This window comes from Dryobates pubescens, chromosome 21, assembly GCF_014839835.1.
Source record: "Dryobates pubescens isolate bDryPub1 chromosome 21, bDryPub1.pri, whole genome shotgun sequence".
NCBI lineage: Eukaryota > Metazoa > Chordata > Aves > Piciformes > Picidae > Dryobates > Dryobates pubescens.
Genome location: NC_071632.1, coordinates 20,455,870 through 20,573,967, shown reverse-complemented (window position 1 = coordinate 20,573,967; position 118,098 = coordinate 20,455,870). Strand labels below are relative to the sequence as shown.

At 60.0% G+C, this 118,098-nt stretch overlaps 5 protein-coding genes across 5 annotated transcripts in view; 1 reads left to right on the top strand and 4 right to left on the bottom strand.

Moving 5' to 3' along the window:
* Positions 1-301: 301 nt before the first annotated feature.
* On the bottom strand, positions 302-2,484 carry LOC128898300 (tumor necrosis factor receptor superfamily member 16-like). Its single transcript, XM_054171393.1, has 3 exons — positions 2,133-2,484; positions 1,911-2,056; positions 302-617 (listed from the first exon to the last, which is right to left on the bottom strand). Exons 1-3 carry the CDS (start codon positions 2,351-2,353, stop codon positions 313-315), a joined length of 672 nt encoding a protein of 223 aa, XP_054027368.1. The 5' UTR covers positions 2,354-2,484; the 3' UTR covers positions 302-312.
* Positions 2,485-4,162: 1,678 nt separating this feature from the next.
* LOC104306777 (D-threo-3-hydroxyaspartate dehydratase-like) lies at positions 4,163-8,864 on the bottom strand. The gene is made up of 8 exons (XM_054171321.1): positions 8,765-8,864; positions 7,931-8,089; positions 7,180-7,460; positions 6,367-6,553; positions 4,885-5,006; positions 4,605-4,794; positions 4,417-4,522; positions 4,163-4,343 (listed from the first exon to the last, which is right to left on the bottom strand). Exons 1-8 carry the CDS (start codon positions 8,782-8,784, stop codon positions 4,254-4,256), a joined length of 1,155 nt encoding a protein of 384 aa, XP_054027296.1. The 5' UTR covers positions 8,785-8,864; the 3' UTR covers positions 4,163-4,253.
* Positions 8,865-10,389: 1,525 nt separating this feature from the next.
* On the bottom strand, positions 10,390-43,399 carry NBEAL2 (neurobeachin like 2). Its single transcript, XM_054171234.1, is given in 57 exon segments — positions 10,390-10,516; positions 11,517-11,652; positions 11,738-11,886; positions 11,964-12,125; positions 12,790-12,906; positions 13,003-13,097; positions 13,336-13,508; positions 13,602-13,711; positions 13,830-13,919; positions 14,524-14,640; positions 14,723-14,820; positions 14,894-15,011; positions 15,124-15,233; positions 15,445-15,575; positions 15,658-15,798; positions 16,253-16,377; positions 16,459-16,554; positions 17,144-17,251; positions 17,355-17,488; positions 17,692-17,849; positions 17,936-18,053; positions 18,626-18,756; positions 18,839-18,996; positions 19,600-19,749; positions 19,857-20,162; positions 20,256-20,393; positions 20,778-20,937; positions 21,016-21,194; positions 21,273-21,562; positions 21,565-21,668; positions 21,847-21,941; positions 22,199-22,284; positions 22,966-23,125; positions 23,221-23,379; positions 23,514-23,667; positions 24,201-24,303; positions 24,409-24,568; positions 24,665-24,798; positions 25,725-25,896; positions 26,347-26,439; positions 26,549-26,631; positions 26,712-27,045; positions 28,112-28,231; positions 28,318-28,450; positions 28,540-29,111; positions 29,631-29,729; positions 29,857-29,940; positions 30,036-30,119; positions 30,799-30,905; positions 33,061-33,346; positions 34,802-34,887; positions 35,559-35,641; positions 35,750-35,907; positions 36,000-36,081; positions 37,205-37,369; positions 37,848-37,936; positions 43,319-43,399. Coding segments are annotated over 57 exon segments (8,139 nt in total). The 5' UTR covers positions 43,370-43,399; the 3' UTR covers positions 10,390-10,411.
* A 571-nt stretch (positions 43,400-43,970) lies between these two features.
* CCDC12 (coiled-coil domain containing 12) lies at positions 43,971-77,750 on the top strand. The gene is made up of 7 exons (XM_054171285.1): positions 43,971-44,096; positions 68,145-68,215; positions 74,675-74,754; positions 75,852-75,913; positions 76,002-76,036; positions 76,316-76,392; positions 77,335-77,750. Exons 1-7 carry the CDS (start codon positions 43,971-43,973, stop codon positions 77,412-77,414), a joined length of 531 nt encoding a protein of 176 aa, XP_054027260.1. The 3' UTR covers positions 77,415-77,750.
* A 23,175-nt stretch (positions 77,751-100,925) lies between these two features.
* The window catches only part of PTH1R (parathyroid hormone 1 receptor), a 99,682-nt gene continuing 82,509 nt past the window's right edge, over positions 100,926-118,098 (bottom strand). Inside the window, exons 9-10 of the mRNA XM_054171284.1 lie at positions 102,175-102,230; positions 100,926-101,077 (exon numbers count right to left, since the gene is read on the bottom strand). Coding sequence (XP_054027259.1) covers positions 100,926-101,077; positions 102,175-102,230 — 208 coding nt within the window. The remainder of the gene's footprint in view (positions 101,078-102,174; positions 102,231-118,098) is intronic.

Genomic DNA, 118,098 nt, shown 5'->3' with positions numbered 1-118,098 from the left:
ACTGCAGCCCCTGGGGACCCCAGCTCACTGGGGGTGTGGTGTCCCCTGCTCTGGGGCCCTGGGGACTCTCTCAGGCTGTGGACATAGTGTCCCCCGGTCCTGGGGACCTTGGGGACCCTCAGTCACGCTGTGGATGCAGGTCCTGAACCTTGGGGGTCCCAGGTCCCAGCGTGGCCACAGTGTCCCCTGGTCCCGGGGACCCCAAGGCACAGCAGTCCTGGAGCCTGGGGACCCTCGGTCGCACTACGGACTCGGTGTCCCCTGCTCCGGGACACTGAGGACCCCCGGGCCCCGCGCCCGGGTGAGCTGTGCTCACACCACGGAGGTGGCATCCCCCGGGGCCACCAAGCGCTGGGCCACATCCTGCCGGCCGATGGCGGCCAGGGCTTGGCAGAGGGCGTCCACGGTGGCCCCCTCGGAGGCGGCCCAGGCGCTGAGCAGGGTGCGGGCAGGGGCCCGGCCGCGGCCGAAGGCGCCGATGGCGTCGGGGCTGAAGCCCAGGCTGGCGGCCAGCGAGCGCCAGTCCCCCCCGGCGCCCCCCGCCTCCAGCAGCTGCTCCACCTCCTCCTGCCGCTGCGGGGACAGCCCCGACAGAGGGTGTCCCTCGGGGCGGGGGGCTGCCGGGGGGAGCAGGGACGTCAGTGGTGGCGCCCAGAATCACCACCCAGCACCCAGAATCAGCAGCACCCAGCACCCAGGATCATCACCCAGCACCCAGAATCACCAAACTAGCACCCAGAATCGCCACCCAGCACCCAGAATCAGCACCACCCAGCACCCAGGATCATCACCCAGCACCCAGAATCGCCACCCAGCACCCAGAATCACCATCCAGCACCCAGGATCATCACCCAGCACCCAGAATCACCACCCAGCACCCAGGATCATCACCCAGCACCCAGAATCACCACCCAGCACCCAGGATCACCAAACCAGCACCCAGAATCACCACCCAGCACCCAGGATCACCACCCAGCACCCAGAATCAGCACCACCCAGCACCCAGGATCATCACCCAGCACCCAGAATCAGCACCCAGCACCCAGGATCACCACCCAGCACCCAGAATCACCACCCAGCACCCAGGATCATCACCCAGCACCCAGAATCACCACCCAGCACCCAGGATCACCAAACCAGCACCCAGAATCACCACCCAGAATCAGCACCACCCAGCACCCAGAATCACCACCCAGCACCCAGAATCATCACCCAGCACCTGCTGGGGTTTCTGTGCTGGAGGTGTCACCAGTGCCCAGGAGGTCTCCCCCAACTCCACCTGTGGGACTGGCACTACCCAACCCCATCCAGATCCTCCCAGACCCCATCCAGGTCCTTCCTGAACCCCTTCTGGGTGCTATCTGGGGCATGGCTGCTCCCTAACTCTGTCTGGGTGCTCCCTGCCCCCCATTTGTGTGCTCCCTGGGGCATGGGTGCTCTCCAACCCCATAGATATCCTGACTCCCTTTGAGGTGCTCCCTGGGTCTGGGTGCTCCCCAGTCCCATTTCTGTGCTCCCCACCCCCATCCAGGTGCTTCCTGATCCCCTCTGGGGGCTCACTGGGGCATTGCTGCTCCCCAGCCATGTTTGGGTGCTCCCTGAGCACCATTTGGGTACGTCCCATGGCATGGGTGCTCCTCAGTCCCACCCAGACGTCCCTCAACCCTGCCTGGGTGCCTCCTGACCACCTGTAGCTGTGTCCCAACCCCGTTTGGGTGCTTCCTGGGGTGCAGGTCCCCCTCAAGCCCACCTCTGTGCTTTATAGGCCAACGGTGGCAGCCCAACCCCATTCAGATGCTCCTCAAGCCCAGCTGCTCCCTGACCCCACCCCGATGGCACCATGGGACAACCTCCCCCCCCCGATGGGTGCCCTCCTCCCCAGCCCCCATCACTGGGTGCTGGGTGCTGACCCTTGCCGGGCTGGTGTGGCTCCTGCAGGCTGTGGGTGTCCAGGCAGACGCCGCTGTCGCTCTGCAGCTTCTCCCCCTCTGCTGCCGTCCCCACGTCCCCTGCCCGCGCCTTGGCCAGCTGCTGCTTCTGCCTGCAGGTGTGCCAGCTGCCGTGGGGATAAGGGGGTCAGGACCAGCTCACATCACAGCCCCCCGCGGCCCCTGCGTCCTCCCAGCACCTACCACTTGAAGGCCACGTAGGCAAGGAGCCCGACCACCACGGCGGCCAGGAGGGAGCAGTACACAGGGATGATGTCCTTGCCGGCGGCCTCGGGGGGTGCCACCAACTGAGGGGTGACAGACGAGGGGTCCCCTGTCACCAGCTGCTCCTCCATGGGCTCCAGGTCCTTGTCTAGGTTGGATCCCAAAAGGTTAAGGGGAGGCCCAGCCTCTCCCACCACCATCCCTGCCTCAGTTTCCCCTTGAAGGCGCCCAGGGGTGGTCTTGGTGGGGAGCACTCACAGGTGGTCCCTTTGCAGAACCAGCACCCATGGGTGCACCATGGTGGTGGAGAACTCCAAAGACACTGGGGGCTGTGTCACCCCAATTCCTTGCACCCACCCCAGGGGACACTGAGGCAGGAAGAGAGTGGGGAGTGGAAAACCCTGAAGGAAGAACAAAGGGAAAGAAACAGAGCTGGGGGGTCGGGGAGGGGAGGAAGGAGGATCAGGGAGGAAGGGGGATCAGGGAGGAAGGGGGATCAGGGAGGAAGGGGGATCAGGGAGGAAGGGGGATCAGGGAGGAAGTGAAACTAAAGGGGAAATAAAAGAGATTGGGGTGGGGGAGATGGGGAGAAAGGGAAATAAAAGGAAAGAAACTGAAATAAAGTGAGGGGAAATGAACTGAACAGGGAATGGAACTGAAGGAAGTAAAAGGAAATCTAAAGGGAAACAAAGAGGGAGAAAAGGGGGGGGAGGAGGAAAAAAGTGGGGGAAGGTGGAAAAGGGAAATAAAGGGGGAAAGTGGGGAACAGGGGAGGAGGAAAAGGGTGAGGAAAAGGGAGGGAAGGGAGAAAAAGGGAAAGGAGGAAAAAAGAAGGAAGGGGGAAGGGCAGAAAAGGGAAGGGAAGGGGGAAAGGAGATAAGGAAGAGAGAAATAAAGGGAAATAAAGGGGGAAAGTGAGGAAAAGGGGAGGGAAAAGGGCGGGGGGGAAGGAAGGAAAAAAGGGGGGATAAAGGAGAAAAGTGGTGAGGGGAAAGGGGGAAAAGAGTAGGAAAAAGTGAGAAAAGGGCAGGGAACTAAAATAAAGGGAGATCAAGGGAAGGAAAGTCAAATAAAGAGACCTGAAGTGCAGGAAAGGAAATGAAAATCAAATGAAAGAGACTGAGCTAAACTAAATAGAAAGGGAGAGAAAATAAACCCAAATCAGCCAAAATAAACCAAAATAACTCAAACCGAACCCAACCCAGCCCAAGCCAAGCCCAGAAGGACCGGACCGCCCGCCCCCGCCACGGCGTGACCCGGGGGTCCGCGGGGCCGTGTGTGGCCCAGTGGGTCCCGGGGGGCAGCAGGGAGCCTGCTCCCGTCCCGTTCCCATTCCCGGTCCCATTCTCGGTCCCCCCCGCACCGGGCCGAGCACCCCCAAGCCGCTCCCAGCCGCTTCGCTCCCGTCCGGCTCCTCTCGGCCCGGTTCGGTGCCACTCGGCCGGGCTCGGCTCGCTCCGCTCCGGTTCGGTTCCACTCGGCTGGGCTCGGCGCGGCCCCGAAGAGCTGGGGGGCGTGGCTCGCCTCGGGCAGGGCAGGGCGGGGCGCTCTTCCATTGGCTGAGAGCGGAGAGGAGGGGCGGTGATTAGCGCGCGGCTCCGCCCCTCTCAGCCCCGCGGCTTCGTGGAGCTGCGTGTTCGAGTCCCGCTGCAGGCTGGCTCGGCTGGAACCGCATGGGTCCAAACTGGGATTGAACTGGTCCAGCCTGGGACCGGGGGGACGATCACCGACCCTTGCCGCCTTCTCACGATGTGTTCCCTCCCGGCCCCGCGGGAGGAAGTGTCTGGAAGTGGGAGAAGCAGCTTTATTGAGGCTGGTATGGGAAGGGTGCAGCACCCTGGGGTGGGTGCAGGTGGTCTTGGGGTGGGTGCGGAACCTTGGCCATGGGTGGAAGGCCTTGGTGTGGGTGCAGGACCTCGGTGTGGATGCAGGACCTCAGTATGGGTGCAGAATCTCATCATGGGTGCAAGGTCTTGGCATGAGCTGAAGGATCCATGGGTCCATGGGTCCAGGGTCTCAACATGGGTGCAAGATCTTGCTACAGGTGCAGGATGTGGGTGTAGGTCCTTGGCACCGGCGCAGCACCCAAGCAGCTTCTCCCTACCAGCCACGGACTGGGTGCCAGAGCTCCACCACCTTCCCCTTGGCATGGACGTAGTAGACCGGGTGCATGGCGGCGGTGGCACACGCCTGCGGTGGGTGAGGAGGTTCAGCTGGCTGTGCTGGGGGGCGCTGGGGGCGCTGGGGCGTGCTGGATACTCACATGGAAGGGGATGAGAGCCAAGATGCTGCCCAGGGGGAAGCTCTCAAAATCCAACCGTCCATCGATGGCTTCCACCTGCCCGTGCTCCTGGGTCAGCCCCACCAGCCTGCAGAGGTGTGCCGTGAGGCCCTCGCCCAGGGGCTGCCCCCCGACCCACAGCTCGCCCAAGGTCCTAGCGGGGTGCTCGCCTGAGCTCGGGGTGTCCCTCGATGGCAGCACAGCCGAAAGGAGCCTGGTCACGGCCGTGGAGGCTGAGGCCAACCCAGCCGCAGTCCACCAGCAGCTGCTTGCGGTGGGGGTAGTGCCCGATGACCCTGGTGAGGACGCGGATGGCCACGTCCTCCAGCTGGCAGGAGCCCAGCTGGCTCTGCTGGAGGTCTGGGGGAAGAAGGTGCCCAGGTCAGGTCAGGTCAGGGTGTGTCCCACCTTGCAGGGGTCCCACCAGAGCAGGGGTCTCAACCTACTGACCGTAGAAGAGGTAGTTGCCAGGGTGGACCTCGGTGAGCAGAGACATCTCCGGCACCGGGTGGCTGCAGGACGGAGTGGAGCCGATGCTGGCCTGGGGGCAGGACACCCCTGCTGCACGCAGCCTGTCAGGACATGAGGACCCTCCGAGTGGTCAGGGGGGACATACCTCCAGCCACCATGGGAAGCAGGAGGAAAGGTAGGGTCCATGGCTCCTGGGCACCGTGGGAGGGGGGGGTCAGAGGAGGGTTCATCGCTCCTGGATGCCCCAGGAGCAGTTGTGGGTCTGTCACCCCTGGGAACCACGAGGAGCAGGCATGGGTCCATCATCCTTGGGTACCAGGGGAGCGGGATTGGAGGTGGTGTTGGCTCAAGGAGTCCCAGATGTGCCAGTGACCCCCACCCAGCTGTTCAAAGGAGCCATCCAGATGTGCTCCCACGACATCCCCTGGACAGTTGTGGGAGCCCTCTCTAAATGTGCTGGAGACTCATCAGGTTGTACCAGAGTGTCACCAGATGTGCCCAGGAGGCCTCAGATGTGCCAGAGATCCATCCAGATGTGCCTGGGACCCCTCCAAACCTGCCACAGAACCTCTCAGGTGTGCTTTGCACCCTTCTCTTATGTACCAGGACACCCCCAGATGTGCTGGAGATCCCCCCCCCCAAGACATGTCTGGAATCCCCACCCAAGGTATGACAGAGCTCCCCCAGATGTTCCAGGACACCTCCAGATGTGCTTGGGACCCTCCAGCTGTGCCTGTTCCCCAGATGTGTTAAAACATCCCCAGATGTTCTAGGGACCCCCCCAGCTATATCCAAGCACCCCCAGAGGAGCTTGAGCACCCCTGGAACCACCTGAGACCCCTCTTGGATGTTCTCAGGCACCCTCCAGATGTGCCAGAGCATGCCCAGATGTGCTGCTCACACCCAGATGTGCCCAAGGTCTTCCAGATGTGGGGGGAACAGAGCAGCCCACAAGTGTGGGGGTTTTGGGGGGGTGGAGAGAAGTTTTCCTCAGTTTCCCCAGCACAAAGTGGTGCCACAGCCAGCTGGGGTGGGCCTGAGCCTGTCCCCAGGGGAGGATGTCCCCGGGGGGGGATGGAGGTCGCTGGGGGCCTCACTGCCTGCCCTGCCCCCACTCTCAGTCCCGCAGGATCCATCCGGCAGCAGCTCCCTGCAGGATGCCAAACCCCGAGGTGACAATGGGGGGGGCGGGGGTGGGGGGGGCGGTGACACAGGTCACAACCCACCACTGAAACCACATCAAAGGTGACCTGGAGCCACCAACATCCTCCTGCAGCTCCCTGGGGGGCAGAGGAGTGTCCCTTTGTAGGGCTCATTTTATGGGGGGGGTCATTTACATTTACAGCCGGGGGCTTGGGGGGGTGACCACACCTCACAGGGACCACCTCGGACCTCCCCACCCCCTTCCCAAGGAACCTCCTGAGCTCTGCTCAGCCCTGGGGGGGCTTTTGGGACACTCACTGAGTGACAAAGTCGACCACGGCCGTGGCGGTGCCCCGGGCGATGCCTTCCACCGCGGGCACATCCTGGCAGCCGTAGGTGTTCCCGCAGTGGGCGTAGACCCCCACCAGTGCCACCTCCTCCGGTGCCTCCTGGGCGATGGCCCGGGCAAGGGACATGGCTTGGGGGTCCGTGGGTCTCACACCAGCTGTCGGCCAAGGGAGGGGAAGGGTCCAAGCATGGCTCAAGGCTGGGGGCGAACTCGGATGCTCCGGGGGGGGGGTGGGAGTTTGGGGTTGAGGGAGATGTTGGGCACCGCCCCCCATGGAGCATCCTGGGGGTGGTTGGGTGAAAGTGGGGCGTGGGGAGGTGCTGGGGCATGAATGTCCTGCGGGGGGGAGGGGGCTTTGGGCCACCCCTGCCCCATGGAGAAGCCTTGATGAGTGACTTTTGGGGTGTTTTAAATGGCCCAGCCCAGCTGAGCTGCGGGGGCTGGGGCTCGGTGGGCTGTGGACCATCCTGCCCCAGTCAACCATCCTTGAAGAATGACTTTTAGGGGGGGTCTTAAATGCTCCATCTTGGATGGGAAGGTGTCTCTGGGGGTGGAGGCTGGTGGAGCATGGACCACCCTTCCTCAGTAGCCTGTCTTTGAAGAAGGACTTTGGGGGAGGGCCTTAAAGGTCCCATCCTGGTTGAGCTGGGGGGGGGGAAGGATCCTGGTGGGGGGCAACATGGAACATCCCACCCCGCTGAGCACCTTGCTGCTCCGTCCCAGGTGGTGGTGGTGGGCTTTAGAAGGGGGAGGGCTACCTGTGTGTGTGAGGGGCCACCTACCCCTTCCGTTGCCACAGTCAAGCTTGAGCCAGACGTGCCAGCGCTTGCCAGCGGGCAGCGGGTGCTGGCGCAGGAGGGCCAAGCCCTCGGGGCTGTCCAGGAGCACCTGGAAGTTCTGGAGCTGCTGCGCCAAGCTGAGGCAGTCCTGCATCCTCCCCGCCGGCAGCGGGTAGGCGTAGAGGATGTCCTGGAAGCCGCCCGCCGCGAAGAACCGCGCCTCGGCCAGCGTGGACACCGCGATGCCGCCCTGCCCGCCGCCCGTCGCCAGCGCCGCCCCTTCCCTGCGCCACAGGGGGGCGCTGGGGAGGCTGGGCAGGAGGAGCGGCGGGATGGAAGGGCTGGGGAGCATGCTGGGAGGATGCCATGGGGGCGATGCCATGGGGGCGATGCCATGGGGACATCTGGGAGGATGCTGGAGGGATACTGGGGAGGTGGATTGTGAGGGGCTGGAAGGGCTGGGAGGATGCTGGGGGATTACTGGGGGGACGGTTGGGAGGGTGCCAGAGGGGTGCTGAAGAGGATGGTGGAAGGATACTGGAGGGATACTGGGAGGATGATGGGGAGGAGGAGGAGGAGGATGAGGGGGAGGAGGAGGAGGAGGGGCTGGAAGGACTGGGGAGGTTCCTGGGAAGGATGCTGGGAGGACACTGGAGGGGCTCTGGGAGGGTACTGGGGGGATGCTGGGGAGGAGGTGGCTGAGAGGCTGGAGGGTCTGGGGAGCATACTGGGAGGGTACTGGGGGGGCACTCACAGCGTCTTGTGTGTCTTGACGTGAGGGCGCAGGCGCAGCCCCAGGGCTTGGCACCGCTCCCTCATCCGCTCCGCGTTGCGCCGGACCTTTGCCTGGTCCAGCGTCAGCGCCGGCGTTGGCAACTGCTCCAGTGGGGCTCCCAGCCACTTACTGGGGTTACTGGGAGCGGGCAGGGGGAGGAAGTGGAGAGAACAGAACAGCCTGCACCCAAACCTGCACCCACCCCGTGCCAGCGGGAGCAGGGGGCTGCTGTGGGTCCCCTGCTGAGCACAGACCTGGGGGGGTCCCTTGGTCGTAGTTGGACCCGGGGACGTGTGGGTCCCCTGGGACTGGGATACCGGGAACAGGGACACCTGGGTCTGGGATCTATGGGCATGGGACTGGGAGCCCCCTGGGATAGGGATACCGGGAACAGGGACACCTGGGTCTGGGATCTATGGGCATGGGACTGGGAGCCCCCTGGGATAGGGATACCGGGAACAGGGACACCTGGGTCTGGGATCTATGGGCATGGGACTGGGAGCCCCCTGGGACAGGGATACCGGGAACAGGGACACCTGGGTGTGGGATCTATAGGCATGGGACTGGGAGCCCCCTGGGACAGGGATACCGGGAACAGGGACACCTGGGTCTGGGATCTATGGGCATGGGACTGGGAGCCCCCGGGGATAGGGATACCGGGAACAGGGACACTTGAGTCTGCGCTACCTGGCCCAGGTGGGACAGGGACACCCAAACCTCACTGACCCCACCAACACCTGCACACCCACCCCAAGGCTGTGTGGGGTGAAGGGTCCGGAGCCACCCTGAGCACCCGTTGCCCCCTCGTCCCACCTGTCCATCTGTCCAGCCATCCCTCTGCTCGGCCCCGCAGCGGCTCCCAGCTCGGCTCTGCTGGCACTGGTGGACTTCCTGGTGCCAGCTCCACGTGACACTGTGGGCACTCAGTGCCAGCCTTGGCTGGGGACAGAGGTCGCTGCCGGCTGAGGGGCCCCCACCGGGGTGGCAGCGCCAGGGGAGGACAGGGACGCTGTGGCCGGGAACTCAGCCTCCTGAGGACGGCACAGGGACAGCAGCCAGCTCCTCGGGGACAGTGGCCTCATGCTCGTGGTGGGGGAGAGCCCAGCACTGGTGTGCACAGGGAGGCTGAGACTGTGCGAGGAGCTGCTGAGACCCATCCCAGCTTGGGACACGAGTGTGGAGCTGCTGAGACCTGACCCAGCTCATGACAGGAGTGTGAGGAGCTGCTGAGACCTGACCCAGCTCATGACAGGAGTGTGTGCAGCTGCTGAGACCCGACCCAGCTCATGACAGGAGTGTGAGGAGCTGCTGAGACCCGACCCAGCTCATGACAGGAGTGTGTGCAGCTGCTGAGACCTGACCCAGCTCATGACAGGAGTGTGTGCAGCTGCTGAGACCTGACCCAGCTCATGACAGGAGTGTGAGGAGCTGCTGAGACCCATCCCAGCTTGGGACACGAGTGTGGAGCTGCTGAGACCCGACCCAGCTCATGACAGGAGTGTGTGCAGCTGCTGAGACCCGACCCAGCTCATGACAGGAGTGTGAGGAGCTGCTGAGACCTGACCCAGCTCATGACAGGAGTGTGAGGAGCTGCTGAGACCCGACCCAGCTCATGACAGGAGTGTGAGGAGCTGCTGAGACCTGACCCAGCTCATGACAGGAGTGTGTGCAGCTGCTGAGACCCGACCCAGCTCATGACAGGAGTGTGAGGAGCTGCTGAGACCCGACCCAGCTCATGACAGGAGTGTGAGGAGCTGCTGAGACCTGACCCAGCTCATGACAGGAGTGTGTGCAGCTGCTGAGACCCGACCCAGCTCATGACAGGAGTGTGAGGAGCTGCTGAGACCTGACCCAGCTCATGACAGGGGTGTGAGGAGCTGCTGAGACCTGACCCAGCTCATGACAGGAGTGTGAGGAGCTGCTGAGACCTGACCCAGCTCATGACAGGGGTGTGTGCAGCTGCTGCGACCCGCCTGGTGACAGGAGCGTGTGGTGCTGTTGGTGGTGCCCAGGCTGGGGGGCGCTGCAGCGCTGCCCCCCGCCCCGCCGCTGCCCCCCGCCCCGCCCCGCCCCGCCGCTGCCCCGCCCACGTCCCAGACATTTATTATTGTTAATTATTATTAATATTTTTTTTCTTGTAAAAGACCTAAAAATGGGTAAAAAATAACAAGGAAGGGGCCGGGGGCAGCCCGACCAGCTCCTGGCCAGCAGGGTGCGGGGGGTGGGACAGCTCCATGTCACCCCCTCCCCAGCCAGGGGTCCCCCAACTCCTCCTCAGCCCTGACCCTCGCTCCCAAGCGCAGGGACCCCCGAAAATGGGGGTGGGGGCTGGGTAAGGCCACGGGCGAAGGGCTCGCGGAAGGCCCCCGGGTGGCTGGTGCGCCCCGGGAGGGTGCGCCCCAGGGTGGGTGCGCCCCGGGAGGGGGTCCCCGGGGTGGGTGTGCCCCGGGAGGGGGTCCCCTAGCCCCTGCCCTCCGCAGCGTTGTACTCGGTCTCGCCAGCCGAGACCTGGGAGATTCTGCGCGTGGAGCGCCACAGCCGCCGGTGGAACTGCCCTGGCCGCACCTAGGGGAGGGAGAGGAGAACCCTCCTGGTGGTCCTGGCCCCCAGCCCCTGCTCCAGGTTCATCCTCATCCCTTTCTCCATCCCCTTCCAGTCTTCATTCCTTTGTCCCTCCTCATCTTCTTCTCCAGTGCCTGCCAGATCCTCATCCCCTTCTCCATCTCTGTCCCCATCCCTTTCTCCATCTCCACCCCCTTCCATTCTCCATCTCCACCCCCTTCCAATCCCCATTCCCCTGTCCACCACCTCCCAAAATCTGCTTCTCCATCCCCATCCTCATCAATTCTCCATCCCCATCCTCATCAATTCTCCATCCCCATCCTCATCAATTCTCCATCTCCATTGCCTTCCAAATCCCTGTCCTCATTCCCTTGTCCATGGCCACCCTCTTCTCCATCCCCATACTCATCCCCTTCCTTCCTCATGACCATCTCCTCCCCAATGCCCACCTGCCTCTCCATCTCCTTCCTCATCCCCATCCCCTCCCAAAAGTCCATCTGTTTATCCCCATTCCTCTTCCACTTCTCCATCTCCATTGTTTCCCAAATGTCCTTCCACTTCATCCCCATTCCCTTCCAAATCTCCATCCTCTTCCAAACACCCATCGCCCCCAGCCCCTTCCCCCCCCCACAGCCCCTTCCAAACCCCATCCTTTGCTCCACCTCCATCTCCACCTTCATTCCCTTTTCTGTTTTCATCCTCCACCTTCTCTTCCCTATCTTCATCTACACTTCCAAACCCTTCTCTCTCTCTCTCCCTATCATCTCTATCATCTCTCCCTCTCCACCCTCGTCTTCACTGCCACCTCCACCTTCATCTCCCTGTCCACCTCCATTCCCTGCCCTTCCCCTGTCTCCCCATCCCACCCCACCTCTGTCTCCCTCCAGCCTGGAGAGCCAAGAGGAGGACAAGCAGAGGTCCTCAGTCCCTCAGCGCCCAGCGGACCCCAAGCCATGGCCTCCCCCAGCCTCCCTCCTGCCCTGAGGTGAAGGCCCACGCTCACCTCAGCGGGCTGCCCGGCCCCCACCACGATGAGCTTGCCGTCCTCCAAGCCCACCAGGATGTGACTCTTCTCCTTGGTGACGGACACGCTGTGGATGGGCACCCGCATGGGCACGGGGGGCACGGCCGCGCCGAGCCTGGCGGAAGACGAGGGGTGGGATGGGACCTCCGGACCCCTCCAGAGCAGAGGGGACACACACAAGGTCGGGAGGCAGCCCTCACCTCTGGAGGTCACGGATCTCCAGCCCGCACTGCATGGTCCCCAGCACCACGAAGTCCTCGGTGAGGCACATGGCTGTCACCTCCCCGTCCAGGGGCACGGAGGAGAGGTGCTTCCCGTTGACCGAGTAGAGGTGCAGCCCAAACCTCTCCTGCAAGACAGAGCAGAGGAGGGGGACACACAGGCTGACGGGGGCAGGGAGGAGGACGCGGGGACACCTGGCCATACCTTGGAGCAGGCTCGCTGGCCCAGGGTGGTTTGGGCGACCAGCTGCCCCTCTGGGCCCACGGCCAGGTGGGAGAGCAGGGCGGGAGGGGAGCTGTCGCCGGGCGGCCGCAGGGAGCGGATGAAGAGCCCCCGGCGGATGGTGTGGATGATGATGGAGCCATCCTAGGGGACGAGGCACAGAAGCATCACAGAATTAATTAGCCAGGTTGGAAAACACCTCTGAGATCACCCAGTCCAACCTATCCCCCAGCACCATCTACCCAACAAACCCATGGCACCGAGGGCCTCAGCCAGGCCCTTCCTAAACACCTCCAGGGATGGGGACTCCACCACCCCCCTGGGCAGCACATCCCAATGGCCAATCTCTCTTGCTGGGAAAAATCTTTTCCTCACATCCAGCCAAACCTCCCCTGGCACAGCTTGAGACTGTGTCCTCTTCTTCTGTCACTGGGTGTCTGGGAGAAGAGACCAACTCCCACCTGGCTACAACTTCCCTTCAGGTAGTTGGAGAGAGCAAGAAGGTCTCCCCTGAACCTCCTTTTTCTTCAGGCTAAGCAACCCCAGCTCCCTCAGCCTCTCCTCCCAGGGCTGTGCTCCACACCCCTCCCCAGCTTTGTGCTCCACACCCCTCCCCAGCTTTGTGCTCCAGACCCCTCCCCAGCTTTGTTGCCCTTCTCTGGACTCAACATCCCTCTTGAACCGAGGGGCCCAGAACTGGACACCCTACTCAAGGTGTGGCCTGCCCAGTGCTGAGCAGAGGGTCATGAAGGGGACACAGGGTGATGAAGGTGGCCATTGTCCATCCTGCTGCCCACCCCCAGCTCACCTTGGAGCCTGATGCTGCCATGTCCAGCTCGGTGCTGATGGCCACGCAGGTCACCTCAGCCTCGTGGCCGTACAGCACCTGCACAGGTTTGGGAGCCAAGCCGCTGGAGAAGCCACCCTGACATTGGAGACATGAGCGCCTCGGTGACTTGGTGGCAGTGGCCACCAGGAGCTCCTCCCGGCCGGAGCATGGGGTGAGGAGTGAACCTCCTACCTGCTGCAGCACCTGCCACACCATACAGGTGGTGTCCCGGGAGCCAGAAATGAGGTAGATGCCGCAGAGGTCGAGTGCCAGGCAGGTGACAACATCTGGGACATCCAGAGAGAGCCCATGAGGTGCTGGCTCGGTGCTTTGGCCCCTCTGGGTGGCACGTGGAGTGGCAGTTTGGAGACGCTGCTAAGCCTAACCCCATGCCGGCTCTGAGCCGGGGCCCGGAGCGCCCCCCGGAGACACAGGGAGCCGTCCCCTGCCTGCTGGTGCGCGCTCTGCCACCCCCAGGACCCACCAAAGCCAGCAGGGCACCATCACCACCAGAGCAGGACCCACCTATGTGCCGGGTGATGTGCCCAACCACCTTCCCTTTGGCCAGCGAGGTGACCCGGAGGCTGCTGTCCCAGTGCCCCCCGCTGAAGAGCAGCTTCCCGTCCGGGGACACGGCCAGCGTGCGGCAGCAGAGGTCCGCGCCGGGGGCGAAAGGGCCCTGCAGGAAGCGCTGGGTCCTGGCGGGGAGGCAGGTGGGAAGGTGGCAGAGCCCTGGGCGGGCTCGGTGGCACCTCTGGGGATCGCCCCCGGGGGCCCCCTGCCCAACTCACTTCGTGTTGGAGACGGTGGGGTCTTTGGTGAAGCTGAAGTAGTTGGAGATGTTCTTGTCGTAGGGCAGCCAGTTGTGGGTCCCCAGCAGGCCGTTGGCACTCACGGTGACCTGGGCAGAGATGGAGATGGAGGTGACCCAGCTCCCACCACTGGAGACATCCTCAGGTTTGGTCCTGGTCCTCCTGGGCTGCCAGGATCCGCCTGTGCCTCGGTCTGCCCACACTCACCAGGACGTCTGGAGATCCCTGAGTGATGAAGGAGTGTGCCTGGTTCTTGGGGACCACGGCTTGCACCAAGGCCACCCCATCACTGATGCCCTGTGGGGAGACAACACAGGGTCAGAGGCTCACAGAGTGTTAGGGCTTGGAAGGGACCTCTGGAGATCTCCTGCCAGAGCAGGAGCATAGAACCCAGCACAGGTCACACAGAACACATCCAGACAGGGCTGGGAAGGCTCCAGAGCAGGAGACTCCACAGCCTCTCTGGGCAGCCTGCTGCAGGGCTCTGGGAGCCTCACAGGGAAGAAGTTTTCCCTCACATCGAGGTGGAACCTCCTGTGCTGCACTTTCCATCCGTTGCCCCTTGTCCTGTCCCAGGGTGCAGCTGAGCAGAGCCTGTGCCCTCCCTCCTGACCCCCAGCCCTCAGCTATTGCTAGACATTGATCAGATCCCTCTCAGCCTTCTCCTCTGCAGACTGATCACCCCTGGGCTCTCAGCCTCTCCTCCCCAGGCAGTCTCCAGTCCCTTCAGCACCCTTGCAGCCCTCCCTTGGACTCTCTCCAGCAGAGCTGGGGGGCCCAGAACTGGATGCAATATTCCAGGTGAGGTCTCACCAGGGGGAAAGCAGCCAGTGGGCACCCCCCAGACCACCACCAGCCTCCCCAGTGCTGGTCAGAGGGGACCTCCTGAGGCTGTCCTCACCTCCACAAAGAAGGACTTGAGCTGGTGCAGGTTCTCGAAGACGTTGGGGGAGCGGGTGTCGAGGCGGGCCAGCCTGCGGGCGGCGCTCTCTGCTGACAGCCGGGCAGGGTGGGGCTCCTGGGGGCGCAGGGGGTCCATGGGGAGGGTGGTGGCCCTCCAGAAGGGGCTCTTTCCCGAGGGGGGGGGAGGCGTGAGCTACCTTGAGCAGCTGGCAAGGCGTCTGCCCGAAGTTGCTGATGATGCCCTCCAGAGCCTTCCTTTGTGTCTCGTCGGCGATGGCATCCAGGTCCACGGCCCCTGGGGATGGGGATGGTCATGCCTGGGGGGCCACCTGGGGGGCGTGCCCCCACCTCCCTTCCTCATGGCTCACCCTCATAGGTGCAGTAGTAGAAGACATTGAGGGCCTCCACGGCGGCTGGGCCTCGTTGCTTGTAGCCAAAAATGAGGTCAATCCACTCGTGCAGGTGGGCTGAGACATACTCCGACTCCTGGCCACGGGTGGGGCATCAGGGTGGGCTGGGAACGGCCCCCACCCCCCTGTAATGACCCCCCCCAGGGGTGGGAGTGGGAGAGGGCTTGGGCTGGGCCCCAGCAGCTCACCAGGGCTCTGCGGTGCTGGTAGATGAAGTCCTCCCGGGAGCTCGCCCAGCGGGGCAGCACCACGTCGCCGACCTTCTCGTTGGAGAGCTGCAGGCAGCCCAGGTCGAAGCCTGCAGGCGCAGCAGGCAAAGGGTGAAGGACAGCAACCTCCACCACACTGCCACGGGGGCTGCCCCCATGTGGACGCAGAATGGCTCAGGTTGGAAGGGACCTTGGAGATCACCTAGCTCCAACCCCTGCAAGCCACGGGCAGGGACATCTTCTGCCAGATGGTGCCCCCAGAGGTGCCAGGTGCCTCCAGAGGTGCCAGGTGCCTCTTACCATTCTGGTTCTCCAGGAACTCAGGGAAGTAGAAGAACTCAGGGATGAGCTCCTTGACGTCCACCGGGTTCTCCATGCGGGCCTGCCACGCCGCCGGCACCGAGTGGAACTGCCGGTCCGAGCAGTCAAACCTGGGGGCGCAGGACGCCTGGGCTGGGGCCTGCTGCTCCACCCTGCTGCGCCCCCGCCCGAGCCGTGCCCGCCGGGTCCCACCTGCCGCTCTGCAGCTGGATGTGGAGGGTGGTGAAGGGCTCGGTGCGGATCAGGTAGTGCATGACGCCTGCCGCGTTGGAGTAGTGCGTGCCGTAGTGGAACTTGTCCACCGTGCCCGTGGGGTCCTCAAAGCTCTCATACCTTGGAGATCAGAGCAGCAGAGGATGGTTTGGGTTGGAAGGGACCTTAAAGATCATCCAGACACAGCTCCCCCAGCCATGGGGGGGCCATCCCAATCCCACGACCATCTCTGGTCCCGTGACCATTCTCAATCTCATGATCGTCTCCATCCCATGGCCACCCCTGGTCCCATGGCCACCCCTGGTCCCACGGCCATCTTCAACTCATGGTCATCCTTGGTCCCACAGTCATCTCCAATCCATGGGCAGCCACCTCCCACCAGCCCAGGTTGCTCAAGGCCTCATCCAACCTGCCCTTGAACACCATCCATGACCTGCCTGGACAACGTGGTCCAGTTTCTCACCACCCTCAGTAGAAAGAATCTCCTTTGATGGTGAAGTGGAGGAAGCCCATCAGGAACCAGCCAGGATAGGTGCTCCTCACGCCCCTCCTCCCTCCTTTTTGACCTACTCACTTCTCCTTCACGTCGCGGGCGTGCCGCTCGTTGGCCACCCCGATGGGCTTGGACAGGTCCCGGAACACCGCCGGGTTGGTGAGGTCAAGGGTCTCCGAGACGTAATCCCGCAGGATCCAGGGGAACTGGGTGGGAGTGGGAGGTGGGTGAGGCTGGAGGCGGGCACAGGGTCCCTGGGGGGATGGTGGGGTGGAGGTGGGGCTCACCACGGGGTACTGGGAGAGGTCGTTGTAGGTGCGCCCCGCGATGGTGTTCAGCTGCATGAGGTACTCGAAGTTGGAGATCTCCCGCAGGACCCATTTCTGGAGCACAGGGAGAGGGGCTGAGGAGGACAGAAGATGGGGCAGACACCTCCATCCCATGGCTGTGCCTGTCCCATGGCCACCCCTGCTCCCTGACCATCCTTGGTACCACGGCCACCCTTGGTGTCGTGGTCACCTCCACGCCATGATCACCTCTGGTCCCATAGCCGACCCTGCTCCCACATCTGTCCCCATTCTGTGGCCATCTCTGCTCCCTTGGCCACTCCTATCCCACAGCCATCCCTGTTCTCAAAGTCATCCTCATCTCATGGGCACCCCTGGTTCCAAGGATGGTCTCACACCACCCTTGGTTTGATGACCACCACGGCTGTCCCCACCCCATGGCCATCTTGGCTCCCACGGCCATCCCAATCCCACAGCCATCTCTGGTCCCATGACCACTCTCAATCTCACGATCCCCTGGGCATTCCTGGTCCCATGGCAATCCCCATTCCATGGCCATCCCCGGTCCCACGGCCATCTCCACCTGATGGCCATCCCTGGTCCCATGACCATCCCCACTCCACACTCCCATTTCCGTCGGGCAAGGGGAGACAAGGGGCAGAGGTGGGCAAGGTGGGGCCGGTACCTGTGTGAGCCCCGAGGCTTTCAGCAGCTCCTGGGGCGACCTGCTGCCGAAGTAGATCTGGTTGGGAGGACGCAGGCCGAGGATGCAGGAGTAGACCTTGTTCCTCACCTGCAGGTGGCGGGGGGGCGACAAGGAGGAGGAGAGGGTCGGAGCCTGGGCAGTGCTGCGGAGGCTGGAGGGGGGGTGGTGGGGTCGGGGGGGGGGGCCCCACCTTCCTTTTGAAGTTGAGGAAGTAGTTGGCCTGGTCGATGAAGAAGAGCTCGAGCGCGGAGCGGCGCAGGTTGTAGCGGCGCAGGTGCAGCTCCCGCAGGTGGGACAGGGGCCGCTTGAAGTCGTGGCCGATCCCTGCTGGGGTGCGGGGGGCAGGCAGCCCCGTGGCCATCACCGCCCGCCCACCCTCCCACCCCTGCCTTCCCGAGGCAGGGGCCGCCCTGGAGACGGGAGGGGCCACCCCCACGGCCGCCGGCGGCCGGCAGGGTGGGCTTCTGGGGCGGGTGGGACGGGTGAGGGCGTTCCCCTCCCCACCCCCGGGGGGCACAGGCTGTTACCTCCCTCTGTCTCCTCCTTCTCACTGCTGCCGTCGTAGAAGTAGATGTGCTGGGTGGTCACCTCCAAGCGGCCAGGCACCACGGCCACCGTGGTGATGAGCTCGCAGTCCTCCGACACCACCAGCTTCTCGCGCTGGTTCTGCTCCTTGGGCTCGGCCCTGGGTGGCACAGGGTGGTGTGGAGACCCTGGGGACGCTCCCAGCCTGGGTGAGCCAGCACCATGGCAGGGGATGGGGACACTCACTGGCTGTCCAGGACAGGGAGGTCCTCCTCAGCGAGTTGGTCATCTTCCAGCTCGCTCACCTTGGCCTCCTTGGCCATGGCAAGTGGAAGGGACTCAGCAGGGTTGTGGAGGTGGTCAGCTCCTGAAAGGAGGAGAGGGTCAGCAGGCAGCTCTGACCCATCACAGCTGGAGGACAAGTCCTGTCAAGGACCCCCATGGCCCACTCAACCCCAAGGGGGCCCACGACAGCTCCCAACTCAATCACACCACTTCCATCCCAATGGTGGCACCCCCTTGCCCATGGCATGGGGGGACCCTTGGGAGCTCTGCTGGCATCACCCTCACCCAAGTTGTCCTGTAGGGCCATGAGGAGGTGCCCCTGGTTGCCCCACTCCCACCACCCTCACCCAAGTTGTCCTGTAGGGCCATGAGGGGGTGCCCCTGGTTGCCCCACTCCCACCACCCTCACCCAGGTTGTCCTGTAGGGCCATGAGGGGGTGCCCCTGGTTGCCCCACTCCCACCACCCTCACCCAGGTTGTCCTGTAGGGCCATGAGGGGGTGCCCCTGGTTGCCCCACTCCCACCACCCTCACCCAAGTTGTCCTGTAGGGCCATGAGGAGGTGCCCCTGGTTGCCCCACTCCCACCACCCTCACCCAAGTTGTCCTGTAGGGCCATGAGGGGGTGCCCCTGGTTGCCCCACTCCCACCACCCTCACCCAGGTTGTCCCGCAGGGCGCTGGCCTCCAAGTGTTGGTCAAAGTTCAGGTTGGGCACCAGCTTCAACCTCATCCTGGAGTAGGTCTCGGCACTGGACAGCTTCCACCGAACCTCTGGTGGGTTCCTGGGGAGCAGGCAGGGTTGAGACACCCTGAGGAGCACCCCAGTCCCGCCGAGCCTCCCTGGGGAGCAAGGTGGGGGCTCACCGGTCAGCCCAGGCGGAGCGCGGCGAGGTGAGGAGGCGGCAGAGGGACCTCCACTGCTTGAGCACGGTGCTGTGGTGGTTGTTGGCCTGCTTCAGCACCGTGCTGTGCCGGCTGCTCTCTGCCCTGCAGCGCTTCGCCGCCGGCTCCAGCACCAGCTCCTGCCAGGGGAGCAGGGCAGTGAGGTGGCAGCAGGGATAGGGCTTGGGGATGCCCCCGAGGTGAGCAGCATTTCACACAGTGATGTCCTCAGGGTAAGGAGCACAGCCCCAGGGTGGTGTGTGTGGGGTGAGGAGCACAGCCCCAGGGTGATGTGTGTGGGGTGAGGAGCACAGCCCCAGGGTGATGTGTGTGGGGTGAGGAGCACAGCCCCAGGGTGGTGTGTGTGGGGTGAGGAGCACAGCCCCAGGGTGATGTGTGTGGGGTGAGGAGCACAGCCCCTGGGTGATGTGTGTGGGGTGAGGAGCACAGCCCCTGGGTGATGAACACATCCTTGAGACGATGTTCCTGGCCTGAGGAGCACACCCCCAGAACAATGATCCCAAGAGAAGGAGCACTTCCTGAGGGCAATGTCCCCAAGGCAAGGAGCATGTCCTTGGGGTGCCAAGCACGTCCCCAGGACGAGGAGCACAGCTGCAGGGGCGAGGAGCACAGCTGCAGGGGCGAGGAGCACAGCTGCAGGGGCGAGGAGCACAGCTGCAGGGGCGAGGAGCACAGCTGCAGGGGCGAGGAGCACAGCTGCAGGGGCGAGGAGCAGGCGGTACCTGGAACATCTTGCGGCTGGCTGCCCTCTCCTGCTCCCGCCGCTGGGAGCTGCTCATCATGGCGTCGTAGCAGGCGTTCCAGAAGTTGGACATGTGGTCGTGGCTCTTGCCAAAGGTGTCCATCTCAAACTGGGCCATGGTGGGCTGCACCTGCCGAGAGGACCACCATGAGGAGGGGAGCGTCTGCAGGGCTGGGAGCCCACCGCCCGGGCTGTGAGGAGCTGCCCCCAGCAGCCAGGCCCCGCGGTGGCACCCACGTGCTTCTCGATGAAGCTCCTCCACTCGGGGGTGCTGCAGAAGAGCTGGAAGTCCTCGTAGAAGGTGGGGCTGCCGTTGGTGGGCGGCAGCGAGGGCAGGAAGAGCTGCAGCTGCAAGGTCTCGTAGCACTGGTCCATCAGCGTGCGGATGATGGGCACCAGCCAGGAGCAGGACTCGGAGCCGGCATCCAGCGAGCGCCTCAGGGGGGTCTCCAGCTTGCCCAGCAGGTAGCAAGCTTCATCCTTCCTGGGCAGCGAGGAGGTCTGCAGCAGGCTGTGCAGCTTGACGTAGGCCAGCGAGTGCAGCTGCAGGGGGGCAGAGGACACCGCCTGGGCTCCCCTGTCTTGCCCCGAGGGCTGGAGTCTCGCCTCGTCCCCTAGCAGAGGGTGGTGACCCACCTGAGGGTCCTGCAGCAGGATGTAGCCCACCAGGATGCGTAGCCCTGTCTGGGCCATCTCCTTGAGGTCGGAGGTGCCATTGGCCAGGTGGTACCAGACGCCCAGCTTGTCCAGCAGGCTGCTCACCCCCTCGTAGATCTGAGGGGGGACACGGTGAGGCCTCTGCTCCGTCACACCCCACCACCCCAGTGCTCCAGCAAAGCCACCAGCTCTGTCCCCACCAGCCACCCCCCCTCAGCTTTGCTCCACATGGCTTTGGGTTGCAGGTTAGGGCTGGGGGTTAGGGGTAGAGCCCAAACTCGTGACCCTAATGAGAGATGCCCCAGCTTACTGCGGAGGGGGGTGGACTAGGAGACCTTTGGAGGTCCCTTCCAACCCAGACCATTCTATGAGGGAGATGTGTTGGGCTTTATGGGGACGTGGAGGGTTTGGGGCAGGGGGTGAGGTCAGGGGTGTAGGATTAAGGCTCAGGGTTAGGGTTTAGGGAGCACAGTTCAGGAAGCCCTCCCAGTGCCCAGCCACCTTCTCGCTCCACAGAGCCTGGTTGTTGTGCCCCTCAGAGAACAAGAAGTCCTGGAGCAGGCGCAGGAGCTTGAGGGCGTTGTGGGTGAGCCCAGGCAGGGCGGACGGCCCCGACTCCTTCAGGTCGGTCAGTGCTGACTCCAACATCATCTCCAGCAAGCTGGGGGAGGGTGTGTGGCTCAGCAAGGCAGTCCCACCGCCCGTGGGGTGGGGCCACCCGCGCCCGCCTAGGACTCACCTCCGCTTGATCTCATCGGGGGGCCGCACCAGCTCGCAGGCCGCCCCCAGCTTGGTGAGGACAGAGAAGACCTGGCCACGCTCCCTCCACGCCACGTCCTCCCAGCCCTCCACCCCACGCCAGGTCACCGAGAAGATGATGTTGGTCAAGAGGTTGCACAGCTCCTCCTCAGGCGTTTGCTGTCAGTGGAGAGGAAGGGTGAGCGGCTCGGCGGCCGCTGCGGCCCGAGGCGGCGCGCAGGAGGGGCCGGGGCTCACCTGGGGGTTGCTGGTGTTGGAGACGTTGTCGCTGGGCAGCGTGTCCTGGTAGCTGCTCTCATCCAGGACGTTGGAGAGGCTGGAGCTCTTGCGTGCTCGCATGCCCGGGAAGGGCTTGAAGCTCTCCAGCGGGGAGGGGGTGCCGGGGCCGCTGGCAGGGGTCTGCGTGCCGCTCTCGGCCGTGGCGATGGAGCTGGTGCTGGCCAGGTCCAGCCCCAGGTCAAAGGGTGAGGTGGAGAAGGGCGAGAGCGGGTGGTAGACACCGTCGAAGGGAGGTCCATCCCCGGGGTTGGATGAGGAGCGGCTGGCCCGGTCCGAGGAGTCGAAGGACTTGAAGTTGTAGGAGTGGAAGGACTTGGTGCGGCCGCCGGGGGAGATGGAGTGGTCTGAGAAGCCCTCGGACAGCTCCTGGTCCGAGGCCTCGTAGCCCAGCGGCAAGAAGACGTCCAGCTCCTGCAGCTCGGCCGGCGGCGGGCTCGGCCCCTCCTGGCCGCAGGGGTCTGAGAGGCGCAGGAGCTCCAGGCAGGTCCCGGAGCCCGGCTGGCCCAGGCTGTGCTGCTGGGACTCGTAGGACTCCTTGACGTAGAGCTTGGTGAGCGTGTCCTGCCAGCCGGCCAGCCGCGCCAGCTGCCTCACCAGGTCCTGCTGCGCGTAGATCAAGTGGAAGAGCTGCGAGAGGAAGCACCAGGGGGACATCTGATGACGCTGCCCCAGCTCCTGGAAGCCTCTCGGGGAGGCTGGCCCTTCCAAGGAGCACCCTGGGTCACCCATAACCATAACCACGTGCTGGTGTGTTGGCAGCCACGTGCACGAGGAGCTACCACCACCCCCACGGCCCCCACGCTTGGGTGCAGCTGGATGCCCAAGGAGCTGATCCCTGGGCTGCCAGCACGCTCACAGCACCTCGTGGCCCTGGCCCTGCTCACCTTGCGGCAGATGTCGAGCCGGACGGTCAGCTCAGCACGGTGGCACAGGTAGACCACAGCCACCAGGTCCTTGTAGTTGGGAGGGTCTGTGGACAAGGGAAGACACAAGGGGGGGTGGGACACCTCCTTCTGTCCCCACAAGCCATCAGAATCACAGAATCAATTAACCAGGGTGGAAAAGACCTTTGAGATCATCCAGTCCAACCTATCACCCAGCACCATCTAATCAACACAACCATGGCACCAACGGCCTCATCCAGGCTCTTCCTAAACACCTCCAGGGATGGTGACTCCACCACCTCCCTGGGCAGCACATCCCAATAGCCAAACTCTCTGTCTGGGAAGAACTTCCTAACATCCAGCCTAAACCTCCCCTGGTGCAGCTTGAGACTGTGTTCTCTCCTTCTGTCACTGGGTGCCTGGGAGAAGAGACCAACCCCCACCTGGCTACAACCTCCCTTCAGGGAGTTGTAAACAGCAGGAAGTTCTCCCCTGAGCCTTCTCTCTCCAGGCTAAGCAACCCCAGCTCCCTCAGCCTCTCCTCTCAGGGCTGTGCTCCAGACCCCTCCCCAGCTTTGTTGCCCTTCTCTGGACACCTTCCAGCAACTCAACATCTTTCCTAAACTCAGGGGCCCAGAACTGGACACAGGACTCAAGGTGTGGCCTGAGCAGTGCCTAACCCCCCAACCCCAAGCCCAGCTGAAGCCACCCTGGACTGAACCCATGGAATACATTAGGGATGGGTGGCCAAGGCCACTGTGTGGTACCTGCCCCCAGGACCTGCTCAGAGAGGCAGCGGAAGAGCAGCATGGAGCCAGGGATGTCGCCGAGGCAGGCGATGAGCCCCTGGTACCCAATGTCCTTCAGCTTCAGGCGGTGCTTGCTGCGCTCGGGGACCTTCTCGTACTTCAGCATCTTGTAGAGGATCTGGGGAGACAGGCAGAGGTGGTCCCCCTGGTGCCTGTGGCACAGCCAGCAGCTGCTGGGGACGGCAAGAGGTCGGCGCTGAGGATTTGCCTTACCTTGAAGACTCTCTCCCGCACTTCATCCGAGAACTTCTTCTGCACCAGCAGCGAGAAGAGGACCTCCACGTGGCCTGGCTCAAAGAGGAAGTTGAAGAGCTGCTCCTGGGCTGGGGAGCCCTTCAGCAGGCTGTGGATCACCTCCAGAGCCCCACAGACCTGCAGGACATGGTGCTGGTTGTCCACTACCCTCCACATGCCCCACCAGGACCTCAGTGATTTCTCCCCGTCTGCTGCCATCAAGCAGCCCATGGCATGAGGTGTTTGGGGACCCAGGTGGCTTGGTGTCCTACCTGCTGCTCATCCTGTGCCCCAGCCACGTAGCTCAGCAAGCTCTGCATCTCCTCCCCAGAGAAGCTCCTGCAGAAGAAATCCTTCACCAGGCTGAAGAGGGATGTCTGCACTGTCTTGATGTCATCGGTGGCTGTGGTCTTCTCCCTGGAGGTTCTGATGGACAGACACAGGTGGGAATAGTCTGGGGACAGGCACAACCACCCTCCTGCCCCTTCTCACCCATCACCAGCACAATCCCAAACCCCACCATGAAGCCTGAGAAGCCCCAGGGCAGGCTGGTGTGGACATCCCTCCTGGCCCACTGGGCCATGTCCACCCCTCCTGTTTGGGTCTCTGCAGGGTGCCAGCACCACCAGTACGGTGGACGTGCGGAAACACAACAGCTCAGACAAGAGGAGGCCATCAGCTTGTTGCAGAAGCCTCCATGCTGCTGGAGAGATGCTGGGGGTGGACTTTGGGGCCCAGCAGCCACAGCTCTGGGTGGAGGCTTGGGGATGAGGCACGGCCACGAAGAGTGGAAGGTCCTGCACCCACCCCCACGCTCCCCCGCCAGATGATTACCCCACCAGGTGCTTGCAAGGAGGGTACTGCCCCAAGAGAGAGCTGTCTACCCCAACCTGCAGATGTGAGGGGGAAGCCCAGCAGCACGTCCGTGCTGGCGCTGCTGGCTGCCAGCGGTGGCTCACCCGTAGTGGGTCCTGATGGAGTCAAGCAGGTACTGCACTCCGTACTTCTTCCGCACGCGCTGCTTGTGGTCCTTGACGACGTTGGCCAGATACTGGATGTGCCCTGCAGGGAGAAGCTGCTGGGTAGGCAGGGGAGGCTGGCTGGCATGGGGAACAGCCCCAAGCGCTCCTCTAGCGGGCTGAAAGCTGCCACAGCTCCCGGCCCCACCTAAGCGGACGGCGAAGTCGCTGTTGCTCCAGATGCGGAAGTCGAAGAGGAGATGCTGGTAGAGAAGGTGGAGCAGGAGCCCACTGCCCTCTGAGGCCACCTGCTCCATCAGGATCTGCGAGGCCATCAGCGTGCTCATGTCCAGCAGGGCACTGGGGGCCTGCCGTGGGTGAGAGGAGAAGCTTACAGCCTCGGGGTCCCGCCTGGGGAGCAGCCCCAGGGACCACGGGGTGGAGCCGTTGGGGGCCCTCCGCACCTTCTGCAGCAAGGCCCCGATGATGGCAGGGCCGTGGCACTGCACCAGGCTCTCCTGGTTCACTGGGTGGTTCTGGATGAAGTTCTTCAGCAGCAGCAGGAAGGCAGCCACGCTGTTCCTCTCCAGCCTGCTCTCTGCAAGGCACAGGGCACAGCCCGCTGGGTTCTGCCAGCTCTGTGTCCACCCAGACACCTTCCCACAGAGCTGCCTGCGAAGGACATCCTGGAGATCCCCCTGGCCACTTTGCTCCACCAGCGTATCAGCCTGTTCCCTGATGCCCCCCAGGCTTATGGCAATGGAAACTTCTGATGCTCTGAGCTTGGAAAGGAGGAGCTGGGGACCAGGAGAAAGCCCACAGAGGAGGAGACTCCTGCCTGAACTCAGCCCTGCTGCAAGGCATCAGAGAGTCCCTGCAAAGGCAAGCTGGAGGTCAGCAGCCTGGGGACAAGCCCCATCCCAGAGCTGGTTGACTATGACTGATTGGGTCACAGGAACATCAAAAGATCAGAGAGTCACAGAATGCTTTGGGTTGGAAGAGATCTATTAAGATCATCCAGTCCAACCCTTACCCCAGCACTGCCAGGGCACCACCAAGCCATGGCCCTCAGCACCACAGCTCTGAAACCCCTCCAGGGATGGGGACTGCACCACTGCCCTGGGCAGCCTGGGACAGCCCTGGACAACCCTCAAGGGGAAGAAATTGTCCCTCATGTCCAACCTAAACCTCCCCTGGGGCAACTTGAAGAGCCCAGCCCTTGGCCAGCTTGAACCTCATCCCACTGGCCTCACCCATGGCTCCAGCCTGGCCAGATCCCTCTGCAGAGCCTCCCAACCCTCCAGCAGACCAAGACTCCCACCCAGCTTGGTGTCATCTGCAAACTGACGGAGGGGGAGCCACAAGATGTCAACAGTTTCTCCATTACCCTGTGACTCTTGGGGCAGGACCTCTCCTGCTCATGGTAACCATCGGTCTGCTCCTGGCAGCACCCACATGGCAGCGAGGTTACCTTCAGGCACTCAAGCAGGACAGCTGCTGCTCCACGGCCCCTGAGGTCCTCACCTGAGGACTTGCCCAGTGGGATAAGCATGCCCTGGGCGTTTCTGGAGGACGTCAGCTCTGGCCCCACCAGGTCGTTGGTCTCCTGCTCGTCCTCAGGCTCCTCCTTCTTGGACACCACTTGCTCGAGCAGGGGCAGCAGCACTCCCATCCCACCCACACAGTTGACCACGTCCTGCCAGAAGGAAGTGAGAGGCTTTGGTGGGTGCTGGTGGCAGCAGAGGGGAGGAGGCTGCACTTGCAGCTAGGTCCAGCTTTCTTGCTCAGGGGTTCAGCCCAAGCTGGGGAGAACCAGCCCCCATGTCTAGCAGAGATCAGCCCAAACCAAAACCAGGCTCCCATGAAGCCTGTGCCCCAACCTAGGTTCCAACCTAGGATGCTAATGACCTATGGGGCAAACAGGTCTGTAGGGCATCTGTGGGTCGTGCAGGCCCTTGGTGGACCCAGTACCATGCAGCAGAGTCTCTGCAGGGGGCAGAAGACCACCATGGCCATCCAGCACCCTGTGGAGGTCCTGCCCGAAGAAGAGACCCAGCTGCCATGGTGTGGACTGGCCAGGATAGGCCACCCTGCACTCATCACACCTTGATGTCCCAGCTGACCACCTTGTGCCTCCTCAGCCTACCTTGATGTCCCAGTTGACCACTCTGTGCCCCGTCAGCCTCCCGTCCAAGCCATGGCTGGGAGAGAGGTCCAGACAGATGTTGTTCCTGCAGGCCTAGAAGACAGCACCATGAAAGGATCCTCACGCTCCTGGAGATGCCACTTGTGGGTGGCAGAGGGTCTACCAGAGCTGTCCCTGTCCCCAGGGGGGTGGCTCTCCTCACCTGTGGGGTGTAGTACAGCAAGAGCTTGCTGCTGAGCTCCACCAAGTCACCTTCCAGCGTGAACGGGGATGTGACGTTTGGCCCTGCAGGAAGAGGACTGGGGTGAGCTGGGGCACGGTGGAGGAGAGCCCAGCTGCCACCAGCACCCCTGTGGGCATCCCACCTGCACAGAAGAGGGCTTTGACCTGGGCTTGCTGCAGAGCTTCACAGAAGATGGCTACAGAGCCCAGGTGACCCTCCAGGGAGGTGGGGCTGCCCCACTCGGTGTCCTGGCTGCCGGCCGCCATGGTGGCCACCACCCCCTCCATGGGGGGCTGAGTAGGGGTCCAGGAGTGGGGGCCCAGGGCAGCAGGGACAGACTGGGAACGGCCCAAAGTGGGGTGTGAAGGGAAGAGCAGCTCTGGCCCGTGGGACACCGGTGGGTGGCTGCCGGTGGTGGTGGCAGTGGTGGTGGTGGTCCGGTGGCCTGCAGAGCCGATGCAGCAGGAGGTGAAGGACTGGAAGGGAGAAGAAGACATTTTCAGCCCCTAGCCCCATAGGGAGGGGTCCAGGTGGGTGGGTAGGTGGGTGGGTAGGTGGGTGGGTAGGTGGGTGGGTGAGGGAGTAGGTGGGTAGGGTCAGTGGGTGGGGAGTAGGTGGGTGGGTGAGTGAGTAGGTAGGTAGGTAGGTGGGTGAGTGGGTAGGTAGGTGGGTAGGTGGGTGAGTGGGTAGGTAGGTGGGTAGGTGAGTGAGTGGGTGGGTGAGTGGGTGGGTGGGTGAGTGGGTGGGTGAGTGGGTGGGTGAGTGTGTGGGTGGGTGAGTGGGTGGGTAGGTGGGTGAGTGGGTGGGTGGGTGAGTGGGTGGGTAGGTGGGTGAGTGGGTGGGTGAGTGGGTGAGTGGGTGGGTGGGTGGGTGAGTGGGTGAGTAGGTGAGTGAGTGGGTGAGTGGGTGAGTGGGTGGGTGGGTGAGTGAGTGGGTGAGTGGGTGGGTGGGTGGGTGGGTGGGTGGGTGAGTGGGTGGGTGGGTGGGTGAGTGGGTGAGTGGGTGGGTGGGTGGGTGAGTGGGTGGGTAGGTGAGTGAGTGGGTGGGTGGGTAGGTGAGTGAGTGGGTGAGTGGGTGAGTGGGTGGGTGGGTGAGTGAGTGGGTGAGTGGGTGGGTGGGTGAGTGGGTGGGTGAGTGGGTGAGTGGGTGGGTGGGTGGGTGAGTGGGTGGGTAGGTGAGTGAGTGGGTGGGTGGGTAGGTGAGTGAGTGGGTGAGTGGGTGAGTGGGTGGGTGGGTGAGTGAGTGGGTGAGTGGGTGGGTGGGTGAGTGTGTGGGTGGGTGAGTGGGTGGGTAGGTGAGTGAGTGGGTGGGTGGGTGAGTGTGTGGGTGGGTGAGTGGGTGGGTAGGTGAGTGAGTGGGTGAGTGGGTGGGTGAGTGGGTGAGTGGGTGAGTGGGTGAGTGGGTGGGTGGGTGGGTGAGTGGGTGGGTGGGTGGGTGGGTGGGTGAGTGGGTGGGTGGGTGGGTGGGTGGGTGAGTGAGTGGGTGGGTGGGTGGGTGAGTGAGTGGGTGGGTGGGTGGGTGGGTGGGGGGGCCGCCCCTCACCTCATGCAGGGAGGGGAAGCGGAGCTGTGCCGTCTTGCGCAGGTGGCCGTCGGTGTAGATGCTGAGGACGTTCTGGCCGAAGGGCCGGCGGCCGGCCACGTGCACGACGTCCACGCAGTGCTGGTGGGGACGGGAAGTGGCTGTCAGGGGGCCTGGTGCCCCGGCTGCCCCCTCTGGCCGGGGCCGGGGGCGGGGAGGAGGCTCACCCAGGCGGAGTCGTTGAAGGGGAACTCCGGCAGGGCCACGGTCATGTAGTCCCTCTTGGTGCAGACGGCCACCACCAGCACGCCGCCGGCCGTGAAGAACGCCTCGAAGCCCGTGCCTCCGGACGTGAAGAAGCTGGTGGAGGAGAAGCAGGGTGGGGGTGACGGCTGCCGCCCCTCCTCATCCTCACCCCCACCCCTCCCCGCCGCGCTGCCCAGCACCACCTGTAGAGCTGCCTCCTCTTCGGCCGCGCCGGGGGCTGGGGCTCCTCCTCGCTCAGGCACAGCCAGGCGTGGAAAGCGAAGGCAGCCCCGGGCCACTTCTGGACGGTGGGCACCATGATGCCAGCCATCCCCGGCGTCAGGTCGAAGCACTGCAGTGCCCGGGGGGGTCCCTCCGCCCGTGCCATCCCCGAGAGCGCCCGGATGACGGCGGCCACGTAGGGGTGGGGGCCCCGGCCGCGCTCCCGGCGCAGCAGCCGCAGCAGCTGCCGCAGCTCGCCGGGGCGGATGGAGAGGCTGCCCAGCGCCCGCAGGAGCTCCAGCAGGTTTTCGGAGCAGGCGGCTGGCAGCGCCGGCTCGGTGGCCAGCGCCCCCAGCAGGCAACCCACCATGCCTGCCTTGACGCAGGTGAGGCGGCTGGGCAGGGAGGCCTCGCAGAGCCGCCGCAGCCAGCCCGAGAGCAGCACCTGCAGCTCCTGGCACGCCAGCGCCGGCAGCCAGGCCAGCAGGATCAGCAGAGGTTGCTCGTTGCGGATGGGGCGCGCTGGGAAGGAGCTGTGGTCGCCCTCTACTGCCTGTTGGAAGACAAGAGATGGTTGGTGGAGAAGGATGGAGCCCTCCCCTTGGCCCCCCAGGTTGGCAGCACGTGTCCAAAGTCTGGGATGCTGATACATTGAGTCTTGGAGACTTTGTGCATCAAGCATTTTGGAGACCTCTGTGCCTCAAGGGTCTCTGATGTGTCCTTGACCACCAAGCACCTTGGTGACCTCCACACACCTTGGTCTTGCTCCTTCAAGTCCATCATGGAGTACATCAGACACCCTTGTACACCAAAAGGCTTGGAGAACCCCCCCTGCATCTAACACCTTGGAGATCCCGCCTCAACCAGCAGAACCAGAGCCAGCAGCACCACAGCAGAAAGAGCCCAACCCCCCCAAAGCTGAGCAGGGCTCCAAGTCAAAGATGGTCCCAAGAGCATCAGGAGGAAGCTCTCTGGGTGGAGAAGACTGGGAGGCAAGGGATGGAGCTGCTGAGGGTCGAGGTCCACCACAAAGCACCAGTGCTGAGGGCTCTGGAGGCAGGGACATGCTCACCATGTTGAGAAGCTCCTGCAGAAGACGTTGGGTGGGCTGGCCATGGCTCCTCAGGACCTCGTAGAGGTGGCAATAGCCAATGCGCTCCTTGAACACCTCCTGCAAGGACCCAGGCAGCTGGGCCGCGGAGCTGAGCCCCAGCTGTCACCCACCACACCAGCCCACCTCACCAGGGCCCAAACCCACCCACTTCTGAGGTCCCCTCCACCTCTGCTGCTCTGCCTACCTTGGCTGAGGGCGAGTTGCTCATGATGGCGGTGAGCACCCTGACGGCGTGGACAGCGATGGTGTCAGAGCTGCCATCGGAGGCCTGTGGGGACAGGAGGGTGGTGCTGAGCCACGGGCTTGAGGGCACACAGCCCACCACGGCTGGAGGGTTGCTTGTGGGGTGGCCCCAGGTGGTACCTGCTGGAGACCATCCCTGTCTGCTGGCTGTGTGGGTACCTTGGCTTCGGCTTCGTCCACCTCCCGTGAGCCACCGAGGTAGAGCTGTGGGACACGGATGACAGCCAGCAGGGGGAAGAGGGACAGGGGTCATGGAGGGAACCCATCCCAGGAAGGGTGTTAGGAGACAAAGAAGGGTGAGGATGGACATGCAGAAGATACAGAACTAACCAGGTTGGAAAAGACCTTTGAGATCATCCAGTCCAACCTCTCACACAGCACCATCTGATCAACTCAACCATGGCACCAAGGGCCTCAGCCAGGCTCTTCCTAAACACCTCCAGGGATGGGGACTCCACCACCTCCCTGGGCAGCACATCCCAAGGGCCAATCTCTCTTGCTGGGAAGAATGTCTTCTTCACATCCAGCCTAAACCTCCCCTGGCACAGCTTGAGACTGTCCTCTTGTTCTGGTATTGCTTGCCTGGGAGAAGAGACCAACCCCCACCTGGCTACAGCCTCCCTCCAAGGAGTTGCAGAGAGCAAGAAGGTCTCCCCTGAGCCTCCTCTTCTGCAGGCTAAGCAACCCCAGCTCCCTCAGCCTCTCCTCTCAGGGCTGTGCTCCAGACCCCTCCCCAGCTTTGTTGCCCTTCTCTGGACACCTTCCAGCAGCTCAACATCGTTCCTAAACTGAGGTTTAACCTCCACATCTTTCCTAAACTGAGGTTTAAACTGAGATGAAGGTCCAGGCCCTGCTGGGGACCCCGTGGTGGGCAGCCTGGTACCTTGCTGTTCTGGAGCAGGCGGATGATGTGCTCGAAGCAGTTGTTGCTGAGAAACACAGCCTGGAGCACCGGGCGGTCCTCACAGCTCAGCATGGCAGGGATGGCATCTAGGGCGAGGTGGAGATGGCTTAGCCCCCATCCCACCTCCCCACCCTCTGGAGGGTTGAAATTACCCCCTCCTCCCCACCCCACAGCATAACATTGCCCGAGCAGCTGAGCGGAAAGCACAGCGAGCTGTGTTTGCAAGCAAAACTAACTACAACCTACCAGGGAATGCAAACAAGAGCCACGAAATAGACAACAGCTACAATGTGGACAGCACCTGAACCCCCCTGGCCAAACCCAGGAGGCAAACAATAGCTTCCCCTGCCCTGCTCCCTTTCCCTCCCCCCACCCGAGATGAGAGAGCAGAGCAAGAGAGTTGTTTGTTAGGTACAAAGCACAACAAAGCAATGCAGCCAAGGTCAGCAAAGCCAGCAGGAGCCCCAGCCAGGGGGGAGGCAGCCAAAGGAGAGAGTGTGCCAGATGTGGTAGTTTTGGGCTGTGCCTTTAAAGCTGTTCACAGATCTTGAGCAGAAGAGTAGCAAAATGTAAATAAATCACCAGAGGGTGTGAAGAGGAAAAGAAAGAGAATTCCAAGCAACCCCAGGGGGGAGGTAAGCAACTTCAACTGCTTGTACCAAAACAATCTCTCTTCCCTTCTGCCTCTTCGCTCTGGGGAGATACTAACTTGCTTCTGCTTGACCTTGGCTGCCTTGTTTGGGTATGAATTTCTCTGCTCCTTTCTCTTCTCCCTTTTGTACAGGGGGTAGGGGGCAGGCAGGGCAGGAGAGGCTGGAAGCTCTCCCTGGTCTTTGCCCAGCAGGGTTCTTGTGTCAATTGTAAATCATAGAACCAACCAGGTTGGAAAAGACCTCAGAGATCAACCAGTCCAACCTATGACCTAACACCTAACACCTCCTGACAGCTAAACCATGGCTCCAAGTGCCACATCCAAGCCATTTTTGAACACCTCCAGGGATGGTGACTCCACCACCTCCCTGGGCAGCACATCCCCATGGCCAATCTCACTTGCTGGGAAGAATTCTTCCTAACATCCAGCCTGAACCTCCCCTGGCACAGCTTGAGACTGTGTCCTCTCCTTCTGTCACTGGGTGCCTGGGAGAAGAGACCAACCCCCACCTGGCTACAACCTCCCTTCAGGGAGTTGTAGAGAGCAAGAAGGTCTCCCCTGAGCCTCCTCTTCTGCAGGCTGAGCAACCCCAGCTCCCTCAGCCTCTCCTGCCAGGGCTGTGCTCCAGCCCCCTCTCCCCAGCCTCAGGAGCAGTACCTGGCACTGTTGTACCTGTTGTATATTCTGCACATCCCCATTGCCTTCTAGGGTAGATGGCAGTTTTGCCCTGCAAACACAGCTTCCCTCTGCTTCCAGCTGAGCTGCTCTGGCAAGGCTAATGCTGGGGGGGGGGGGGGAGAAATTTCACCCCCCAATATCAGACTAACTTTTATGGCAGCTATCTGTCCACTGGGGTTACTTAGACGAGATCAACATTTTCCTTTGCACATCCAATGGTCATTTACTTACATTCCACTGCTCTCCAGTCAAGAATAGAGTAGAGTAGAGTAGAGTAGAGTAGAGTAGAGCAGAGTAGAGTAGAGTAGAATAGACCAGGTTGGAAAAGACCTTTGAGTTCACCAAGTCCAACCTCTCACCCAGCACCATCTAATCAACTAAAGGTCTGGGGAAAAATCTTCCAGGCACAGCCTGAAACTACCACCCCATAGAATAGAATAGAATAGAATAGAATAGAATAGAATAGAACAGAATAGAACTGAATAGAATAGAACTGAATAGAACTGAATAGAACTGAATAGAACAGAATAGAATAGGATAGAATAGAACAGAACTGAATAGAACAGAACTGAATAGAACTGAATAGAATAGAACTGAATAGAATGGAACTAAATAGAATGGAACTAAATAGAATGGAATAGAATAGAATAGAATAGAATAGAATAGAATAGAATAGAATAGAATAGAATAGAATAGAATAGAATAGAATAGAATAGAATAGAATAAACCAGGTTGGAAAAGACCTTTGAGTTCACCAAGTCCAACCCTTCAACCAGCACCATCTAATCAACTAACCCATGGCCCCAAGGACCCCATCCAATCTCTTCCTAACCACCTCCAGGGGGCAAAAATCTCCCAGGCACAGCCTGAAACTCCCCCCCGAGCCCCCCTCCCCCTCCCCAAGCACCTACCCAGCATGAGGACTCGGAGAGCGATGAGGCTGCCGGCTGCCTCCGGTGCCAGGGAGGCAATGGGCAGGTTGGAGTTGAGGACCCTGAAGTAGCCGTCCAGGAGGGCACGCAAGGGCACGGGGCCAGCACCAGGGCTGCCGCCGTGCAGGACGTGCACCACAGCCACCAGCCCCCGCAGCGCCAGCTGCAGCAGGCCTGGCACCGCCGGGCCCTCGCCGCCCGCCCGCTGCAGCACGCGCAGGAGCACCTCCACGGCCGCCGGCGTGATGGCCTGCAGGGCGTTGGGCTGTTGGGAGGAGAGAGGCCTTTGAACTGCCCATCCTGACATGGAATCATGGAATCAGTCAGGTTGGAAAGGACCTCAGGGATCATCAAGTCCAAGCTGTCACCCAGCACCTCCTGACAGCGAGACCATGGCTCCAAGTGCCACATCCGATCCCCTCTTGAGCACCTCCAGGGATGGGGACTCCCTGGGCAGCACATCCCAGTGGCCAACAGCTCTCTCTGGGAAGAACTTTCTCCTCACCTCCAGCCTAAACCTCCCCTGGCACAGCTTGAGACTGTGTCCTCTTGTTCTGGTGCTGGGTGCCTGGGAGAAGAGACCAACCCCCACCTGGCTCCAACCTCCCTGCAGGGAGTTGTAGAGAGCAAGAAGGTCTCCCCTGAGCCTCCTCTTCTCCAGGCTAAGCAACCCCAGCTCCCTTGCTTTCATTCACTCATGGAACCATGGAATGGTTTGGCTTGGAAGGGATCCTTGAAAGCCATCATGCAGTCCAGCTCCCCTGCAGTCAGCAGAGACATCTGCAGCAGGTTGGACACAGCCTCAAACGGCCAGGGGAGGGCAACAAAGGTGGGGAAGGGTCCTGCAGAACAGGGCTGGGGAGGAGCAGCTGACGGAACTGGGGGTGCTGAGCCTGGAGGAGGTTGAGGGGAGACCTTCTGGCTCTCTGCAGCTCCCTGCAAGGAGGCTGGAGCCAGGTTGGGGTTGGTCTCTTCTCCCAGGGAACAAGTGACAGGATCAGAGGAAATGACCTCAGGTTGCCCCAGGGGAGGTTTAGGTTGGACATGAGGAGAAACTTCTTCCTTGAAAGGGTTCTCAAAGACCATCCCAGGCTGCCCAGGGGGGTGGTGGAATCCCCATCCCTGGAGGGGTTTCAGGGCTGCAGAGGTGTGGTGGTTTAGCAGCAGGACAGGATGGACAGAGAGATCTTAAAGATATTTTCCAACCTAAACCATTCCAAAGTGTCCCTGCAGCCTTCTCCTCTCCATGCTGCCCAAGCCCAACTCTCTCAGCCTGGCCTCCCAGCAGAGGGCTTCCAGCCCTGCCAGCACTGCTGTGGCCTCCCCTGGCCCTGCTCCAGCAGGTTCCTGCCTGTGCTGAGGGCTCCAGAGCTGCCCCAGCCCTGCAGGGAAGTCTCAGCAGAGCACAGCAGAGGGGCAGAATCCCCTCCCTGCCCCTGCTGCCCACCCTGCTGGGGCTCAGCCCAGGCCAGGCTGGGGCTGGGCAGGCAGTGCTGGGTGCTGGCTCACCTCCAGCTTTTCAGGCTGGAATTTAGGGATTTGGGGTTGGAATTTGGTGGTCTTAGGTGGACAGTTGGACTTGATGATCTTGGGGTGGCCTTTACCACCCCAAACAGTTCTACCTTCCTTTGGGTGGTTTGTAAAGGAGCAGCTGGAATCAACCAGACCTTGGGGTTCCATCATGTGGAGGATGATCCCAAATCCAACCCCCATCCCCTACCTTAGATCCAGAGAGGATGGCCCCAAAAAGATGGACAAGACGGAGCTGGAGCATTCCAGGGAGCTGCCCTCCAGCTTGGAAAGCCTCTGAGAGGATGAGGAGGGAAAGATTCACCTCAGGGAGCAAGCAGGGGGGAAAAACCAACACAGCAACAAAATCTTTTCTACCTAAATTCACCCCAAACCCCAGCCCTTGTGGGTGGGCGCTGGACCCTCTTGATGGTGGAGAGGATGAAGATGCTCAAAGCTCTGAGCTCTGGGAGGGGTTGTTGGTCCTAAAAGTGGGGTTTGGAGCTAAACCAAGGCTCAGCTTGGGGCTTTTCAGGCAGTTGGGAGGTTTAGGGGATTTCTGGGCAAGGTTTTTGCCTCAGAATGGGGGTTTTGGGGGCTTCCCCACAGAAAATCCCCTCTGTGGGGACTTTTGCAGGGTCCTCAGGTTGGGCAGGGCTTGATTCCTGCCTGAGGATCCTATACCTGTCACCATGGATCCCACCCTGACCCTCTGCAACCCCATGAATCCCATCCTGACCCTCTCCATGCCCCTATGGATCCCACCCTGACCCTCTCTACTCCCATGAATCCCATCCTGACCCTCTCCATCCCCAAGAATCCCATCCTGACCCTCTCCATGCCCCTATGGATCCCACCCTGACCCTCTCCACCCCCATGACTCCCACCCTGACCCTCTCCACCCCCATGAATCCCACCCTGACCCTCTCCACTGCCCTGGATCCCATCCTGGTCCCGGCTCCCTTTACCTTGGAAGAAGGTGCTGAACTCAGGGGGCAGAGGGGCTGGGGCAAACTTGTATTTGCTTTTCTCCTTGGAGCTGATGACTTCCCTGGAAGGAGGCAGGGTGAGGTTAGGGGCACCCTGGGGGCTGGGGGTGATGCAGGGCTGGGGGAGTCACCCAGATGTTGGGGTGCAGGGCTTGGGGGTCCCCACTCACCCACTCAGCTGCCGCCTCCACGTCTGGTAGGGGTCAAAGAGGCACTCGCAGAGGTGCAGGGCGTGGAGCATCCCACTCTCCAGCTGCATCCCACTCTCCAGCTGCATCCCACTCTCCAGCTGCATCCCACCTCCTTCCAACTCATGGGCACTCCTCAGCTGGTGGAAAGGTTGGGATTAAGACCCCCACACCCCAGGGAAGAATCCTCCTGGGGCTGAGCTCCCACCTCAAACCGGGGCTGTCCTCTCACCTTGCTGGCACAGACCCGCAGGAACTTCAGCAGCTCTGGGATGAAGCCAGGGGCTCTGTCTGCCTGGATGTTCTCTGGGTTTCTGGGAGGTGAAGAACAGGGTGGGGGGCAGGGGGGGACTCCATCATCACCTTCAAGCTCACTGAGTCCAGCCATGAGCTCACTCTGCCAAGCCTGGTGCTAAATCTTGTCCCTCAGCACCACAGCTCTGCAGCTCTGAAACCCCTGCAGGGATGAGCATTCAGCCACCCCCCTGGGCAGCCTGGGATGGTCTTGGAGAACCCTTTCAAGGAAGAAGTTTCTCCTCATGTCCAACCTAAACCTCCTCTGGGGCAACCTGAGGCTATCTCCTCTGGTCCTGTCCCTTGTTCCTTGGGAGCAGAGCCCAAGCCCCCCCTGGCTCCAGCCTCCTTGCGGGGAGCTGCAGGGAGCCAGGAGGTCTCCCCTCAGCCTCCTCCAGGCTCAGCACCCCCAGCTCCCTCAGCTGCTCCTCCCCAGCCCTGCTCTGCAGACCCTTCCCCAGCTCTGTTGCCCTTCCCTGGCTCTGCTCCAGCTCCTCAATGTCCTTCCTGGAGTGAGAGGCTGAAAACTGACCTCAGGATTGGAGCTGTGGCCTCCCCATGCCCAGCCCAGGGGCACAATCCCTGCCCTGCTCCTGCTGCCCACACCACTGCTGCCCCAGGCCAGGCTGCTGGTGGCCTTCTTGCCCACCTGGGCACCCCCTGGCTCACCTCTGGCACCAGCTCCCCCCACCAAGTCCTTTCCCACCAGGCAGTTTCCAGCCCCTGTGCCCCCAGCCCAGAGCCTTCCTGGGGTCTGTGTGCCCTCACCCCTGGCTCCAGCCTGTTCAGACCCCTCTGTGGAGCCCTCCTGGCCCTCCAGCAGACCACCACTGCCACCCAGCTCGGTGCCATCTGCACACTGACCGAGGAAGCCTCAGTGCCCTCCGGCAGGTCATGGGCAAAGAGACTGCAGAGAGCTGGCCCCGGTGCTGAGCCCTGGGCAGCACCACTGGGGACCACTCACCAGCTGGGGGCCTCTCCATCCCCACTGCTCTGGGCAGTGCCCTCAGTGCCCCCAGCCCAGCACCTGGGGCCGATCCTGCAGTACCAAGACCACCTAAACCAGGAACCTCCAGGGGTGAGAGGGGCCAGAGGGTGACTGTGACCTCCAAGAACTGATGGTTGGGGGTGTGTGTGACCCACCTGCAGATGATGATGAAGAACTTGAGGAGGAGGAGGGCTTGGCCCAGGCTGCTCCCAGTGCCTTCCTCCCTTGGGAGCTGTGCCACACACTGCCCCAGGCGTTGGCTCAGCACCTGCAGAACCTCTCGTGGCAGCACTGGGATCTCTGACACCGACTCCTCCGGCCTGCAGGAGGGACAGAGGGCTTGGGCAGGATGCCCCCAGCCCTCACTCATGTTGGTGAAGATGTGCAGGGGGAGTGCCCAGGGGCTGGAGCCAGGCTCTGCTGGGGGATGCCCAAGGGGCAGTGGGGGAAGCTGAGGCAGAGGAAGCTCCATGGAAGCAGGAGGAGGATGAGAGAGCCCTGGAGCAGGCTGCCCAGGGGGGGTGTGGAGTCTCCCTCTCTGGAGGTACTCAGGACCTGCCTGGCTGTGCTCCTGTGTGAGCTGCCCTGGGTGCCCCTGCTCTGGCAGGGGGCTTGGGCTGGACGATCCCTTGAGGTCCCTCCCAGCCCCTAACATGCTGTGAACCCTGACCCCACCACCCCTCCTTGCCACCACCAACCCCCTCCCCGAGCCTCAGCCCAGCTGGTCCCAAGCCACCAGGAGCAGAGGCAGCACGGAGCTGTGGGGGTCGCCCCTGTGCCCCCCGGGGCGCTGCTCACCGCCGGGGCTCCAGCGAGGGCAGGGCAATGATCTTCTCAAAGTTCATCACGAAGGCTTCCAGCCACTGCTGCAGGTAGGAGAGGTCCTTCTGCGAGGGCGAGGCGGGGCTGGAGCCGCTGGCCAATCAGATCCCACAGCGGCCACCCCCCCGCAGCCATCAGCCAATCAGCAGCCAGAGCACTCAAGACCCCTCCCCACCCTACCCTGCTCCGGGAGCTGGAGCACAGCCCTAGGAGCACCCCAGCCAATGGGCAACCAGCACAGCACAACCTGTGGAGCTGCTGGCCAATCAGAACCCAGAGCAGCACAACCTGTTGGAGCCACTGGCCAATCAAAATCAAGAGCAAAACAACTTGAGGAACCACTGCCCAATCAGCACCCAGAACAGCACAGCCTATGGGACTACTGCCCAATCAGCACCCAGAGCCACACTACCTGTAGAACTGCTGACCAGTCAGAACCTAAGGAACCTGTCCCTAGCCAATCAGAAGGCAGAGCACCTGCTCCTGCAGCCAATCAGCAAGCAGAGCACCTGCTCCTGCAGCCAATCAGCTGTACCTGGCTCTGATTTACCCCCAGCAGCCACCCTGGGACCCTTCACCCCTGACCCTGGGGGTGACTCATGGCCCTCAGCACCCAGCGTGGCCCCTTGGGGTCACCCCAGTGAAGCACCTTGGGGTCACCCATGTCCCCATGCACCCTATACCTGCACCTTGGGGTGACCCAAGTCTTGAGCACCCCAATGCCGCCCCTTGTGGCCACCCACGTCCCTGAACACCCCAGTGCAGCACCCTGGGGTCACCCAGGTCCCTCCACACACAACTGCAGACCCTTTGGGTCACTCAGGTCCCCATGTACACCAATACAGCACTCTGGGGACACCCACGCCCCAGAGCACCCCAACATGGCATCTTGGGGTCACCCACGTCCCTGTGCCCCATGCAGCACCTGAGGGGGGACTTTTAGCCCTCTGCACCCCAGTGTAGGACCATGGGGTCACCCATGTCCCTCTGCACCTCAATGCAGGACCATGGGGTCAGCCATGTCCCTGCACACCCCAGTTTGGACCATGGGGTCACCCATGTCCCTCTGCACCTCAATGCAGGACCATGGGGTCAGCCATGTCCCTGCACACCCCAGTTTGGACCATGGGGTCACCCTTGTCCCTCTGCACCCCAGTGTGGCACCTGAGGGTCACCCACACCTTCCAGCACCCCGATGCAGCATCCTAGGGTGTCCCCGGCCCGAGCAGGGGCCATCCCCACTGGGGGTCTCCCCAGGGGAGGGAGCTCACAGCCCTGCAGTGCCCCCCTAGTGTCCCCACAAGCCCTCCCCTGCAAGCCACCACCTCCCCATGTCACCATTTCCCCCCTGCCGCTCAACCACAAGCACCAGCATCCGGTGACTGCGCTCCCCAGGGTCCCCACGTCCCCTGCACCCCAACCCTGCCGTGTCCTCCACACTCAGACCCCTCATGTCCCCCCTACACCTCCCATGTCCCCCCAGCCCAGACCCTCACGCCTCCCTCAGCCCCACCGTGTCCCCTGCACCCAGACTGTCCCACCCAGATCTCCCATGCCCACCCTGTCAGACACCTCCAGACCCCCCACATCCCCCCAAACCCATATCCACCCGTGTCCCTCCTACCCACACCCACCGTGTCCCCCCAACCCCATATCCACCCCTCTGCGTCCCCCCTACCCACACCCACTGTCCCCCCTGCAGCCCCCCCGTGTGTCCCCCTCAACCCCACATCCACCCCATCCAGCCCTCCTCAGACCCCTCATGTTCCCCACCCCCAGACCCTCCATGTTCCCCCCAGACCCTCCACATCTACCCCACCCAGACCCCCATGTCCTCCTCAGTCCCACCCTGTCCCCTGCACCTAGACCCCCAGGATCTCCCTGCAGACCCTCCGTGCCCCCTTGTGTCCACCCCCAACCCATCCAGCCCGCCATGCCCCCTCCACCCACAGCCCTCTGCGTCCCCCCCATCCCCACCCCCAGCCCATCCAGACCTCCACCCCCCCCCCGCAGCCCCTCCTGCCCCCTGTACCTGGCCGGTGGGGTGACCAGGGCCATCCATGCCCCCAAGCCACGGCGGTGCGGCCGGCACAGGACAGAGCACGGGGAGGGGGGCAGGGGAGGGGGCGGGGGGGCGGTTGTTGTTATTTTGTGGGTCCCCCCCTTCCCTTTCCTCTCCTCCTGCTGGCTCTTGTGCAAAGCACCCGCAGCAAACCTCAGCCCCGAGCCAGCAGCGAGCTGCAGGAAACGCCAAGTCACCGGCACCCCAACGGCGCTTCCTCCTCCCACCGCCCCCCGGGGTGCTGCCTGCCCCCCGCCCCGCTGCGCCCACCCGGCAGCTGCCTCCTGCCCCGGCGGCGGCGCTCAGCGCCGCGGGGGGATGCCCGGATGCCACCACCGGAGCTGCTTCTCGTCCAGGTGAAACTCCTCCGAGCGCCCCCGAGGGTGCCCAGCCCTGCCCCAACCCTCTCCCCCTGCCCCTTCCCATCCTGGGGCAACCAAACTTGGGGCGCACCTCACCCTGCCCAGTACTCACCCCCGCGGCCCCCGACCCCACCCTGGCACCCACCCGCAGCCGGTGTCCCATGCTAGCCGGGTGCCAGCCGTGGCCACCCCCGCGGGTGCCCGTCCCAGCCGGCTGCAGGCTGGCAGAGCCTGTTGGGTGGCTTCTGGGCTCGGCTGGCGCGGGGACGCCTGGGAGCCTGCCGCCTGCACCTCCATCCCTCCCACCCCCTCCCAAAAATCACCCACGATGGCAAAGGCCACCAGCTGGGCCCCTCCCTGGCACCGAGTGCCATGCCCTGGCAACCGGCGAGCCCAACTCAAGGGCTGTGCCACCTCCTGCCACCCTGCCAGCCCCCCTGGATGGCGTGGGATACAGTGCCCCCCACCATGGATACACCATGGCTGGCATCATCACCCCATGGGACACCTCTGGGAGGGATCCCAACCAAGGTCCCATGCCACCTCCTGCCACCCTGCCAGGCCCCCTGGATGGTGTGGGATACACCATGGTTGGCATCATCACACCCATGGCATCATCACACCCATGGCATCATCACCTCATGGGACACCTCTGGGAGGGATCCCAACCAAGGTCCCATGCCACCTCCTGCCACCCTGCCAGCCCCTCTGCATGGTGTGGGACACCATGGCTGGCATCATCACTCCATGGAAGGGATCCCAACCAAGGTCCCATGCCACCTCCTGCCATGCTGCCAGTCCCCCTACATGGGTGGCTGGCACCACCCCCACTATGGCACGGTCACCCCATGGGACACTGCCACAGGTGACAGCCTGGTGGCATCAGCCAGTGCCCGGCAGCAGGCCAGCAGGAGGCTGCTGTGGGCACAGGGACACGTCCTGGCAGCCCTGTCCTCGCGGGGGCTCGGGGACGTCCCCGTGGTGAGGGCCGGCGGGGAGGTGACAGCGAGGCCCTGCCCTGGCCATGGTGCCTGGCAGAGGTGGCGTGGGCACCGTGCTAGGGGGCACAGCACACGTGCCTGTGTGACCCCCAGACAGCCCCTGACAGCACAGTGCTTGTCCCTTGGGGACTGTGACCAGCTCCGTGGGGTGGCACCGCGCACCCCCCGGGCATGGCATGTGCCCACCACACCACCACGCGCTCCCTGATGCCAGCACACGTGTCCCACTCCAGCCAGGGACACCTCCTTGCTGTGCCACCTGTGCCCACACAGCTGTGAGCACCTCCATGGTGTGGATACAACCAGGGGCTCCTCTATAGGGTGTCCCTGTGCCACCATGGGCACAGGGTGTGCCACCTGTGCCCATACAACCATGGACATCCCAACAGTGTGGCACCTGCCCCTGTGCCACCATGGGCACCTCAGTGGTGTGCCACCTGTGCCCATACAACCATGGACATCCCAACAGTGTGGCACCTGCCCCTGTACCACCATGGGCACCTCAGTGGTGTGCCACCTGTGCCCATACAACCATGGACATCCCAACGATGTGGCACCTGTCCCTGTGCCACCATGGGCACCTCAGTGGTGTGCCACCTGTGCCACCACAGCCACAGAGTGTCCCAGCACCTGTGCCCTGCACAGTGCACCTGATGGCACCCCAGGGTGGCAGCTGCTGCCACCGAGGTGCCCCCAAAGGCGCTTCACCCTCTTTTCTCAGCACCACCAACGCGGGGGGGGGGGGGGGGGAAGGGGGAGTGGCTTCGTTTTGGGGTGCAGAAGGTGGCCCCTGAGGGCCATCCTGGGGCCAGGTGACAGCCACAGAAGGTGTCCCCAGCCCCAGCTGGGAGCAGGTGCCCCCACCCCGCCGTGTCCCCAGCCCCAGAGCAGGGTTCCCTCTCCTGCAGGATCCGTGCCCCCCCGCGGTGCGCGCAGGGACAATTAAGGACATCCTGAAGCAGGGGGGATGACTTTGGGGGAGGACAGGGACACGCAGGGGTCCTGGGGACCCTCCCCACTCCCTGACGACCCCAAAATACAACGGGGGGGACACACAAACCCAAGATGGGGCTGGGGGAGGGTCTCCCCTGGAGCAGGATCCCCCCTCCCAGAGGCAGGACGTTCCCTTTGTGTCCCTCCCCACCCCGTCCTCGGTGTCACCGCGGCGGCAAATGCTGCCCGGGGGGGACGCAGGGACCTGGGGAGGGGACACAGGCAGGGACACACACACGGGGAGGGGGGCAAAGGGACGCCGAGGAGGGAACCGGGAGGGGGAAAAGGGACCTGCGGGGGGGCACACGGGGAACCGGGAGGGGGAAAAGGGACCTGCGGGGGGGCACACGGGGAACCGGGAGGGGGAAAAGGGACATGCCGGGGCGGGGGGGAGGGGGGCACACAGGACGCTAGGGACGCGGAAGGGGACACGACAGGGACACGGAATTGGGAGGGGGTGGCGAAATGAGACTAGGGTGGGCACGGGGAGACGGCTGGGGGGGACACGGGGACACGGAGCGGCGTTGGGGGGGAAGCGACGACAGGGACACGGGGAGGGCACGACCCACTCCCTCCCCAAAGCCTCCCGGCTGGGTGCGCAGAGGGGTGCGGACCCCCCCCCCCCCCGGTAATGGGGGTGGGGGCTGTGTGCTCCAGGGGGATGCGGTGACCCCAAGGGGGGAGTCACGGTGACTCCCATTTTAGTGGGGGTGCACAGGGGACCCCCAGGGTATAACAAGGAGGGCAGCGTAGTCCCCAGGCTGCGGTTGTAAAACGGGGAAGGGGGGGCTGCGATGCCCCCCAAAATGGGGATCTTGGCGGGGGGGGAAATGCAGGAGGTGCAAGCGGGGTGGTGGTGGAGGTGCAGGTTTAGTCCCCCCCCACCCTTCCAAAGCAGGAGGAGGAAGCAGGGAGGGGTGTCGGGGTTAAAAGGGGTCCCGTGTCCGTCCACCCCTACCCCAGGGGGCAATGAGATCTGGGGGTGGGGGGCGGGAGGGGTGGGGTGTCGCTCTCCGCTGCCGCCCTCACCTTAGCGAAGTAAAGCATCCAAAGCTCGTAAAGCCGCTCCCGGGAAGCCATGCCGGGCCGGCACGGCTCGGTACGGCACGGTACGGCGGGCAGCTCCGCCCCCCCTCGCCCCCCCCCCCGCTAAACCACCGCCCCCCAGCACCGAACCCTCCCCCAGGTACGAGGAAAGGGAGGGGGGGAGCTGACACCGCCCCCCCGCTGCTTCTTCTACCTGCTGCTGGGCTATCCCTTTCCTCCCCCCCCCCTTTTTATCTTTCCCCCCGCAGCCCACAAGGAGAGGACGGTAAAGTGGGGGGGGGGGGGAAGGAAAACTGCCCCCCTCCCCAATTTCCCCCCTCAATTAGACCGACTGAGCCTTGCGCGCACCGCAATAAGCCCGGCCGCGCACAGCAATAGGATTTGGGCTTATTTCCCCTTTTTACGCTATTTTATACTTCATTTGTTATTTTTTCCATGCCCCTCCCGCCGCGATCTCTTTTTTTGTTGTCGCCGCGTCCCCCCCCCCCCCCCCCGACCGGCTTTCAATCGATTGCGCCGCCGCGCCGATCGATTTTGGCCTATCGATTAGATCGGCGGTCGACGGGTCTCGCCGAGCCGCGCATGCGCGCTAGGGGCTGTACGGCAGGCAGAGGGGCGAGGAGGAGGGGCAAAGATGGCGGCGCCCGGTGGTGGTGTGGAGGCGGAGGAGGCGGCGGAGGGCCCAGTTTTAGGCAGGCTGGAAGAGGAGGCGAGGAAGCGGCGGGAGAGGTTGAGGGCGCTGCGGCAGCGCACGCTTCAGGTCGGTGCGGCCGTGGCGGTGCGCGGGGTGCGGGGGGTGCGCGGTGCGCGGTAGAGGCGGTTGAATGGCTGGAGCGGGCCTGGAGTTGGGGGAGAGGGGCTGAGGTGGGGCTGAGGGTGTTCGAGAGGGGATCACAAAGATCTGAGGTGGGGCTGAGGATGTTGAGTGCATCACACAGTGTCTTAAGTGGGGCTGAGGATGTTGAGGGGGTCACAGAGGGTCTGAGGTGAGGCTGAGGATGTTTAGAGCATCACACAGTGTCTTAGGTGAGGCTGAGGATGCTCAAGAGGGGTCGCAGAATGTCTGAGGTGGGGCTGAGGATGTTCAAGAGGGGATCACAGAAGATCTGAGGTGAGGGTGAAGATGTTGAGGGGTCACAGAGTGTCTGAGGTGAGGCTGAGGATGCTGAGGGCATCACACAGTGTCTGAGGTGGGGCTGAGGATGCTCAAGAAGGGTCACAGAGTGTCTGAGGTGAGGCTGAGGATGTTTAGAGCATCACAGAGTGTCTGAGGTGGGGCTGAGGATGCTCAAGAGGGGTCACAGAGTGAGGTGAGGCTGAGGATGCTCAAGAGGGGTCACAGAGTGTCTGAGGTGGGGCTGAGGATGCTCAAGAGGGGTCACAGAGTGTCTGAGGTGGGGCTGAGGATGCTCAAGAGGGGTCACACAGTGTCTGAGGTGAGGCTGAGGATGCTGAGGGCATCACACAGTGTCTTAGGTGGGGCTGAGGATGTTGAGGGCATCACACAGTGTCTGAGGTGAGGCTGAGGATGCTCAAGAAGGGTCACAGAGTGTCTGAGGTGAGGCTGAGGATGTTGAGAGCATCACACAGTGTCTGAGGTGGGGCTGAGGATGCTCAAGAGGGGTCACAGAGTGTCTGAGGTGAGGCTGAGGATGTTGAGGGCATCACACAGTGTCTGAGGTGGGGCTGAGGATGCTCAAGAAGGGTCACAGAGTGTCTGAGGTGAGGCTGAGGATGTTGAGAGCATCACACAGTGTCTGAGGTGGGGCTGAGGATGCTCAAGAGGGGTCACAGAGTGTCTGAGGTGAGGCTGAGGATGTTGAGGGCATCACACAGTGTCTGAGGTGGGGCTGAGGATGCTCAAGAGGGGTCACAGAGTGTCTGAGGTGAGGGTAAGGATGCTGAGGGCATCACAGAAGGTCTGAGGTGGGCCTGGGGTAAGGGAGGAGGGAGTGAGGTGAGCCTGGGGGTGCTAAGGGGTTCATAGTGGGTCTGAGGGGGTGGAGAGCAAAGGTGAGCCTGGGGGTTTGGGGTGTGGGGAGAGGGTCTGGGGTGGACCTGGGGACGCTGGGAAGGTTTGGGATGGCTCTGCAGCTTTGGGGGGGGCTGAATTCTCACCTCAAGGAAATGCAGTTCCTTTGCCTGTCTGCCCTTGTCCCTCCAGCAAGTGCTGAGGTCAAGGCACTAGAGGAGAGCCTCTTTTTGTTAGGGGTGAAAGGAGGATGGAGGAAAGCTGAGAGAACTGGCAGCTGGTATTTTGGCAGCTCCTGGTGGGGAGGGCAGCCATGCTCCAGTGGGCCCTGGCACACCCTGGCAGGCCTTAATGCTCCAGGGAGGTGGTGCTAGCTCCTGGCACCCATTCTGCCACCTCACCCTGGGTTTGTTCATCCAGGCTGGGGCAGTGCAGTAAGGTTTGCAAATGTCCCTCTGCTCAGGGACCTCCTCTTGGGGCTGCCCACAAGAGCTGGCACTTTGGGCAGGCCAAGTGTCTCCTGCTGAGTCCCTGGCCTGGAGGGGCTTGTTAGCAGGGAGCTGAGCTTCCTGAAGGGGAGACCCTGGGGGTGGGGAGCAGCCCTGTGCACAGCCTTGGTGAGGAGCAAAGTGCCTTCCAAAGGAGAAACTCTTTGCCTTCCTGTGCTGCCTGGAGAAGGTAGGAGGAATGTGGGGGGCTGGCTGTGCAGCACAAGGGATGATAGACTCATGGAATGGTTTCTGTTGGAAGGGACCTTTAGAGCTCCCCCAGCCCCTGCAGCCAGCAGGGAGAGCTGCAGCCAGAGCAGGCTGCTCACAGCCCCAACCAGCCTGAGCTGCACTGGTGCCAGGCAGGGGGCAGCTCCCAGCTCTCTGGGCAGCCTGGGACAGGCTCTCACCACCCTCAGTGTCAAACACCTCTCCCTTCTCTCCATTCTGACCTTCCCTCTCTCAGCTCAAACCACCAGCCCTTGTCCTGTCCCAGCAGGATCCCTGCTCCAAACTCTGTCCCCAGCTCTCTGCTCAGCCCTTGAAGCACTGAAGGCCTCCAGAAGCTCTCCCTGCAGCCTTCTCCTCTCCATGCTGCCCAAGCCCAACTCTCTCTCAGCCTGGCTCCCAGCAGAGGGCTTCCAGCCCTGCCAGCACTGCTGTGGCCTCCCCTGGCCCTGCTGCAGCAGGTCCCTGCCTGTGCTGAGGGCTCCTGAGCTGCCCTGCAGCTGGGGGTTGCTTTTGCTCTGTGGCAGCCTTCCTGGGAGTCCTGCAAGCTGAAGGATCATCTCTCCCTGTTTCAAAACACCCCAAGTCTCAAAGCAAGGCAAACAAATCCCTGCAGCCCTCCAGGGTGCCCCAGCCCAGAGGCCACTGAAGCCCCAGGGGAGGAGGCGGGGGGCAGCCTGAGAGCCAACTGCTCTGCGCCGGAGGGGAGGAAGCGGCGAGGGAAGGGCTGCAGTGCCTCACCAGGGCCGTGCCCAGTCTCAGCCAGGGGCTGCTGCTTGCAGGGAGCCTTGCTGGAGCTGGTGCCTCCCATGAGCCAGGCTCAGCTGCTGTCCCAGCCACAGGAAGGCCACACCAAGCCGTGGCAGGCAGCCCGCGGAAGGGCCGGCCCGGGGCTGCTGCTGCGGCTGCCTGGGGAGTGCTTTGCTTTGGGTCACAGCACCAAAGGCTTCCACTTCCTGAGCTCCTGCCCTGGGAAGCAGGAAGAGCTGGCTGTCCTCAGTTCCTTCAGCTGTGGACCTCTCCTGGGGGAGGGAGTCTGGGGGGGTCTCTGGGTGGCTGCTCTGCTCTGCCCAGGGCTGGTGGTGCTGCTGCTGGCACTCAGGCTTTGCCCTTGGCAGTGTGGTGTGCTGAAGCTCAGCTTATCTCCTCAGCTGTGTTCTTGTTTGTGCCTAATGGCTGAAAATCAGATTAAAATGTTCTGCCTGTCTGATGCAGGAAGCCTTCTCTTCTGCTTTTTGTTTCTCCCCTCTCCTTTGGCTGAAGGAAAGCTTTTGCCCAGTTGCAGCTTTAGCTTGGTACAGTCACAGGATCCCAGCAGGGTGGGGGATGGAAGGGACCTCTGGAGATCATCCACTCCAGGGGAGGTTGGAAGCTCTCCACACCAGGAGACTCCACAGCCTCTCTGGGCAGCCTGGGACAGGCCTCCAGCAGCCTCACAACAAACAACTTCCTCCTCCTGTTCAGGTGGAACCTCCTGGGCTGCAGTCTGTGCCCTCTGCCCCTTGTGCTGTCCCTGGGCACCACTGAGCAGAGCCTGGCCCCAGCCTCTTGCCCCCCAGGCTCCCTTCAGCTCTTGCTGAGCATTGCTCAGCTGCCCTCTGGGGCTGCTCTTCTGCAGGCTCTCAGCCCCAGGGCTCTCAGCCTTTGCTGCTCCCAGAGCTGCTCCAGGCCCCTCAGCAGCTTCAGAGGCTCCCTTGGACTCTCTCCAGCAGTTCCCTGGCTCTCTGGAGCTGGGGAGCCCAGAACTGGCCCCAGTCCTCCAGCTGTGGCCTCAGCAGGGCAGAGCAGAGGGGGAGGAGAGCCTCTCTCAGCCTGCTGCCCACTCTTCTTCATGCCCCCAGGAGCTCATTTGCCCTCTTGGCCACGGGGGCACAGTGCTGGCTCCTGGTGAGCTTTCATCCAGCAGCATTGCCAGGTCCTTCTCCTTGGAGCTGCTTTCCAGCAGTGCTGCTGCAGGGGATTGTTCCTTCCCAGCTGCAGGAGCCCTGCACTTGCCCCTGTTGAGCTCCAGGAAGTTCCTCTGCCTCCAGCTCTCCGTTTCCAGTGCCTTTGGTTGGACTTTTCCTCTCACCTCACAGCACTCTGAATCCAGCTGGGCAGAGGGAAGTCTGCTGACCCTGTTCAGCACTGGTCTGGAGGTGACTCTGTGTTGGCACACACCAAGGTGCTGCAAGTGCTTGCTGGTGCCAGCTGGAGCAGTGTGCCCAGCAGTGAGATATGCCAAGCATCAGGCAATTCTGGGATGGAGAGCTCACAGGCTGGGTGCTCCTAACAGCTGGTGATTTTATGGGCTGAAGAGAGGAATGTGGCAGTGAGGTGCTCCCCATCACCAGCTGGGAGCTCTTGCACCACCTCCACTAGGGAATCAGCATGGGGAAGCTGGGGGGGAGCTGAGGAGAGGAGAGGATAGGGTAGGGTAGGATAGGGTAGGGTAGGATAGGATAGGGTAGGATAGGATAGGATAGGATAGGATAGGGTAAACCAGGATGGAAGAGACCTTCAAGATCATTGTGTCCAACCTATCACCCAGCACCACCTAATCAACTAACCCATGGCACCAAGCACCCTATCAAGTCTCCTGCTGAACACCTCCAGGCATGGGGACTCCACCACCTCCCTGGGCAGCACATCCCCATGGCCAATCTCTCCTGCTGGGAAGGATTTCTTCCTCACCTCCAGCCCTAACCTCCCCTGGCACAGCTTGAGGCTGTGTCCTGAATGGAGGGCTCAGTCCTAGGGGGTGTGTGGAGCAGCAGATGAGACTCTGACCTAGCTGGGAAGCTGTGAGGCTGCTCTGTTGCTCTCCAGTGGTCACTCCAAGGGAAGGCACTGTCCCCACAGCCTGCCCCCACTGCCCCCACAGACAGTCCCCACATGGCTGAAGAGCTGAGGGTTTTATTCAGCTCTTCTTAACACAGCAGAAACTGAAGTTTCCCTGAGCACAGCTCTCTGCTGAGGCTGTTGATGATTAACTGTAGCTGCTTGTGTTCCTGGAGTGCTGTCTGCAGCTTGCCCTTGAAGCAGGTCCTCTGATGCCTTCCCCTCTGCCTGCTTGGGAGCTGATGGACTCTTTGCTCAGCCCCCAGAGCTTCTCTAACTGTGAGCCCTGTTAAGATCACAGCCTGAGCTGGGCTCCTCAGCTGCTGTGGCTGGGAGCCCCTCATCAATCAGAGCTTGGGTGGCCTGCAAATGATGGAATCACAGAGTGCTTTGGCCTGGAAGGCAGCTCTGAAATGTCATGAAAGATTCAGTGGCTGGCAAACTGCCTGGCAGAAAAGGACCTGAGGGGTTGGTTGACAGCAGCTGGAGGTGAGCCAGGGGCTGCCCAGGTGGGCAAGAAGGCCTCCAGCAGCCTGCAGCAGCAGCGGTGTGGGCAGCAGGAGCAGGGCAGGGATTGTGCCCCTGGGCTGGGCACTGCTGAGTCCTGAGGTCAGGTTTGGGCCTCTCACTCCAAGAAGGACATTGAGGGGTCCAGAGCAGGGCAACCAAGCTGGGGAAGGGGCTGGAGAGCAGGGCTGGGCAGGAGCAGCTGAGAGATGTGAGGTTCCTCAGCCTGGAGGAAAGGAGGTGAGGGGAAACCTTCTGGCTCTCTGCCAAGGAAGTTCTCTTCTCCCAAGGGAAGTGACAGGGCAGCGATGAAATGGCCTCAGGTTGCCCCTGGGGAGGTTTGGGTTGGACATGAGGAACAATTTCTTGCCCTTGAGGGCTGTCCAGGCCTGGCCCAGGCTGCCCAGGTGCAGTCCCCAGCCCTGGAGGGGTTTCAGAGCTGTGGAGCTGAGGGCCATGGTTGGTGCTGCCCTGGCAGGGCTGGGTCCAGGGTTGGACCTGATGAGCTTAAAGCTCTTTTCTAATCCAAATGATACCATGAGGAGTTCTTGGGTTGGAAGGGGCCTTAAATATCCTCTAGCCCTGAGCCCCCTGCCATGAGCCACCTGCTGCTGGATCAGGCTGCTCAAAGCCCTCTCTGACCTGAGCTTGAGCCCTTCCAGAGGTGGGACACAAATGCTGAGGGCTCTCCAAAGCTAAGCTGCTTTGGGGCTCCCCTGCTTGGGAAGGCCCTGCTGGGACAGAGGGGCTGGGGAGCAGCAGCCAGGGGCCCTGGAGCTGCTGGGGGTCACCCAGAGCAGGCTGTGTGGTGCTTCTGGCACGGGGAGGAGCTGGGCTGGAGCTGCAGCCCTCTGGGGGTGTAGTCAGTGAAGGATGTGGAAGGGTTTTCCTCTGGACAGCAGCAGGGCAGCAGTGAAGTGAAGCAGTGGGGACCTTATCTTTCTTGCAAGGCCCTAAGTGCTTTTCCCACAGGGATTTATTTTTAGCTGCAGCAGAGGAGCTGTGGCCTCAGATGCTGCTGCTCAGGGCCTGGCTCTGCCCCTTTGAGCCAGCTGCTGAAATGACCTTGGCTGGCTGCTGCTGGGAGGACAGGAGGCAGCTGCTGGGTGCTGGTGGTGTGACAGGGCTGCAGCACCCCACAGGCTCACAGAGCTGCTGGCTGGCAGTCCAAGCCCCCTGCTCACCTCCAGAGCTGGAGGCTGCAGCAGCTCTCTGGGCTGTGTGGCCTGGGCTGCCAGGGAGCTGCCCCCTGCCTGGCAGCAGTGCAGCTCAGGCTGGTTGGGGCTGTGAGCAGGCTGCAGCTGTCCCTGCTGGCTGCAGGGGCTGGGGCTGGCTGAGCTTTAGAGGCCCCTTCAACACAAACCCGTTCCATGGTTCTGGTCTGTTCCAGGCTGCTTTTGCCACCACTGGCTGGGCTTGGGCCCAGGTGATCCTTACTGTCCCTTCCATCCTGCGGTGCCCAGCAGCCACACAGGCCAGAAACAGAGCAGAAAGAGACGAGAAATAGGCCAGAAAGAGACCAGACTAAACCGGTTTGGAAAAGACCTCAGAGCTCATCCAGCCCAACCTATGCCCCAGCACCATCTGATCAACTCAGCCATGGCACCAAGGGCCTCAGCCAGGCTCTTCCTAAACACCTCCAGGGATGGGGACTCCCTGGGCAGCACATCCCCATGGCCAATCTCTCTTGCTGGGAAGAATTTCTTCTAACCTCCAGCCTAAACCTCCCCTGGCACAGCTTGAGACTGTGTCCTCTTGTTCTGGTGCTGGTTGCCTGGCAGAAGAGACCAACCCCCACCTGGCTACAGCCTCCCTTCAGGTAGTTGCAGAGAGCAAGAAGGTCTCCCCTGAGCCTCCTCTTCTGCAGGCTAAGCAACCCCAGCTCCCTCAGCCTCCCCTCCCAGGGCTGTGCTCCAGACCCCTCCCCAGCCTCCTTGCCCTTCTCTGGAGCCCTTCCAGCAGCTCAGCATCTTTGCTAAGCTGAGGCCACCTTGTCAGCCCACCAGTGGGGCAGCCCAGGAGGAGCTGTACTTGGAGGCAGAGGCCCTGCTGGCTGCTGTCCCTGTGAGAGCTGTGTGGTGCTAGCAAGCCCTGCTGGCCATGTCTGGTGTCAGAGGAGGGTTAGCCCCTCCAGGAGAAGCCAGGAGAAGGTTCCTGAGGTCCAATGTGTTGTTTTCCCCCTGGTGCTCATTACTCCTGGCTGACTCTTTTGCATCTCCATGGCAATGGGCAGAAGGGTTCTGCATAATTTTTCCTCTTTTCATCCTCTCCCCATTAAAAACCAGAGAAGAGAGAGAGGAACAGAGGAGCTGCTGCTTTGCAACCCAAGCTGGGAGCTGCTGAAGCCTTGGCTCCTTTCATCTCCTGCCTGATAGTCCCAGCAGGGCCATCTGGAGCTGCTTGGAGCCTTTCACTGGGCCCAGTGCAAACAGTGACTGCCCCCAGGCCTCTCCATCCCTGGCTGATAAGAGGCTGCTGCTGAGTGAGCAGGAGCTCCAGAGGGTGACACAGAGCCAGAGGGATGACTTGTGCAGGTGACAGGGGATAGGGCTGGTGTCTGAGCTCTGTCTGATGGGGTGCTCTGGGTGCTTTGGGAGGGCTGTCATGGGGAGCTTTGATGCTCCAGCTGAGAGGTCCTGTTTGCCCAAGGAGGGCTGCTGGCTCTCCTCCTGAGCTGCTGGCCTTGCTGGCTGCTTCTGTGGAGGGTGGGCACCAGGTAGCTATGAGGCTGCTACAGCTTCAGGCAAAGAGGCTGGATATAGACTCCCAGAATGGGTTAGGCTGGAAGAGAGCTTTGAGGCTCCTGAGTCCTGCCATGGGCCCAGCACTGCCAGGGCACTGCTAAAGCAAGGCCCCCAGCACCAGGTCTTGATGGCTTTGAAAGCCCTCCAGGGATGGGGACTGCCCTGGGCAGCCTGGGCCAGGCCTTGACAAACCCTCAAGGGGTGAAATTGTTCCTCCTGTCCAACCTAAACCTCCCCTGGGGCAACTTGAGGCTGTTCCCTCTTGCCCTGTGCCTTGTGCCTGGGGAGCAGAGCCCAAGCCCCACCTGGCTCCAGCCTCCTTGCAGCCAGGAGGTCTCAGCCTCCTCTCCTCCAGCCCCAACCCCCCCAGCTCCCTCAGCTGCTCCTCCCCAGCCCTGCTCTGCAGACCCTTCCCAGCTTGGTTGCCCCTCTCTGGCCCTGCTCCACTCCTCAATGTCCTTCTGGGAGTGAGTGGCTGAAGCTGAGCCCAGGATCTGAGGTATGGCCTCCAGTGGCCAGGAGGCTGATCCCTGCCCTGCTCCTGCTGGCTGCCACTGGTGAGGCCACAGCAGCCTGGGCCTGGGCTTTGTGAGCTGGGAGTTCCAGGGAGGTGTTTGCTGAGCCCCAGGGCAGGTTCCCAGGGGCAGTGCAGTTAAAGGTCGTTTAGGAGCTCTTCCTCCCCTGAAGTGTTTGCTTCCCTCTTGGAGCCTGCTTCTGAGGCTTTCCCTTCATTTAGCTTCACTTCTGTTTCCCCTGGCAGCTCCAAACACCTTTCAGGGCTCCACATCTGTTTTGCTGCTGCCCTTCATTCCATGAGCTCAGCAGCTGCAGAGGAGATCCCCTGGAGGGGAGCCCCAGCAATCCAAGGGTGATCTCCCTGGGAGGGAAGGCAGCACAGATGCCACCAGGGAGGAGCAGCCTGGCTCTGAACCCTCAAACACACTCCTGGAGCTGCAGTGCCTGCAGCCAGGAGCTGTTCCCCTCAGCAGCAGCCTGGGCAGTGCCTGCAGCAGCAGCAGCAGCCTGGGCAGTGCCTGCAGCCAGGAGCTGTTCCCCTCAGCAGCAGCCTGGGCAGTGCCTGCAGCAGCAGCAGCAGCCTGGGCAGTGCCTGCAGCCAGGAGCTGTTCCCCTCAGCAGCAGCCTGGGCAGTGCCTGCAGCAGCAGCAGCCTGGGCAGTGCCTGCAGCAGCAGCAGCCTGGGCAGTGCCTGCAGCAGCAGCAGCAGCCTGGGCAGTGCCTGCAGCAGCAGCAGCCTGGGCAGTGCCTGCAGCCAGGAGCTGTTCCCCTGCCAGGCTGGGTGCAGGCTGGAGGCTGCCCCTGCTCCAGGGCTCCTCGTCTGGAGCTCTGTGTGCTGTGTGCTGCAGCACTCGGGGAGGGGAGGGGAGGGGAGCAGAGCAGAGCAGAGCAGGGCATAGCAGAGCCAAGCAGAGCAGAGCAGGGCAGGACAGAGCAGAGCAGGGCATAGCAGAGCCAAGCAGAGTAGAGCAGAGCAGAGCAGGACAGAGCAGAGCAGGGCATAGCAGAGCCAAGCAGAGCAGAGCAGGGCAGGACAGAGCAGAGCAGGGCATAGCAGAGCCAAGCAGAGTAGAGCAGAGCAGAGCAGGACAGAGCAGAGCAGGGCATAGCAGAGCCAAGCAGAGCCTCGTCTCACCTCGCCTCCCCCTGGCTCCCTCCCAGGCTTTTGTTTGCAGCAGCTTTGGCTCCGTGGCTGCCCCGCGCCCGCCGGGCTGGCAGGAGAGGCAGGAGGGGGAGGCAGGCCAGGGCTGCTGCTTTCCTCTGCAGCCAGCTCTGCTGCTGGGGAGCACTGCACAGACCCGGAGTGGGTTGCAGAGGGCCTCAAAGATGAGCTGGTTCCCAGCCCCCTGCCGTGGGAAGGCACAGCTCCTGCCGGAGCAGGGTGCCTGGCCGTGAGACCTCCAGGGAGGGAGCAGCCACAGCCCTCCCCGGGGCACTTGTCCCAGTGCCTTCCCCACCCTCACTCTGCAGCATGTCTTCCTAATCTCCAGGCTGAATTCCTCCTCCCCAGACTTCAATCCCTTCCCTCTTGCCCTATCACTGCTCTCCCAGCCTGGCTCCCTGCTGGTCCTGAGGGGTCACTGAGGCCTGCAGGGCTGCTGGGCTCTGAAGCAGCCAGAGCATCCCTCTGGTGCGTGGGCCTGCAGCTTGGCTCCTTGCTGCCCTCACCTTGTGTGGTGGGCTGGGGCTTTGTGGTGGGCTGGGGGGGTGTGTCTGCTTGCTTTTCGTTTGGGGGGAGTGAGGCAGCCTCCTGTTTCCCCAAAAGCCAAGCAGCAAGGGCTGAGCAAACAGTTGCTGTGGAAACCAAGCAGGGGGAAGTTACTGCAGGGAGGAGGAAACACACACTGAGGGCTCTGCAGAGGCTGCATTGCTCCTCAGGCTTTGTTAGCAGAGTCATAAAGCAGTGGTGGAGGCTCAGCTGGCTGGAGGTGGAAGCCTGCTGGCACAGTGAGGCTGCCTCCACCAGCAGCACACAAGTGCAGGAGCCATGGGGCGGAAGGAGGTGGCCTCAGGCTGCACTGAGGCAGGCTGAGGGTGGCTGTTAGGAGCTCCTGACCCTGGAAGGCTTCTCAAACACTGGCACAGGCTGCCCAGGGAGGTGGCTGAATCCCCAGCCCTGGGACTGTTTCACAAGACATTGAGGAGCTGGAGTGTGTCCAGAGGAGGGTGGTGAGGGGTCTGGAGAGCAGGGCTGGGGAGGAGCAGCTGGGGGGGTTGGGGCTGGAGGAGAGGAGGCTGAAGGGAGACCTCCTGGCTGCCTGCAGCTCCCTGGAAGGAGGCTGGAGCCAGGGTGGGGTTGGACTCTTCTCCCCAGGAACAAGAGGAAATGGCCTTAGGATGCCCCAGGGGAGGTTTAGGTTGGACATGAGGAACAATTTCTTGTCCTTGAGGGTTGTCCAGGCCTGGCCCAGGCTGCCCAGGGCAGTGGTGCAGTCCCCATCCCTGGGGGGGTTTCAGAGCTGTGGTGCTGAGGGCCATGGGTTGGTGCTGGCAGTGCTGGGGCCATGGTTGGTCAAGAAGAGGGATGAGGAGAAGGACAGCTGGACCTTGCTTTCCTGCACCCCTGACAGCTGCACCTGCTGTAGCTGAAGATGTCCACAGGCTTGGGAAGATCCCTTCCAAGCCAGCCCCTTCCAAGCCAGCCCCTTCCAAGCCAGCCCCTTCCAAGCCAGCCCCTTCCAAGCCAGCCCCTTCCATGGCTCCCTGGAGGCAGGGCTGGCAGTTCAGCAGCCTTGGGCACCTGCCTGAGTGGATCCTGCTGTGGCCACCTCCTGCCTGTGCTGGCAGGTGCTCGACCCTGCTGTGACCTGCTCCAGGAAACCGGCTGGGGTTTGGTTTGCTCTTTTCTTCCTGGTCCTGGCTGGCTTTGGTTGGGCTCCTGTGGGAGGCTGAGGCCTTGAAGTGGCTTCCCCCGGGCGAGGCCAGCGCCGAGGGGCAGAAGGTGTTGGCAGGGCTGGAGGAGGGGATGGCAGCCTGGTGCTACAGGGCAGCACTCTGGCTGGGCCGCCTCAGGTGGCACAGGGGCCCTGCTGTGGGCTGGCAGTGCCAGCAAGGCCATGCTGGATCATGGAATTGCTTGGGTTGCAGAACATCCCTGAGATGTCCAACCAGCAGCCCAGCCCCACCATGGCCACCAAACCCTGACCCCAGAGGTTTCTGGAGCCCCTCCAGGGGTGGTGACCCTGAGCAGCCTGTGCCAATCCCTGCCCACTCTTGCAGCAAAGAGTTGTTTCCTTGTGCCCAACCTAACCCTCCCCTGGCACAGCTCCAGGCCATTTCCTCTCATTCTATCAGCTGATCCTAGACAGGAGAGCCCAAGCCCCACCTCACTGCAGCCTCCCTCCAGGGAGCTGGAGAGAGCAATGAGGTCTCCCCTCAGCCTCTTTTGCCCCCAGGTAGCACAGCCCCAGCTCCCTCAGCTGCTCTTCCCCAGCCCCTTCCCCAGCTGCTTTGCCCTGGGCCGGGAGGAGGCTGGGGCTGGGCTGGCGAGGCCCCTGGCAGGCAGCACCCAGGGGCAACCCTTGGAGTGTGATGGGATGACTGTGAGCAGAGACACCCAGGGCTGGCACAGAGGTGGCTGTGGGAGGCTGTGGTGCCAGGCTGTTGGGCAGGCCGGCGGTGCAGCGCTCCTGTGGATGTGCAGGTTGCACCGGGGCAGGGTTGGGCTGGAGCTCAGGAGCGGTTTCTTTGCTGCAGCAGCGGTCAGGCTGGGAGCAGGCTGCCCAGGGAGCTGCTGGAGTCACCAGCCCAGGAGGTGCTGGAGTCAGCTGCCCAGGAGCTGCTGGAGTCACCAGCCCAGGAGCTGCTGGAGTCACCAGCCCAGGAGGTGGTGGAGTCACCAGCCCAGGAGCTGCTGGAGTCAGCTGCCCAGGAGGTGGTGGAGTCACCAGCCCAGGAGGTGCTGGAGTCACCAGCCCAGGAGCTGCTGGAGTCAGCTGCCCAGGAGGTGCTGGAGTCACCAGCCCAGGAGCTGCTGGAGTCACCAGCCCAGGAGCTGCTGGAGTCACCAGCCCAGGAGGTGCTGGAGTCACCAGCCCAGGAGCTGCTGGAGTCAGCTGCCCAGGAGGTGGTGGAGTCACCAGCCCAGGAGGTGCTGGAGTCACCAGCCCAGGAGCTGCTGGAGTCAGCTGCCCAGGAGGTGCTGGAGTCACCAGCCCAGGAGGTGCTGGAGTCACCAGCCCAGGAGCTGCTGGAGTCAGCTGCCCAGGAGGTGCTGGAGTCACCAGCCCAGGAGGTGCTGGAGTCAGCTGCCCAGGAGGTGGTGGAGTCACCAGCCCAGGAGGTGGTGGAGTCACCAGCCCAGGAGGTGGTGGAGTCACCAGCCCAGGAGGTGGTGGAGTCACCAGCCCAGGAGGTGCTGGAGTCACCAGCCCAGGAGGTGCTGGAGTCAGCTGCCCAGGAGGTGGTGGAGTCACCAGCCCAGGAGGTGGTGGAGTCACCAGCCCAGGAGGTGGTGGAGTCAGCTGCCCAGGAGGTGGTGGAGTCACCAGCCCAGGAGGTGCTGGAGTCACCAGCCCAGGAGCTGCTGGAGTCACCAGCCCAGGAGCTGCTGGAGTCACCAGCCCAGGAGGTGGTGGAGTCACCAGCCCAGGAGGTGGTGGAGTCACCAGCCCAGGAGGTGGTGGAGTCAGCTGCCCAGGAGGTGGTGGAGTCAGCTGCCCAGGAGGTGCTGGAGTCACCAGCCCAGGAGGTGCTGGAGTCACCAGCCCAGGAGCTGCTGGAGTCACCAGCCCAGGAGGTGCTGGAGTCACCAGCCCAGGAGCTGCTGGAGTCACCAGCCCAGGAGCTGCTGGAGTCACCAGCCCAGGAGCTGCTGGAGTCGGCTGCCCAGGAGGTGTTGAGGCAACACGAGGCCACAGCACGCTGGGGCACGGTTGCATGGCCATGCTGGGCTGATGGCTGGGCTGGATGAGCTGAGAGGCCTTTTCCAGCCCAAACAATTCTATGCTGGACTCCCCCAGCTTTGCCTTGCCCTCAGGGTGCCCCCCTGCAGCACTCCCTACGGCTCTGGGCTCCCAGCTCTCCAGGGACAGGACCAATCTCCCCGGCAGCTGCCGCTGGCAGAAGAGCAGCGTGGAGGCTGAGCACCTGCCAGGAGCTGGGGGCCTGCAGAGCTGGGGCTTGGGGAGGCAATCCCTGCCAGCTGCACAGCAGCAGCAGGTGGAATCCCTGCCAGCTGCAGACCAGTGCTGCAGAAGCTTTGCAGCCTCTTGGCTCTCCTCCCAGAGGCAGCAGCGAGAGCAGGACAGCGGTGACCTGGCTGGCAGGAGGCAGCCAGCCTGCTGTGCTGGGGGTGACTCAGCAGAGCCACAGAGCAGAGGGAGGGGAAGAGGTTTTTGTGCCACACCGTTTGAGCCTTCAGCAGGCTCTGCTGGGGGTCTGGCAGTCCCTCTCTGCTCACCCCCTCCTGCAGCCTCCTGGCTTTCCCCCTCCCCATCTCATTGCTGGTGGCTTGGGAGAGCTGCACTTGGCCTCCTCCTGAGGCAGCCTCCAGAGTCTGGGTTTAGGGTGGCCACGAGGAACAATTTCTGCCCCATGAGGATTGCCAAGGCCTGGCCCAGGCTGCCCAGGTGCAGTCCCCATCCCTGGAGGGGTTTCAGAGCTGTGGTGCTGGGGGCCATGGGTTGGTGGTGCCCTGGCAGTGCTGGGTCAGTGCTTGGACTCAGTGAGCCTTGAGGTCAGAGGAGGCTTTTGTGTGTGCCCAGGCTTCTGTGAGGAGCTGTTTTGTTTCTCAGGGAGGCCTTTTGTTCTCAAGCACTCTGGTCCCCTGTGGCCATGACCTTGGGTGAGGCAGAGAGAAGGGAGGGCTCTGGACTGCTCCAGAGCTGGGCTGTGGGTACCTGTGGGAGCACCACCTCTGCAAGGAGGGTTTGTCAAGCCTGGGTGTTCCTTCAGCCTCCTGTCAGCCACCTCAGGTGGTTTCCAACCATGCCAGCTCCTCAGATGAGGAAATCAGAGTCCTGCTGTTGACATCCTGGGTGTCACCAAAGCCCTGGGAGAGTGGCTGGCTGCTGCTGGCTCCTCCTTTCACTGCTGCTCAGAGAGGGATTCCCAAGCTTAGTTCCCTCATAGCCTCCAAGGGGAAGCAAAGCCCTGACTTACAAATGACATCTTTCTGTCCATCATCTGGGGGAGGGCATTGAGGCCACCCTCACTCTGTGCAGATGACACTGAGCTGGGAGGCAGCTCTGATCTGCTGGAGAGTTAGGAGGGATCCACAGAGATCCCTCCAGGCTGGCTGGGTGAGGCTCAACAAGGCCAAGGGCTGGGTCTTGCCCTTGGCTCACACCAACCCCATGGAGGCTCCAGGCTGGGGCCAGAGGGGCTGGAAACTGCACCATGGAAAAGGACCTGGGGGGGATTGGTGCCAGCAGCTGGAGATGAGGCAGCAGTGCCCAGGGGGCCAAGAAGGCCTCCAGCAGCCTGGCCTGGAGCAGCAGTGGTGTGGGCAGCAGGAGCAGGGCAGGGATTGTGCCCCTGGGCTGGGCACTGGGGAGGCCACAGCTCCAATCCTGGGGGCAGTTTTGGGGCTCTCACTCCAAGAAGGACCTTGAGGGGGTGGAAAGGATCCAGACAAGGGCAGTGGAGCTGATGAAGAGCCTGGGAAGAGGTCTGGGGAGGAGCAGCTGAGGGAGCTGGGGGGTTGAGCCTGGGGAAGAGGAGGCTGAGGGGAGACCTCCTGGCTCCCTGCAGCTCCCTGCAAGGAGCCTGGAGCCAGGGGGGGCTTGGGCTCTGCTCCCTAGGAACAAGGGACAGGACCAGAGCAAACAGCCTCAAGTTGCCTTGGAGGAGGTTGGGGCTGGACATGAGGAGAAACTTCTTGCCTGAAAGGGTTCTCAAAGGCTAGAGCAGGCTGCCCAGGGGGTGGTGGAATGCCCATCCCTGGAGGGGCTGTGGTGCTGAGGGCCATGGCTCAGCCCCAGCCTTGGCAGAGTTAGAGCATGGTTGAGCTGGATGATCTCTTTCCCACCTGAAGCAATTCTGTGGTTCCAGAGCAGCAAAGCTTGGCTGGTGCTGGTGATTCCTGCAGCAGATTCCCCCAGCCTCCCTCTGCTGGGGGAGGCAGACAGGAGGCAGGGGAAGATCCCTGCTGGGGGAGCTGGGAAGCAGGGGCAGTGCTGCTGCACGCTTGGCTGGCTTCTCAGCTGCCTCCTTTGTCTGTTTGCTTTGTGCCAGTCGTGAAGAGAGGTTAATCATCAGCTGCAGAGGGTGGCTTGTCCTGTGCCCCAGTGCTGCCTCCTGAGCACTGCTCTGTGGGGCTGGGCTCTCCACTTCTGGGGCTCTTTGGGCTCTAAGTATTTCCATAACCATGGCCCTGGGAAGGTTGATGCCTGCAGCTCCTGGGCTTCAGCCATCCTTTAGCCTCCCCCTGAGCTCTGGCTGAGCAAACACAAACCTGCTTTGAGGCTTTCCTCATTTCCCCCTCCCCTCTCCCTTGGTGGTGGTGTGGTTGTTTTCCTCCCTTGGAGACCCGAGAGCAGCCATGTGTAGCCTTGGTTTTGTTGCTGCTTTCATCCCAGAGCAGCACAAGTGACACATTAACTCTCTGCACTGGGCCCTCCTCCCGCAGCACCAGGGGCTGGCTGGAGTGCTGGCTCTGGCTGCCCTGCTGGGCTTTCAGCTTGGATGCCCCCAGCAGGTGGTTTGGGTCCTTCTGTGCAGAATCTCAGCGTGGAAGGGTTGGAAGAGACCTCTGGGGCTACCCCAGCCCCAGCCCTGCTCCAGCAGGGCACCCACAGCACAGTGCCCAGGAGCACAGTGCCCAGGGGGGGTTGGAAGCTCTCCACACCAGGAGACTCCACAGCCTCTCTGGGCAGCCTGGGGCAGGCCTCCAGCAGCCTCACCCCTCAGTCATCCTAGTTTCTGCTCCTGCTGTGTTGAGATGGAGAAGTTTGTTGCTGGCTCTCCCACTCCTGGTTGTGGCTGTGAAGCATCTCTGCCCAGGGGCTCCTCTTCCTTCTCTGCTCAACCCCTTCCACATGCAGTGGAAACTTTGGGGTGCTCACCACCTTGCACTTTCTTCCACACAGACCCTTCCTGGCTGTGATCTCAGAGGGGGATTCCTGTGTCCCTCCTCCCCCTGGTGTCAGCAGCTTGCTGCCAGAAGGCATTTCCCTGGTCCTTGCTGCTGCAGGTTCTGAGCTGGTGGTGGAAGGTGCCTTGGGAGCAGCAGCCCCCAGCTCCTGAGGAGTCACTGGGGGTTATTCAGAGGGGGTGAATACTTGTGTGTGTTGTGGTGCATGAACAGCCCCAAACCAGCATGGGTAGAATGCCTTTTTCTTGAGGCTCTGTGAGGTGCTTGTGGTTTGGGGAGGCAGGGCCAAAGCCTGAGGTGCTGGCTCCTCAGAGGCAGGTCTGGTCCCGGTGCTTGCTCCTGTCACGCTGGTCCATAGTCACCAGCCAGGACTCAACTGGGATTAGGACTTCAGTCAGGCACAAGCAGCAGGGAGACTGAAGCTCCAGCTTGTCAGGCTGATGGAGGTTTGGTCTGATTGCCTACAAAGGTTGCTGGCAGCAAGGGCAGTCCAAAGCCACCTCCTGGAAGGCCTCTCTGGAGCAGGGGTACTGAGTGTGCTTGGCTGACGGTGGCCTGGCCACAGCTTTTGCATGAGGAGGTTCCTTTCCTGCTCATTGGGCTCAGAATTGAGGCTCCCTTCGTTTCCAGAGGTGTTTGGTGGCTGGTGGAGGCCTTCAGGTGAGGCTGAGTGACCTCAGCTTTGTGCAGTGGTGCCAGAGGGCTGCAGAGCAGCAGCGAGGGGGGCAGCAGGGCTGCAGGGTGCTGCCCTGGCAGGCTCCAGGGGCTCAGCTTCATGGAATGGCTTGGCTTGGAAGGGACCTTCAAGGGCATCCAGTTCCAACCCCCCTGCCATGGGCAGGGACACCTCACACCATCCCAGGTTGCTCAGGGCCACATCCAGCCTGGCCCTGAACACCTCCAGGGCTGAGGCTTCCACCACCTCCCTGGGCAGCCTGTGCCAGGCTCTCTCCACCCTCATGGGGAACAACTTCTTCCCCATCTCCAGTCTCAGTCTCTCCTCTCCCAGCTCCAACCCATTGCTCCTCATCCTATCACTACAAATCCCTGTCAAGAGTCCCTCTCCAGCTTTCTCACAGCCCCTTTCAGGTACTGGGAGGCTGCTCTAAGGTTTCTTCAGGCTGAATGGCCTCAACCCTCTGAGCAGCAAAGCTTCAATCCTGACCAAGTGGCAAACAAAAACCCTCCTGTGGTCATGCCTGGACCATGGAATCTTTGAATCATCTTTGGTGGAAGAGACCTTCAAGCTCATGGAGTCCAACCCTTACCCCAGCCCTGCCAGGGCAGCCCCAACCATGGCCCTCAGCACTGCCAGGGCAGCACCAACCATGGCCCTCAGCACTGCCAGGGCAGCACCAACCATGGCCCTCAGCCCTGCCAGGGCAGCACCAACCATGGCCCTCAGCACTGCCAGGGCAGCACCAACCATGGCCCCAGCCCTGCCAGGGCAGCCCCAACCATGGCCCCAGCAGCAGAGAAGCTGAGTGCTCATTGCATGGCTGAGGTCCTCCCCTTGCTGTGCAGGAAATGGAAGCTTGCTTGGGCAGGAGGAGAGGCTGCTCCCTGGGCTGCTTTTCTTGCCTCACCTGGGCTCCCTGGGGCTGGCTGTGGGCACCCAGTGAGTTGGGAATGAGAGCAGCTCCAGCTCAGCTGGCAGGAGAACAGTTAGAGAGATCAACCTCCCTTTGTTCCAGCACTGACCTGGTTTTAGCTCCTCCAGAAGAGAGAGTTCTTTGTGCCAGGGCAGCACTTGACTGGGAGTGTGACCATCCTCTGCAGCCTTCAAAGGCTGATAAGGAGAACTTTGGTGCTCTGCTCAGCCCCCAAACGCCCTCTGGGTTGCTGGGGAGAGGAGAAGCTGTGGGGATACCTTGTTGGCTTTTTAGGGGGCTGCCAGGGGGTGGTTGGGGGCATTTCACATGGGCACAAGGGAGCTTGGAGTGTGTGTGTGGGGTTAAAACAGCTGCTTGGCTGAAGCTGGGGAGGGAGGGGGATGTGAGCTGGAAGATCCAGGAGGACATTAAAGCAATTTGGTTTCTGGAAGGTTGGGTTCAGGCCAGCCCTGGTTAGAGGGAGAAGCTCTGCAGGCAGGTTTGGTTGGTTAGGTGGTGTGGGGGGATAGGTTGGACTGGGTGATCTCAAAGGTCTCTGCCAACCTGGCTAATCCTATCCTATCCTATCCTATCCTATCCTATCCTATCCCATCCTATCCTATCCCATCCTATCCTATCCCATCCTATCCTATCCTAACCTATCCTATCCTATCCTATCCTATCCCATCCTATCCTATCCCATCCTATCCTATCCTAACCTATCCTATCCTATCCTATCCTATCCCATCCTATCCCATCCCATCCTATCCCATCCTATCCTATCCCATCCTATCCTATCCTAACCTATCCTATCCTATCCTATCCCATCCTATCCTATCCCATCCTATCCTATCCTAACCTATCCTATCCTATCCTATCCCATCCTATCCTATCCCATCCTATCCTATCCTAACCTATCCTATCCTATCCTATCCTATCCCATCCTATCCCATCCCATCCTATCCCATCCTATCCCATCCTATCCCATCCTATCCTATCCTATCCTATCCTACCCTACCCTACCCTACCCTACCCTACCCTACCCTACCCTACCCTACCCTACCCTACCCTATCCTACCCTATCCTACCCTACCCTACCCTACCCTACCCTACCCTACCCTACCCTACCCTACCCTACCCTACCCTACCCTCTCCTTACTCCAGGCAAAAACTTCTCATGCCAAGGGTGGGGAGATGCTGGCCCAGGCTGCTCAGAGGGGTGGCAGAAGCCCCATCCCCCAGAGTGAGGAGACCCAAGCCCAGCAGCAGTGTGGAGATGGACCCAGGGCTGTGCCCCCTGCAGTGTCAGCAGGGCCAGGCTGGAAGGGCTACAAACCACTTGTGCTGTTGTCTGCCTGCCAGGGGGACCTGTTGTGACAGCACAAGGGCTGCTGGCTTGAACTGAAAGAGGGAGGCAGACTGGAAAGAAGGAGGCAATTTGTTATGCTGAGGGTGGGGAGAGCCTGGCCCAGGCTGCCCAGAGCTGGGAGCTGCCCCAGGCCTGGCAGCAGTGCAGCTCAGGCTGGCTGGGGCTGTGAGCAGCCTGCTCTGGCTGCAGGGGGTTGGAGTGGCTGAGGCTCAGAGGTCCCTTCCAACCACACCATTGCATGGTGCTATGAGAAAGCTAAGCTTCAGCTGCTCTGAAGTCTCTTTGGGAAGGAGGGAAGTGCCACATCTGTGTGACATGCCAGTGAGGAGCTTGTTCCCAGCCCAGAGTGGTGAGAGGATGTTAGAGATGGAGCAAACCCACTTCAGATCAGCAGTTGTAGGTAATTTGCACCTGGGAAGCCTAAAGCAATCAGCTGAAGAGATTGTTCACCTGCTAGGTTTTGATTTCTGCCTTTCCTGGCAGCTGGATCCAGTCCAAAGGAGTGGAAAAGGGCTGATGAACCCCCACCATGTAAAGGGCAAGGCAGGAGGGGGCCCTGGAGTGGAGGCTGCTGGTTAAAGCCACACTCTGAAGTGGGGAGCTGCTGGGTTAAAAGCTGTCAAGGAGGAATCTGCAGCTGCTGAAGTGTTGCTCCTGGGGCTCTGTGCACCCAGAGTGTCCACTGGGCTCTTGGAAACTGGTCTCAGCTCTCTGCTGCTGGGGTGACAGCTCCCTCAGAGTCTCCTGGGGGGCATGAGGAGGAGTGTGGCCAGCAGCTTGAGGGAGGTTCTGCTTCCCCTCTGCTCTACTGAGGCCACAGCTGGAGGTCTGGGGCCAGTTCTGGCTCCCCAGTGCAAGAGAGAACTGCTGGGGAGAGTGCAGGGGGGCTGGGGAGCTGCTGAGGGGCCTGGAGCAGCTCTGGGAGCAGCCAAGGCTGAGAGCCCTGGGGCTGAGAGCCTGCAGAAGAGCAGCCCCAGAGGGCAGCTGAGCAATGCTCAGCAAGAGCTGAAGGGAGCCTGGGGGACAAGAGGCTGGGGCCAGGCTCTGCTGAGTGGTGCCCAGGGCCAGCACAAGGGGCAGAGGGCACAGACTGCAGCCTCCCCTGCACTCTCTCCAGCAGTTCTCTGCCTCTCTGGCACTGGGGAGCCCAGGACTGGTCCCAGGTCTCCAGCTGTGGCCTCAGCAGGGCAGAGCAGAGGGGGAGCAGAGCCTGCCTTGACCTGCTGCCCACACTCTCCCTCATGCCCCAGGGGACCATTTGCCTGCGTGGGCAGCAGGGCACAGTGGTGGTTTCTGTGGGACTTGTGCTTTGCACCTTGTGCTGCTGGGGGGAGTCAGCTGGGGATTTGGGGCAGGCTCTGGGGGAGCTGCCAGGATTTCACTCTCATCATTTCAGCCTGCAGGGGAGAGGAAGCTTTGCAGCCCTGCGGAGCTGAGGTGTGTCAGGCAGGCTCAGCCCTGGCTCAGCAGTGAAGAGTTTCTCCAAATACCTCTGCAAGGATTCCTGAAGCTGCTGCTCACCCTCCTGGAGCACAGTGCAGCAGGAATGAGGGGAATGCAGAGCCTGGGCACATGCCCTGGGAGGCTGGGGAGGAGGAATGAGAAGGGGCCTGGGGTGCAGCAGGGTGCAGGCTGTCCCTGCCCTTCCCTGCAGGGCTCCTGGCCTGGCTTCACCCAGGAGATGTCCCTGCAGCTGCCCCAGGGGTCCTGTGGGCTGGAAAGTCAAACTGCACTTGAAAGCAAGGGATTAACCCAGCAGCAAGTGGGGGTCAGGGATGGCTGTGGTGAGTTCTGCTTGCCCAGGGGACAGCACTTTGGTTATTGCCCTTTGATCAGTGGCTGAAGCTGAGCAGCTCCAGTGCTGCTGAGCCTCCCCCACCACCCAGCTGCCCCCTGCCTCCTCTCCCTCTGCTCCTCAGCTAATTGTTAACCCAGGTCACAGCAGTGAGGCTCAAGGCTTGTCCAGTCCCAGGTGCACAGAAGGGAGCTGCTCACTGGGGAGCAGGGAGGGTGCTGAGGCACTGCAGCAGCTTGCCCAGGCAGGCTGTGGGGGCCTCCTCTGCAGGAGCCCAGGGCCAGGCTGGCTGAGCAGCCTGGGCAGGTGGGAGCTGTCCCTGCAGGAGGGGTGGCACTGGATGGCCTTGAAGGTCCCTTCCAGCCTAAACCATTGCATGAATCTGTGGGAGCCTTCTGCTCCTCGTGGAGGTGAGGAGCCAGTTTTGGTACCCTGGGGGTGGCTGCTGGCTGGCTGAGCTCTCCCTGCCAAGCTTGGACCAGGGAGGTGACCAACCACAGTCCTCTCTGAGCTGGAGGCCACACTGCTTGTGCTCAGCTTCTGAGCCAGCCTCCTCCCCAGCCCCAGCCTCCTCCCCAGCCCCAGCCTCCTCCCCAGCCCCAGCATCCCTCTCAGCCCCAGCATCCCTCCCCAGCCCCAGCCTCCTCCCCAGCCCCAGCCTCCTCCCCAGCCCCAGCCTCCTCCCAGCCCCATCATCCCCCCCAGCCCCATCATCCCTCCCAGCCCCATCATCCCTCCCAGCCCCATCATCCCCCCCAGCCCCATCATCCCCCCAGCCCCATCATCCCTCCCAGCCCCAGCATCCCTCCCCCTCCCCAGCCCCAGCCTCCTCCCCAGCCCCATCCTCCTCCCCAGCCCCAGCCTCCTCCCCAGCCCCAGCCTCCTCCCCAGCCCCAGCATCCCTCCCCAGCCCCATCCTCCTCCCCAGCCCCAGCCTCCTCCCCAGCCCCAGCCTCCTCCCCAGCCCCAGCCTCCTCCCAGCCCCATCATCCCCCCCAGCCCCATCATCCCTCCCAGCCCCATCATCCCTCCCAGCCCCATCATCCCCCCCAGCCCCATCATCCCTCCCAGCCCCAGCATCCCTCCCCCTCCCCAGCCCCAGCCTCCTCCCCAGCCCCATCCTCCTCCCCAGCCCCAGCCTCCTCCCCAGCCCCAGCCTCCCTCCCCAGCCCCATCCTCCTCCCCAGCCCCAGCCTCCTCCCCAGCCCCATCATCCCCCCCAGCCCCATCATCCCTCCCAGCCCCATCATCCCTCCCAGCCCCATCATCCCTCCCAGCCCCATCATCCCCCCCAGCCCCATCATCCCTCCCAGCCCCAGCATCCCTCCCCCTCCCCAGCCCCAGCCTCCTCCCCAGCCCCATCCTCCTCCCCAGCCCCAGCCTCCTCCCCAGCCCCAGCCTCCTCCCAGCCCCATCATCCCCCCCAGCCCCATCATCCCTCCCAGCCCCATCATCCCTCCCAGCCCCATCATCCCTCCCAGCCCCAGCATCCCTCCCCCTCCCCAGCCCCAGCCTCCTCCCCAGCCCCATCCTCCTCCCCAGCCCCAGCCTCCTCCCCAGCCCCAGCCTCCCTCCCCAGCCCCATCCTCCTCCCCAGCCCCAGCCTCCTCCCCAGCCCCAGCCTCCCTCCCCACCCCCAGCATCCCTCCCCAGCCCCATCATCCTCCCCAGCCCCAGCCTCCTCCCCAGCCCCATCCTCCTCCCCAGCCCCAGCCTCCTCCCCAGCCCCAGCCTCCTCCCCAGCCCCAGCCTCCCTCCCCAGCCCCATCCTCCTCCCCAGCCCCAGCCTCCTCCCCAGCCCCAGCCTCCCTCCCCACCCCCAGCCTCCCTCCCCAGCCCCATCCTCCTCCCCAGCCCCAGCCTCCCCCCCAGCCCCAGCCTCCTCCCCAGCCCCAGCCTCCTCCCCAGCCCCAGCATCCCTCTCAGCCCCAGCCTCCTCCCCAGCCCCAGCCTCCTCCCCAGCCCCAGCATCCCTCCCCCTCCCCAGCCCCAGCCTCCTCCCCAGCCCCATCCTCCTCCCCAGCCCCAGCCTCCTCCCCAGCCCCAGCCTCCTCCCCAGCCCCAGCCTCCCTCCCCAGCCCCATCCTCCTCCCCAGCCCCAGCCTCCTCCCCAGCCCCAGCCTCCCTCCCCAGCCCCAGCATCCCTCCCCAGCCCCATCATCCTTCCCAGCCCCAGCCTCCTCCCCAGCCCCAGCCTCCTCCCCAGCCCCAGCCTCCTCCCCAGCCCCAGCATCCCAGCATGCTGGGGGGAGGGCAGTGGTGCAGTGCCCATCCCTGGAGGGGCTCCAGAGCTGTGGAGCTGAGGGCCATGGTGGTGCCCTGGCAGTGCTGGGGTCAGGGTTGGATTCAAGGATCTTAAAGGTCTCTTCCAACCTTGTAACTGGCTTCAGGTCCCTGCCCCAGTGAGGTGGTGCAGAGGTCTCTGTCTCAGGCCCTTTGTGTCTGCCTGTCTCAGGAGGTGTGGAGTCCAGCCCAGGAGGTTTCTGGGCTGCCTCCCTGGTGGCAGCTCACTGCTCCTTCCTCCTCCTCCTCCTCCTCCCTGCCATTTCTTGCTGGTGGGATCAGGGTGGGCAGGACACCCAGGGGAGGAAGAGGAGGGCAGGGCTGCTGTCACTGCTGGAGCTCCATCTCAGAGTGCTCCTTGCTGCTTGCCCTGTGCTCTGCAGGGGGTTGGCTCTGCTGTGTTTCCTCCCTGGCACTTCAGAGAGGCCAACTCCTGACAGAATCCAACTTCTCCTTTCAGAATCAGGAGAGTGGTGAGCCTGAGAGCAAGAAGCTCAGAGAAGATGAGGAAGAGGAGAGCATCAAGCACAAGTAATGATTTATTTATTCCCTCTCAGATCCTGCTGCTCAGGAGCTGCTCTCCTGGCTGCTGATGAGGCTCTCACCTTCAGCCATGCAGCTGGTGTGTTCTGGGGGTGCAGTGTGAACTTGTTCTGCTGCTGTGAGTGAGCTGAGGTGGGGGAAGGAGCAGGAGGAGCCTGGGGCTGGCCTGCAGTGCTTCTGCAGGTAGAAGAAGGAAGGTGGTGAACTTAGGCTCCCAGGAATTCCTTTTCCCTCATTCCCAGGGGAGGTTTGGGTTGGACATGAGGAACAATTTCTGCCCTTGAGGGCTGTCCAGGCCTGGCCCAGGCTGCCCAGGGCAGTGGTGCAGTCCCCAGCCCTGGGGGGGTTTCAGAGCCCTGGAGCTGTGGTGCTGAGGGCCATGGTTGGTGCTGCCCTGGCAGGGCTGAGGGCCATGATTGGTGCTGCCCTGGCAGGGCTGAGGGCCATGGTTGGGGCTGCCCTGGCAGTGCTGAGGGCCATGGTTGGTGCTGCCCTGGCAGTGCTGGGGCCATGGTTGGTGCTGCCCTGGCAGGGCTGGGGCCATGGTTGGGGCTGCCCTGGCAGGGCTGGGCTAAGAGCTGGACTCCACAGCCCCAGGGGTCTCCTGCACCCAGATCCATTGCATGGTTCTGTGACTGCCTTGCTGTACCTCTGTGCCATGTGCTGGGCTTTGCCCTCCTCCACCAGCAGAGCCCTGCAGGGGCCCTGTGGCTGCCTCACCACAGCCCTGCTGGGGCCTCTTGTCACAGGAAGATGTGAGCAGGAGGCTCAGCAGGGCAGAGTCGCTGCTGGCAGGAGCAGCTGACAGTGCACTTGGTTTCCTGCTGGTGCAAACACCACCAGGCCTCCTCTGGGGACAGCAGGGGGGGAGGCTCGGTGTGGGACCTGACCTCCTCTCAGCACTTCAGCAGCCAGAGCCCTCCTCTGGGGGAGGTGTTGCACCAGAGCTGCTGCTGCTGCTGCTGCAGGGGGGCACAGCTGCTCTGCTCCCTGCCAGTAACTCCTGGCAGCAGTTCCTGGCCCTTCTTGGCACAGGCTCACAGAATTGGCTTGCTTGGAAAAGGTCTCAGAGACCACTGAGTCCAACCATGGCCCCAGCCCTGCCAGGGCAGCACCAGCCATGGCCCCAGCCCTGCCAGGGCAGCCCCAACCATGGCCCTCAGCCCTGCCAGGGCAGCACCAACCATGGCCCTCAGCCCTGCCAGGACAGCACCAAGCCATGGCCCTCAGCCCTGCCAGGGCAGCACCAACCATGGCCCTCAGCACTGCCAGGGCAGCCCCAACCATGGCCCTCAGCCCTGCCAGGGCAGCACCAACCATGGCCCTCAGCCCTGCCAGGACAGCACCAAGCCATGGCCCTCAGCCCTGCCAGGGCAGCACCAACCATGGCCCTCAGCACTGCCAGGGCAGCACCAACCATGGCCCTCAGCACTGCCAGGGCAGCACCAACCATGGCCCTCAGCACTGCCAGGGCAGCACCAACCATGGCCCTCAGCACTGCCAGGGCAGCACCAACCATGGCCCCAGCCCTGCCAGGGCAGCACCAACCATGGCCCTCAGCACTGCCAGGGCAGCACCAACCATGGCCCCCAGCCCTGCCAGGGCAGCACCAACCATGGCCCCAGCACTGCCAGGGCAGCACCAACCATGGCCCTCAGCACTGCCAGGGCAGCACCAACCATGGCCCTCAGCACTGCCAGGGCACCACCAACCCATGGCCCTCAGCACCACAGCTCCAGGGCTCTGAAACCCCTCCAGGGCTGGGGACTGCACCACTGCCCTGGGCAGCCTGGGCCAGGCCTGGACAGCCCTCAAGGGCAGAAATTGTTCCTCATGGCCAACCTAAACCTCCCCTGGGGCAACCTGAGGACATTTCCTCTCATCCTGTCCCTTGTTCCTGGGGAGCAGAGCCCAAGCCCCCCCTGGCTGCAGCCTCCTCTCAGGGAGCTGCAGGCAGCCAGGAGGTCTCCCCTCAGCCTCCTCCAGGCTCAACCCCCCCAGCTCCCTCAGCTGCTCCTGCCCAGCCCTGCTCTGCAGACCCTTCCCAGCTTGGTTGCTCTTCTCTGTAGCTCTCCAGCCCCTCAATGTCCTTCCTGGAGTGAAGGGCCCCAAACTCCTCAGGACTCGAGCTGTGGCCTCCCCAGTGCCCAGCCCAGGGGCTGATCCCTGCCCTGCTCTGCTGGCTGCCACTGTGAGGCCTGGGCCTGGGCTCTTGAGCTCTGCCAGCTGGGCATTCTCCTATGCCTCCTCCTCTGAGGGCAGAGTCTGACCCCCACCTCCCTGCAGCCTCCTTCCAGGCTGCTCTGGGCAGCATTCCACCTGTGCCTGGGGCTCCAGGTTCCTCTGGAGAGTGATCCCAAGGCTGAACTCCATTTGCAGGCACTGTGGTCAGGGGCTGGGCTGGAAGGGGAGGTCTGGGCTGAGGCTGAAACAGGAGCTGGAGGTGCTGGGAGCTGAATAATGAATAAGCAGCTCTTGCTTTCCAGCCACTTGATCCACTGTGAAGTGCCACAGCACCTGGGGGCCTGCTGCCCAGCAGCAGCAGCCTGGGCTGGCATCACCATGTGGTGAAAGGGGCTGCAGGGGGCTGGGGAGGGACAGGGGGATGAGGGGGACTGGACTGCAGCTGGAAGAGGGAGGATTGGGACTGGGGCTGGGGAAGAAATTCCTTCCAGTGAGGGGGGGAGACTCTGTCCCAGGCTGCCCAGGGAGGCTGTGGCTGCCCCCTCCCTGGCACCACTGCAGCTCAGGCTGGGGCTGTGAGCAGCCTGCTCTGCTTGGGGCTGTCCCTGCTGGCTGCAGGGGCTGGGGCTGCCACCATGGAATTGCCTGGCTGGAAGAGCCCCCAGCAGCATCAAGTCCAACCAGAACCTGCCAGCTGCCTGTGCACAGCTGCTGGGCCATGCCCCTCAGCTCCTCACCCAGGCAGCCTTCACATCCCTCCAGGCATGGTGACTCCAGCACCTCCCAGGGCAGCCTGCTGCAGTGCTGGGACCCTCACAGGGCAGAAGTTCCTCCTCATGCTGAGGTGGAGGCTCCTGTGCTGGAGCTTCCATCCATTGCCCCTGCTCCTGTCCCAGGACTCAAGTGAGCAGAGCCTGGCCCTGGCCCTGGCCCTGGCCCTGGCCCTGGCCCTGGCCCTGGCCCTGGCCCTGGCCCTGGCCCTGGCCCTGGCCCTGGCCCTTCCTTGCTCACCCCCAGCCCTCAGACACTGATAAGCATTCATGAAGTCCCCTCCCAGCCTTCTCTGCAGACTGCACACCCCCAGGGCTCTCAGCCTCTCCTCCCCAGGCAGTCTCCAGCCCCTTCTGCATCCTTGCAGCCCTCCCTTGGACTCTCCCTCTTGACCTGGGGGGCCCAGGGCTGGATGCAATGTTCCAGCTGAGGTCTCCCCAGGGCAGAGCAGAGGGGGAGCAGAACCTCCCTGGCTCTGCTGGCCACACTCCTCTGAATGCTCCCCAGGACCCCAGTGGCCCCCTTGGCCCCCAGGGCACATTGCTGTGCTGCCCCCCAGCACTCCCAGGTTGTCCTCATTCTGATGCAGTGCAGAGCCCTTGGCCCCTCCAGCCCTTGGAGGGTGCTGTGGACCACCCCTCTGCTTAGAGCTGTGCTTCCCTCCCTCTGGAGGAGGTGCCTGGGAGGTGATGTGCCCTGGGAGGGAAGGGCTCCTGGGCCTGCAGCTGCCCTGAAGCCTGCTGGCCCCATGCTGCTGCAGGCTGCTGCTGGCCCTGGCTGTTCCTTGGCCAGGCTGGGAGCCCCCAGCAGCAGGCTGCAAAGGTGAACACTTTGCTCCATCCTCCCCAGCCCTTGGCTAGGAGTTCTCAGCCTCCTCTCAGCACTCTGCTTCCCCTGCAGTGGCTGTGGCTGGGAGCAGTCCCTGCTGCCCCCAACCCACAGCCTCTGGCACCTGAGCCTGGGGGTGGCAGCTCAGAGCTGCAGCAGGCTCAGGCCTGGCACCGTCTGGAGGCCACAGAGGGAGACCTTGGGGTGCTGAGGCCATCCAGATCCCAGCACCCCAGCGTGGAGGGGCTGGGAGGCAGCTCTGCAGCTCACCCAGCAGGGCACCCACAGCACAGTGCCCAGGGGCACAGTGCCCAGGGGGTTGGAAGCCCTCCACACTGGGAGGCTCCACCAGCTCTCTGGGCAGTGCTTGGCCATGCAGATGCTACCCAGGAACCTTCAGAGGCTCTTCCTGCCTTGAGGCCCAGGGCTGGCAGCTCCTTTGCAGCCCAGCAGCAGCTGGAGCAGGCCCCTGAGAGCCTGGAGAGAGCTGGTGGGGGAGCAGAGCCTGGTGCTGCAGGCAGGGCAGGGGTGGCACAGCAGCCTGGGGCCTGCACTGCAGAGGGGCTGGGGGCTGGGGCTGTGCTCTGGCTGGAGCTGCAGCTGCTGGAGCTGCTCCTGGCTGCCCCACAGCCCTCAGCTGCCTGCTGGAGCAGCCTGGGCAGCCAGACAGCCTCCTGGCACTGCAGGGCAGAGCTTCAGCCCCAGCAGCCTGGGGGGGTCTCTCCCCATCCCTGCTCCCTGAGAGGCTCTCAGAAGCCCTGAGAAGGCTGCTGCTGGGGGGTGGTTTGTTGGCATTCCTCGAGTGCCTCTTGGCAGCCACACCAGGACCTGCTCCAACATGCTGAGCTCCTGGGGAGCAGCAGTGCAGAGAGGCTCTGCCTCTGCTTGCTGCTGCCTCATTTCCTGCCTTGAGCAAGGGGTCCAGGAGTGAGGGCAGCAGCCTCTGTGCTGCTGGCCAGGCAGCAGCCCTGCACCCCTGCACTGCATTTTCTCAGCACCTCCTCTGCTGGAGCCTCCTGCTCCTGGAGCACCCTGTGCAGTGTGTCCCAGCCCAAGGAAGGGGGTGGGGGGTGCAGGTTTGTGCTGGGACCCCCTGGGGATTTGAGCAGCTGCAGCACTGCTGAGGGCAGGGAGGGCCACAGCCTCCCAGCACCTCCTGAGAGCTCCTCAGGGCTGGCAGGGTCCTGGCTGGGGTCAGGAGTGCTGCAGGTCTGCTTTCCCTGGGGCCTGGAGCCCCTCAGGGGGGCAGCAGGAGGGCTGGGAATGGCATGCAGGGCATGTGCAGAGTGCAGAGAGCTCCCTGGACACTCTCCAGGCTGCTGCAGGCTGGCTGGGAGCTTGGCCTTGCCTCTCCTCCTCCAGCCCAGGGGCTGCAGGCAGCAAGCCCAGGAATGCATCCTCCTGAGCCTCCCAGGGGGCTCCCAGAGCACCTCCCTGGTTTGACCTCTCCAAGCAAAGGGCTGAGGAAGGCTGCCCAGGACACCTCAGCAGGGTCTCCTCAGTGCTTCTGGGGGTGAGGGAGGCCAGCAGAGCTCCACAGCACAGCAGGAGGCCAGCAGCCTCTGCCTGCTCTGCCCAGGGGCAGAGGTGGGCTTCTCATGGCTCCTCAGACCCTGCCTGGTGCTCCTCAGCACTGGCTCTGGCTGCCTCCTCTGCTGCTCCCCCAGTGCAGAGTGGACTCAGGCCCCCAGGAGACTCTCTCTGGAGTGCCCCAGCAGGACCTTTCCCTCCTTGGGAAGCAGCTGAGGGAAGCCCTGGATGTTCCCAACCCTCTCCAGGCACTGCAAGGCAACTTCTCTGCCCAAGTGCTGGGGAGCTGCCATCTGCTGCACCTGCAGCTCTCCTGCTGGCTGCAGGGTGACCTTCAGGGGTCCTTTCCAGCCCCAGCCAGGCTTGGATTGGGAGCTAGGGGAGGCAAACCCTGCTGCTGAGGAGCTGCTGGGTGCTGCAGTGCCTGGGGAGGTGGCCCTGGGAGCAGGGGGCAGGCAGAGTGCCTGCAGGCAGCTGCAGGAGCTGCTCTCACCTCCCAGTTAGGCTGCAGCCAGGTTGGTTTGCTCCTGCTGCTGGCCAGGAGCTGGAGGCACTGGTGCCAGGGCTGGAGCATCTTCACAGCCCTGCTGCTCCTCATCCCTGTGCTGCTGCCCCTCCAGCCAGCCCCCCAGAGCCTGCCCTCTGCCTTCCTTTCCTGCTGGGGACAAACCCCCAGGCAGCCCCAGCAGTGCTGGGCTCCCAGGCTTTGCTCTGCAGGCTGAGATGTGGCTTGCTGGGTGGGGAGAGTGTCCAGGAGCAGGTTTGAACTCCACTTTCCCTTCCTTGTGTGCTCCCCAAGTGGTGCCAAAGCCTTGCAGCAAGGTCATGAAGGGCTGGAGCCCCTTCTGGAGGCAGGCAGCAGGCCTCTGGAGTGTCTGCCCCTTGCCAGGGGAGCTGCTGCTCTGCACAGAAGACCTCTGGGCTGCTCTGTCTGTGGGAGAGCAGCTGCAGCCCCCATGGCACAGGGCAAAGGGTGTCCTGGCTCCCAGAGCTCCACCACCCTGCCCCTGCCCAGCTCTCCTGGCTGCCACTGCTGGGCTGGGTGGGCTGCTGGCTGCAGCTGCTGCTGGCAGAGGTGCTCCTCAGCCTGGGGCTGTGGAGATGTCTCACTGCTCTCTTCCCTTCCCTCTGCAGGGAGATCAAACTGAGAAACTATGACCCTGAAGATGAAGAGCTGAAGAAGAGGAAGGTGCCCCAAGCCAAGCCAGCCTCAGGTGGGTGCAGGTGGAATGGGGGAGGTGAGATGAGGGAGCAGCAAAGCAGCAGTGTTGCCAGTGGTGCTGCTGGGGCCTGTGGTGAGGCCTCTGCTGCTGTGCTCTCTTCTGGAGGCTTTGCAGGCCTGGAGAGCTTGGGGTTGGAAGGGACATCAAAGGGCATCCAGTCCACCCTCCCTGAGCCAGAGCAGGCTGCTCACAGCCCCAACCAGCCTGAGCTGCACTGGTGCCAGGCAGGGGGCAGCTCCCAGCTCTCTGGGCAGCCTGGCACAGGCTCTCACCACCCTCAGTGTCAAACACCTCTCCCTTCTCCCCAGTCTGACCCTCCCTCTCTCAGCTCAAACCACCAGCCCTTGTCCTGTCCCAGCAGGATCCCTGCTCCAAACTCTGTCCCCAGCTCTCTGCTCAGCCCTTGAAGCACTGAAGCCCCCAGGAGGTCTCCCTGCAGCCTTCTCCTCTCCATGCTGCCCATGCAGCACTTGAGGCTGTGAGGACAAAGCCAGCAGCACAGTGGAGAGGTCTCTGCCTTTCCTGCCCACAGATCAGATGCTTTGGGTGCCTTTGTCTCCCTTCCTGCTGCAGCCCAAGGTGGGAGAGCCACATGGACACTGCCTGCAGCCCTGGGGGTGTCCATGCAGCTGTGCTGGCACCCCCAGAGCTCTCTTGCTGCTGCTCCCACGTGTGCTGCTTGTGGCCCCTATTGCTTCACCTCCCTCTCTTGGCCCTGGGGACTGCCCAGCCTGTGTTGCACAAGGCCTGGGTGTGTGTCCTGAGCAGGGGCAGCCCAGCCCCGAGCCCAGGGGCTGGCAGCTCAGAGGCTGAGCTCCTGCTGCAGCGCTCTCCAGCAGAGCCAGCCTGGCTTGCTGGTTGCCTTCACCCTTGAGCAAATATTAGTCATGAGTCTGAGGTGCTCAGGGTGGTGGTTGCCTCACCCTCAGCCTGCCCAGGGCTGCTGGGAGGGAGGGGAAGGAAGACGTTGTCAGAATCAGTGAGAGAATGGGCTTAGCACATGCGGGGCAAGCACTGCCTCCCCCCGCCCAGCCCGCAGCCCTCTGCCCTTGCCGTGCTGCTGACGCTGCTCCTCTGCCCCCATCTAGTGGAGGAGAAGGTGAAGGACCAGCTGGAAGCTGCCAAGCCCGAGCCCATCATCGATGAGGTGGTAGGTACAAGCTGGAGCTGCTCTGGGGCCGGGCCGAGGCTTCAGCCTCACCTGCAGCTCTCACCGGGGGTCTCCTCTTCCTCCCCAGGACCTGACAAACCTGGCCCCCAGGAAGCCTGACTGGTGAGTGCCTGCAGAGCCCTGCTCCAGGGGGAGGCTGCCCTGGGGGGGGTTGAAGCTGCTGCAGCTGGGCAGCCAGCCTTGCTGTGGGGGGCAGCTGGGTGGCACCACTGACCCCCCTGGGGTGGCCCCAGGGACGGCCTGGGCTGTGCCCAGGAGCTGCCCTGCTTGCAGACACCTTCTGCTCCATGCTGCTCACAAGAGAGAGGCAGCTGCTCTTCCCCAGGGCTGCCATCTGCCTGGGGTGGGGGCTGGCTGGGACACTGCCCCTCTGCTCCTCAGGGATCTGAAGAGAGATGTGGCCAAGAAACTGGAGAAGCTGGAGAAGAGGACCCAGAGAGCCATTGCTGAGCTGATCCGTAGGTCATGGGGGGCAGGGCTGCTGGGGGGCTCCCCACTCGGGCCAGGGGGGGCACACAGGCCTGGCTGGGCCAGGGGGGCTGCTGGAGCCTGAGCCCCTTCCCCACAGGGTCTGTGAAGCTTCCTTGAGGCCAAAGGAACACTTGGCTTGAGGGCTTGGGGGCTGCAGCTCAGGTCCTCTGCTGTGTTGGCTGCTCAGTGGAGATGGTTTAGAAAGGATCCCAGCAGGGAGGGGTTGGGAGGCAGCTCTGCAGCTCCCCCAGCCCCAGCCCTGCTCCAGCAGGGCACCCACAGCACCCAGCCCAGGGGGGGTTGGCAGCTCTCCACACCAGGAGACTCCACAACCTCTCTGGGCAGCCTGGGACAGGCCTCCAGCAGCCTCACAACAAAGAAGTTTCATGTTCAGGTGGCACCTCCTGGCTTCCAGTTTGTGCCCCTTGCCCTTTCTCTTCTCAGTGGGCACAACTAAGGAGACACTGGCCCCAGCCTCTTGCCCCCCAGGCTCCCTTCAGCTCCTGCTGAGCATTGCTCAGCTGCCCTCTGGGGCTGCTCTGCTGCAGGCTCTCAGCCCCAGGGCTCTCAGCCTTTGCTGCTCACAGAACTGCTCCAGGCCCCTCAGCAGCTCCCTGGCTCTCTGGAGCTGGGGAGCCCAGGACTGGCCCCAGTCCTCCAGCTGTGCCTCAGCAGGGCAGAGTGCAGTGGGAGCAGAGCCTCTCTCAGCCTCTGCCCACCCTCTCCTCCCTGCCCCCAGGAGACCTTGGCCCTCTGGGCCCTCTGATGCTGGCTCCTGGGCAGCTTCTTGCCCATCAGCAGCCCCCAGGCCCTGTGGAGGTGTTGCCAGCAGGTGCCCCCTGAGGTGTGCTGGTGCAGGCTGAGCCCTCCCCAGCTGCAGGCCCTGCCCAGGGTGCTGTCACCAAGCCTCTGCTGTGTGTCCCTTGCAGGAGAGAGGCTGAAGGGGCAGGAGGAGGAGCTGGTGACTGCTGTGGGCTCAGCAAAGCAGGAGGGAAGTGACTCAGACTGAGGAGGTCCTCCCAGCAGCCTCAGCTGTGGGCTCTGCAGATCTGCCCCTGCCTGCAGCACCAATCCTGGCTCCTGGCTGGAGGCAGCTGCCTGGGAGCCCACAGATCCAGCCATGCCTGAAGGAGAGGGGCAGACCCAAGCAGCCCTCCTGGACTCTGCCTGCAGGACACTTCCTGGAGAGCTTCTGGGGACCCTGGGGGCTGCTGGGAGCAGAGCAGACACCCACCTGAGCTTGCACCTGGGCTGCCAGCACCTGAGCCAAGCAGATGTGGGCAGAAGGGCCAGGCAGGGGGAAGCCAGGCTAACTCTCCTCTTGCTTGTGGGGTGAGCAAGAAGATGTCCAGCCAAGAGCAGCCCCTGGAGAGGCACCACCCCCTCCCAGGGGCCTTCCTCCAGGGGGCCCTTCCTGCCCAGGGCTGGTGGAGCTGCCAGGGGGGCCCTGGCTCTGCACAGCTGCTGTGAGCACTGAGGAACATCCATGCTCAGCCCCAGCCCCTGCAGAATGGCTTCTGCTGGAAGGGGCAGCGTGGCCTGGGCCATGCTGGCTGCTCTGTGTCCAGCTGAGGGCAGGGTGGGCTTTGTTCTGCTCCCTGAGGCTTCCTGACCACCCATGCTCTGCACCATGGACCTCTCCTCTCTGGTTTGTCCTTGGCAAAGGTTGTGAATAAATCTTTTTGTACTGAAAGCAGCCCCTGGGGGCAGCAGCTGTGACCTGTGCTGTGCAGACTCCCAGCTGGGGCAGGTTGGACCTCTGGAGCTCCCCCAGCCCCAGCCCTGCTCCAGCAGGGCACCCACAGCACCCAGCCCAGGGGCACAGTGCCCGGGGGGGTTGGAAGCTCTCCACACCAGGAGACTCCACAACCTCTCTGGGCAGCCTGGGACAGGCCTCCAGCACCCTCACAACAAACAACTTCCTCCTCCTCTTCAGGTGGAACCTCCTGGGTTCCAGTTTGTGCCCTCTGCCCCTTGTGCTGTCCCTGGGCACCACTCAGCAGAGCCTGGCCCCAGCCTCTGCCCCCCAGGCTGCCTTCAGCTCCTGCTGAGCATTGCTCAGCTGCCCTCTGGGGCTGCTCTTCTGCAGGCTCTCAGCCCCAGGGCTCTCAGCCTTTGCTGCTCCCAGAGCTGCTCCAGGCCCCTCAGCAGCTCCCCAGCCCCCCCTGGGCCCTCTCCAGTGCCTCCTGCCTGGCACTGTGTGGGGGCAGCTCACACAGCCCTGCCAGGCTGGCCAGAGCCCTCAAGGCCGGGTGGAGGAGGCTCTGAGCAACTCGGTCTGGTTGAGGATGTTCCTGCCCCTGGCCTCGATGTCCTTCCAGGTCTGTTCCCCCCCCAGCCCGCTCCGGGTCCTTGCTTCGTGCCTCGGATCGCCCTGTAGATGTCAGCAGCTCTCCGTGCACGGAGGCCAGCAGCTGGACCTGGCTCACAGCTGAGCCGCGGCTGGGATGCTGTGGAGCTCCTCCAGCCCCCTGGCTGCGTGGTGCCCACGGTGCCCACACTGCCCTGCCCTGCCCTGCCCGGTGGGAGCTGTGCCCTGCAGCACCTGCCAGGTGCAGCCAGGAGCTCACCGTGCAGGGCACAACGCTCTGCTTTGTGCTGCTGCCTTTGGAGGGGCCTGAGGCCCCTTGGGGCCATCTCTGGCTGCAAGTGCAGCTCTTCCTGCCCTGTGCTCCAGCTCCCTGGAATCTTCTCCCCCTGCTTTTATTCCAGCTTGAAGTTAGAATGGGGCCAGCCTCTGAGGCCTGCTGGGGAGGGGCAGAAGTTTGTTCTCAGCTGGAGGATGGGAGCCAGAGACCCTCAGCAGGCACAGGGGAGATGCACCTGCTGCTGGGACCCCAGCGTGGCCAGGGGGCTTGGCATGGGGTTGGGATTCCTGCGTGGGGTGAAGATCCCTGCATGGGGCAGGGACCCCAGCATGGGGCAGGGACCCCAGCATGGGAGCCTGGCAGGGGACTGATGCCCATCCATGGGGCAGGGACCCCAGCATGGGGCAGGGCTGCCAGCAGGGGATTGGGACCCTTGCCTGCCACAGGGCTCCCAGCATGGAACCAGTGCCCAGCCATGCACCCAGGATCCTGACGTGAGGCTGGGATCCCAACATGGCCCAGCCCTGGGGCTGGTTTGCAGGTGCCAGGGGTCCAATCCCCTCTTCCCTGGGACATTCCCTTCTCCAGATGGGTGAGAGAGGAGCAGGTGGAGATGGCTGAGGACAACAGAGGCATTTGGGATGTGCCACCAAACTCTGCTCCCATGGATTGCCTGCCTTCTCTTCTCTTCTCTTCTCTTCTCTTCTCTTCTCTTCTCTTCTCTTCTCTTCTCTTCTCTTCTCTTCTCTTCTCTTCTCTTCTCTTCTCTTCTCTTCTCTTCTCTTCTCTTCTCTTCTCTTCTCTTCTCTTCTCTTCTCTTCTTTTCTCCTCTCTTCTCCTCTCTTCTCTTCTCTTCTCTTCTCTTCTCTTCTCTTCTCTTCTCTTCTCTTCTCTTCTCTTCTCTTCTCTTCTCTTCTCTTCTCTTCTCTTCTCTTCTCTTCTCTTCTCTTCTCTTCTCTTCTCTTCTCTTCTCTTCTCTTCTCTTCTCTTCTCTTCTCTTCTCTTCTCTTCTCTTCTCCCTTGCCTCCCTCCCTTTGTTTCTTTCCTCCCTCCCTTTCTTCCCTCCCTTTCTCTCTTCCCCAGCAGGAACAATGGCCTGGCTTCTCCAGTGAGCTGAGCTGCTGGGGCAGGCAGCAGCAGCTCTCAGCCTGGGGATCTCTGCTGAGGGCCATCACAAAAGGCTTTCTCAGCAGCTGTCAGAAGCTGCCCTTCTGCTTTCATGTCCCTGCAGCAGCTGGGCACTTCAAAGCCTGACCTTGCCCATGGGTGTGGACAAAAAACCCCAACCCCATGTGGCCTGAAGGGATGAGGGCTGGAGCCTCCTCTGCATCACCCCAGTAGGTAGGAGCTGGGCCTCTGCTGGCTGGGGGGTCCCACGGCGACGCAATTGCTGCGCCCCCCGGGGCTGCTCCTGCGCCGCTGCCCGGCCCAGCCCGGCCCAGCCCGGCCCAGCCCGGCCCAGCCCGGCCCAGCCCGGCCCAGCCTGCTGCCCTGGGTTCTGCCCGGGGCTGGGCTCTGCCCCCTGCTCACAGGAGGAAGGGGGCTGCTCAGGCCAGCTGTCTGCTGAGGCACTCCGAGGCTGGGGAGCGGAGAGCGCAGGAGGGGGGACGCAATAAAAGCGAGGAAGGGACAGAGCATCATCATCATCATCATCATCATCATCATCATCATCATCTTTTAAAAGGCCATTGCAGCCCTAGAGCCAGAGGACCTGAGACTCATCCTGCCTGGGAGAGACCTTCAAGATCAAGGAACTGAGCCCTGCCAGACCGTGGCCCCCAGCACCACATCCCCACAGCCCCCAAACCCTTCCAGGCCTGGGGGTTCCAGCAGGCTCTGGGCAGCCTGCAGCCAGCTGGGGGCTGCCTGCTTCTCCCAGGGAGCCAAGGGACAGGACAGGAGTGGCCCCAGGGCAGGGTTAGCTTGGGCATGAGCAACGATTTCTGGGCCACCCTCAGTGGCAAAAAAGCTCTTCCTTCTCTCCAGCCTGAGTCTCCCTCTGGTTCTAACCATCCCCCCTTGTCCTGTCCTGGTACAGGAAACTCCCAACCTTCCTTACAGAGCCTCCTCCAGCACTGAAGGCCTCCAGAAGCTCTCCCTGCAGCTTTCTCCTCTCCATGCTGCCCAAGCCCAACTCTCCCAGCCTGGAGCCTCCCAGCAGAGGGCTTCCAGCCCTGCCAGCACTGCTGTGGCCTCCCCTGGCCCTGCTGCAGGAGGTCCCTGCCTGTGCTGAGGGCTCCAGAGCTGCCCCAGCCCTGCAGGTGGGGGTCTGAGACCCCCCCTCCTTGGTGCCCCTCTCCAGCAGAAGGCTGCAATGCTTCTGCAGCAACCCAAAGCAGCTGCAGTTGGCCCTGCCAGGCTGTTCCTGAAGAGCATTTGTCATCTTGTATCTGAAGGAGTCTCCCTTCCAGGAACTGTCTCAAAGGGAGACAAAATTGCTCCAAGCTTTGTGTGAATTGTTGGAGCCCCTTCTCCTTATGATGTTTGACAGCAAAATGCCTCCCAGAGTCCTCAGCAAGCTCCTGCTGAAGCTATTTCGTGCTTGGTAGCCAGCAGAAAGCATCCAGCTGAAGGACTTTTCAACAGCAGAGCAACCTACCACAGCTCTTCCCAGGCTCCAGCTGGGGGGATGGAGCTGTGTCCAAGGCAGGCTGAGAGGCTGTAAATGTGACTAACAACAGCAGTGCCAGGCTGCTACTAATGCCTCTGCCCTCTGGACTGCAGAGCAGGGGAGGTTGGATGAGATCATTCCACCTAAGGCTTGTAGAACCATGGAATCCCAGCATGGAAGGGTTGGAGGAGACCTCTGGAGATCCCCCAGCCCAATCCCCCCACGTGGGTGCTGGCTTCCCCTGTGCCTACTCCCTACCCACAGGGCAATAAGCCACAGGATCCCAGCAGGGAGGGGTTGGAAGGGAGCTCTGCAGCTCCCCCAGCCCTGCTGGAGCAGGGCACCCACAGCACAGTGCCCAGGAGCACAATGCCCAGGGGGGGTTGGAAGCTCTCCACACCAGGAGACTCCACAACCTCTCTGGGCAGCCTGGGACAGGCCTCCAGCACCCTCACAACAAACAACTTCCTCCTCCTGGGCTCCAGTTTGTGCCCTCTGCCCCTTGTGCTGTCCCTGGGCACCACTCAGCAAAGCCTGGCCCCAGCCTCTTGCCCCCCAGGCTCCCTTCAGCTCTTGCTGAGCATTGCTCAGCTGCCCTCTGGGGCTGCTCTTCTGCAGGCTCTCAGCCCCAGGGCTCTCAGCCTTTGCTGCTCCCAGAGCTGCTCCAGGCCCCTCAGCAGCTCCCCAGCTCCCCCCTGCACTCTCCCCAGCAGTTCCCTGGCTCTCTGGAACTGGGGAGCACACAACTGCACCCAATATTCCAGCTGTGGCCTCAGCAGGGCAGAGCAGAGGGTGAGGAGAAGCTCCCTTGTCCTGCTGGCCATACTCTCCTTCATGCCCCCCAGGAGACCCTTCTGGGCCATGGGGGCACACTGCTGCCTGGTGCTGGTACCCCCAGGACAGGTCTGAGATGTTGTTTCCCTGGCAGCATCTCGTCTGCAGCTGCCTGGCTGCAGGCTGTTGGGCATTGTTGAGGGCACTAGTGCCAGGGGAGCAGAGCTGGATGTCCATCTGGGTTGAATGGAGGCTGCTGGCCACTTTGTAAAGCTGAGGGTGGTTCATGTCCTGGCAGTGCTTGGCAGGAGCCACCAGGGCTTGGTGTCTTGCAAAAGGGCTGCCGGAGGCAGTGGTGCTCCTGGGACTTTGTCCTTCAGAAAGCTTTGGACAGCTACTGTGCAGTTCCTGGAGGACCTGTCCATCTCTCAGCATGCAGCAGAGCTCTGGGGAGCCAGCAGACTCTCCAGCAAACATCTGGAGATGCCAAGGGAAGGAGCTTCCCAGGCCTGGCAGCACTGCAGATGAGGAGGACAAGAGAAAGGCTTCTCAGCTGCTCTCCTCTGGAGCCGTGGGGGACTCCTTGCCAAAGGACAAGGCAGGTTCAGTGGTGGGAGGGGGTGAAAGGCTCAGGAAGGACTGAAGTAGTCCTGAGGACCTTTTCCTTCCTTCCTTCCTTCCCCCAAGAGGTGCATCTGAGGTTGCAGCTCCTCACAAGTGGGGCAGATGCTTGGGCATCAAGCCCAAGGATCCGGATGGTTCCTCTGCAGGGGATGGAGGCCACGCTGGAAGGTGCTTCCCTACCTAAGCCTGCTGAGGCTGCTGCTCTCCTCTGCTCTTGCCCAAGGCAGTAGGAGTTTGGCAGATGAAGGAAGGACCTGCAAGTCTGGCAGGACCTGCAGGTCTGGCAGTGTTTGAACATCACCTGGCCCAGTGCCCCTGGGGAGATCCAGGCTGGAAATCAGGAGAAGCTTCTTCACTAAGAGGGTTCCCAGGCTGCCCAGGGAGGTGGCTGAGTGCCCATCCCTGGAGGGGTTTCAAAGCTGCAGGGATGTGGTGCTGAGGGACCAGCTTTAGCCCCACACTTGGTAGGTGGTGGTTGGACTTGGTGGCCTTAAAGCTCTTTTCCAGCCAAAGCAGTTCCATGGTTCCGTGATTCTGTGCTCCTGGCTAAGCCCTGGTTGTGAAGCTGAGGCTCACTGTCCTCTCAGGCTCACACCATTTCCCTTCCCCAGAGCCCTCCCCCACTCTTCCAGAGCAGCCATTCCTCTCCTGGGGAGTCACACCTCCCTGTGGCAGGGGAAAATCCACTCCAGCTGAGCACAAGGCGAGACACAGAGCTTGGTGACCTGTCCTGCCCCGTGCTCCCCTCCCGGCACAGCGTCCCAGGCAGAGCCCAGGAGTGCTGGCAAGGAAGTGCCTGCGTCAAGATCCTCCTGCTGCTGTTGGAGCTCCTTCAAGCAGGCTCCAGAAGGGAAAGAAAACCAAAGCCCAAGTCCTCCATGGGGGCAGAGGCCAAGGAGAGGCAGCTCCACTCATGTCCCAGCTGCTGAGTGCTGCCAAGTGCCTCCTTGTGCCGGGGGAGGCTTCTCCCTCCCCACTGGTGGCCGAGCAAAATCCCATCAGGGCCTGACAGAAAAGCTGAGTTCCAGGCCCCTTCCTCCAGTTGTTTGCAGTTATCCTCCAGGCTCATCCCAGCAGCAGGACCAGCCCCTCCTGCTGCCTGCCTTGCCTCCCAGCCAGCCTCCTTTCCCTCCTCCCCACAGGCTGCGCTGGGAGAGGAGAAGGTTCCGGAGCTGGCACCCTTGCAACGGACAGAGACCTCAGGAGCCTCCAAAGAGCTGCAGTGGGATGTGGCTCCTGGCAGGAGATGTCAGCTCCCTGCTGGACCTTTGGCCAGGGAGGGGGTGAGGGCTGGGCAGGGTTAGGAGCAGGTCTTGGGTGAATGCCAGTGCAAGGCACAGTGTCGTCTTCCTTGGCATGGGAAGCTGGAGATGGTTTTGCACTTGATGCCTTCTCTCATCCTTGGTGTAACCTCCTCCTTTCTCTTGTCACATCTGGACTACCTGGTCCAGTTCTGGGCTCCCCAGTTCAAGACAGCTGCTGGAGAGGGTCCAGGGCAGGCTGGGAAGCTGCTGAGGGGCCTGGAGCAGCTCTGGGAGCAGCCAAGGCTGAGAGCCCTGGGGCTGAGAGCCTGCAGAAGAGCAGCCCCAGAGGGCAGCTGAGCAATGCTCAGCAAGAGCTGAAGGGAGCCTGGGGGGTAAGAGGCTGGGGCCAGGCTCTGCTCAGGTGCCCAGGGGCAGAGGGCACAAAGTGGAGCCCAGGAGGTTCCACCTGAGCAGGAGGAGAAAGGAGATTCAGTGGGGGGTTGGCATCTCCAAAGACAGAATCATAGAACCAATAAGGTTGGAAAAGACCTCAGAGACCATCAGCTCCAGCAGGACAGGATTAGTGGCAGAGTGCTGAATCCAAAGGAAGCCTCCAGGGTCCCACCTTCAAGTCCTGAGCACCAGAGCATCCTGCCACTGGGTCATACCTCCCCCTGCAGCCTGGCTTGGCAGCAGCTCTATCTTCCCCTGCTCATTCCTGTGGCTTGTTTGAAGTCAACGGCTTGACCTCAGCCTGATGAAGGAGAAGCCACACTGCAGGACCACAGTCAGCTACATAAGCATCTCCCACCACATCAAGACCCTTCATGGAGTCAGTACAATGCAGCTCAGCCACTCTCTGTCGGTGTGGTAAGTGCCAAACCCCTCGGGGACCGGCCAGAGGACTGAAGGAGCAGTGTGGAGGGCATCTGAGTGTGCTGCACACAGCAGAACTGGGCTGCCCTGGGGATCTCCAGCAGCAGGCTGCATGCTGGGCTGGGACAGCAAAGAGCAGTGGGGTGAGAGATGAAGTGTGGGTTTCAGAGCTCAGAGGAAGGGATGGGCAGAACACTCCACCTCCACCACTGCTGCCCCACCAATATTCACCACTCCACAGAGCTCTGCAGCCAGCTCATTGTGTCCTTCATTGGTGACATGGAAATGTAGCTCTAAGCTAACAGAATCCCAGCATGGTCAGGCTTGGAAGGGACCTCTGGAGATCATCAGCTCCAGCAGGGCACCCACAGCACAGTGCCCAGGGGCACAATGCCCAGGGGGGGTTGGAAGCTCTCCACACCAGGAGACTCCACAACCTCTCTGGGCAGCCTGGGGCAGGCCTCCAGCACCCTCACAACAAACAGCTTCCTCCTCCTGGGTTGCAGTTTGTGCCCTCTGCCCCTTGTGCTGTCCCTGGGCAGCACTGAGAGAACCTGGCCCCATTCTCTCACCCTGGACATGGTCCCTTCTCTTGCTCCTAAGGCATGGGCTTGTAAGCTGTGTCCTGCTCCACAAGGGCAGTCCCAGGGCCAGGGAGAGGAGAAAGCCACTGTGGAGGCTCTCAGCAGTGGTGCAAGAGCAGGCTGCAGAGTGACCTGGCAAAGTCAGGCAGAATCACAGAGCCATGGAGTGCTTTGGGCTGGAAGGGACCTTTCAAGCTCACCCAGTCCAGCAGCCAGCAGGGACCTGAGCAGGTTGCTCAGAGCTCCAAACAACCTGAGCTGGAATGGTTCCAGGGATGGGGCACCTCTCTGGGCAGCCTGGGACAGGATCTCACCACCCTCCAGTGTCAAAATCTATTCCTTCTCTCCAGTCTAAAGCTCCTTTCAGCTGAAACCCCTCAGGCCTCGTCCTGCCACCTGGAATGAAACCAACCTTGCCATCCTGTGCCTGGCCATGGGCACATCTGATCCTCACCCCCTGCTGCCTCACCACGCTGCCTTCCAAGCCATCCCAGGGACTTCTGGCTGCAGGAGGAAAACTCTGCTGGCAGCTGAGTGAAATCTTTCATGTGAGCAAGTGACTTTGGGCCAGCCATCTGTAGAGGGCTGTCTCCACACACCAGCAGAGCAAGGAGCTGCAGGGAGCAAGGCTGGACCTGTTCCCAGGAATTCAGGAGGGTAGGATAACCAAGGCTGGGCTTGGGGGATCAGCAGCTGGAGCTTTATGATTGTGGGGGTAATAAAAACTGGAGGCATTAATATGCAAGTGAAACCTTAGCACTCAGTGGTGGAGCTGGCTGTGAAATCAGCCAAGGCAGACGTGCTGAGGCTCTGCTGGTGGTGCTGAGATGCTTGGAGGAAGGACAAGGTTGGTTCTCATGGCTTGTGCTAGTCCAGGGATGAGGTGGATGGAGTGGCTGGAGCTGGCCTGAGGGAAAATAAACACCCTCATGGTTATGGAGAGTGAAGTGTATTGGAAGGATGGCTGGGGAGGCACTGGCACAGGTTTGCCCAGGGAGGTTGTGGATGCTCCCTCCCTGGGGGTCTTCAAGGATGTGGCCTTGAGCAGCCTGGGCTGGTGGGAGGTGTCCCTGCCCATGTCAGGGGGGTTGGAGCTGGATGGTCTTTAACTTCCCTTCCAAGCCAACCCACTCTGTGATTCTGTGATTTATCTGGGAGGAAGTTTATTTACAGTGATAGAATCATCCAGTGGCCTTGGTTGGCAAAGCCCTGGGCAGCCTGAGGCCATTTCCTCTCCTTCTGTCACTGGGTACTTGGGAGAAGGAATGCTTTGGGTTGGAAGGGACCTCTAGAGCTCAGCCAGTCCCAGCCCCTGCAGCCAGCAGGGACAGCTGCAGCCAGAGCAGGCTGCTCCCAGCCCCAACCAGCCTGAGCTGCACTGGTGCCAGGCAGGGGGCAGCTCTCTGGGCAGCCTGGGCCAGGCTCTCACCACCCCCAGAGTATCAAGGTCTCCATTTCAGTTGTGCCTGCCATGCTCTGTGGGGCTGCTGCAGCGATGGAGAGGAGCCAGCAGTGCTCCTGTGGCCTGCCTGCAAGGTGAGAGGGCAGTGGCCCCAGAAGGAACAAGAAGGTCTCTGTCCTGCTCACTTCTTTCCTGGACTTCCCAAGGGAATGAAGCTGTTAGTGGCTGGGTTCAATTTCACAGAACCATGGAATGGTCTGGGGTGGAAGGGACCTTCAAAGCTCACCCAGCCCAAGCCCCAGCTAGAGCAGGTTGCTCAGGACCCTGTCCATGCTCTTAGGTGGCTTTGATTTGCCTGGGTCAACATCAGCTCTGTGTTTTGGTGTCTCTGATGGGACACCAGCCACTGGAGCAGCACAGTTTGCATCTTGGGTTAAATCTCATCCTGGTTTCCAGCCACCAAGGTTTGACACAAGCTCTGGAGCACCAAGCATGAGACCTTCCCCAGCATCCCCACCACAACTGATGAGCCTCTCACTCTAGGGTGGAGAAAACAGCCCAGCCCACCCCAAAGCCTGGCTCTTCTGGAGGCCAAGGCTTGTGTGAATCTCGTGTGACATCCCTGTGCAGCCCCCCTCAGCTCTCTGGGGATGCCCTGGGGCAGAGGCTTCCAGCTGAGCTGTGGCCCTGGGCTCTTTAGACCCCACAAAGGACAGGCAGCAAGCTGGAGGTGTGAGGCAGCAGCAGTCTAGAGGCTGATGGCTTAGTGCAGGCACCCTGCTGACTCCACAGCTGCTGCTGGCTGCAGAGGAGGGCCAGGCTATGGAGAGGTGTTGGGGATGCCCTCCCACCTCCACATCCCATCTTATCCATGGAAATGAGCCTTGGTGGGGCCAGCACAGCAGCTAGGATGGAGCAAAGTTAGCACCTCTGACACCCTGCACCCCGAGGTGGGACAGGGGGGTTGGCAGTGACCTCGGTCTGCACAGGAGCAAGCAAGAGGCTTTCTGCAGCCCAGCCCTCGGCAGTGGAAGCCTTTTGGTAGGAAAAGACCTCTAAGATCAGCAAGTCCAACCTCAGCCTAAGACCACCAGGCAGGCTTGAAGCAAACCTGGTGATGCAAGGCACCAGAGGACTGATTGTCCTGAGCCCTGCTGAGAGCAGCCTCGGGGGCTGTCTGCACTGCACAGAGAGCTTTGTCCTGCAGGGATTTCCTACCTTCACTGAGCTCCTGGGATTGTCTCTTGGTGGCTGGGGAGACACCTGGCTCCAGCTGCTGCTTCCCTTTGCACCAGCAATTTGAAATGGCCATCAGGAGCAGGACCCCAGCCCACTGCAGTCCTGGTGCTTGGATCTATTGCCACAGGAAAGCAAACCAAGCCATGAGGTCCTCCCTGGCACAGAGGCAAAGAGCAGTTCCTCGCTCACGACCTCCCTGGTGTGGGAGGTCACACCTGGCCAGGCCCCAGCCCCACGAGAAGGGGGACTGCTGTATCTGACTGCAAAGTTGTTTCAGTCTCCAGATCCCACCTTGCTTGTCCTCTCTTTTGGTTTCAGTCTCCAGATCCCACCTTGCTTGTCCTCTCTTTTGGTTTCAGTCTCCAGATCCCACCTTGCTTGTCCTCTCTTTTGGTTTCAGTCTCCAGATCCCACCTTGCTTGTCCTCTCTTTTGGTTTCAGTCTCCAGATCCCACCTTGCTTGTCCTCTCTTTGTGTTACCCTCCCAGGTCTCAATATGAAGATCCAACAGACTCTTGTTGCTGGAGAGCCCAGCAGAAAAAGCTTTGGCCACTTCTTCCTGCCCCAGGAGATGATGCACAGCTGAGGTCAGTGCCTTGGGCACTGGGGTGTCACTCCTGGCTCTGTCTTACGCTGATGTAAAGTCACAAATTGGAGTTGGAAGGCTCTCAGCCTCCCAGCAGAGGGCTTCCAGCACTGCTGTGGCCTCCTCTGGCTCCGGTCCCTGTCTGTGCTGAGGGCTCCAGAGCTGCCCCAGCAGGGCAGGGAGGTCTCAGCAGAGCACAGCAGAGGGGCAGAATCCCCTCCCTGCCCCTGCTGCCCACCCTGCTGGGGCTCAGCCCGGGCCAGGCTGGGGCTGGGCAGGCAGTGCTGGGTGCTGGCTCACCTCCAGCTTCTCACCCCCCAGCACCCCCAAGTCCTCCTCCTCAGGGCTGCTCTCCTGCCCTTCATCCCCACCATTGAGTGATACCAGGGGCTGCCCCAAGCCATGTGCAGTCCCTTGCACTTGGCCCTGTTGAGCCCCAAGCTGTTCTCACAGACCCCTTTCTCCATCCTGTTCGGGTCCCTCTGGATGGATCCCACCCCTCAGGTGTGTCCCCAGCTTGGGGTAGATGCTCATCTGTATGCACACACAGAGGCTGAGGGAGGACAGGAAGTGTTTAAGCTTCCCCAAGAGCAGAGGACCTGCTCCAGGGCTCCTTTGGGTTGCTGTAAATCAGGGACAATGCCTCTGAAACTGGGAGAGAAAACCCCAAATCAGGGCTCCTTGCCTGCGCTTGTGCTGAGGCTTTCTCCAGCCATCCTCCTTCAATGCTCTCTTGTCCACTTCCCCTTTCAATTTATCCCCCAAATCCTCATTTCCTTTTACTCCTTTCCCTCTGGGCAGCCCATCACTCCCCTGGGCACGGTGTACCACCAGCCCTCATGGCAAGGGCTGGAGGATTAACCCACTCCGGGTTGGACAGCGGACAAAGGATCCACACACGGGCTCCAGGAGAACCTGGTGGAGAGATAGAGGATGAAAAGCATTCCCCAGCTCCCCCTGACACCAGGAGGGTCTTCTCTGTTGAAGAGACTTTCCCTGTGGCTTCCAGCACACACATAATTTGTGAGGAACGAGGCCCCAGGGCTTGGGCTGCAGACGAAGGCTGTTTGGATTGTAACAGGCTTTGATTCACAGCAGCCAGCAATTATTTATTTGCCTTCAGCTTCTCTCCTCCCCTTCGTTCCAGGTTGGGATTGAGAAGCTCTGTTTGCAGGGCTCAGGGGCTCCTGCATCCCTGGTAGCCCCAGGTCAGAAGCCTGGGGTGGCAGGGGGTGGAAGGCACCTCTGAAGATCACCCAGTGCCACCTGCCCCTGCCAGAGCAGGCTCACCCCGGGCAGGTCACACAGGAACGCAGCCAGGTGGGCTTGGAAGTTCCCAGAGATGGAGACTCCACCAGGGCAGCCTGCTCCAGTGCTCTGCCACCCTCAAAGTGAAGCAGCTCCTCCTCATGCTTGGATGGAACTTCCCATGCTCAAGTTTATGCCTTTTACCTCTTGTCCTGTCCCTGGGGACCACTGAGAAGAGTCTGTCCCCAGCTTCCTGCCACCCACCCCAGCTGGGCAGTGAAGTCTTGGTGGAGCAGAGCACTGAAATGTTTGGACAGCAAATGCTCTGAAATTCCCCTTCCCCTTCCCCTTCCCCTTCCCCTTCCCCTTCCCCTTCCCCTTCCCCTTCCCCTTCCCCTTCCCCTTCCCATTCCCATTCCCCTTCCCCTTCCTCTCTCTCCTCTCTCCTCTCTCCTCTCTCCCCTCCTCTGGGCAGGAAAGGGCAAGCCCAAGGAGCTGCTCACTTTGGAAGGAGTCTCCTTGGCAGGAGTGATTTTCTTTGTGCTCACTGCAGGGACCAGAGACAACCAGTAGCTGTTTTCCCTCCAACATAGTTTGATGAAACAATGTGGGGTTTGGGTTCCCCCCCCCCCAAAATCCCCTTTGCCCTTTCCACATCCCCTCTGGGAAGCAAAGTGAGACCTTCTTTTCAGCTCCATCTGCGTTGATGCTTCCTGGAGCTGTCACTTCCCATGGCTCATCTCCTGTCCTTTTGGATGGCTCCTCGCTGGAGCACCTCATCTGTGCTGCTCTGTGCTCTCCTCCCTGGCTGGGATGCCATAAATCCTGACTGGAATGACAGTGACTGAGAGCCAAACCAGCTCCACCTGAACTTCCTGATCCTTGAAGGAGAATACAGCTCCCAAGGATCTGGGAAGCCTGAGACCCCAGGAGCCCAGGCTGATCCAGAGGAATATGCTTTCTCCCCTTCAGACAGCCCTTCTCAGATGTCTCAGCAGAAGCTTTTGACCTCTTCAGCAATGGAAAACTCCAACATTTCAGCTCTTCCTCCAGCTGGGACAGGAACAAACTCTGTAAGAACTGAATCTGATTTCCAGAGGCATCACTCAAGAGCTCACCACACAGCTCTGCCTCTCCAGTTTGCCAGCCAGGTGAGGAGTCAGAGGGGAAGGCAGCTTGGGATCTGCATCCTTCAGGGTCTGCACTGAGACAGTGAGTGCTGACACCTCTCAGCAGCTCATCACCACCTCCTCTTCATCCTTGGTGCCAAGGGAGTGAGGATGGTGATGATCCACAGCACTCCTGCCTCCTAGGGACGGTGAAGTCTCCTCAGGGGGAGCTGCTTTTCATCTCTGCAAGGTGGGCTCCGTTCCAGCACTGCAAACCCCTCTCCTTTTGAGATCTTCTCAAACCCAGCCAGTGCTCAGGCCTGGGGAGATGCCTCTGACAGGCAGTGATGTTTAATGCTGGCTGAAGGAGGTTAGGCAGGAAACCAAAATCCCCATCTGGGTTTGGGTGGCTGGCAAAGGAAGAAGGCATTTGTTTAGCTGTCAGGAGAGTGTGCAGGGGGTTTGGCTGCCCCTCCTCTCACCAGATCTCCCGAAAAAGGAGGTTGTGGATTGGTTTCTCTTCCCATTGAGAGCGTTCCAGGGTGATTTATCTGCCTGGCTTTTCGAGCTCCTGTGCTGGAAGTGCAGTTGGGATTGTGACAGCTGCTTAAAACTCCTCCCTTTGGCCAGAAGTCCTTGTGGCCAGAGGAAGGGAAGGTAGAAGCTCTCTGGCTGGTGGGTGCATCAGGGTGCTCAGGACCCTCCTCAGCTTCAAACACTTTGTTTTCCTGTGCTGATCCAGCTGTTTGGGTGGATTTTCTTGTATTTCCTTGGTGGAGGCTCAGATGGAGCTCAGCAAGGCTGAATCCCTTCCCATCCTTGGAGGTCACAGGCACACAGGATGTTAGGGGTTGGAAGGCACCTCTGGAGATCTTCCAGTCCAAGCCCCACTGCCAGAGCAGGAGCAGAGAATCCAGTGTAGGTGTTCAGTACATCTGTGGACAGGACAATCTGGGACATGGTTTGATGGCCATGGCAGAACTTGTTGACCTTAAAGGTCTTACCCAAGCAGAGTGATCCTATCAATACAGAGTCCTAAGCATGAGGAGGAGTAGCCCCCTGCACCAGTAGAGGTGAGAGGGTGACCTGCTGGGGAGCAGCTCAGGCTAGAAGGATCTAAGAGTGTTGGTGAGCTGTCCTTGTTCCAGCAGTGTCCTCTCAGGGCCAACAAGACTTCATCTCTCTCAGGTCAGAAGGTTTCCCCAGACACCTTCCTCTCCATGAGCCTGCTTGGACAACTTAGGAACTACCTCTGTAGGGTCTCATCAGCATCTCTTCAGGTCACAGAATCCCACAATGGTTTGGGTTGGAAGGTAGCTTAAAGATCATCTTGTTCCAGCACCCCTGCCATGGGCAGGGACACCTCCCACCAGCCCAGGTTGCTCAAGGCCTCATGCAGCCTGGCCTTGAGCTCCTCCAGGGAGGGGGCTGAGCCTTTCTGGGTCTCCAAAGCAGAAACTGCTGATGAGGTGATGCCTGATTTATGAGACCCAGCCCTGCAGTCCCAGGTAAGCCATAAAATGCAAGGGAATTTGGGAGTCCATATACACATCAACACCGTGGAGCAAGGAGTCTCAGCAGGCATATCCATGGCAGGGAACAAAAGCACAAGAGGCATCTGGACACTCTGATACCAGCAGAGTGTCAGCAGCTTGGGGGGAGATGATGGAAAAACTGCTGGGGGAATGGCTGAAAGGAGTCCCTTGGCCCTGAGGAAGGGTGGGAAACAGCAAAGAAAATGAGCAGCACTTTGGTAAACAACACTGAGGGTCCCTTTTGTGGGGTGGGGGGGGTTGATCTTTCAGTCATGTGAAATGAATTGAGAGGCAAAGCCATGTCATGGAGCTGGGTCATGGGTGCCAAGTAGCAGCTGACATTTCGGTGGCTGAGCTCACAGCCCTCAGCCTGCAGCTGGGAGCCACAGGGCTCCCATGGAGCATGCAGCAGCTGCAGGCTGGGTCTCAAGTGGTTCTGGAAGCACTTCTGCTGGTCTGAAACACATGGATCACGGAAGCTGGGCAGAAAGGGATTAAGCAGCCTGTGAGTGCTCCCTGGACCTCCTGAGGAGCTTCTGGTGCAGCACTGAAAGCAGAGACAGGAAGCCCCCAGCCCTCATCCAGGATGGCATCGTTTGAGGTGACCTTTCCCTCTGGAAAAGGGCAGGATTCCCATGCTGAGATCATCTTCCTCCCTCCTCCAGTTGCAGGCTTGACCCTAAAAGCAGAGTCACTACTGAGGTTTGGTTGGGGGTCTCTTTGGAACAGTCCAAGTGGTCCAGCTTTTGTCTCCTGCTCCTGCACTGCCCTTTGGGCAACTGCACCACGAAGGGAGCAGAGCAGCAGGCTGGTTGTGAGCACCTGGGTGCAGATAGGACCAGCACCCAAGACTCACATCAGACAACTAAGCAGGAGGTCTGTGTCCCCTCCCTTTGTGTCCTTAGGCTCCATGTTGCATCAAGGCTCCATTCCAACACACAGGGGTTAAAAACTTCTCTGAATTTGAAGCCTAGAAGCATTATGGCTGCAAAAGGCCTCTAAGATCATCAAGTCCCAGCACCAACCCAACACCACCATGCTCACCAAACCATCTCCCAGAGTGCCATGGTCACACATTTCTTGAACACCTCTAGGGCTGGGGACTCCACCACCTCCCTGGGCAGCCTGTGCCAGCCCCTGACCACTCTTGCAGCGAAGAAGTTGTGACCAATATCCAACCTAAACCTTCCCTGGGGCAACTTGAGGCCATTTCCTCTTGTCCTCCATGACCTCTTGCAAAGGTGGACTGAGGAGGAAAATTTAGACCACCTAGACCTTAACTTCAGGCAGCTTTAGTGGAGGGTTGGTGGGCAGTGAAGCTGCTGAAGGGTCTGTAGCACAAATCTTGTGAGGAGCAGCTGAGGGACCTGGGTTTGTTGAGCCTGGAGAGAAGGAGGCTGAGGGGAGACCTTCTGGCTCTCTGCTGCTACCTGAAAGGAGGCTGGAGCCAGGTGGGGCTTGGGCTCTTCTCCCAAGGAACAAGGGACAGGACAAGAGGGAAGAGCCTCAAAGCTGTCCCAGGTTTGACACTAGAAGAAATCTCTTCCCTGGAAGGGTTCTCAAGCCCTGTCCCAGGCTGCCCAGGGAGGTGCTTGCATCCCCATCCCTGAAGGGGATGAGCTGCGGTGCTGAGGGCCATGGTTTAGCAGCAGCCTTGGTTGGACTCCATGGTCTTGAAAGGTCTCCTCCAACCAAAATGATTCTGTTTTTCTGTGGCTGATTCAACCTCTCTGCAGCTTTGGATGTGCTGCCCAGCCCTGGGTCTCCTGAGTGGCCTCATTGCTCTATTTGCAGCACTAATAATATTTGCATGGCCAAAAATGTTCTGGAGGCCTTCCGGGGGATGCCTCAGCTGTTCCTGCCCTGTGTCACAGAGACACTTTCAGCTCTTCCAGCAGAAACAGGAACCTCCCTCCTGTGGAGCACGGAGTGTGTGCTGGGGCTGGAGCTCAGGGCTGTTACTGGCCATGAAAGCCTCCACTCCCCTTCTAAACCTGGCCCCAGGGCTTGGCTTCACAGCCCCTGGCCAAGGAGAATTCCACAGGATGTGGGTCCGTGGCCTCTAATTTCTTTTCAAGGTGTCCACCAGCTCACCTCTGCTGCCTGCTTTTCCTCTTCCCACCTCAGAGAGTGGGGGTGAAGCACAGAGGGGTGGCCCAGATGACATGGTGACTCTGTGGCCCCCCTCCTGCTGCAGCTGGATCTTTATCTCCTGCTCTGCCCATCAGTGGTAGCCACATGATGGAGATGCTCAGGTGAGAAACCTTAATTCAAGCTCCTCCTGCCACACTGAGAGAGGATCCAGCTCCTCCTTCCTCTCTCTCAGGGTTTAATGGCCATGGTGGTGCTGGGTTGATGGATTGCCTTGAAGACCTTTGAGGTCTTTTCCAACCCAAATGATTCTTCCAGAAACTGAAGAGCAGGAGGAAGGTTTGATGGCCATAAACTCAGAGCATGGATCTGTGGTGCTCAACCCCTCTTGCATGAGCACCCTCATAAATCACAGCATCACAGATCCCAGGATGTCAGGGGTTGGAAGGGACCTCTGGAGGTCTTCCAATCCACCTCCCCCTGCCAGAGCAGGAGCATAGAACCCAGCACAGGTCACACAAAGCACATCCAGACAGGGCTGGGAAGGCTCCAGGGAAGGAGACTCCACAACCTCCCTGGGCAGCCTGCTGCAGGGCTCTGGGACCCTCACAGGGCAGAAGTTCCTCCTCCTGTTGAGCTGGAACCTCCTGTGCTGGAGCTGATATCCACTGCCCCTTGTCCTATCCCAGGGTGCAGCTGAGCAGAGCCTGTGCCCTCCCTCCTGACCCCCAGCTATTGATAATCATTGATCAGATCCCTTCTCAGTCTCCTCTCCAGAGTGAACAGCCCCAGGGCTCTCAGCCTCTCCTCCCCAGGCAGTGCTGCAGTCCCTTCAGCATCCTTGCAGTCCCTTCAGCATCCTTGCAGCCCTCCCTTGGCCTCTCTCCAGCAGATCCCTGTCCCTCCTGAGCTGGGCAGCCCAGAGCTGGATGCAATGTTCCAGGTGAGCTCTCACCAGGGCAGAGCAGAGGGAGAGGAGAACCTCCCTTTCCCCCTAGGGCAGTGCTCCAGTCCCTCAGTCATCCTGGCAGCTCTCCCTTGGACTCTCATCCTGCTCTGGAAAGCCATGCCAGCCCCATCTCCAGCGTGCCAAGCCAGGCAGCAAGGGCTGGTATGAAGCCCCACGGTGTGCCAAGCAGTGTGGGATCTGTGGGGAGCAGGCCAGTGGAAAAGAAGCTGAGATAACCTGGTGCAAGAGGAAGAAGAATCTCCTTGAGGAATAAAAGGGAGCAGAGGGGAAATGCTTAAAGGCAAGAAAACATAAAGGGCTGATGGAAGGGGAAAAATAATGCAAAGGCCCCAAGCAGGCCTGGGCTGGGGGAGAAAGCTGCCCTGAAGGCAGCCTTTTTGGGGCCAGAAAGACAAAGCCCTGCCTCTTCTGGAACTCAGGGGATACAAACACCTCTTGTTTTGGGGATTGTTTACACCTGGCCACCAGGGAGTGGACTGAAGAGCCAAAAAAGACTGAGGCAACCTTGCAAAAATCCAGCTCGGGACTGTGGGTTTTGTTTTATATTGTTTGTTTATTTAAAGCCAAGGTTCCTCCTCCTTTTCCCCTCCCCTCCTCCTCCTCCTCTCCCCCTGCTCTCTTTTTCCCCCCCTTCTCCAGCTGAAGCAAGCAGTGTTTGAAGAGCCTGAGCTGGGTGGACTCAAGGTACATTTTTAGGTTAGTGGTAGCACTATTTATCATCCTTGAAGACAAATTTGATGGCCCTGGTGGGAGTTGATGTCTTCAGGGAAGGCTGCCCAGCTGTCACATCAATCATGGCTTTTAGTGTTTGCATGAGGCTTTGGGGTGGGGGTTTTTCCCTCTGGGTTTAGTGTGGGATATTCAGTTTGGATGGGGATTTTTTTCTCTCCCTTTCTTTCTCCTCCTCCTCCCCTCCCTCCCCTTTTCATTTAGCTTTTTCACTTGTCCCAAGGCTTTGGGCTGAGTTGGTTTTTTTTCTCCTCCTTCAGTCCCCCTCTCCCAGCCTCTGAATGCTGTGAAGGCCATGAGCAGATGGTCACTGCTGAAGGTCTGCCACTGCTTCCAGCCATGGGGGACCTGTGCTCAGGGAGCTCTCCCTTGCAAGCAGGAGAAATAAAGAAAATAGCCCAGAGCTAAAAATGTGAGAGAGCCTTTGTAGGCTCTGCTGCAGAGCAGCTCAGGCTGATGCTCTTCCCAAGGCTTTGTGGCCAGCTGCTGCCATCATCTTCTCATGGCATGAGGCTCAGCGAGGCCAAGGCTTGGGTCACACCAGCCCCATGAACACCCCATGGGGAAACTGCTGTGTGGAACAGGACCTGGGAGGGATTGGTGACAGCAGCTGGAGATGAGCCAAGGGGTGCCCAGGTGGCCAAGAGGCCACCAGTATCCTAGCCTGGATCAGCAGTGGCATGGCCAGCAGGGCAGGGATTGTGCCCCTGGGCTGGGCACTGGGGAGGACACAGCTCCAGCCCTGAGGTCAGTTTTCAGCCTCTCACTCCAGGAAGGACATTGAGGAGCTGGAGCAGGTGCTGGGAAGGGTTGGGAGAACAGGGCTGGGGAGGAGCAGCTGAGGGAGCTGGGGGCATTGGACTTGGAGCAGAGGAGGTGAACGGAGACCTGCTGGCTCTTTGCAACTCCCTGAAGGAAGACTGGAGCCAGGTGGGGCTTGGGCTCTTCTCCCAAGGAAGAAGTAACAGGATGAGAGGAAACAACCTCAAGATACCTAAGGGGAGGCTTAGGTTGCACATGAGGAACAATTTCTTCCCCTTGAGCGTTGTCCAGGTCTGTCCCAGGCTGCCCAGGGCAGAGATGGAATCCCCAGCCCTGGAGCTGTGGTGCTGAGGGCCATGGCTTGGTGCTGCCCTGGCAGTGCTGGGCTCATATTTGGAGCTGATGACTTTAAAGACCTGTTCCAACCAAGACAATTTTATGATTCCTTGGTCTTTTCTGTCTCATGAAGCCCTGCAAGCAGCACAACTTGTGCCTTAGGTCTGGGCCTTGGAGAGGTGCTTGGAGGGACCTGGCATGGTCTTGACCCCATGCAGCAAAAGCAGCACCATCCTGGCTCCTGTGCTGGGTCTTGTCAGGGGGTTGTGCTCCTGGCACCTGCTTTGGGAGGGTGCTTGTCTGGGGGCAGTGCTCAGCACTGCAGCCATCACTTCCCTGCTTCTAGAGGGGGGCTCCTTGCTTGCATGGGACCCAGCTGGCTGGAGCACAGCAGACACAGCTCATCAGCTCCTTGGAGCTGGGCACCCTGGAGGTAGGGATGGGGAGCTGGCCCAGGAGGTGGTGCAGCACAGGTAAGGTGCAGGGGGCATGGAGGTGAAATGAGTCTCCTTTTGCCAGCACACAGCTGGACCCTGCTGCTCTGAGCTAATGCCCTCAGCAGCAAAGCTGGGGAAGGGGCTGCAGAACAACTCTTGTGAGGAGCAGCTGAGGGACTTGGGGCTGTTCAGTCTGGAGAAGAGGAGGCTGAGGGAAGACCTTTATGCTTTCTGACAGGAGGTAGACGATCTCCAGAAGTCCTTCCCACTCTCCACCATGCTGTGACTCTCCTAGTTAAATGTCTTTCCTCACCCCTGTGTTGGGTTCCTCCTTGCCTGCTTAAAGGACATTTTCATCAGCTTCAGAGGCTGAGCAAGCTGCAGAACCTTCAGTTGCTTCTTGAAGGCTGGGAAAGGGAAAGTCTCTGGAATCATAATCAAAGGATTAACAGTGAAATCTTGGGATCCCCTTGCTGCTGGTGATCCCTGGCCACCTTGGCTTGCATCAGAGCAGATGATTAAATCTCACAGAGCCATAGAATTGACTCGGGAGGGACTTCAAAGTTCATCTGATTCCAACCCCCTGCAGGGGTATCCCTGTCAGGGAGGCCTTCCACCAGCCCAGGCTGCTCAAGGCTTCATCCAGCCTGGTCTTGAGCACTTCCAAAGGAGGGAGCAGCCACATTCCCCCTGGGCAACCAGTTCCAGAGTATCACCAACCAGTTCCAGTGTCTCACTGTTCATCCTGGGCCAAGATGACCTCGGGGGTGCCCCTTTCACCCCACTGCAATCTGTGAAGCCTTTTGGCTTAGCGATGCTCCAAGCTGTGACTCAGTCTCTTCCCCCCTCTCACAAGCTGCTGCAGCTGCTCACGGCCATCTTCTTTGCATGTTTTCATTTTTTCTGCTCCTCCTTGGAAGAGTTCCCAGAGGGGGAGGCTGGAGCCCCGTGCCCAGGGCAGGGACTTGGCTCTGCCATTACCTATGGGCGCTGCTAATCTGCTCGGAGTGGAGCTGGCCCTGCTCAGAACGTGCTTGTGGCTTTCCTCAGCTCCTTGGCTCTTTGCTGTGGTTTCAGCCCTTTGAATCCCCCAGTGTTCAGGAAGGAGCTGGAGCTGCTCTCACTGTTTTCTCTCCTCCTTTCAGGTTTTCCCCCCCCTCCCCCCCTTCTGCAGCTCCACTTGTTTTGTGAAGTTGTGCTCCTGAGGTTCCCTGTTGGACATGAAAGGAAGATTCAATCTGACACATGAAATTGGTTTCCCTTTCCCCCCCCCTCCTTCCCATCTCCTTTCTCTCTTCCTGCAGGTCTGTTGTTCCCAGACTTCTTTGCTCTTATTGATGCCTCAACAGCCTTCAGCTTCTCATGATGGTCAGGTATGCAGAGAGACATGGAATGGTTTGGGGTGCAGGGGACCATTAAAGCTCACCCAGTCCAACCCCCTGCAGCCAGAGCAGGTTGTTCAGAGCTCCAGGCAGCCTGACCTGAAATGGTACAAGGGATGGGGGCAGCTCTCTCTGGGCCAGGGTTTGACCACCTGCCTTCAGACTCTGCAGGCTCAAAGGGAGTGATGGAAAATGCTAGCTTCAGCTTTTGGGGTGGTTCAGACCATCTATGGACAACCCTGCTTTGCCTTCTGGGGTGATCTCATGGCACTGTGGGCTTTGGCAGCCACATGCCAGCCCCCTGTGGGCTGCCATTCTCTGCTTCTCCAGCAAGGAGCAGCCTCCAGCTGAGATGTTTGGTTATGTCCGTGACTGAGATGCCACAGAGAGGACACCACAGAGGCAGTGAGCAGCTCTGGAGAAGCACCAAGCTGGATGGTCTCCATGGGTGGGATTTATCCCCATTCACTGCAGCTGCCTAAGTACAGGGCATCCAGGCAAGGGCAGCTCTCCAGGCTCCCTCCAAAGTCAGTAGGGAGAGACCAGGGAGTGGCTGCTTCTGCCCTAAGGTTGGTGTCCAGCAAAGCAAGCCTGGATTGCTCCCTGAACATGGTCCTCATTCCTGGAAAGCAGCAGATAATAAGCTCAGATAGAAGGAAGAAACTCTGTAAGCTGGGGTTGGTGAGAGCCTGTCCCAGGCTGCCCAGAGAGCTGGGAGCTGCCCCCTGCCTGGCACCAGTGCAGCTCAGGCTGGTTGGGGCTGTGAGCAGCCTGCTCTGGCTGCAGGGGCTTGGACTTAGATGACCTCTAAAGGTCCCTTCCAACCCAACCCATTCCATGATTCTTAGACCAGATGCTGCCTTTATCATGGCTAAAGCTGCTCCAGATGAGCATCTCTTGGTTCAGCTTCCACCTGTGGATGTCAAGGTTAATTTCCTTCCTTCTAGCAGTTTTATCCTCATTGGTAGAGCTGCTCTGACACCAAGGACAGGACTGGAGGTACCTCCCCAGGTTCACCTCATTGCCCAGGGAGGAGGCAGAGGCACTGCCTCTGGAGGTGTTCAGGAAGCCTGTGGCCATGGCAGCATTTGGTTGATCTTGGAGGTCTCTTCCAGCTGGACCAATCCTGTGCTTCTAGAACCTTCCCTCTCTGCCCTGCTTCTGCAGAGCCTGCTAACACTCCCAACGTTCTGAGTGCTTCTTTTCATTCTGAGCTGAGGTTTCCCACCCCAAACAGCACAATGCACCACGAGCAAAGCCCCTCCTGACCATTCCTCCGCGGCTTTGGCTTTCAGCTCTGTCAGCAGCCCCTGGGGGAATTCCCTGGGGCTATTCGCATAACGAGGTGGCAACAGCTCCTAGCACATACTTGCAAAGCAGACCCGAGCAGGGCTCAAGCGCTGGAACGTGCTGCCGGCTGCTGCTCCACCCGGAGCACGCTCTGCAGCCCGGCTTTGAGCCTCCCTGCCAAGCTGGGGGCTCCTAGACACGTCCCGTGAATTGCCTGCAGATGGAGGACAGCGTGTACACCAGGAACATCATCTCCTACGCAACGGAGATGAAACAAACCTTTGTCTGGGGGGGAGAGGAAGGAGATGTTGGTTGTGTTGCTGTCCCCCATACCACATCACTTACCATCAGGACCACAACTCGTGCTCAGCTCTGGCGAGGCAACACCTTGAGTGTTGCATCCAGCTTGGGGCACCTCAGTGCAGGAGAGATGGGGAGGTGCTGGAGCCAGGGCAGGGGAGGGCAAGGAAGCTGTGAGGAGCAACTGAAGAAACTGGGGATGGTTAGTTTGGAACAGAGAAGGCTGAGGGGAGACCTCATGGCTCTCTACAACTACCTGAGGGGAGGTTGTAGAGAGGTTGGTGCTGGTCTCTTCTCACAGCTAACTAGTGATAGAATGAGAAGCAATAGCCTCAAGCTGCCACTGGGCAGGTTCAGACTGGACAGTAAAGAGAAAAACATTCACAGCAAGAGTGCTCAGGGTTTGGAGAGTGTTGCCATGCTATAATTGTTACTCCCTCTTGGATTTCATGTGGTCATTTCTTATGCCAGCACACAGGAGACCTTATTTTCAACAGCAGCTAGCTTCACATCCCCAAACTCACCAGTTCAGCACAGCTACCAGGTCACATTTTGATTTCTAGGTACAAGGTAAAATGAAGTATACATACATACACACACATATGCCCTTGAAGATGGGGACTTAGGCTGGTAGAAGGTATCTCTGCCCATGGCAAGGGGTTATGGAGTCAGAGGTGGAAATAGCCTCTAAAGGTCAGCTGGTTTAACTCCCCTTCATCTTCCCTAAGCAGCTCTTACTCTGCTCCCCCTCCTTTCATCCTCCCAAAGCAGCTCCTACTCCCCACTGCCCCCTCCTCTCCCCTACCTAAACACCTCCTGTTCCTCCAACACTATTTCTGCACCCACCCCAGAGCCAGGGGCAAGACCCTCACCAGCCAAGATACCATCCCAAGGAGCTCAACCCCAGCAAGGCGACGCAGCCAGCACCCGTGGAGGAGAGGGGAGGGCATTGGAGCAGTCATGGAACCTAGCCCTGCCTAGCCGGGGGGCCACCAGGCCCCCCGGCCTTTGTTGTCACCACCACCATCACCCAGTGCGCACCATGGACTCACCGGAGACAAGAGGAGGATCCTCCAGCCCAGATGGGCTCAGCTGGGGGCTGACTTTCCTAGGGCCAAATAAATAGGGCAGTGGGTGGGGAGGGTGGGGACCACACCTGGGCTGAGCCAAGTGACCACACCTGGGGTGAGCCAAGTGGCCAAACCTGGGCTGAGCCAAGTGACCACACCTGGGCTGGGAGGGGGAACCCAACAGAGCCCAGGTGCTCTGGGATTTGAGGAGAAAAGGGGGAAATGGGGTGAGTGGGGGACTTTTAGGGTGTCAGGGAGTGATAGGTCTGGGGGGGATGGAGCAAAACTAGAAGTGGGGCAATTGAGATTGGATGTTAGGAAGAAGATGTTTCCCATGAGGGTGGTGAGAGCCTGGCACAGGTTGCCCAGGGAGGTGGTGGAAGCCTCATCCCTGGAGGGTTTTTCTATCCCAGGCTGGATGTGGCTGTGAGCAACCTGCTGTAGTGTGAAGTGCCCCTGGCCATGGCAGGGGAGTTGGAACTGGATGATCCTTGAGGTCTCCTCCACCCCCAACCATTCCATGATTCTAGATCAATTTTGCAGTTTGGGCTGGATGTGAGGAAGAAACTCTTCCCAGAGGGAGAGATTGGCCATTGGGATGTGCTGCCCAGGGAGGCAGTGGAGTCACCAACCCTGGATGTGTTTCAAGGTGGTTTGGATGTGGTGCTTGGGGCTATGGTTTAGGGGTGACCCTTGTAGAGCAGGGTTCTGGGTTGGACTTGGTGATCCTGAGGCTCTTTTCCAACCTGAATGATTCTGTCTGCATTGCTCAGCTGCCGTGGCAGGATCTGGCTTGGTTTTGGCTCAGGTCAGGCAGAGTTGTCTTGACATGGTTCAGAGGTTCCTCTGGGCCAAGAACAGCTTCCAGTGGGCAGTCCACACGTGTCCACCATGAAAACACTGTAACAATGGGGGTGCAGGATGTGTTGTACCAGCTGGTGGCCGAGACTGAGGTCACAGAGGAGCAAAGGTTGCTCTGATACATCTCATTCAGCAGGGCAGACCTGGCCGTGGGCAGCTTGACCTTCTTGCTCAGGGAGAGCAGAGCCAGAGGTTTCCAAAGTGCTGGTGCTATGTGAAGCACTTCCAAGGGCAGGGAGGAAACCCCAGGGATGATGAATGTCCCTTCTGCTTTCCAAGCACACGGGCTCATGCCCAGTGCAGTGTGTCTGCTGGACCTTCCTGACTCCTTTGACTAACTGGGGGCACGGATCCACTTCAGGAGGATCTGGAGGAGCTGCCACGCGGCGACGTTCCGAGCAAGCCTGGAAATAACTTCCCACTGCTGCCTTCCCAACCTCCTTGACTGGATGCCCTTCACACTTGAGCAGCTTTGGAAGCTAAATATTCACACCTCATTGATGGTGGATGTTTACAGGACCTGGGCAGAGCTGCCTCAGTGGAGAGGAGGATAAGAGAGCGAGGGAATAGCAGCAGATGCCTCTGAGATGTTTCATCTGCAGCCTTGGACTCGGGGGATTGTCCGTCTGAGCCAGGAAAGCGCCTGCTGGAGGTGACATCATGGGATACCCTGCTAATTCTCTCTCTGGGTCTTGTGCTTCTCGATCACATTTCACTTTGCAAAGCTCTCAGCTGTCTGGTTTTTTATTGCCTTCCTGGAGCCTGCCAAGAAACGTGCCCTCAGCGCGGCTGCAGCTCGCGGAGCTGCTCCTGCCCCGTGCCCCCACACCTGCATCCTGCGGGAAGCTGCCTGGGAAGAGTCTGGCGGAGCTGAGCTCCCATCCCTGCCCACATGCGAGGTAAGGCTCTGGGCACCCTGATCCAGCTGAGGAGGGGCCTGGGTACTGCGGAGGGGCTTGGAGTGGGTGGCCTTTAGAGCTCCTTTCCAGCCCAGCCCATTCTGTGAGTCTGTGACTGTTTGGGGCTTCATTTCCTGGGTTTGCATTTGCTGGCTTTCATTTCTGTGGGTTTCATTTTTTGGGGGGCTTCATTTCTTGGGATTCATATTTTTTTTTGGGGGGGGGGGGGGTGTTCATTATTTGGGCTTAGTTTCTTGGGTTTCAGTGTTTTAGGTTTCATCTTTTGGGTTTCATCTTTTGGGTTTCACTTTTGGGGACTTCATTTTCCTTGGGTTTCATTTTCCTTGGGTTTCATTTTCTTGGGTTTTATTTTCTTTGGGTTTCATTTTCTTTGGGTTTCATTTTCTTTGGGTTTCATTTCCTTGGGTTTCCTATTTTTTAAGGTTTCATTTTCGGGGCTTAATTTCTTGGGTTTCTCTTTCTGGTTTTAACTTCTCTCTCTCTTTTTTTGGGGGGTTTAATTTTCTTGGATTTCATTTTTGGGGTTTAGTTTTCGCTGGTTTCCTTTTCTGGGTTTCATTTTCTTTCGGTTTCATCTTTTGGGTTTCACTTTCTGGGTTTCATTTTGGGGTTTTTTTTTTTGGGGGGTGTTTAATTTTCTTTGGGTTCACTTTTGGGATTTAATGTTCTCTGGTTTCACCTTTTGGGTTGCACTTTTTGGGCTTAATTCCTCGGGTTTAATTTTCTGGTTTCAATTATTTTTTTTGGGGGGTGTCATTTTCTTGGGTTTAGTCTTTTGGGTTTCATTCTTGGGGCTTCATTTCTTGGGTTTCATATTTTTGGGGGCTTCATTTTTGGGGGCTTCCATTCTTGGGTTTCACTTTCTGGGTTTAATGTTTTTGGGGGTTTAATTTTCTGGGGTTTCATTTTCTAGGTTTAATTTTCTCTGCTGGATTTTGGGTTTCATTTTTGGGGCTTCATTTCTTGGGTTTCACTTTCTGGGTTTAATTTTCTCCGGTTTAATCTTTTGGGTTTCGCTTTTTGGGTTTCATTTTTGGGGGCTTCCATTCTTGGGTTTCACTTTCTGGGTTTAATTTTTTGGGGGGCTTTAATTATTTCTTGGGTTTAATTTTTGGGGGGTTTCATTTTTGAGGCTTCATTTCTATAGGTTTCACTTTCTGGGTTTCTTTTTTCTCGGGTTTCAGATTTTTGGGTTCTATATTTTCTTTTAGGTTCAATTTTTGGGGCTTCATTTCTTAGGTTTCTACTTCTGGGTTTAACTTTTTTTTGTTTGGGTTTCATTTTCTTTGGCTTTCATTTTTGGGATTTAATTTTCTCTGGTTTGACCTTTTGGGTTTCACTTTTTGGGTTTCATTATTTTTTTTTGGTCTTAATTTCTTGGCTTTCATTTTCTGGGTTTCATTTTCTTGGGGTTTAATGTCTTGGGTTCACTCTTTTGGGTTTCTTTTTCTGGGTTTCATTTTTCTTGGGGGTTCATTTTTCTTGGGGGTTTATTTTTCTTGGGGGTTTATTTTTCTTGGGTTTCATTCTTCTCAGGTATAATTTTGGGATTTAATTTCTTGGGTTTAATCTTCTGGATTTGACCTTTTGGGTTTCATTTTTTTGGGGCTTCATTTCTTGGCTTTCATTTTCTGGGTTTAATTCCTTGGGTTTCATATTCCTTGGGTTTCATTGTTGGGGTTTCATTTTCTCTGGTTTAATCTTTTTTGGGGGGTTAATTTTCTTGGGGTTTCATTTTTGGGGCTTCATTTCTGTGGGTTTCACTTTCTGGGTTTCATTTTCTCTGGTTTAATCTTTTGGGTTTCATTTTTGAGGCTTCATTTCTTAGCTTTCACTTTCTGGGTTTCTTTTTTCTTGGGTTTCAGATTTTTTGGGTTCTATATATTTTTTGGGTTTCATTTTTGGGGCTTCATTTCTTAGGTTTCCACCGCTGGGTTTAATATTTTTTTGTTTGGGTTTCATTTTCTTTGGCTTTCATTTTTGGGATTTAATTGTCTCTGGTTTAACCTTTTGGGTTTCACTTTTTGGGTTTCATTATTTTTTTTTGGTCTTAATTTCTTGGCTTTCATTCTCTGGGTTTCATTTTCCCTGGTTTACTCTTTTGGCTTTCATTTTCTGGGTTTCATTTTCCCTGGTTTACTCTTTTGGCTTTCATTTTTTGGGGTTTAATGTCTTGGGTTTACTCTTTTGGGTTTCATTTTCTGGGTTTCATTATTTTTTGGGGGGGGTTTATTTTTCGTGGGTTTCATTGTTCTCAGGTTTATTTTTGGGGTTTAATTTCTTGGGTTTAATCTTCTGGATTTGACTTTCTGGGTTTCCTTTTTGGGGCTTCATTTCTTGGCTTTCATTTTCTGGGTTTCATTTTCTGGGTTTAATTCCTTGGGTTTCATAGTTTTTTAGGTTTCCTTTTTGGGGCTTCATTCCTTTGGCTTCATTTTCTGGGTTGAATTTTTTTTAGAGGGTTTAATTTTCTCTGGTTTAACCTTTTGGGTTTCACTTTTTGGGTTTCATTTTTTTGAGGCTTCATTTCTGGGCTTTCACTTTTGGGGTTTCAATTTTTTTTGGGGTTTCATGATTCTTGGGTTTCATAATTTTTAGGTTTCATTTTTTGGGGGGCTTCATTTCTTGGGTTCCATCTTTTGGGTTTAATGTTTTGGGGGTTTAATTTTCTGGGCTTAGTTTCTTGGGTTTCTTATTTCTTGGGTTTCAGTTTTGGGATTTAATTTTCTCTGGTTTAATCTTTTGGGTTGCACTTTTTGGGGGTTTAATTTTCTTGGGTTTCATTTTTGGGGCTTCATTTCTTTGGGTTTCACTTTCTGGGTTTCATTTTCTCTGGTTTAATCTTTTGGGTTTCATTTCTGGGTTTCTTTTTTCTTGGGTTTCAGATTTTTTGGGTTCTATATTTTTCTGGGTTTCATTTTCGGGGCTTCATTTCTTAGGTTTCCACTTCTGGGTTTAATTTTCTTTGGCTCTCATTTTTGGGATTGAATTTTCTCTGGTTCAATCTTTTGGGTTTCACTTTTTGGGTTTCCTTTTTTTTTTTTTTGTTGGTCTTAATTTCTTGGCTTTCATTTTCTGGGTTTAATTTTTTGGGGGGTTTAATTTCTTGGGGTTCATTTTCTCAGGTTTAATTTTTGGGGGCTTAATTTTCTCTGGTTTAATCTCTTGGGTTTCACTTTTTGGGTTTCATTTTTGGGGTTTACTTTCTTAGGTTTAGTCTTTTGGGTTTCATTTTCTGGGTTTCTTTTTTTGGTGTTAATTTTCTTGGGTTTCATTTTCTCAGGGTTTTTTTTGGGGGGGGTTCAATTTCTTGGGTTTACTCTTCTGGATTTGACTTTTTGGGGCTGCATTTCTTTGGTTTCATTTTCTGGGTTGGATTTTTTTAGGGGTTTAATTTTCTCTGCTTAAATCTTTTGGGTTTCATTTTTGAGGCTTCATTTCTGGGCTTTCACTTTTTGGGTTGAAATTTTTTTGGGGTTTAAATTTTTCTTGGGTTTCATTTTCCATGGGTTTCACTTTCTGAGTTTAATTCTTTTGGGTTTCATTTTCTTGGGTTTCACTTTTGGGGTTTAATTTCCTCTGGTTTAATCCTTTGGGTTTCATTTTTTGGTTTCATTTTCTTGGGTTTCATTTTTTTCTCAGGTTTCGTTTTTGGGGTTTAATTTCTTGGGGTTTAATCTTCTGGACTTTCATTTTTGGGGGAGTTTAAGTTTGGGGGGCTTTAATTTTGGGGGAGTTTACTCTTTTTGGGTTTAGTCTTCTGGGTTTAATATTTTGGGGGTTCATATTTTCTGGCTTTCATCTCTTTTGGGGCTTAATTTCTTGGCTGTCACTTTCTGGGTTTAATTTTTTTGGGGGGGTTTCCATTTTTGGGGGTGTTTAATTTTCTCTGATTTAATTTTTTTTGGGTTTCATTTTTGGGGCCTAATTTCTGGGTTTCATTTCCTTGGGTTTCATTTTACTTTTAGGGGTTTAATATCTTGGGTTTAATCTTCTGGATTTGACTTTTTGGGTTTCATTTTTGGGGCTTCATTTCTTGGGTTTTGCTTTCTGGGTTTGATCTTTTTTTGGGGGTTAATTTTCTTGGGTTTAATTTTGGGGATTTAATTTTCTCTGGTTTCATTTTGGGTTCATTTTGGGGGATTTAATTTTCTCTGGTTAAATCTTTTGGGTTTCATTTATTTGGGCTTAATTTCTCTGGTTTCATTTTCTGGGTTTCACTTTCTGGGTTTATTTTTTGGGGGTTTAATTTCTCAGGTTTCTTTTTCTGGCTTTAATTTCCTTGGGTTTAATCTTTTGGGTTTCCTTTCCTGGGTTCAATTTTTTGGGGCTGAATTGCTTGGGTTTCATACTTTTTTGGGGGTTCATTTTTTGGGGCTTAATTTCTTGGGTTTCACTTTCTTAGTTTCTTTTGGAGCTTAATTTTCTCTGGTTTCACCTCTTGGGGCTTAATCTTCTTGGGGCTTAATCTTCTTGGGGCTTAATTTTCTTGGGTTTAATCTTTGGGGGTTTAATTTTCTTGGGTTTAATCTTCTTGGGGTTTAATTTTCTTGGGGTTTAACCTTTGGGGGTTTAATTTTCTTGAGGTTTAACCTTTTGGGGTTTAATTTTCTTGGGGTTTAATCTTTGGGGGTTTAATCTTCTGGGGGTTTAATCTTTGGGGGTTTAATTTTCTGGGGGTTTAATCTTCTTGGGGTTTAATCTTCTTGGGGTTTAATCTTCTTGGGGTTTAATCTTCTTGGGGTTTAATCTTTGGGGGTTTAATTTTCTTGGGGTTTAATCTTCTGGGGGTTTAATCTTTGGGGGGTTTAATCTTCTGGGGTTTAATCTTTGGGGGGTTAATTTTCTTGGGGTTTAATCTTCTTGGGGTTTAATCTTTGGGGGTTTAATTTTCTTGGGTTTAATTTTCTTGGGGTTTAACCTTTTGGGGTTTAATTTTCTTGGGTTTAATCTTCTTGGGCTTCATTTTTTGGGGTTTATTTTTTGGGGGTGTGTGTGTGTGTGTTTCACTGTTTGGGTTTCTTTTTTGTTGTTGTTTGTGAGTTTCATTGCTTGAGTTCCACAGAAGTGGCAAACTCTTCACTGCCATCTCTTTCTGGATACAAAGATGGGAGTTTTTTTTCCTCCTCCTCCTCCTGGGTTAGAAAATGGAAGCCTTCTGCTCCAGGTGGGAAGGCTGCAGTCATGAAGGATGTTCCCAAAGTCCAATTAAGTCCCTAATGAGACACAGGCATTGATCCTCAGCCCATCTCCAGTGATGACAGAATTTTCAGCCACTCAGCTGTTAATTGGCAGAATCTGCTCTGAGAGAGGTGAGAGGAGTTCCTGCAGCAGGGGGAGGGAATGGCTTTGGGGGTTTTATTCAGATCATTTGGTGCTGTCTCCATGAAACCATCTGGATGCTCTCAAAACGTGTTTATGAATTTTAGGAGAGAATTTGACTCCCGATGTCTTTGGAGAGACATTGGAGTGCTGCAGAGGGTCCCCAGAAGGAGCCTCCACAGACTTTTTGGGCAGCCTGGGCTAGAATAACAGAATCCCAGCGTGGTAGGGGGGGGGTGGAAGTTGATATGGACTCTGCCTGAGCTGAGGAGGCTGAGTGAGACCACCTGGCTCTCTCCAGCTCCCTGAAAGGAGGTTGGAGCCACGTGGGGGTGGATTGCACCATGGGTGTGCTAAACTGTCTCTCTCTTTTCTCCTCTTCTCATCCCCTTCCAGAAGAAGGCAATTCTTAAACCTGGGATGAGTGGAAGGGTGCAGGAAGCTCCAGAGGAGAGTCCAGTCCAGAGGAAAAGAAGCCCACCAGAGAATCCTGGATCCTTGCTGGAAGGTGTCCAGGGAAGGGCAACAAAGCTGGGGAGGGGTCTGGAGCACAGCCCTGGGAGGAGAGGCTGAGGGAGCTGGGGTTGCTTAGCCTGGAGAGGAGGAGGCTCAGGGGAGACCTTCTTGCTCTCTCCAGCTCCCTGAAGGGAGGTTGTAGCCAGGTGGGGGTTGGTCTCTTCTCCCAGGCACCCAGCACCAGAACAAGAGGACACAGTCTCAAGCTGTGCCAGGGGAGGTTCAGCTGGATGTTAGGAAGAAATTCTTCCCAGCAAGAGAGATTGGCCCTTGGGATGTGCTGCCCAGGGAGGTGGTGGAGTCACCATCCCTGGAGGTGTTTAGGAAGAGCCTGGATGAGGCCCTTGGTGCCATGGTTGAGTTGATGAGATGGTGTTGGGTGGGAGGTTGGACTGGATGATCTCAAAGGTCTTTTCCAACCTGGTTTATTCCATTCTATTCTGTTCTGTTCCATTCCATTCTCTATGGAGATGGTGCCCACAACCAGGACCCAACTGTAGGTGGTTTTTTCAGTGGCATCTTTGCTGCTCTGGCTGGGGTTGACATTTGTCTGTCCTGATGGGTGGCTTTATGACAGGACTGAGGCCAGGCTGAGAGAGTTGGCCTTGGGCAGCCTGGAGAGGAGAAGGCTGCAGGGAGAGCTTCTGGAGGCCTTCAGTGCTTCAAGGGCTGAGCAGAGAGCTGGGGACAGAGTTTGGAGCAGGGATCCTGCTGGGACAGGACAAGGTTGGTGGTTTGAACTTGGAGAGGGAGACTCAGATTCAGAGAGAGAAGGAAGAGATTTTTTTGTGCTGAGGGTGGTGAGAGCCTGTGCCAGGCTGCCCAGAGAGCTGGGAGCTGCCCCCTGCCTGGCACCAGTGCAGCTCAGGCTGGTTGGGGCTGGGAGCAGCCTGCCCTGGCTGCAGCTGTCCCTGCTGGCTGCAGGGGCTGGGACTGGATGAGCTTTAACTCCCTTCCTACCCAAACCATTCCATGGTTCTGTGATTCTATGATCTTGAGCTGTCAGAACTCAGCAGCCAGTTGCCCTCTCCCTGTCCTCTCAGCCCCTCTGTGAACTGTCTGCTCTGCTCTCTGAGGGCTGCTCTGACCTCGCTTGCCTGGTGGGTGTGTAATGGGTGGGATGAAGGCAGAGCCAGGAGAGGTGAGGATGTCATGGCAGGACAGAAACCCAGCTCCAGCCCTCTCTGTGGGACCTCTCCCTGAACCAGCAGATTGCTCTGTGTCCAGGCAGAGGGGAATGGAGCTCAGCCAACGCTGCAGGCTGTGCTTCTCTCCTTCCTCTACACTCCTCTCCCTCCCCTCTGGGGAGAGGACCTTTCTGCTGCCCTCTGAGAAGGGAGGAAGCCAGACTGTGAGGTCTGACACGGTTTTTCTCCTGAGCTCAGCCCCTGGGCTTCATTGCATCAGGTACAATGGATGGGTGCTTAGGCCATGGTCTCACTGTGTGCAGGGAGATGTTGGACTCGAGGATCTTAAAGTCTTTTCCAGCCAGGTGATTCTGGAAGGGGATGAAGGGTCTGGAGAGGAGAAGGCTGAGAGGGGATCTGATCAATGTCTATCAATAGCTGAGGGCTGGGGGGCAGGAGGCAGGGCACAGGCTCTGCTCAGCTGCACCCTGGGATAGGACAAGAGGCAATGGATGGAAACTGCAGCACAGGAGGTTCCACCTCAACACCAGGAGGAACTTCTTCTCTGTGAGGGTCCCAGAGCCCTGCAGCAGGCTGCCCAGAGAGGTTGTGGAGTCTCCTGCTCTGGAGCCTTCCCAGCCCTGTCTGGATGTGTTCTGTGTGACCTGTGCTGGGTTCCATGCTCCTGCTCTGGCAGGGAGGTTGCACTGGAGGATCTCCAGAGGTCCCTTCCAACCCCTGACGCCCTGTGAGCCTGTGAGGGGTGGCTGGATGCACTTGAATCCCAGAGGTGGGAAGAAAGGAGACTCCTGTAGCTCCTGAAACCTGGCTCACCCAAGCCACATCCTCCTTGCTAGTGCAGTGTGAGGACAGCAGGAGGGTTACCACCATCCCCACCAGCAGCTGCCACCTGTGTGCCCAGGCTAACACCTGGTCATGATGGAGGTCATCAAGCTGATGCTCTCCCTGCTGAAGGCACTGGAAGAGGATACAGGTACAGGGCTGACACATCCCAGCCTCTGCTGGAGTGTGAAGCATGTGGGAGGTGAGCAGCACAAGCCAGGGCCATCAGCAGGCTGCTAAGTCCAACATTCCTATCCCCACCCTTCCCTGGGAAGCAAAAAGAGGAACGAGATTAATAGCAAACAGACCTCTGAGCTGTCCTCAGCCCTCTGGGTAGGAGGTGTCTCTTGTTCCAGAAGGCTTCCACAACTGCCAGGAAGTGTTAGCCTTCATCCCACCACAGATGGAGAGGTTGTTGAAGCCTGGACATGGGGAGCTCAGTCTAAACATGAGCAGGGAATCCTTCACTTGGAGGGTGGCAGAGCACTGGAGCTGCACAGACAGGTGCTGGAGTCTCCAGCTCTGGGGACTTTCAAGACCCCTCTGGACATGGCCCTGGGTGACCCTGCTCTGGCAGGGGGCTTGGACTCACAGAGACACAGAATGATAGGGGCTGGAGGGGACCTCCAGAGCTCATCCAGTTCAAGCCCCCTGCCAGAGCAGGGTCACCTGGAGCAGGTCACACAGGAATGCAGGAGGCAGGTCTTGAGTATCTCCAGGGAGGGCTCCGGGGGGGTGGGAGGGGGTGGAAGGCAGCCCCTGGGCTCCGGGGGGGGGGGGAGGGGATGGAAGGCAGCCCCTGGGCTCCGGGGGGGGGGGAGGGGATGGAAGGCAGCCCCTGGGCTCCGGGGGGTGGGGGAGGGGATGGAAGGCAGCCCCTGGGCTCCAGGGGGGTGGGAGGGGGTGGAAGGCAGCCCCTGGGCTCCGGGGGGTGGGAGGGGGTGGAAGGCAGCCCCTGGGCTCCGGGGGGGGTGGGAGGGGATGGAAGGCAGCCCCTGGCTCCGGGGGGGAGGGAGGGGATGGAAGGCAGCCCCTGGGCTCCGGGGGGGGTGGGAGGGGGTGGAAGGCAGCCCCTGGGCTCCGGGGGGGTGGGAGGGGATGGAAGGCAGCCCCTGGGCTCCGGGGGGGAGGGAGGGGATGGAAGGCAGCCCCTGGGCTCCAGGGGGGTGGGAGGGGGTGGAAGGCAGCCCCTGGGCTCCGGGGGGTTGGGAGGGGATGGAAGGCAGCCCCTGGGCTCCGGGGGGTGGGGGAGGGGATGGAAGGCAGCCCCTGGGCTCCAGGGGGGTGGGAGGGGGTGGAAGGCAGCCCCTGGGCTCCGGGGGGTGGGAGGGGGTGGAAGGCAGCCCCTGGGCTCCGGGGGGGGTGGGAGGGGATGGAAGGCAGCCCCTGGGCTCCGGGGGGAGGGAGGGGATGGAAGGCAGCCCCTGGGCTCCGGGGGGGGTGGGAGGGGGTGGAAGGCAGCCCCTGGGCTCCGGGGGGGTGGGAGGGGATGGAAGGCAGCCCCTGGGCTCCGGGGGGGAGGGAGGGGATGGAAGGCAGCCCCTGGGCTCCGGGGGGGGTGGGAGGGGATGGAAGGCAGCCCCTGGGCTCCGGGGGGGTGGGAGGGGATGGAAGGCAGCCCCTGGGCTCCGGGGGGGTGGGAGGGGATGGAAGGCAGCCCCTGGGCTCCGGGGGGGTGGGAGGGGGTGGAAGGCAGCCCCTGGGCTCCGGGGGGGTGGGAGGGGATGGAAGGCAGCCCCTGGGCTCCATGCTGGCTGAACAGTTCTGGTGCTGTTTGTTTTTCTCTTTCCCCAGCCATTTCAGACAGGCAGCATCAGAAGGCAGCAATCCTTCTCATGTCAGAGCTGAAGCCAGACCTCCTTTTGAGAGGATTTGATAACTCTGCAGCATGTTCATTTCTGCTTGTTGTTGTTCCCTGCTGATCCCAAATGAAGAAGCCTTCAAGGGGTTTATTGTTAATCCATTAATCTGCTGCATTCCAAGGTTTGGATGCTAATCCCTTCCCCCCATCAAAGAAAGAAGATTGCTTTAATGTCAGACTAGTCCTGGTGGTGGTGGTTGGTTGGTTGGGGGTTTTTTTGGGGCTGTTTTTAGCTTTGCCAAGCAAGCCAAGAAAATAATTGTCCCTATTTGCCCAGCACTGTGACAATGGCTTTGGTTGGAGATGTCCCTGCTCACTGCAGGGGGGGTTGGACTGCCCCTTGTGCTGTCCCTGGGCACCACTCAGCAGAGCCTGGCCCCAGCCTCTTGCCCCCCAGGCTGCCTTCAGCTCTTGCTGAGCATTGCTCAGCTGCCCTCTGGGGCTGCTCTTCTGCAGGCTCTCAGCCCCAGGGCTCTCAGCCTTTGCTCCTCATGCCCCAGCTCCTTCAGCATTCTGGACTCTCTCCTGTAGTTCCCCCTCTCTAACCCCAAACCTGAGTGGTCCAGGTGCAGTATCTGCAGTTTCACATTCATCTGGCCCACAATGGCCCAGGGTGCCCAAAGAGGTGGGAGCTGCCCCTTCCCTGGAACCCCTCCAGCTCAGGTCCTTTGGGGCTCTGGTTGCAGCTGTCCCTGCTAGCTGCAGGGAATTGGACTGGATGAGCTTGGGAGGTCCCTTCCCACCCAAAGCAGTGGATGGTCAGGATTGTCAGGAGGTGTTGGGTGACAGCTTGGACTTGATGGTCTTTGAGGTCTTTTCCAACCTTATTGATTCTGTGATCCAGAGGAACCCCACAGGAGCAGAAGCATCACTGTTGGGAGCAGTGGGTGATAATTGTGCAGCTCCACATGTACTTCTGATCCTTTCTCTAGCCCAGTGACTGCCCCCTGGTCCCCAGAACTCTGCCTCTTGTCACCTGCTGACACTGCTTTGTCTGGATGCCATTGCTATAGAATCATAGGACTGGTTTGGCTGGAAAACCCCTCTAAGACCACCAAGTCCAAGCACTGACCTAACCCCACCATGGCCATCAGACCAAGTGCTGTCTCCATCCTTCTTGGACACCTCCAGGGACGGTGCCTCCTGGGCAGTGCTCCTTCTCCACCCTGAGACCTGCAGTTGCCCTCTTGGAGTCACAGAGGAATTCAGCCCCACCTGATTATTGCTGGGGTTTCAAATAGCTCTTTTCAGGAGGGCTGTGCCTCTCTGGACTAATCAATTCCACAAGTGCAGTAAATGGGACAAGGGCTGCATAGAGGGAGCTGAAGGCAAGCCAAGGCTTGCAAGCTGAAAGGCAGCTTCTAGCTCCAGCTTCTCCTCCAGGGAAAGTGTGGTTGGGGCTCTCAGGGGGAATTTTGATTGATCAGGTTTCACCTTCCCTTCTCTGAGCCTCCCCCTCCCCCTCCACTTTCCTTCCTGTTCCAACTTTCTCTCCTTTTTCCCCCCCCATTATCAATATTTTTCCAGAAGGATTTGCTTGGCTTCCTGAGAGCCTGAGTTCATGACCAGCTTTCTGCACCTAACTTCACACTTTGTGTGAATTAAGGCCCAGCCTCCCAAGATCAGCAGGATTTCCTCTGCAGCCTGGAGAGGAGGTTTACTGTTGCAGCAGCTGAGGAAGCTGACAGCCCAAGGGGTGGGGGAGCAGTGACCCCCTCTGAAGCACCCCCTGAAGTCATCTCCTGCTAATTGGAAGTTGCTGGACCCCCTGCATTTAAGCTTCAGTGCCTGCTCCATCTGACTCCAAACCCTTCCAGCTCGTTTAGAGCTAGCCTAGAGAGGTGAGGATGATTTTGGGGTGTAGTGGTAATGCACATGAGTCCTTCTCTGCAGGCTGGAGGGCTCAGGGCACAAATTCCCCAGCAGCTGGATGGCTTTACCATTGCTACCAGCACTCTGTGACTCAAAGAACATGGAGAAGAAACTGTCCAGGGAAGATGAGTAGGGAAAAGAGAGGCTGAGAGAGGAGAGAGGGAGGGAAGAGCCAACACAGTGAACAGAAATGTGCTCCTCCACGGGAGCTGTAGGCTCTCTCTGCGACTGCATTCCCCCTGTCTGCAGCAGGACAAACTCCTGTAGCTCCAGGGAGGAAGGACAGCTGGCTCCTTGACATGCCAGGTGCAAAATCCTGCTGCTCTGGCTGCTGTAGATAGCTCTTTAATTAATTGGAGGGGAAGCAAAGCATTTTACAGCTCATCAGAAGGCCCCGAGGGCGACTCCAGCAGCAGGAGTGCTGGGATTGCCACTATCAGCTCCCAGCAGAAGGGGACAGGTTGATGGCAACCCTCCAAGCATCCTCCTTGGCCACAGCAGTCTCTGTTTGCTCAGCCCAAACTCCTTTGCTCTGGGTGTAATGCACTGGAAAGGATGCTGTGGGCTGTCTCTGCTGATGCTCTCCTTCCACCCCAGCAGAGTCTTGCTTTCACTGCTGGCTGAGGATGTCATCCCCTCCCCTCCTGGAGCCTGCTGGATGGAGCTTCCTGAGCGCTGCTGGCTCAGCAGCAGTGCTGCACAGTTTGCCCACAGCCCTCTGGCATGAGGAGTCCTGGTGGTGGAGCTCAGTTCTGTGGCAGTGAGGGAAAGATCACTTTGCCTTTTGAAGCTCAGCATCTGCACCTCTGACTGAGGATGTAAGGCAGGCAGCTGAGGAGTTCATTGCCTTCACAGCTCAAGGTGCAACATTCACTACTCAACTCTAATCTGCTTGCACAGTGCAAAGCTGCCTGGTGGGAAGGGACCTGGAGGTGTTGGCCAAGAGACAGCTGGAGAAGAGCCAGGGGTTGCCCAGGGGGCCAAGGAGGCCACCAGCATCCTGGCCTGGATCAGCAGTGGTGTGGCCAGCAGGAGCAGGGCAGGGATTGTCCTCCTGGACTGGGCACTGGTGAGGCCAAACCTCAAATCCTGAGGTCAGTTTTGGGCCCTTCACTCCAAGAAGGACATTGAGGAGCTGGAGCAGGGCCAGGGAAGGGCAACCAAGCTGGGGAAGGGTCTGGAGAATAGGGCTGGGGAGGAACAACTGAGGGAGCTGGGGGTGTTGAGCCTGGAGGAGGCTGAGGGGAGACCTTCTGGCTCTCTGCTACTCCCTGAAGGGAGGCTGGAGCCAGGGGGGAGTCAATCTCTTCTCAACACCTTTATTTTGTAGTCTCTGTCAAGAGAATGAACAGCCAGCTGAGGACATCTGTGTCTGGTTCAGGAGGACAACTCAGCTGTGGAGCATATGATGCTGCTTGGTGGGAAATAGAAAACAGCCTCAGGTTGCCCCAGGGGAGGTTTGGTTTGGACATGAGGAACAATTTCTTCTCCTTGAGAGTTGTCAAGACCTGGCTCAGGCTGCCCAGGGCAGTGGTGGAGTCCCCATCCCTGGAGGGGTGCTGTGGAGCATGGCTTAGTGGTGCCCTGGCAGTGCTGGGTCAAAGGTTGGACTGGATGATGTTAAAGCTCTTTTCCAACCTAAATGATTCTGTTGTTTTACCATTGTCACCCTCTGTTGTCTCCTTTGGTGGCAGTGACGTTGGAGCCCCAGGCTGAGGTGGAAAGGTGCAGGTTCCCAGGTGTGGATGTGACCATAGGGGATTAAGCTGCCTCTCCCCACACATGGAGGATCTCCTTTGGTTTGGACTGCCCTGCTACTAGCATTGCCTGTAGAGAATGGAGTCAGTGCTTGGAAGGGGAGGAGCTGCTCCTCAGAGGGTCCCAAGCCCAGAGGAGATTTGCTCATTTGATGAATGAGTGAAAATGTTCAGTGGTTTCCCCATCCAGACCAATTTTGAGAGCTTTTTGGCTTCTGTGCAGACAAATGCAGCAGCTTCAAGTCAGGCTCTGCTCAAGGCATTTGCTCCCTGCTCCATCTCTTTCTGTCAAGCAAAACATTACTCTCTTTGAGCAGCTGTTCTGTGCTGCAGATGTTGCCTGGCCAGGTCTCCATTCATGGGCAGAGCCTGGGCTGAGAACTCAGGTATCTGAGCTGGATGTGGTTCAGTGTGGGTAGAAATGATTGCATCACTCTCTTGCCCCAGGTTCTGACATCCTTTCTTCAGGAACACAGGGAAGAATCCAGGATCCCAGCAGGGAGGGGTTGGAAGGGAGCTCTGGAGATCATCCAGCCCAATCCCTGCTCCAGCAGGGCACCCACAGCACAGTGCCCAGGAGCACAGTGCCCAGGGGGGGTTGGAAGCTCTCCACACCAGGAGACTCCACAACCTCTCTGGGCAGCCTGGGACAGGTCTCCAGCACCCTCACACCAAACAACTTTCTCCTCCTCTTCAGGTGGAACCTCCTGGGCTCCACTTTGTGCCCTCTGCCCCTTGTGCTGTCCCTGGGCACCACTGAGCAGAGCCTGGCCCCAGCCTCTTGCCCCCCAGGCTCCCTTCAGCTCTTGCTGAGCATTGCTCAGCTG

Bases quoted from the DNA above. Each gene is read 5' to 3' on its own strand.
- LOC128898300 (XM_054171393.1), bottom strand. From the start codon at position 2,353: ATGGTGGTGGGAGAGGCTGGGCCTCCCCTTAACCTTTTGGGATCCAAC. The intron at 2,057-2,132 runs GTAGGTGCTGGG...TCCCCACGGCAG, and splicing joins GCCTACGTGGCCTTCAAGTG to CTGGCACACCTGCAGGCAGA. The intron at 618-1,910 runs GTCAGCACCCAG...TCCCCCCGGCAG, and splicing joins GCCACACCAGCCCGGCAAGG to CCCCCCGCCCCGAGGGACAC.
- LOC104306777 (XM_054171321.1), bottom strand. From the start codon at position 8,784: ATGGCTGGACAGATGGACAG. The intron at 5,007-6,366 runs GTGAGTGTCCCA...ATGTCCTGACAG, and splicing joins GTGGTCGACTTTGTCACTCA to GCTGCGTGCAGCAGGGGTGT. The intron at 4,795-4,884 runs GTCAGTAGGTTG...TTCTTCCCCCAG, and splicing joins TGGCAACTACCTCTTCTACG to ACCTCCAGCAGAGCCAGCTG.
- CCDC12 (XM_054171285.1), top strand. From the start codon at position 43,971: ATGGCGGCGCCCGGTGGTGGTGTGGAGGCGGAGGAGGCGGCGGAGGGC. The intron at 44,097-68,144 runs GTCGGTGCGGCC...TTCTCCTTTCAG, and splicing joins TGCGGCAGCGCACGCTTCAG to AATCAGGAGAGTGGTGAGCC. The intron at 74,755-75,851 runs GTGGGTGCAGGT...GCCCCCATCTAG, and splicing joins CCAAGCCAAGCCAGCCTCAG to TGGAGGAGAAGGTGAAGGAC.